The sequence below is a fragment of the Oncorhynchus mykiss genome, chromosome 23 (assembly GCF_013265735.2).
Source record: "Oncorhynchus mykiss isolate Arlee chromosome 23, USDA_OmykA_1.1, whole genome shotgun sequence".
Taxonomy (NCBI): Eukaryota; Metazoa; Chordata; class Actinopteri; order Salmoniformes; family Salmonidae; genus Oncorhynchus; species Oncorhynchus mykiss.
Window position 1 is genome coordinate 24,819,825 of NC_048587.1, and position 144,179 is coordinate 24,964,003.

At 41.7% G+C, this 144,179-nt stretch overlaps 1 protein-coding gene and 1 long non-coding RNA gene across 9 annotated transcripts; one reads left to right on the plus strand and one right to left on the minus strand.

Moving 5' to 3' along the window:
* Nucleotides 1-20,084: 20,084 nt before the first annotated feature.
* On the minus strand, nucleotides 20,085-26,380 carry LOC118943844. The gene is made up of 2 exons (XR_005039146.1): nucleotides 25,945-26,380; nucleotides 20,085-20,754 (listed from the first exon to the last, which is right to left on the minus strand). It is a non-coding gene; the product is annotated as an uncharacterized LOC118943844 (long non-coding RNA).
* On the plus strand, nucleotides 26,155-98,970 carry LOC110502484 (transcription factor COE3). Of its 8 annotated transcripts, none has more exons than XM_036960005.1 (16): nucleotides 26,155-26,829; nucleotides 27,094-27,250; nucleotides 27,634-27,697; nucleotides 28,118-28,173; nucleotides 29,958-30,031; nucleotides 31,811-31,879; nucleotides 65,909-65,990; nucleotides 69,512-69,653; nucleotides 74,045-74,175; nucleotides 74,401-74,527; nucleotides 90,052-90,140; nucleotides 94,841-94,906; nucleotides 95,103-95,274; nucleotides 95,385-95,570; nucleotides 95,808-95,975; nucleotides 97,214-98,970. In XM_036960005.1, the coding sequence occupies exons 1-16, from the start codon at nucleotides 26,699-26,701 to the stop codon at nucleotides 97,243-97,245; spliced, it is 1,746 nt and encodes a 581-aa protein (XP_036815900.1). In that variant the 5' UTR covers nucleotides 26,155-26,698; the 3' UTR covers nucleotides 97,246-98,970. The 8 variants fall into 8 exon arrangements, with proteins under 8 accessions (XP_036815900.1, XP_036815899.1, XP_036815903.1 ...); XM_036960004.1 differs by having other exon boundaries at nucleotides 26,156-26,829; nucleotides 74,042-74,175; XM_036960008.1 differs by having other exon boundaries at nucleotides 26,156-26,829; nucleotides 74,042-74,175; nucleotides 95,808-95,897.
* The last annotated feature ends 45,209 nt before the right edge of the window (nucleotides 98,971-144,179 follow it).

The window sequence follows — 144,179 nt, forward strand, 5'->3', positions numbered from 1 at the left end:
AGTAAAGCCAGTGACTCAGCCCCTGTAATAGGGTTAGAGGCAGAGAATCCCAGTGGAAAGAGGGGAACCGGCCAGGCAGAGACAGCAAGGGTGGTTCGTTGCTCCAGAGCCTTTCCGTTCACCCTCCCACTCCTGGGCCAGACTACACTCAATCATATGACCCACTGAAGAGATGAGTCTTCAGTAGAGACTTAAAGGTTGAGACCGAGTTTGCGTCTCTGACATGGGTAGGCAGACCGTTCCATAAAAATGGAGCTCTATAGGAGAAAGCCCTGCCTCCAGCTGTTTGCTTAAAAATTCTAGGGACAATTAGGAGGCCTGCGTCTTGTGACCGTAGCGTACGTGTAGGTATGTACGGCAGGACCAAATCAGAGAGATAGATAGGAGCAAGCCCATGTAATGCTTTGTAGGTTAGCAGTAAAACCTTGAAATCAGCCCTTGCTTTGACAGGAAGCAGGTGTAGAGAGGCTAGCACTGGAGTAATATGATCAAATTTTTTGGTTCTAGTCAGGATTCTAGCAGCCGTATTTAGCACTAACTGAAGTTTATTTAGTGCTTTATCCGGGTAGCCGGAAAGTAGAGCATTGCAGTAGTCTAACCTGGAAGTGACAAAAGCATGGATTAATTTTTCTGCATCATTTTTGGACAGAAAGTTCCTGATTTTTGCAATGTTACGTAGATGGAAAAAAGCTGTCCTTGAAATGGTCTTGATATGTTCTTCAAAAGAGAGATCAGGGTCCAGAGTAACGCCGAGGTCCTTCACAGTTTTATTTGAGACGACTGTACAACCATTAAGATTAATTGTCAGATTCAACAGAAGATCTCTTTGTTTCTTGGGACCTAGAACAAGCATCTCTGTTTTGTCCGAGTTTAAAAGTAGAAAGTTTGCAGCCATCCACTTCCTTATGTCTGAAACACATTCTTCTAGCAAGGGCAATTTTGGGGCTTCACCATGTTTAATTGAAATGTACAGCTGTGTGTCATCTGCATAGCAGTGAAAGTTAACATTATGTTTTCGAATAACATCCCCAAGAGGTAAAATATATAGTGAAAACAATAGTGGTCCTAAAACGGAACCTTGAGGAACACCGAAATTTACAGTTGATTTGTCAGAGGACAGACCATTCACAGAGACAAACTGATATCTTTCCGACAGATAAGATCTAAACCAGGCCAGAACTTGTCCGTGTAGACCAATTTGGGTTTCCAATCTCTCCAAAAGAATGTGGTGATCGATGGTATCAAAAGCAGCACTAAGGTCTAGGAGCACGAGGACAGATGCAGAGCCTCGGTCCGATGCCATTAAAATGTCATTTACCACCTTCACAAGTGCCGTCTCAGTGCTATGATGGGGTCTAAAACCAGACTGAAGCATTTCGTATACATTGTTTGTCTTCAGGAAGGCAGTGAGTTGTTGCGCAACAGCCTTTTCTAAAATTTTTGAGAGGAATGGAAGATTCGATATAGGCCGATAGTTTTTTATATTTTCTGGGTCAAGGTTTGGCTTTTTCAAGAGAGGCTTTATTACTGCCACTTTTAGTGAGTTTGGTACACATCCGGTGGATAGAGAGCCGTTTATTATGTTCAACATAGTAGGGCCAAGCACAGGAAGCAGCTCTTTCAGTAGTTTAGTTGGAATAGGGTCCAGTATGCAGCTTGAAGGTTTAGAGGCCATGATTATTTTCATCATTGTGTCAAGAGATATAGTACTAAAACACTTGAGTGTCTCTCTTACACTGGCTTTAGGTGTGTTGGGTTATTGTCCTGTTGAAAAACGAATGATAGTCCCAGTAATCGCTGACCAGAGGGGATAGCGTATCGCTGCAGAATGCTGTGGTAGCCATGCTGGTTAAATGTGCCTTGAATTCTAAATAAATCACTGACAGTGTCACCATCACTTCACCCGCACACCATTACACCTCCTTCTCCATGCTTCACGGTGGGAATCACATATGCGGAGATGATAAAAATACACAAATAAAATGGTAAAATGTCTTTGTAAATAAAATTATACCAGTGACTGAGCCTATGATTGACTGGAGAAGGCCAGCCAACCCTGGTATATAAAGTGCAGTGGTTCATAAGGGTTTTGTAGTTTAAAATAAATCTCAATGCTCCATGGTAAAGGGTGTCAATTGATCTCAAATGCTGAGCGGAAGCATTCATATATAAAATACCCCATAGTCTAGTATAGGCATAAATGTCGCTGATACTAGCCTTCTTCTGGCTTCAAAAGAAAAACAGGCCTTATTTCTAAGGTAAAATCCCAACTTCAGCTTAATTTTTTTTGTAAGTGTCACTCCTGCTCCCGCTCTCCCTCCCTGGTGCTGGAGGGTGTCAGGCTACCCGTCATCATACGCACCTGTTACCATCATTACGTGCAGCTGCGCTCATTGGACTCACCTGGACTCTCTCACTTTGTTTATTGCCCCTGCATATATGTCTGCTCCTCTGTGTTGTTCCCTGTAGTAGCATTGTTTGTCGTGTCGTGTTTATGTCCAGATGCTGTCCCTTTGCATGTCCGTCTGTATTAAATGGTTCACTCCTTGTACCTGCTTCTCATCTGCTGCGTTGGGCCTTACAGAAAGCTACTACCATTACAAGAAGCATCAGGGAGTTTTTTAGGGTTTTGTTTTGTTGATGGTGACATCAGACTTGGGGGCCGCCACCGATGGAACCAGGGGTGCCTAAGCTGGCTCGTCGGGCTGTCATGCCCTAGCTGGCTCGAGAGGTTTCCTTGCCCCGATTGGCTCGACAGTTTCAGACTTTGCCACACTTACAAGGAATTTAGTCTTTACATATATAGCCACACCCCCACCTTAACTCGATCAGTGCGATACACATTGTAACCATTTATACAAATATCCTTATCAAGAACAGGCTTGCTGAGCCAGGTTTCAGAAAACACAATTACATAAGCATCAGTTGATTTAGCGCAAATCCTAACCCCATCAATTTTGGTCAACAGGCTGCGTACATTTAAAATGCCAAAACCAGAGTTAGATTTCAATTCAGAGTCGGTTTGGAGACATTGTATATCAGGGCCAGGGTTAGGTTGCATGTTACCTGATATCAACAAAAGAAGAATAACTAGGCACCTCGGTTTAATAACCTTGCACGGCCTGTCTTTTTTAGGAGACCTACTGCAAGCAAATTCTACAAGTGAGTTTCCAGACAATACAAAACAGTCATTTAAAACTATTAGACTTTGGTAGTGACACAGGTTCGTACTGTTCACATGCCGCAACTGAGGAGATGATTTTTACACGCTACGCGCTTCAGCACCTGGCGGTCCCATTCTGTGAGCTTGTGTGGCCTACCACTCCGTGGTTGAGCCGTTGTTGCTCCTAGACGTATCCACTGCACAATAACCACAGTTGATCGTGGCAGCTCTAGCAGGGCAGAAATTTGATGAATTGATTTGTTGGAAAGGTGGCATCCTATGACCAACACAACTCAGGATAAGACCCAGATGCAGACACAGGAGGCAGACAGTTTGATTCTCAGATGTTTATTACAAAACAGGAGGCAGGCAAATGGCAGGTCGAGGGCAGGCAGGGGTCAGTAATCCAAGACAGCGTCAATATGGGACAGAACGGCAGGCAGGCTCAGAGCAGGTAGAATGGTCAGAACCGGGAGGACTAGAAAACAGAACCTAGATATACTGGAAAACACGCTGGTGAGACTTGACAAGACAAACTGGGAACAGAGCAACAGAAAACACAGGTATAATTACACAGTGGAAAATGGGAGACACCTGGTGGGGTGTGGAGAGAAGCACAAGACAGGTGAAACATCAGGATGTGACATGATGGTGCCATGCTGAATGTCACTGAGGTCTTCAATAAGGCCATTCTACTGCCAATGTTTATCAATGGAGATTGCATGGCTGTTTGCTTGATTCTATACACCTGTCAGCAACGGGTGTGGCTGAAATGGCCAAATCCACTAATTTGAAGGTGTGTCCACATACATTTGTATGTATAGTATATATACTATACACCATACTAGTGTATTCTACAGGAACCAATATCCCTCCCTAAAACAACCCTATGGAACAATCCTTGGAAAACTAAAGGCATGGAAATCGTAAATGACTTAGTAACAGGAAATACTTTTATTTCCATGACAGAATTAAAAAGCAATTTTGGACTGACCAATGTAGATATTTTCAAATACATGCAACTTAAAAGTTAAATATCATAACATTTCAATTTGAAATCTTATGGACATCAGAGCAAACTTTAGGGAATCTTATTAGAGTCACAGAAGGATGTTCATATGATAGGTAAGATATACAAAACCTTGCAGAGATCATATCCAACTGACAATCTGTTAGAACATAAACTATTGGAACCAAGTCTTAAAAATAACTGATGTTGGTACAAGATGGAGAAAATGTTGGAGCATAACTAACGAAAGTACAGTTAACGAAAATGCACGCCAAATCCAGTGTAAACTAATGTACAAAATGTATTACAGAAGAGACAAAATTCACAAATTCTACAGCACAATGGCAGAGTAATGTTTTAAGTGTTAACTAACAATGACTCAATCATGTCCAATAGTTATGGGTGGAGCTAGAAAGTTGGCTGCCAGAAGTATTACAATGCAAACTTGTAATCTGTATGTCTGCTTATTTCAAGACATGATGCCCAATGGGCTGGACGAATCTCTTCTCACCACTCACCTTGAAAAAAAATATGTATAGTACCAGTTAAAGGTTTGGACAGACCTACTCATTCAATGTTTTTTCTTTATTTTTTACTATTTTCTACATTGTATAATAATAGTGAATACATCAAAACTGTTAAATAACACATATGGAATAATGTAGTAACCAAAAAAGTGTTATACAAATCAAAATATATTTTATATTTGAGATTCTTCAATGTAGCCAATCTTTACCTTGATGACAGCTTTGCAAACTCTTGGCATTCTCTCAACCAGCTTCATGAGGTCGTCACCTAGAATGCATTTCAATTAACAGGTGTGCCTTGTTAAAAGTTAATTTGTAGAATTTATTTCCTTCTCAATGAGTTTGAGCCAATCAGTTGTGTTGTGACAAGGTAGGGTTGCTATACAGAAACTATTTGGTAAAAGACCAAGTCCATATTATGGCAAGAACAGCTCAAATAAGCAAAGAGAGGACTCCTGTGGCGGGCCGGGTGCAGTGCACGCTAACCAGGTCACGCTGTGTTAAAGAAGTAGTGCGGCTTGGTTGGGTTGTGTTTCAGAGGACGCATGGCTTTCGACCTTCGTCTCTCCCGAGCCCGTACGGGAGTTGTAGCGATGAGACAAGGGAGTTGTAGCGATGATAACAATTGGATACCACGAAATTGGGGAGAAAAGGGGGTAAAATTCAAACAAAAATAATAATAAATAAATAAAAAATAGGCAAAGAGAAATGACAGACCATCATGACTTTAAGAAATGAAGGTCAGACAATCCGGAAAATTTCAAGAACTTTGAATGTTTGTTCAAGTGCAGATGCAAAAACCATCAAGCGCTATGATGAAACTCGTTCTCATGAGGAGCGCCACAGGAAAGGATGACCCAGAGTTACCGCTGTTGCAGAGGATAAGTTCATTAGCGTTAACTGCTCCTCAGATTACAGCCCAAATAAATGCTTCACAGAGTTCAAGTAACAGACACATCTCAAAATCAACTGTTCAGAGGAGACTGCGTAAATCAGGCCTCCATGGTCTAATTTCTGCAAAGCAACCACTACTAAAGGACACCAATAAGAAGAAGAGTATTGCTTGGGCCAAGAAACACAAGCAATGGACATTAGACTGGTGGAAACCTGTCCTTTGGTCTGATGAGTCCATATTTGAGATTTTTGGTTCCAACTGCCGTGTCTTTGTGAGATGCAGAGTAGGTGAACGGATGAACTCCACACGTGTGGTTCCCACCGTGAAGCTTGGAGGAGGAGGTGTGATTTTGTTGAGGTGGTTTACTGGTGACACTGTTGGGGATTTATTTAGATTTCAAGGCACACTTAACCATTCTGCAGCTATACGACATCCCATCTTGTTTGCGTTTAGTAGGACTATCATTTAATTTCCAACAGGACAATGACCCAAAACACCTCCAGGGTGTGTAAGTGCTATTTGACCAAGAAGGAGAGTGATGGAGTGCTGCATTAGATGACCTGGCCTCCACAATCACCCCACCTCAACCCAATTGAGATGGTTTGGGATGAGTCAGACCGCAGAGTGAAGGGTAAGCAGCCAAGTGCACAGCATATGTGGGAACTCCTTCAAAACTGTTGGAAAAACATTCCTCATGAAGCTGTTTGAGAGAATGCCAAGATTGTGTATAGCTTATATCAAGGCAAAGGGTGGCTGCTTTGAATAATCTAAAATCTGAAATATATTTTGAATTGTTTAACACCTTTTTGATTACTACATGATTCCATATGTGTTATTTCATAGTTTTGATGTCTTCACTATTATTCTACAATGTAGAAAATAGTAAAAATAAAGAAAACACATTGAATGAGTAGTTGTGTCCAAACTTTTAACTGATACTGTACATGCTTAGTTGAGGTCAAAAAAAAATGAATACAAGTCTGTCAGTGGTATAAATACTTGGTAGAACTACAATACAGAAACCAGCTTCCCTCTGAATGAACACATTGTGCTGTATTTATGTTTATTCTCTGAAAAATAGTTATTATACGGAAAATGTTATTTAAATACCAGATTTCCTATAATATCCTCCAATATTCTATATGTGCAAGTTGATATGGTATTTGGTTTGCTACAACATTTGCTTTGAAGTAACTTTGAAGATTTGCGCATGCATTTTGAAGCCTCCTGACATAGGCCCTATCACTCCCATTGTTTCACTAGCAGCAATGCTAATGTTGGTTTTAGGGTAACTAAATAAAGAAAACAAATCCATATTTTTGGTCATTCTCTTTCAGGATGAATGTCAATAAAATGAAGTATATTTAAAACTTTAGTGTACCGCCCCATTAAATGACAGTCGTTTGTACCACATAAATAAGATAAAATTAATATTTACTTTAACATTCTAAATATTAAATGATACTACAATCAAATGATGGTACATTTCACTGCATCTATCCGGTGTATGTGACAATAAAAATAAAACAATAATAATAATTTCCGCTCTTTATTACTAGTGTGGCTCCTACTTTGGAAAAAGGGATGCACATTATTTAAGGAAAAGATTTCTATTTTAGTTTTACAGAATATGCAAGTTAACTGTATATTTGCTAAAACAACATTCTGTTTTTGTTCTTTTTTTGATAACGTCATTAGACATGTAAATAATGTTTTGATAAGAATTAAGTTTAGATTTGTCTATAATTGTTGCTTTTCCCATAGTTTTTTCTTGGGGTCAAAATGACCCTAGTTGGTAATATAAAATAAATTAATAGAATGAGGGTTGACAGATTATAAGCTTTTAAACATAAGATTTTAACTGAACAGTTACTTTAAGCCTATCAAAACAAAACATTGTATTAATTTGAGTCCCACTTTGGAGAGATGTAGCCTACAGTGTTACATGGTGCACAAGGGACATCTAGTGGACATTTGGATACATTATTCTAAGTTATTTTAATTTATTTCTTCACTCAAAAATCTCCACTCATTTGATGGGTCATAAATTATAAACACCAATTTCACATCTTCAGACAAGGCAGCAATAATGTTTACTATAATTGTCCAGGGTTTCATTTTTCCAAAGCCTATGTGTCTGTGTGTGTTCATGTGTGTGTGTGTGCGTGCATATGTCTGCGTGCATATGGGGTTCCTTCACCTCTGTAAGGTATAACGAGAGGTATTGACTTTTTTTCCATGCCTCCATTAACTCTTTGATAGTTGACTTCGATAGTTCCCCATGCCTTTGGGAATTAATTATAGGAAAGCTGGAGGCTGCTTGAGGATGGTTACTCTGCTGTCTGTGTGTTAAATTGTTACTATGATGCAAGGCAAACATGTGGCATCGTGGCATTCTCTGGCTGTGGGCAACCTAGAGAGATTGATTGGTGAGCTTTCTGTTTTATCAAGGATCAGGGCCACATTCAGTAGACATGGCGCCTCAGGAGAAGTTGCCATTTTCTCCAGAACAATATGCCTCATTACTGGCACACTCACAATAAAGGTGAGACATTGTTTTTATTTTAGAACACAGCTTACTGTGTGTTACTTAGGCCCCTCAGCAACAACATTGTCTCACTCCATAGCCGTCAGTGGGTATCTTTTCATACTACATGACTGCATACACATATGATTCCCTTAGGTAGATGTTTCTATTATCTATTAATGCAACCATGCCCCATAACATACTTTAATTTATTGACTAAACCATACAGTTGTGCAATTACAAAAAATCATGTGATCAGTATCAAGTCAAATTTAACCATCATGTTAAACCACCTTGGTATGCTTTAATGAGCCATTAAAATCTCAAGCTAGATGTGTATGAATGTTTGTCGAGAGAGACTAACGGAATACTTGTGGAGGCTAATGTATACAATATTCAGTGTTTTGTGCCCCAGCCTCTGGTCACTTGAGCAGCTAAATGAAAACACACAATATAGTATCACAGAGATAAATTAAACTTTCTGGATTCACTGTATCCCATTCCTCCATTCCACCAACCCCTCCCCCTTGCTCCTGGTCAGTCTCAGACGCAATCGACTGGACCTGTCTGGTCAGCTCATGGGCATGAGCTCTGTCCAACCCTTGGTCTTCACATACAACAGCAAAGACAAACACAATCAATTGTTCAGTACTGACTTGTTTGGCTTCTGTGCTTTTCATATTATTTCTCTATTGTTGTTTTTTTCTACTCTCCTCTTGCAAGCAGAGAGGAGAAACTGAGAAATATATGAGGCCTGAGGATTTGATATTGGTCTGGCTTGTTAAATTGGCCTTGATGGCAGAGTAAATATATGTATTGCCTTCAAAACTGTCCTTACTGCAGACCTACTAAAGAGCCCTATGGGTCGCTATAGCAGCTTATAAGATAATATTGTGGTCTTCTGTAGCTCAGTTGGTAGAGAATAGCACTTGCTACATCAGGATAGTGTATTCAACTCCCATGGACCACCCATAATTACAATTTACACTACAGTTCAAAAGTTTGGGGTCATTTAGAAATGTCCATGTTTTTGAAAGAAAATTACATTTTTTTGTCCATTAAAATAACATAAAATTGATCAGCAATACCGTGTAGACATTGTTAATGTTGTCAATGACTATTGCAGCTGGAAACTGTTGATTTTCAATGGAATATCTACATAGGTGTGCAGAGGCCCATTATCAGCAACCATCACTCCTGTGTCCCAATGGCACGACAGAGCCTGGACTCGAACACACAATCTCTAGTAGCACAGCTAGCACTGCAATGCAGTGCCTCAGACCACTGCAGCACTCGGGAGACCTGAGACTGGTGTTTCACAGGTCCTATTTAATGAAGCTGCCAGTTGAGGACATGTGAGACGTCTGTTTCTCAAACTAGACACTCTAATGTACTTGTCCTCTTACTCAGTTGTGCACCGGGGCCTCCCACTCCTCTTCCTATTCTGGTTAGAGCCAGTTTGCTTTGTTCTGTTAAGGGAGTAGTACACAGCGTTGTATGAGATCTTCAGTTTCTTGACAATTTCTCGCATGGAATAGCCTTCATTTCTCAGAACAAGAATAGACTGATGAGTTTCTGTAACAGTCGTCGGTGGAAGAAGGTGAGGACCAAAGTGCAGCGTGGTACTTGTTCATGTTATTTATTTCAACTGAACAACATCTAACAAAGAAACAAAAACACAACCAAAACAGCTCCGTCAGGTGCAACACACACTAAACAGAAAGTATAATCACCCACAACTCAAGGGTGAAAACAGGCTGCCTAAGTATGGTTCTCAATCAGGGACAAAGATTGACAGCTACCTCTGATTGAGAACCATACCAGGCCAAACACAGAAATACCAAATCATAGAAAAAAAGAACAGAGACTGCCCACCCAACTCACGCCCTGACCATACTAAAACAAAGACATCACAAAGGAACTATGGTCAGAATGTGACAGTACGCCCCCCCCACCCCCCCCCCACCCCCAAAGGTGCAGACTCCGGCCGCAGAACCTGAACCTATAGGGGAGGGTCTGGGAGGGCGTCTGTCCGCGGTGGCGGCTCTGGCGCGGGACGTGGACCCCACTCCACCATAGTCTTTGTCCGCCTCTTAACCCGTCTCCATGGCGCCTTTCGAGCGGCGACCCTCGCTGCCAACCTCGGACTGGGGACCCTAGCAACAGGTCCCGAATGGACGGGAGATTCCGGCAGCACCGGACAGGCGGGAGACTCCGGCAGCTCCGGAGTGAAGGTCGATTCCGGCAGCTCCGGAGTGAAGGGCGATTCCGGCAGCTTCGGAGTAACGGACGGCTCTGGCAGCTCCTGACTGACCGGCGGCTCTGGCAGCTCCTGACTGGCGGGCGGCTCTGGCAGCTCAGGACAGACGGGCGACTCTGGCAGCTCAGGACAGACGGGCGACTCTGGCAGCTCAGGACAGACGGGCGACTCTGGCAGCTCAGGACAGACGGGCGACTCTGGCAGCTCAGGACAGACGGGCGACTCTGGCAGCTCAGGACAGACGGGCGACTCTGGCAGCTCAGGACAGACGGGCGACTCTGGCAGCTCAGGACAGATGGGCGACTCTGGCAGCTCGGGACTTACGTGCGACTCTGGCAGCTCGGGACTGACGGGAGACTCTGGCAGCTCAGGTCAGACGGGAGACTCTGGCAGCTCAGGACAGACGGGAGACTCTGGCAGCTCAGGACAGACGGGAGACTCTGGCAGCTCAGGACAGACGGGAGACTCTGGCAGCTCAGGACAGACGGGAGACTCTGGCAGCTCAGGACAGACGGGAGACTCTGGCAGCTCAGGACAGACGGGAGACTCTGGCAGCTCAGGACAGACGGGAGACTCTGGCAGCTCAGGACAGACGGGAGACTCTGGCAGCTCAGGACAGACGGGAGACTCTGGCAGCTCAGGACAGACGGGAGACTCTGGCAGCGCTGGACAGGCGGGAGCACCTGTAGGGAGGAGACAGAGAGACAGCCTGGTGCGGGGGGCTGCCACTGGAGGCCTGGTGCGTGGAGGAGGCACCGGATAGGCCGGACCGTGGAGGCACACTGGAGGTCTCGAGCACCGAGCCTGCACAACCCTACCTGGCTGGATACTCCCCGTAGCCAGGCCAGTGCGGCGAGGTGGAATAGACCGCACTGGGCTGTGCTGGCGAACCGGGGACACCATGCGTAGGGCTGGTGCCATGTACCCCGGCCCGAGGAGACGCACTGGAGACCAGATGCGCTCAGCCGGCTTCATGGCACCTGGCTCGATGCCCACTATAGCCCGGCCGATACGAGGCGCTGCGATGTAACGCACCGGGCTATGCCTGCGCACCGGTAACACCGCACGCCTCACGGCATAACACGGTGCCTGCCCGGTCCACCTCTCTCCACGGTAAGCATGGGGAGTTGGCTCAGGTCTCCTACCTGACTTAGCCACACTCCCTGTGTGCCCCCCCAAATAAATGTTTGGGGCTGCCTCTCGTGCCTGTTGCGCTGCCGTGTACGTGTCGCCAACTCCATTCTTCTGTAACCCTCCTCGCACTGCTCCAGAGAATCCCAGGCGGGCTCCGGCACTCTCCCTGGGTCGACCCACCACCTTTCTATTTCGTCCCAGGTTGTCACATAGTCCAGATCTCGCTGCTGCCCGATACCACGCTGCTTGGTCCTTGGTTGGTGGGTGATTCTGTAACGGTCGGTGGAAGAAGGTGAGGACCAAAGCGCAGCGTGGTACTTGTTCATGTTATTTATTTAAACTGAACAACATCTAACAAAGAAACAAAAAGAACAGCCGAAACAGCTCCGTCAGGTGCAACACACACTAAACAGAAAGTATAATCACCCACAACTCAAGGGTGAAAACAGGCTGCCTAAGTATGGTTCTCAATCAGGGACAACGATTGACAGCTGCCTCTGATTGAGAACCATACCAGGCCAAACACAGAAATACCCAATCATAGAAAAAAGAACAGAGACTGCCCACCAAACTCAAGCCCTGGCCATACTAAAACAAAGACATCACAAAGGAACTAAGGTCAGAACGTGACAGTTTCAGAAGAAAGGTCCTTGTTTCTGGCCATTTTGAGCCTGTAATCGAACCCACAAATGTTGATGCACCAGGTACTAAACTGGTCTAAAGAAGGCCAGTTTTATTGCTTCTTTAATCAGAACAACAGTTTCAGCTGTGCTAACATAATTGCAAAAGTGATTTCTAATGATCAATTAGCCTTTTAAAATGATAAACTAGCTAACGCAACATGCCATTGGAACACAGGAGTGATGATTGCTGATAATGGTCCTCTGTACGCCGATGTAGATACTCCATTAAAAATCCGTCGTTTCCAGCTACAATAGTCATTTACAACATTAACAATGTCATCACTGTATTTCTGATCAATTTGATGTTATTTTAATGGTCAAAAATGTGCTTTTCTTTCAAAAACATGGACATTTCTAAGTAACCCAAACTTTTGAACGGGAGTGTATGTACACATGACTTCCCTTTAAATAAAAGTGTCTGCTAAATGGCATATATTAGAATTGTTGTAAAAGGACCCCGTAAGTAAGCATTTTGCTGTTAGTCCATACCTGTTGCATGTGACAAATAACATTTGATTTCATATTACCTAACAAGATCAGTTGGTCACACAAGATGCGTAAGTACTACATAGACTATTGTGTAGGGTATATAATTACATAGACTATTGTGTAGGGTATATAATTACATAGACTATGTGTAGGGTATATAATTACATAGACTATGTGTAGGGTATATAATTACATCGACTATGTGTAGGGTATATAATTACATAGACTATTGTGTCGGGTATATAATTACATAGACTATTGTGTAGGGTATATAATTACATAGACTATGTGTAGGGTATATAATTACATAGACTATGTGTAGGGTATATAATTACATAGACTATTGTGTAGGGTATATAATTACATAGACTATGTGTAGGGTATATAATTACATAGACTATGGGTAGGGTATATAATTACATAGACTATTGTGTAGGGTATATAATTACATAGACTATTGTGTAGGGTATATAATTACATAGACTATTGTGTAGGGTATATAATTACATAGACTATGTGTAGGGTATATAATTACATAGACTATTGTGTAGGGTATATAATTACATAGACTATGTGTAGGGTATATAATTACATAGACTATGTGTAGGGTATATAATTACATAGACTATTGTGTAGGGTATATAATTACATAGACTATGGGTAGGGTATATAATTACATAGACTATTGTGTAGGGTATATAATTACATAGACTATGTGTAGGGTATATAATTACATAGACTATGTGTACTCTTCTTCTGCTTTATTTAATCACACACAAGACATTGTGAAACCTGTAAAGCTCCATAATGGTACTGTATGTTCATGCTCTACTGTAGTTTCAACAAGATAGAAGAGACTGTAATTCCCTTTAACACATTGTATTCCACTAGATGGCGTTATGTCACTGACTATTCACAGTCCTTGCAGCCTTATAGCTCTCTTATAGCATAAATGCCATTTGAAAGATCAGTCTAAAACAATGTCAACAACTTACTGCCTTAAATTCATATGGGTCAGTATGTATGGTAAGAATTTACTGCTAGTGTACTTGACTCATTGATAAAACTTTGCAGAAACAGGGAGGACCAATCAAGACACTCTTTAAATACCATTATGTATATGACATGTTCAGATGAATATATTCCACCCATGCAATTGAGCAACCAATACATTTAGTTTCATCTCACCTACTTTTAAGACAATTTCTTACAAGGAACATTTTAAGATGTTTCTAGTGCTAACAATTAATAAATAGGACTGTGAACTCTTTTTTTTGTTTGAAAATCAACTTAAATGGTCACTATATCAGTGAAGATAATGCAAATACTGAAGTCCTCAAAATATCTTTGTTTTAATTTTGAATTAACGGCACCCGAAAAAGGTCAATCCATCCCCTGGCCTATTGGAATCCTTCTGTTATAACAACAGATAAGAAAAAAGAGGGGTTAAATTGCACTTGGATCTTTTCTTCCTACCGCCATGACCTTACTCTGGGGAAATGGTGGAGATTGTGTGTACCCTGACTCTCAATAATGCTAGACAATGAAGTATTGGCTCGTAACATGCCACAATATAGGACAAGCATAAAGGGCTTAGTAGTTAATAAAGTAGAACGTCTTCAAATCCATGTCAAAAGATCAGGGGGCCACAGGGACCTTTCATAACACTTATATGTGCAGGTTCAATCGCAGTGGAATGGTTACACTTCCACATTGAACTGGTCCACCCTGACGAGTTCATGTACACCATAGACTTCAAGACCACATTTCTGACAGGATTTCAGGGAACAAGCACTCATTTTGAATGGTTCTTTATTGAAGTAATGGAGCTTGATAAACCTGTGGCTTTATCAGATGGTGTTTGTACTTAGTGTTGTACTCTGTCATTACTGTAATGTGTTTGGCAGCATACTGTAGCTACATGCTTTTCTGATGCTAATATATTAAAACATTTTGCATAAAGTGCAATAAGTTGCACTGTTATCTTGTCACCAATTTACTTGAATAAATCATTTAAACAACACCAGTGTAAATGATGTCACAAATGTTACACAATGTTAATAACGTTGCTAATTGAATTAAGTAGCTTAAGGAGCACAAACACAGTCAGTCTCGGTAATTAAGTACAGTTTCTCCATCTGCGTTTCACAAACGAAGTCTCTCTTTCTCTCTGGTGAACGTATCCTTTACTCGAACACAGACACTCCTCCAGCATTTCCACCCACTTTGTGAGTCTTTGATCCACATTATTCCAGTTAAAGTTACACCCATGTGCTGCAAGTTGAAACTTTCCTCATTGTTGCTCAGGGAAACCTTATACCCGTGGCGCCTTCTTGCTTTTGTCCTTCCCTTTAGTGACAGAACTCTCTTATGGTGCGGGACAAAAGACTACTCACGACACCATTTTATGATCTCTGTGATGAAACCGTTTCTTCCTTCTTTCATGTTACCTAAATATGTCCCTTTAATCCCAGATGTAATGTCACAGCAACAACATTCACATTCTTTGTATTGTGACATGAATTTTGAAAGCAGCATACGTTGAGCTGAAACAACTACAACTAACAGCCTGAGAAGTGCTTCATACAGTATGAATATTATGATAGAAAAAGTCATCCAAAACAACCTGTCAGTATGTGTGTATGTTTGTGCGTGCGTGCGTGCTCGCATGTGTGTACGTGGTTTGCGAAAGACAGACGCACCTGATAGAAACAGATGCAAAGAATTATTATTCTTTTTTTATTTATTTTTTTTACAAAATTCACTGGATTTTATGGGTCTATTGTGTCCTTGTGTAGCCTTGAACAGGCATTAATGCAGTCTCTGCACCTTCTTGTTAATCAATGTGGACTGTTGACAAAGCTTAACAGCACACAGATTATCTCAAGTCAAACTGTCTGATTCAAACCCCTCATTAGACACTTTGAATGTTTGCATCCAAAGTATCTGAAAACTATAGTTTAGTAAACATTCAAAGTATCTAATGAGTGGTTTAATGGACTCACATAAATGCACTGTTTCCCTCTATGTTGCAGTTCCACTGTAAAGTTAGCTTGGTATGTTTACACAGGATTTCTGCATCTGTCTTTCATAGCCCCGTGGGCCAACTAAAATCGAGGGGAACTAAGATTATCATCCCGCTTCTCAAAGGAGCTTTTCCTTATGCACACCCTCACAGATGTCGACATTTGGTTAGACGGTGTACTGGGAGACGCAGATTAACAGAGTTTGGGCAAGTCTGTTTGTGATTTACAAGGATGGTTACTTTAGTGCAAATAGACCATAGAACGTGTAAGCCTATTTCTGTATTCTGTATCCCAGATTTTTAGCACTTTTTCAGAATTGACCAGCATGAACAAGATACTTAAGATTGATCTATATTATCAAATTGATAACATCCAACAGGAATGAATCCATCCCACTGTTGGAGTCAGCTTGTTTAATAATTGACATATTCTTTATGCAAATTCAAAGAAACAAACAAATAAGCTAGTGAGTACAGTATGTATCTGGGGCAAATATTGACCACCTATAGATTTTGTTGAGGTACACCACATTCAAATCAAAGTTTATTGATCACGTACACGGATTTGCAGGTGTCATAGCAGGTGAAGTGAAATGCTTATATTACTAGCTCCAACAGTGCAATAGAATGTCTCCAAATACAATACAAATACACAAACAATCCAAAATCTAAACAAGAAATCAAGAAATGGCAGAATGAGTCCAATTAGCAATCCAGACTAGATAAATTAGAGTTATCATCCAGAAAAACAGTGTATATATATATATGTACAGTACCAGTCAAATGTTTTGACACACTTACTCATTCAAGGGTTTTTATTTATTTTTTACTATTTTCTACATTGTAGAATAATAATGAAGACATCAAAACTATAACACATATGGAATCATGTAGTAACCAAAAGAGTGTTAAACAATTCAAAGTGTATTTTACATTTGAGATTCTTTAAAGTAGCCACTCTTTGCCTTGATGACAGCTTCGCATAATATTGGCATTCTCTCAACCAGCTTCATGAGGTAGTCACCTGGAATGCATTTCAATTAACAGGTAAACCTCCAACCGGCACAGCCAGGAGAGGACTGGCCACCCCTCAGAGCCTGGTTCCTCTCTAGGTTTCTTCCTAGGTTCCTGCCTTTCTAAGGAGTTTTTCCTAGCCACCGTGCTTCTACATCTGCATTACATGCTGTTTGGGGTGTTAGGCTGGGTTTCTGTATAGTGCTTTGTGACATTGGCTGATGTAAAAAGGGCTTGATAAATACAGTTCATTGATTGATTGTTAAAAGTTAATTTGTGGAATTTCTTTCCTTCTTATTGCGTTTGAGACATTCAGTTGTGTTGTGACAAGGTAGGGGTGGTATACAGAAGATTTGGTAAAAGACCAAGTCCATATTATGGCAAGAACAGCTCAAATAAGCAAAGAGAAATGACAGTCCATCATGACTTTCAGACTTGAAGGTCAGTCAATATGGAACATTTCAAGAACTTTGAAAGTTTCTTCAAGTGCAGTTGCAAAAACCATCAAGCACTATGATGAAACTGGCTCTCATGACCGCCACAGGATAGGAAGACCCAGAGTTACCTCTGCTGCAGAGGATAAATTCATTAGCGTTACCAGCCTCAGAAATTTCAGCCCAAAAAAATGCTTCACAGAGTTCAAGTAACAGACACATCTCAACATTAACTGTTCAGAGGAGACTGCGTGAATCAGGCCTTCATGGTCGAATTGCTGTTAAGAAACCAATACTAAAGAACACCAATAAGAAGAAGAGACTTGCTTGGGCCAAGAAACACGAGGAATGGACATTAGACTGGTGGAAATCTGTCCTTTGGTCTGATAAGTCCAAATTTTAGATTTTGGTTCTAACCGCCATGTCTTTGTGAGACGCAGGGTAGGTGAACGAATGATCTCCGCATGTGCGGTTCCCACCGTGAAGCTTGGAGGAGGTGTGATGGTATAAGGGGTGCTTTGCTAGTGACACTGTCTATGATTGATTTAGAATTCAAGGCACACTTAACCAGAATGGCTACCACAGCATTTTGCAATGATACGCCATCCAATCTGGTTTGCGCTTCGTGGGACTATCATCAATTTTTCAACAGGACAATGACCCAGCACACCTCCAGGCTGTGTAAGAGCTCCCGAATGGCGCAGCAATCTAAGGCACTGCATCTCAGTGCAAAAGGCGTCACTACAGTCCCCTGTTCGAATACAGGCTGTATCACATCCAGACGTGATTGGGAGTCCCATATGGCGACGCACAATTGTTCCAGGTTTGGCCGGGGTAGACCATCCTTGTAAACAAGATTTTTTCTTCACTGACTTGCCTAGATAAATAAAGGTTAAATAAATTTTTAAAATACACATTTAAAAAGTGCTTTTTGACCAAGAAGAAGAGTGATGGAATGCTGCATCATATGACCTCGACAATCACCCGACCTATTCCAAATTGTGATGGTTTGGGATGAGTTGCACCACAGAGTGAAGGAAAAGCAACCAACAAGTTCTCAGCATGTATGGGAAATCCTTCAAGACGGTTTGAAAAGCATTCCAGGTGTAGCAGGTTGAGAGAATACCAAGAGTGTGCAGAGCTGTCATCAAGGCAAAGGGTGGCTACTTTGAATAATTATTTCATAGTTTTGATGTCTTCACTATTATTCTACAATATAGAAAATAGTACAAATAAAGTAAAACCCTTGAATGAGTAGGTGTGTCCAAACGTTTGACTTTTGCTGTATATGTGATGTGTATAGACAGTATATACAGTGCCTTCAGAAAGTATTCACACCCCTAGACTTTTGTTGCGTTACAGCCTGATATTAACATTGATTACATTTAGATATTTTTGGGGTCACTGGCCTACACACAATACCTCATAATGTCAAATTGGAATGATGTTTTCACATTTTTTACAAATTAATAAAAAATGAAAAGGTGAAATGTATTGTGTCAATAAGTATTCAACCCCATTTTATGGTAAGCCTAAATAAGTTAATAAGTAAAAATGTGCTTTACAAGTCACATAACAACGTGCATGGACTGACTCTGTGCAATAATATTGCTTAACATTATTTTGAATGACTGCCTCATCTCTACACCACACATAAAAAATAATCTGTAAGATTCAACCACAAAGACCAGGTAGGTTTTCCAATTCCTCGCAAAGAAGGGCACCTATTGGTAGATACAAATATAAAAAAGCTGGCATTGAATATCGCTTTGAGCATGGTGAAGTTAATAATTACAGTTTGGATGGTGTATTAATACACTCATTTCTACACAGATACAGGCATCCTTCCTAACCCAGTTGCCAGAGAGGAAGGGAAACACTCAGGGATTTCACCATCAGGCCAATGGTGACTATAAAACAGTTAGAAAGTGTAGTGTCTGTGATAGGAGAAAACTGAGTATGGATCAATAACATTGTACTTACTCCACAGTACTAACCTAAATGACAGAGTGAAAATAAGGAAGCTTGTACAGAATAAAAATATTCCAAACATGCATTTTGTTTGCAACAAGGCACTAAACTAATTCTTTAAAAAATGTGTCAAAGTAATTAACTTTTTTTCCTGAATACGAAATGTTATTTGTGGGGCAAATACAATACAACACATTACTGAGTATCACTCTCAATATTTTCAAGCATAGTGGTAGCTGCATCATGTTATGGGTATGCTTATAATTGTTATGGACTGGGTAGCTTTTCAGGATAAAAAAGAAACGGAATGGAGCTAAGCACAGGAAAATCCTAGAGGAAAACCTGGTTCAGTCTGCTTTTCACCAGACACAGTGAAATGAATTCATGTTTCAGCAGGACAATAACTTAAAACACAAGGCCAAATCTACACTGGAGTTGCTTACCAAGAATCCAGTGGTCTTCATGAGTGGCCGAGTTAAATTTTTTACTTAAATCTACTTGAAAATATATGGCAAGACCTGAAAATGGATGTCTAGCAATGATGAACAACCAGTTTGACAGCGCTTAAAGAATTTTGAAAACAATCATGGGAAAATGTTGCACAATCCAGGTGTTAAAAGCTCTTAGAGCAGTGGTTCTCAATCCTGGTCCTGAGGACCCAAAGGGTGCACATTTTTGTTTTTGCCCTAGCACTACACACCTGATTCAAATCATCAAAGTCTTTTGATGAGCTGATCATTTGAATCAGCTGTGTAGTGCTGGGGCAAAAATATAAATGTGCACCCCATTGGGCCCCCGGGACCAGGATTGAGAACCAGTGTCTTAGAGACTTACACAGGAAGACTCAAAGTATTGACTCATGGGTGTGAATGCTTATGTAAATTATATAACTCTGTATTTCATTTTCAATACATTTGCAACAATTTCTAAAAACATGTTTTCTCTATGGGGTATTGTGTGTAGATGGTAGATTTTTATTTATTTGTATCAATTTTTAATTCAGTCTGTAACACAACAAAATGTGAAATAAGTTGAGGGGTATGCAGGCACTGTAATTTGAAGGCACTGTAATATGGGAAAAAATTGTATGGACTGTAGTTGGCACATTAGGATGAGCTATGTTGAGAAAACAGTATATGCATACACAGTGAGTAAACAATAGTATATAAACAGATATTGGGTATTGTGTGTAGATGGTCGATTTTTTTTTTTATTTAATCCATTTTTAATTGAGTCTGTAACACAACAAAATGTGGAATAAGTCGAGGGGTATGCAGGCACTGTCATTTGAAGGCACTGTAATATGAGAAAAAATTGTATGGACAGTAGTTGGCACATTAGGATGAGCTATGTTGAGAAAACAGTATATGCAGACACAGTGAGTAGACAATAGTATATAAACAGATATTGGGTATTGTGTGTAGATGGTATGAAGTATTCTTCCCAGAGAGCTCCTGAATGTTTTTCCTTTTCTTCCCACGTCCCTCTGCTGCTGCTGCTACTGCTGCTGCATGCCGTGGAAAGTAGGCCAAGTGAGCACCAGGGCGTTGCTTTTTTAAGATGATCAGTTTGTCAGTGTGTGTTTGTGTGTGTGCTCAGGATGGCTATTCATGTGGCTTGACTCTGTAGAACAAAGAGCAGCATTATACAATTTGCACCACATCCAATAGCAAGGGGAAAGGATAGGTTGGAAAATAGGGACTGAGCTCTTACACATAGATTGAAAAAAAACTGGCTTGTGTTGTAATTTAATTTACTGTTTTACCCCTTTGTTGCAGCAAAAAAGGTTCCTAGCCAGTAACACTCATCTGCACTCTGCAGGAGAATCCTGAAGGTGGGATTATTTTTAGTTTTGCTGTGCTGTTTTCACCTTGACTCCGTCTCTGTCTTCTGACATTATCATTTTCATTCCTGGTCATAAAAACACTTCTATTTCAGCTTTCATTTGAGCTTTCATGCGCTGTAGGTGTTTATCATTTGAGCTGTTTTGAATTTTATTATGGCTCTGATAAGGGTGAGACCTTTCCATTGTGTGTCTTTGTGTTTTTCTATTAAAGCTTTATTGAATTAAAGTTAATCTCACCATTTAACAAAAAGGTACAATCACAGAATTGAGTATCATGTGCGAAACAAACAGCTATCGATTAAATGGTGCAACCATGGTTGAGTATGAAAGACAAAGTGAATGCACCATTTGACAGAAGCTTCGAAGTAGATTTAAGAAAACATCTAGGATTAATGGTTGAAGTTCTCATACGATTTTATTATTTCCCCCGATTTAATTAATCTAACAAGATGCCCATGACTATAAACTAACTGAAGATCAACCTGTGGATATCAGCTGAAGAACATTTGACTTCTAGCGAGCCATACTGTCACATCCTCTGCACACCCAGTACATTTCAAGTATGGTTACTTTTTCCAAATTGAAATGACTGTAAGTGTTGTTCGGGTCTGTGTATATCTGTGGTGATAAGTGGTCTGGTGATACAGAGTACCCGAATAGCCTCCTGTTATGAGCGTTCATAGAGTGCCTTGTGAATCTTCTCTGAAAACTGAACTCTAAATTCCTTCCTAAAATCTTTGAGAATTTTGCAGACTCCTGTAGGTGGGGCAATATCACCATAGAACAGCTAGTCAATCAAGTGGCTCAATGAGCAAAACAAGGATCTCTAGATTCTAAGAGGGAACCCTACACAAAACATGGCAGCATCTCTTTGGCAAAAGGACTGTAAATGCGTTGTTGGCATGTACTGTATGTCTGAGTTCTCGATTGGCAATGGAAGTTATTATTTGAGTATGAGTATTTCATTGTTTATTGCAGATGAGTAAAAACAGGTTTGAAGTTGCCTAGTACCTATACCATCTACACTATTGTTCATAAATAAATCAAAATAACTGAAAGGACAACTTTGTTGTGTGACAATTTCAGATGTAGGGCCTACGCCTAATTCTAGTGATGGGAATTTTTCAAAATGGGATTTTAGAGCGGTGTAAATAGGGAATGGTCATGCTGTTTTTTGGGGCTCAATTTCCATGGGATATTTTAGATGTTAATAGCCCTGAAGTGGTCTCGGTTTCTTATTTAATTTCTCTCGCCTTTTTAAAATGTGAATCGCCCGCAGACTGCGCCGCGAGGCTCTAAACCGCACAGCAACTCTCTCATCATTTCCAGCAGAATGGAAATGCAAATTGTGCACGCGGCGAATGACAGAACTCACCATTGCACATAATTAACAAGACCACTCTCAACTAAAGTTGGTGAGAAAGATGTGACCTCGCTGTGTCAATGTAAAATGCTACATATAATAATAATAATAATAATAATAATAATAATAATAATAATAATAATAATAATAATAATAATAATAATAATAATAATAATAATAATAATAATAATAATAATAATACATTTTACACTCAAATAGTCTCAATACATTTTTCAGATTTGAGATTCAATCGAACTGGCAGTGCACATTTTATGAAGTTTTATAAAACCCATGTTTTATAGTGACAAAACAGTGACAAAATAAAATGGTCATATGTTTTTGGGTGTTGTGTTGAAATAGACTCCTCTTATAGATGCCTCCATTTTCTGTACTAAACAGGTGTGTACGAACAATCATTTGCAGGCCTATTCAAAGAAAGACAAACTATTACAATGAATTTAATCGAATCCATTCTCCTTTGCATAAAATTGTCCGGGACGATTCAAACTCAGCTCATTCTTTTGGCGTGAAAACTGAATATTCGATTAATTGCATCACTGAGGAGAACAGCTGCCCCCAATCGACACATGATCTCCACTGTAACCAACGAGGGGCGCTGTCTATTAACTCTGTCCTATGTTGCATCTCCCAGTCTTCCGATATCTTCATCTAATTTCTCTCTAAAATGCTGAACATTTTGTTAGGTTAAACTAATAAAAAAATGTGGGGAACGTGCTCAGAATTTGGTTTCCAGATGTCTGAAATGTGGGCCTAAATGTAGGCCATATGTGTTTTCGTTATGCCATTCAATGCATATTTTCTTATGAATTATTATTTAATTGTCAATCCTAATATAGTACTTATGCCCAATGTTTTTATTAGGTTATCTGCATATGTTAGGCCTACTCCTTTATGTCATATCATATTGACTTTTAAACAGATGGTCTACATGAAGTCTACAATGTAAGGCAAATAATTATGCTACAAGTGACATGTCTATAAAGATTTCGTTTTCATATGTATTTAACCAATAAAGCAATGAAGGACATGCCGATGTAAATGTTAACTCCTTGCAATTTTGAAACGAATTTTCTATTTCAACTTTATAAACATAAAAAGATTCAGGAAAAAAATAAAAATGATATTATGCATAGGTTTTATCGGTTAGTCTATATTTCTATTTCTAAACTAATTCATAGGTGGGATGTTTATTGGGCCTATATTTGACACTTTAGACTGTTTTAACACAAACTAATGCATGGATTTTGTACATGTGTATTACACGCATTTGTTATAATAAAAATGCTGAAAGTTCACAAAGGTGGCTTATCCTTTAATCAATCAAGTTAAAACATGATGGCTAATCAATGCATGTGATTATAATAGTTGTCCTAAAGTCCATGCCGTTCAGGACAGCTGGGCAGTGGCCGTCTGACTTTGTCTTGACATCTGGGAAGCCCGCTGGCCTGTGGCACGTGCATCGGCTGATGTCGCCATTTACATGTAAATTTACTGGGGATCATGAGGGCCTCGCCCTGTAAATTCGTACCAAAAAAGAAGACGTCACCCTTGACGGTCTTGGAAGTCAATGGAACAAAAGAGCCACGCGCCAATGATCTGAAGAAATTCAGCTTCCTCACCATGTTAGCTTTTGGGGATTCATATCTTGGTCATCACATTGTTATAATGTGATCATTTCAATATGATCAGTAAAATAGGCCATATTCTCAATAATGTATGATGAAGATTTTTTTAAGGACTCTTGTTTTCAAGAATCTTGTCTTCACTTACCTTCAATGTGGTAGGCCTATATGCCACAATAAATGTTGTTCGAATATGCAGAAAATGGTTGAAGCCTATGTGACAAGTTGATTAAGACAAATTGATTGATAAAAATAATAGAGAAATAATAAATATCAGATTCTTCATCCATAAACTTTACACATTGTTACAAAATAGGAGATCAACACAGAACATTATTTTATTTGGAACGTGTGATTGTAATATTTTCCTAATGATGGCGAGCGCATTTTTCACGATTTAAGCCCATAGTGCAGATGATCCCGGAGAATGAGTCGAGACGGATTTAGGCTCCTCGCATGTGTGTGGAGCAGCTGACTGCCCCTCGCCACGTCCAGATGGCTTTTGAACACAGATTTGCATTCATTTTCCTTTAATGTCTTCTGAAATAGCGGGGCAGCTGCATTTGTTGTCAAATACGGTTTAAAGCCCCCTTTCAGGACATCATCGTTACCTACGTGACGGGTGTGGAGATCCATTTTCCCTCTCCAGTCAACAATATCAGATCTAAGAGGATTTGTCTCAAAGTCTCCTAATTTGATAATCTGATTTAAATCGCATTGGTGCGTGTAATTAGGGGTTAAGTTCTAATAAACGACTTGAAGCCATGTTAAAAAAAAACACAGTATGGCTAGGCCAAAGTTCTGTAAAGAAAGATAGGTTGACAATCTCAAATGAACAGACAAATTTGTCCCGTTCCGCTCCTCAGACTGTTTTATATTTGTGTTCATGGAAGTGCCAAGTATTACAGCAAAAACGTATTAATGGGGCATTTACCTTCATGCCTTCTAAAAATATGTGTTGTTTTGACGCACATATAAGGATATATCTTATTATACAGAGTGGCAATAAGGCAATAGATCTTGAAAAGATGTGAAAGCAACAGATTATTATTCATTTATCTTTGGCAGCAGCCATTAACCCTCAGCACCAGATGGATAGATTGCTGAGGATATAGGCTACACCTCTTCCTCTCTCCTCCCCCCCCCCATTTCCCCCTTCACCTATTTGCCCTCAATAATGTGAAGGGTTTTCTGAATACAAGGCTCGGACATTGTCTCTCCCCCAATCAATCAAACCATTAAACTACATATGACTTCTACTGTCATGAGATGAAAATAAAGATACCTTATGGTCCGAGTATGTTTTATACAAGGCAATCCGGATCTTCATCACATTAGAGGTCAGGGAATATAAATTGAATTAAATTACACTCACTATGCTTTCTTGATTAAAATTTTTTGGAACACACGTCAATGACTGGTGGTCAATTTCCATTAAAAGCTAAAAACTTTTTCTCTGCATGGGAGTGAATGACATCCCGAGGCTTTGTTAGTATTTTAATATCTGCATAGCAGTGAAATACACTCAGTTTACGGATTATACCTTATTCCTATCGAGATTCTTAGTTGATGTCGCTTTGATTAAACAATATAGGCTAAATGTGAGATTAAACAAAGATAAGACAATCATTTTAACATATTATTTTCTAAAACATGATTTATATAGGCATAACATATGCCTATTAAATGTTTTTTTGTTAGCATAGCCCACATTAGTGAATTCACTGCCGGCCATATAAATCTTATGTGTCATAATACTCCTAATTAAATAACCTAATAAAAATATGAAAATGTGTAATTACAAATCTTCTAAAAATATATAGTGTAGGCCTACCATAAGCACGCGTTCACAATAGACAAATGACCATAACAGGAATAGTTTTTTAATGTAGTGAATGAATGTTGTGTGATGGTCACACCTCGTTGAATTCATATCATTGAAGAAAAAAAAATCAACTCACCACATTGCAAGAGAAAAGTAGAGCGAGTGTTCTCAGGTTGCTTCTATAGGCTAATACTCGAACAGTCGAGCGCCACTGCTTGACAGGAATCGTCAGAGCTCCATATATGGTAAAAGCCACGCCCCATGAGCGTCATTTTCTGACTGAGTCTCTCCCGTGGGTTTAGAGTTTTGGCTCCCGGGAAAGATTTCAGTCCTCGGGGAAAGAGGGCTTAGTTTTGCATGTTCCCTTCCATCCTGCAACGACGCGAAAGGCCCCTTATCCACCTCTCCTGTGTACCGGGAACACCTCCACGGTGACCAGCTTCTGCGTGTGCTTGTCTTTTGGAGAAGCAGCACCTTTCAATACCAGGAGTGGTTTATTCAAGTGTCCTGAAGGTTTTGGATGTGGTGCTTCAGGGATGTCGCTACTTTGAGAGCATCATCCACACACAAACAACAGCTATCGAATTTTTCAGTGAATAAGCACAACAAAAAGAAGGAACAATAGCCACTGAAAAAGCCTAGTCTGTTGAACAAGTCACTTTTCCAGTCTGTGGATTCCACACCAACTAAGTAGAGTACTTTGAGAATTGTTCACATCGCTGCAACCCAGGACGGATTGAAAAGGGAGGCGAGAGACCTGTGGACCTGGTTTTCCCCTTGCAAGGCTCAGACGGCATTTACGACTTATCCCGTAAACCCTCAAGGATAACACGTTTGGACGTTTATTTACCGAATTTCACAGGAGGCTCTTTGCACGTAAATTGTTCTAAATGTTTGGGATTCAGGAAACTATATCGCGGGGTGGGACAACGATGAAGGAGGAACCGCTGGGTGGGCTGAATTCTGTCCGCTCATGGATGCACACAGCTGGGGTGGTGGATGCGAACACAGCCGCCCAAAGGTACGCATGCCAAATCATCTGATTTTCTCACGCATTTCTCATATCGACCCTCAATCCCCTCAATACTCTGTATCAATTACGGTCTCCCAATGTCCCCCTTCGGCTCTCCCCTCTTTCATTACATCAGATTACCCTTATTGTGACAAATCAAGAAATCTCTCGTACTCAAACGTGCTTCCACATCTCCACTGTTTTCATTAGCTCCATCATCTGTCTCCCGTGTCTGATACTTAACCGAGATGGTCTCTTGTTTTCTTCCTGCAGTGGTGTTGGCTTGGCACGGGCACATTATGAAAAGCAGCCACCTTCCAACCTCAGAAAATCCAATTTTTTCCATTTCGTCCTGGCACTGTATGACAGACAGGGTCAACCCGTGGAGATCGAAAGGACAGCTTATGTGGACTTTGTGGAGAAAGATAAAGTAAGCGCTTCATGAGAATATCGTTTATTGAATTTCATAATCTTTACTTTGAAATGAACTTGACGTACTTAGAGATGGCTGTGGGTCAATAAAGCAGGTCACGTGCAATATCGATTTTTAACCCTCATTCGTCGATGATAGGAGCGTGGTTGTAAGTCTTATTTTTGACAAATTATACATTTAAAATGATGAAGTATCAGCTAGAAAGATAGATAGATAGATAGATAGATAGATAGATAGATAGATAGATAGATAGATAGATAGATAGATAGATAGATAGATAGATAGATAGATAGATAGATAGATAGATAGATAGATAGATAGATAGATAGATGCTTTATTTTCAGCTGACCATCATCTATCTCAATGTTGGTTATTTTCAGGAACCAAACAGTGAAAAAACTAACAATGGGATACACTACAAACTACAATTGTTGTACAGCAATGGTGAGTGAAACAATTATTTAGATGAATTCAGTATTACCCAAGATATAAAGACTATAAATAATAGTAATAATGATGATGATGATGATGGTGATGATGATGATGATTATTTTTGTAATCATCATCACCATCATCGTTATCATGCTTATTATCATTTACAGTTAATTTATTTTCTAAATCATTGTTTAAATGTCCTGGTAAAATAATTGATGATGCAGATTATAGATGTATAAATGTTCTGAGTTAAAAAAATATATATTTAAAAAAAAATATATATATATATATATATATATATATATATATATATATATATACATATATATATATACTTTATATTAATTATTTTTTATTTTATCATCAGCAATCGTGTACATCTCACACAGCCCTACACCTTTGCCTAAGCTTGTCATATTCCTTCCCCAGGCGTCAGAACAGAACAGGATCTTTTCATACGGTTAATCGACTCCATGACGAAGCAGGTAAACTACCTTTACTCTTATATTCATACAGTTTGCTTACACGAGAAACATTGCTTCTTTCTATACATCACCTGCATTGTGCAAATCTCCACAACCTGTGCAATTCATCACACATGCGTAGTATAACTTATGAGATGGGTTTTCTTTATGCAATCGTGCATTGACTGAAATGGCTTTATATATAGATTGCGTGTTGGCCTATATCCTGTTTTTGAGCGACACATAAGTAAAATTAATCAAGCATTAAGTTAACATTAATTTAGCCTACAATTGTGTACCTATACAATATAAATTATGATTGTTGGCTTGTAATGTCGTTACTTTCTTCCGATAATGATATAATGCATTTTTTTTTTTTTGCCTATTTTTTTTTTTTTAAATATAAGATATGATAGGCTATTGTAACATAAAGTAGGCCTGGGCTATTTTATTGATATGGAGTTACAAGTAGTCGTGTTGTCTTGTTGACTCCCTTATTCTAATCTGGTATTTTTAGGCATGTTGCTAAGCTTGACCCATGACCCATATTAAACACATATAATGTTTGGGAATGTTTTTGAAAAAGCTCACGTAGCTGAAACACTTTCACTCGTAGAACAATTCACGAAATTAAACCCCAAATCTCATCACATGATGTTAACTAGGGAAAAAAGAAAAAGTTATTATTTTAGACTTTTCCACCATGGTGGTTGTTATTACTACTAATTTACCGAGGGTTACAGCAGAGCCATTTAAATAGAGCCGTTAAAGCTTCCACCACTCCGAGGGAAAATTCCTCTGCGAATGATCCGAGTCAATGACGCAGAACAAGCAGTTTATGGATTTCTCTGTTTCTGCAGCTGCAAATATCGACATAAATCAAACCAGTATATATAATCGCCCGGTGCTCATCAAACAAAAAACAAAGCCGTCAAAAAGTCAAGTGGGGTTCCATCCCAGAAAGAATAGGACGTCAACATTTCGGAGTGTAATTGTGTATTTTTTCTCCTTATCATACATTCACACATTCAAACTGTCTTCAATTGAATATAGAAGTGCCGTATAACATGCGTCTTTGCGCTAGGTAGGCTAGTTCAATAAAGGGGAGCAAAGCGACTCTTCAGAATAGAGGGAGGGAGGAACCGAGGGAGGGAGAGCGGCACAACTGATAGCTGCACACCATCTGTTTCAGCCAATGCTCAAAAATTACTCAACCGCACCGCCAGACACCGCTTTTTATCCACAGAAAGATCATTGTTAGCAGCTCAAAAATAAACAACAGATTGCCCATTAACACTTTCCCCCAAATATCTGCAGATTATAACCATATTGATGACACGTCATTTGATCGTCCCTTATGAAAAACTCCCCCTAAAAAGTATTCTTAATATAATGTTATAACAACAAAATATATACGTTGTTATATTATAATATTATACTTATTATTATACTTATACTTATACTTATTATTATTATTATTATTATTATCATCATCATCATCATTATCACCATCATCATCTGTTATTATCATTGGACCAACATTTTAACATGTTATTAATTTCGTAGGTTTAGGTCTACACCATGACACTATTTAAAATGTATCACAGTGTTAGTTTTGCAGCAGTGACGACAATATTGCTTTTTCACCAATAACAACAGTAGTTAAATTTTTGGAGGCACTTCTTTTTGACTATTCGGTTTTAAATGCCGTTTACATTTAGGCTACTGTAAAGATGATGATATACAATTGCTCATTATATGTATTTAATATAGCCTACATATTCGTGTCTTTATTTTTCCCAAAGGCGATTATATACGAGGGTCAAGACAAAAACCCTGAAATGTGCAGAGTTCTTCTTACGCACGAAATTATGTGCAGGTAAGTTTTTTTTCTCTCCACCAACTCATCGTTGTTAAAGAAGTATACAGTGCATTTCTTTATTTTCTCCCCACACTTGTTTATCATATTGGCACATGCGGAGAAGGCCTACAAGTATTGGAGTACAAACAGACTGCTGCCCAGGGTAGTTGTAGCCTACAGGGTCTCTTGTTGAATATATTAATATTATTTTGATGCCAGTGAGTCTGCGCCTCAAAACATGGAGTCAGGCCTTGGTTGATCCCACCTGTCATTGGTGATCAGCGAACTTTTTAGCGTCAGTTAACAACGTAAACATCTCAAGCTCTCATGTTCTGCTGCTATCCAGTGGTGTCGTTGATAATGAAAGGAACACCGTTTTATGTTGTTTAAGGTTGCGCTCATTGTGAGATTTGTGAGAATTGAATTCGGATACTGTCGGTTTAACCTTTCTTTTGTTGTACTGTCGCATTGTTCAAGTTGTTTGAGAGCAAGTGCATTAACCTAGAACTGAGAATGATTTGCCTTTTTAATAAGTCTACATAAACTCATCACTCATACAAAATTGTTTACATGCATCCATCACTTATTTGTGACACGTGGAATAGGGTTTGTCCATATATCATTAAATCGAATATGGTGATATTTGACATTGATTATATATCATGAAGAGGATATATCGTGATGTGCAAGACTAGCCTATACTCTATTTGAGTATAACCGGTGCAGTTGTATTAGTTAGGCGGTATCAATATGTTGAAAATTAAGTGTAAATGAATAAACAAAGCCTTATGTTTTGCCATACTAAGATTATTTATTGACATATCACAAATAAGCACCAAAATTGCACAGTCTTGAATGATCTAGTCATTAAAGGCACAACATGTAGAAGAGGTCTCCCTAAATATTGCCCAAATCTAACATGGAATATGGTGCTTTCTAGAGGTAATCTGTACTGTCAATGTCAAAGAGAAATTGCATTCTGTAGAGGCATATGAAGACTAACCTACTCACTGAGTGAAAGCTATAATCATTCAAGAAGGCATGAGGTAGTGAGTATCCTAGGCCTACTCCATGAGAGTATTCTTCTGTTCTCTTTTGCTCTGGTAAAGCATTAAGTGTATTTTTGCACTTCAATGCACTATTATTGTAAAATCCACTCAAACTATCTCTTGTCTGCATGTTGTGAAAAATGCTTTGTCTTTCTATCCTTGCCATATGGCATCAAATATCATTTAGACCTGCAGCCGTTATACAAATATACATTTTCATTTCAAATGGGAAGCAGCAGTATAGTTGTGTTTAATTTCAGTTTGAATTAAAGCTCCTTATCAAAGAACTGGAGGTATAGTGTAGGTTTAGAGAAAAGATGGTGGAAACGTGATGAAGGATAGATTAGTGCTTTTGAGGCCGTAATTGATAAATGCCCCGCAGAAATATTGGTTTGAGGGTGGCCTCTTGCATCTCCCCCAGAAATAGCAGCCTGGCAATTAGAGGTAAACAAAAGCTGAAGCTGTGAAAAGTGACTCCCCTGCCTCCTGGCCCAATCCCCCCTCCCCTCCCTTCTACTTCCCTCCTCTCAAGCACTAAGGCAAACACTTTACCACAACATGTTGTTATTCTATCAGCATCCATGAAAGGATAGATTTAGTGAATGTTATTTCTCTATTAATTTTTGTTTCCAAATTGAACAGAATGACGTTTTGCCTTGGAAAGCAATACACATTTTTTAAGGGTCTAACTTTCACTCTAAACAGTAACAGCCACTGTTGTGATCTCAAACGTTCTTTCTTTCCCTAGCCGGTGTTGTGACAAGAAGAGCTGTGGCAACAGGAACGAGACTCCGTCAGACCCTGTGATCATCGACAGGTAGGCTCTGCTCCATGTCTTCTCCATGCTGCTGTGATTGTGACCTGTGTTAGATTCAGCCTTATGCTCTGTTGGGAAGTGAGTGAGAACTCCGCAGTGTTGGGGTGCCCAGGTGGGTTGACTCCAACCTTCTGGTCCACTCTGTGGGAACTGTGGCTGATTGTTCTGTAAGCAGGTGAGGGGGGGGGGGGGGGGGGGGGGGGGGGTCTTTCCCAGCTACCTGTGCTCAGAGAGGCAGTCACCACCTGGAGAGGGGTGTTCAATCACAGGTGCATTGGGCGGGGTATTCATCTAATTATCTATAGGGTTTATGATGACATTTGTCTCTCATTTTCTCTTTGTCTATCGAAGTGGTCGTTATCTAGTTTTTACTATTCTCTAAGGTTCGGCAATGCTAAGATTGTGTGTGACGGTGGTTAGGGCTCTGTTGTGATAACAGTTTGTGCCAGGGATTTTGCTTTGAACCTTTAGGTTACGGTATGTCACATGGATTACAGGATTTGGATATTCAGAGAACATAAACTGCATATTGGCTATTACATTCCTTCCACACAGTATAACTGTTATTCAGACTCCTCTATCTCACGGCTGAAAAATGAATGTGGGTGCGTTTGTGCGTGCCTACGAGTGTGTAGGAGGGAATATCTTCACCATAGAGCCTAACTAACTCTCACCATGGCGTGGGGAGAGACAGCAATGCTAATGTTTGACTAGCCAGAATCACTGTTTACTTAGTGGAGAATGCCTGGTATCTGACAGAGGGGACAACTCTCTTATTAGTAATCAAATAGGGCTGAACAGTTGTTGCCGCCACTCCAGCAGCTTCTCATGCATCAGGAAGTAGGGGCTGCCATGGATGCCTGCCTGGCTGGATTACCACAGCTACTGCTTCTCTAGATGCCTCTCTCTCTGTCTACTACGAGAGCTGGTGTTCCTCTATTATGTAGGACTGGATGTAAAATTATGTTATGGGTATTATGTATGTGATTTAAATTGAGCAGCCCAAGGAAACACTTTATCATTCAAATAAATGCACAAATGGCTCTCATCATGCCTTCTCATGAAGTTGATTATCTGATTTATTAGACTAGTGTAGTTTTTGGATACATTGTTCACACTGAAACGAAGTATGAGAGATAAACATCTCACTGATTTCTGCTGCTTTTAAGTTTGATATGTTCTGCCTCAGCGCCTTCATTGAGTTATGTTTCACACTCTATTGTTCCTCAATCTGTGGGACAAAACTGGGAACATAAGCACAATAGCCAAAATGAATGCAAAGCAGAAAAAAAGAGAAGCGGATGGATATTGTAAGCTCAACCAGCTCTGAAAAAAGGCTCCGATTTTTATTGTGACGGGAGTGAATGGGAGTAGAGTATCGTTTTCCTTGCACAATGAGCAGGTCTGTTGAATCACAAAAGCATATGTTCCTCATTAGGCCCTCCCATTGTCTCCATGTCGTAACTATGAGCAGATCAGTTCACCCTCCCAGTCCCACACTACTTCCCATTGACTTCCCACTGACTAGAGGGGGTTGCAACAAGGCTAGTTGTGGAGTTTCGGGATTAACACAAAATAACTGACGTTTACTGTACTGCATACACATGTCACCCAGTTTACCATCCCGATACAGTCATTTTCAGTGAACATATGGGTGAGATTTTGTGAAGCCTCAATATGTTACACACTCTTCTGTCTGTTTCTCATGCAAATTGTGAGTGGCACCTGTGCTGCGGTTGCTTCTGGCTAAAAGTGATTATTTTAAATTGAAGAGAGCTGAGAGTTGACTGTGTGAAAAAAAGACTGATTGTTGAATCAGTCATGTCTTAGATAGCTGCCCGACATTACAGTATAAAACATCTTCAGCTCTGCCACATTTCCTAGAGAAAGAGTAGCATAGCCCAACCTTTAAGAAACAGATTTGGAGTGAATCATTGATGGCATTTCCTCACTGTAACATTTTCCCAGATGGTACAAGGGGAAAGCATACACAGCTAGCTGGCATCTATCAAGACATTAACTGGCGTTCCCATGGATCTGGCATATCCGACTAAGTTTGGGAAACCTATCATTCCAAATGTGTCCAATTTTCCTGTGGTCAAGCCAGACATCTGTTTACCCTATTTTCTCTCTGAGTTTGATGCAGATTTTCAGGAATTTTTTAAAGGGAAAGAATTCTTTAAAAAAGTTTGTTAGATACAGTATAAGCCTAACAGCTGTCACAGAGTTTCAGGGCTGGAGGAGCTTTAAATATTTCACAAGTGACTTTTGATGTCATTACATTATTCATATTTGTTTTCTGGGGAAAGAAAGGGATTATTTTATGTGTGTTTGTGTGTGTGTGTTTGTGTGTGTTTGTGTGTGTTTGTGTGTGTGTGTGTGTTTGTGTGTGTGTGTGTGTGTGTGTGTGTGTGTGTGTGTGTGTGTGAGCTTGTGTGTGTCTGCATGTGTGTGAGCTTGTGTGTGTGAAGGGACATTCTGTACTGCTGGGGAAAGGCTGACCCTATCTTCTGTGCTGATTGTAAAATTAAAGTCTATTACAGATGTAGGATATTAATTTGAGACAGTTTGCTACAGCAGGAAAATAATCATGCAGCAACAGGAAATTTGAATTATTATGTGGATTATAATTAATTGACATATTTTGTATAGGTTGTTCCATTTTTCCTAAGGGAAATCAAGTCTGAAACATCAGAAGCCTTTTTAAACCCAAAATACACTTAACGTTTTACATTTCCTGCATTGCAGGAAAGTTCTCCTGCATCAGGGTGATCAAATTAAGATCCTACATCTGTATGTTCTGTCAGTCTTTGCATACATACACACATAACAATGAGGGTTCCTCAAGGTTTTTTGGGGGAAGGTTAGGGTTCTATGTACAACTATACTGACCCAAAGAACCCATTGAGCCCTTCAATTGTTCTTTGCTGTTCAAACAATTGATATTTCTTCTTAAATGGTTCTTTCCTCTTGATAAATCAAATTTAGGGTTGGTGGCTCATTCAACTATTTTGGGGTGTGGTTTGTGCACAACTCTTTTTGTGTTGACTAAGTGGTTGACTAAGTCAGTAGTTCTCACCCCCAGCACACCTGATTCAACTTGTTGAATGAACCAGAATAAAAAACCTGTAATGGATCTACAAAGAACCTTTGAGATTGAGAAAGGTTCTTTACAGAACATATAAAGCTTCTTTATAGAACCATCCATAATGGTTCTATAAAGAATCATACAAAATACATCTGTATAGACCCCAAAAGGGTTTCAACCATAACCAGAAACTTTTTGTTAATGGTTCTTTATAGAACCAGGTTCCATATAGCACCAAAAAGGGTTCTGCTTTGGTTACAAGCCAAATAACCCTTATTTGGCACTATACAAACTATTTGTTTTTAGTGTGTATTTTTTGCTCTTCTAATCAGGAATGTTGGAAACTATGTTGGCTCTTGCAGAAACAAAAAGACACTGATTGAATTTGGTCGGTAATTGTATCACTATTGCTATGACTACAGTACTTCACAGTTGGCTTTAATCATATCTTCCCATTATGAAGTCATTGTTGAAAGGAGATGTCACATCTTTAAGCTAGTGGCGCCTTAAAGTTAGTGGGGGCATGGGTATATACAGGCAGTAATTTGAGTCTCTATAGTTATAGTGATGAGGTGCCCAATATCTGATTAGGTGGTTTCCCCATTTACAGTATGTGTAGGGCAGTGTACGCCAAACATAATTCAATTTGTGATGACTCTTCCGCCCTGGTATCTATCTTCACTCTCCTGAATATTGATTTTGTCTTCTCCTGTGTGAAAGATTAGATACATGGTCCAGGCTTACACATTCATTTTGTAATACAAAATAAGAATATCCTGTTGGGAAAAAAAAGAAAGAAAGAAAGCGACTCATTCTGGCTGCCAAAGTACAAAGGTTGCTTGTATCACAGGAGATGAGATGCAGCATATTAGGTGAGGATAGCACAGGAGGGAATGTGTTTTCAGAGCTCACACTGCCCATACATGCATTTTGAATCTAATGTATGTTCACATGTCTTAACATCCATGTCAATGTACACTCCCATTCAGAAAGGAGGACCGTGGACCAGACCAAAAGATGTCAGCTCCACTTATTCCAGTTTTAACCGCGTTCCCTTTCACTTCCTGTCACAAAGGTCAAAGAGCTTTGACCTCTGGAGGCCGCCCAGCTACTGAATAATTCATAACATTGACTTGTTTTTTTCTTTCAGATTTTTTTCAGTCATCAGCACACATGGCTGTGCTGTGGGAGGGTTTTTATTAATTTAGCTCATTTATAAAGGCCTCTCCGCACCTGTTCATGTGTTAATGCAATTCAGTTTTTGGCCTAATGCAAATTTTGCTTAGCTTTTCGTTATGTTGCTCATTAGTGTGCTGTATTTTCTAAATGACTGTGCGTTATCGTTCATTTGCGGAACATCTACTAGGTCATATCCCAGAGTGCAGTGGCTTGGTGTCTGAGATGTTTGTCTGCAACAAAATAACTTGGATGCGTTGGACCACATATGCTTTCTCTTCCCTCTACACAACAAATACAAAAATTGGTGTGTTGGTGTGTTCCCATCTGTTTTTTTGCAAAAGTGAGATTAACTCCCAAGCTGAACAAATGCCAGTATTTATAAGGTCAGCTTTTTGCGTTGGAAATGCTATGTAATGAGAATCAGCGAAAAGGGGACAGACATTAAGCAAAATTTAATTCATTGTCTCCTTTATGTCATTTAATGCCCTGGACTGTCAAAAAGGATTTCAGACACCATTTTAATTACACACGGAAAAAATAAGTGTGTTTTGATAACCTGTGAAGAGAGTTCTGGTTTATTAACTACCTACTGTAAATGACATGTTTTCACAAAGGTAATAAAATTGCACTGTATATGTCGTGTAATTCACCATCCACCCACAAGTGAGAATGAAACAATGCAGAGGTCAGAGCAATGCACAGGTTGTGCTGTTTTTATTTTTATTTTGACCTTTATTTAACTAGACAAGTCAGTTAAGAACAAATTCTTATTTACAATGATGGCCTACCCGGCCAAACCCGTACGACGCTGGGACAATTGTGTGCAGCCCTATGAGACTCCCAATCACGGCCGGATGTGATACAGCCTTGATTCAAACCAGGGACTGTAGTGACGCCTCTGGCACTGAGATGCAGTGCCTTAGACCGCTGCACCACTCCGGAGCCCTAATCCTGGAGGTGTAGCTCATGGATTCTTGCATCATACAGTACAGAAATTGTATTTGGCTCAGGATGGTGAGCATACAGTTTTGAAGTGCAGTCGATTAAAGTTGCTGCCTTTAGGGAAAAACATGCACACACACACACACACACACACACACACACACACACACACACACACACACACACACACACACACACACACACACACACACACACACACACACACACACACACACACACACACAAACGCATGCAACCACACATACCTATACGCATGTACACACACATCCACATCCATATCCACAAACACTTTAACTTTTCATGTTCATGCCTCAATAATATTATTTCCTTCTTCGCGTTTTATTTACGGCTCTTTTCAATGTAATTCATATGACAGATGTGAGTTTTTGACACCCTGTGAGAAAGGAGAGAAGAAACTGGCCACCCCTGACTGGACTGGAGTGATGTTTGAGTGAAACCTGTCTCCTTTTGAGCCAGAGTAGGAAGAGCAGGAAGTGTTGAGAGCGAAAGCTGTACTTGGCAGCTCTCTGTTGGCTTGCACTTGGTGAAAAATGAAACCCAGACCCTCTCTGCAGCCTTGGAGCCAGAAACTCCTTCCCACTGTTCCAATATCCAGGATTGGGTAATACTGTTCACTAAGCAAAACATTACCTCAAATTATTCTGCTCTGTTTCTTATTCCCTCCTCCCTCATGTTGGTTTTATCGCAGTTTGTAAATGTCAAGACACTTACACAGACGCACAGTATAAATTATATTTTCCAAATTATGCTCTCATGTTTGGGTTCACATGAGTGGCGTCTGAAGGTAACGCGGTGCCTGGTGTTCCCGCGGGAGACCCACCTCACTGGGATAGGATTCCCCAGGGGCATCAGCTAATGGCAAGACTTGACAACAGCACAGAAGACAGGGGTGTTGTGTTTTACTAGTGCTGAGCAGGGGTGATGACTTTAACATGTGTGCAGAGAGAGAAGGAGGTGTGTGTGTGTTAGAGAGAGAGAGAGAGAGAGAGAGAGAGAGAGCGAGCGAGAGAGAGAGAGAGAGAGAGAGAGAGAGAGAGAGAGAGAGAGAGAGAGAGAGAGAGAGAGAGAAAGAGAGAGAGGTGTGCTGTACAAGAAACTAGTCTGGACCAACAGAGCGACGGATTCGGCTCCAGCTTGACGGCAGTGAAAGACGAAACATGGTTCCACATGTGTTGAGAAAGAGCAGTCCATCTGTCCGCAGAGACAACCTCTCCCCCCTTTCCACCCCATACCTCTCACTCCCTCTCGTCTCCCTTTCTCTTCCCTCATTCTACTCCCCTGGTTCGCTGTGCTGACAGAAACAAGGCCAGAGCTGGTGTGATGGAATGAAGGCTGGACAAAGCGCAACACTGGCCCTCACACACTCACGCACACGCACGCACGCACACACACTCACACACACACACACACACATTGGTGCGCACACACACACACTCACACACACATTTTATTTGTAAAATTAGTGATCTTTTTAAATAACAATTTTGATTGTTTGTGTTTTTCTGCTTCGATGAAGTTCCATTGTCTCCTATTACATTCAATAACTCTGTGGAATATCATGGTAACGCTCTACATTAAGCTGCCCTAAAATCCCATTACAATCAAACATAATACTTGAAAAATATTTATAGCGATGAATTCATTTGAAATGAATTTCCATGAAGCACAAGTGTAACACAGTACACAATGAATATTGTACATTATTGAAAACTAAACCTAAATAAAACATGTCGCTCTATCTCAAATATTTAACAGCTTTCCTTTATAATTAAACTCTATAGCTGTTTAGAAGTCTTTGTTTGGCTTCTTAAAGATTTAATGGTGAAAAAGTTTTTTCAAACATCCCCGCATCCTATGAATCACATTTAGATCGGCCAGCGTACTGTTTTTACATGCTTTTCTTCCTTTTGAAAAAGGGTTTCCTTTTTTTCGATTCTTTCTTTCTTTTGGCAAGTTCTCACTCCCATTCAACCCTTATTGGGTTCCCCCTAATTGTCAAACAAACTGTTGGGTCAACCTCAGTCGTATCTGGCCCTAAAACAGCACATTAGGCCCTGGTGAGGGATATACTTTATACGGTATTTCATCGGAGACGGAGTAATGCTGGGGTTTTATGGTTAAGTACCAGTTCACGCCCATGCCATTTGTTCCGCATTAGGCTGGAGGTTTTGTAAATCCGATCAATATGTTCACCGTGATGTGATTCCTTGCCAGGATCTCCCGAGTCGTTCTTTCCTCCAGTACTTTTGTTATGGGATCGGTTGTCGATGCACACTCACGCCACTACCCCCCTCCTTTTCCTCCATCCATCCATCCATCCCTCCCTCCCTCCATCTCCACCTCTATCTATTTCAATTTTCTGAATGTAGCAATTTGTAGTGTGACATGGCTGAGATTAAGATGGGAAGCAGTCGGAGGAGGATTGCATCGGACATGGTCTTGTTCCCATGGCGTGGGGTCACAGGACAAAGATGGGGAATTGTGGGATGGGGTCATCAGTTACCTCAAGGAAACGAGCAGGTCTTCTGGCCGCTCCGATGGCCCCAAGGGTTGCCTGGGATGGATCTGAGGGAAAAGCCCCAGAGAAAGAGTCCTGAACCAGTGTCATTTATTAAAAGTGACAAGTTATTTCTAAGTATAGCTCAGTTTTTTTGTTTCTTTACGATGCTGTCATTTGGAACAGTGGCCCGCTGTCCACGAATCACATAGATATGATACATATGGGGATGACCCCGCCTTTCTACATATCTTCGATTCAGTCTGGGAACATTTGTATTCTGTTTTATGGAGCTAGATTTTCTATTGTTTGAAATAAAACAATTCAGGAATTATTTGACCATAACTGTGAAAATATTTCAATATGCTATAAAATATTTTATCTTTTAAAATGAAAACCACCTTATTGTATGTATCTGATGTTGTTCCCATCATATAATCGCTCCCAGAAGTCTTAGCAAACAGAACCATGTTGCATTTAAAACAAACGCTTCAACATCTATTTTGGTGGCATAGTCAGATTCTCATTATTTTAATATTTATCTAAACCGTAACATTAGATTGTTCTAACCAATACTATTGTATTCTAATAGGAGCCTCCTTTCCATTGTGGATTGGTGGGGTTCTCTTGACCCCTCCCCCTTTATAACCTGCTCCAACTGTGTTAATGATATATGACAGAAATGTCCTTGTGCTGGTTCAGTGGCAAGAAAGGTCCTGGCTAGTCTATATCAATTCATCTGACTTATGTTCCTATGTCTTAAATTACCACTTTATGGAAACCTGTTGCTCGCTCCTCTTGCCAAATGAAATCAGATCTCCTCTACGGCCCAGTGTGATATTGATCCATATTCAACACCCAGGCTGCCGATTGATCCCTATTGATTTACAATAAAAACACTCCTCTGCTTGTTCAGCACCACGTTCAATAGGGTTGAAGAAAAAACGGATTTTGTCTTTACCATGCAGGGACCAGAGCCATATAAACATGTGAGACGCTTTTTCATTCCAAGAAAGGAAAAATTGTTCTTGGTCTGAAACCACGACAAAATGGTTAGTGTACACCATTGTGCTGCAACAGAAAAATTATCTACTCAAGTCATGTGAAACAAACTAATAGAAGTGGGTTAATGGGATGGCACTTCTATTAGGAGTCATTTATTGAGGAATGCCTGCCCCGTTTCTGAATTTCTACATTGCAGTGGGGAGGTATAACTGCCATGTACAGCTTGATTTCTGCACGTTAACACAATAAGACTTCCTGTAGCTTGATATGAATAGACCTCTCTCTCTCTCGTTATCCCACCCTCACATACAGACATGCTCTCTCCCTCCCACACCCTCACTATTAGAGCACAGAGTATAGAGCAGCCCTAGCAGCGCCAGATTCTGGCATTACCGCGTCATGTCTTAGTCCTAATCTTTCTGACTTCCTCCCCCCCAGACCCTCTGTAAAATAACTGTTCCCATCCAGCTATTTCTAGTCCTGTTGCCGACCTAAGGACATCTGAAAGAAATGATCCCAAATCTCGGACATCCAGGAGTTTACAGTTATATAATGATAGTGAAAACCACATGAGGGAGCGCACATTTTTGGGATGCCTCCCCATCTGTTTGGAGCTATACTGAGGCCAGACCAACAGGACAGCACGGCATCTTTTACCAGCCCTGGTCCAGCCGGTGTAGAACTCATTACATTGTGTTATAAAGCAAATCCAATAGAGCTCCGTCCTCAGTGATTGTGGCACCATCTCTACCCTGGTTGTCCCTGTGTAAGTGCTGGTTGTTTGTTTGTCCTGGAGAAGCTGACGGAGGGCTATGCAGGGACCGGGCCAGCCAGGTCGAAGGCGACGCTAAACCTGAGCTGCCTGGCATTGCTCTGCTCCTTCACCGCTGGCCTTGTTTGGACTGCAGCTCCAGTTTGCTTTCTTAGAGGGAAGCTGAGCCCTCATAATAACGGGCCCTTCCCCCGGGTGGGAAGCTTTGCATAGACAAGGGAGTGATGACATAGCCCGAGAGGCCTTGCCAGTACACCCTTGTGCTCTTAGCATATTTATTTTCTCTGCTCATTGTATGGTTTAAATCACACCGTATTATGTTCGGCCCCTATGCACGTGCCGATCACTCTGATGTGCTGAGGTATATGCTATAGACCTACGGGCTTTGTTTTCACAAATTATTCTGGGGATTACTGACTGGCTGACCCGATTGTAATCTTTATTAGTCTGTTAACCATATCCTCTGCTTTTGGGGCCTTCATAACTGACCTGATAAACCTTGACCATTTTCAGAGGATCCTTGCAAGATCTAAACCTGTTCAATATAAGAACAAGTGTTAATTTGTATACATTCATTGCTTCTCAAATCACTCCCACTCTCAAGAAAATATTTGGACAGTTTGAGACCTCCCTATAGTTTTCCCTATGGTTTCAGAATAACGAGAATGTTTTATTCAATGCCACTGTTGTTTTTTGTTATTGAAATGGCTTGTCGATTCGAATAGAGTCAACCTGGTCTGACAATACAATCTCATTGTATCCAGTGGAGAGTGAAAGCCATCTCAGCAGCGTAGCTTCACCAGAACACAGTGAGATTGGAGGAGGGGGGCAGAGTGAGTGGCTCCTCCAGATGGAGATCCAGGATAACAGAGAATGTCTGGGCCCTTTTCCAGAGATTCCATAATAGGAATCTACCATGGCTCGTCTATTAAGTTGTGCACACCACGAGGAATGAGGAGAGAGAGAGAGAGATGGGGAAGAGGAGATTGTTTAGACTGAGATGGACAACACACATGGCTTCACCTTTCTTGTGCAACTGTCAAATCGAGACTACCAGAAGTCTCAGGTCATGCGGTCTACGACAGTCAAAGAACTGCCTCGCTAGTGGGGAACTTTTTTCAGTCACAGAGGCGCATGACAAGATTTGTTTTTGTTTTCTGTTGGGAATGGGAAAGTACGACATGCAGGTCAGGAAGGTCAGCGTTGGGGTTAAGAGGTCGCAACCTTTTTGGTACCTGAGCAACCTCATATGGTTAAGTCATTTCTCAGGCTCCTCAAAAACGGGGTTGAAAGTAGTGTGTGTGTGTGTGTGTGTGTGTGTGTGTGTGTGTGTGTGTGTGTGTGTGTGTGTGTGTTTGAGGGGGTTGAAGGGTAGGTTCTCCAGTGATCTATCAGCAACAGAAGCACATAGGATGGAAGCTACTGCAACTTAACAGCGTAAGACAGATTGGCAGGACTTTCTCAGTAAAGACACATAAAGCTGGAGAAGGAGTCAGAAAGACTGAGTACAGTGGATGTTGAACGTTGACCTCTCATCCAAATATAGAGTATGTAGAACAACTGTATACTCTTCCAATTAAAATATTTTTTTATAACCAAAGTGTTCCTTCTTCTCATACTTAAAAATTGGCAATCATTTTCCACGGTGTCAGTTCTAACCAAGCACCACGTAGTCCCCTAATATCTCTGAAGCTGCATTTGTCTCGAAGATAGTCTATTTGTGTACAGATTGGCCTGTCACTTTGTAAAATAACATTCATGATTTTTTATTGTTGCTCTGCCATCACCCTTTCCTCCTCTCTACAAAGTGGCTTTTGTCGTTTGAGGGAAGTAAACTTCATCAGGTCGACACCGAGGTGTGCTTCACATGTCACTCAGTGGAGCTCTCCCCTAATGAAATGCTGCATACAGATTTTTGCCTGCGGGCTCAAGGGGATAAGACTGTGGAAACAGAATGAAAAGAGCTCATTTCTGCACACACATACGCGCGCGCACACACACACACACACACACACACACACACACACACACACACACACACACACACACACACACACACACACACACACACACACACACACACACACACTTGCTCGAGTGCATCCATGTGAAGAGATCCAAATCTGCAATTTATTCAAATATTGATATTTCTACTTGTCAGGAGAAAGGTGCCTTGAAATTTCCTCTGAGTACTCCTGTCAGAAAAAGAGCGAGAAATATGTCAGATCATTCATAAATAGAGTTCAGCCCTGTGAAGTCGGTAGGGAACAGCAAAAATATATATGATTGTCAATGAAGAATAGAAGCAATATTACAGACTAGCGCTTAGTCTTCCATCATGTCAAACAAGCAGCCCTTGCTGGCCCGTAGTGTAAACTTGCATATCAGTGTGTGTTTGTGTGTGTATGTGTATAATTTCATTGTATGTGTACATGTGTATGTATATTTATCGAAATGTGAATGAGTGTGTGCAGGCCATGTTGTGACTCCTGCTTCTATCTGTTTGTCGACTTTTTCCATCGAGACGCAACATTTCCCATCCTGCAGCAGCCCGTGAGAGCGTGGCCCTTCTGGAGAGGTCCGTAACCGGACGCTGCCCTCCATGTGGTTTGAATTAGGGCCCCTGAAGCTGTGAAGGACACCTCAAATGACGTGAGGCACTCACACACAAATTCCAATCTGCTGAACGGTGGAAGAAAAGTGCTCTCCGGGAATCCTCCGAGATATTTTGGCTCAGTCCGGAGCGATTAAAATAGGGCGGAAACTAATAACTCAAGGAATCATGACTAAATATCCCATGAAATCTGCCTCGCTCAGTAACACCCACATGCACGTCCAAATCAGCCCTCTCAGAATAGAGCTTTTCAAACTAAACCAGAGAAAAGTCTTGTTCTGTACTCCCTTGGCTGAATGGAACTCTCAACACTTGGAGCAGACTAGACAGTCTTGTCTTTCGGCTAGCTACCTCAGACCTGACAGGCATAGGATTCAGATGATGCATAGGGCAGCGAGGCTCCATTGTGCCAAGGCGATACAGAAAAGGACCCAGTATCTCCGGTAGTCATGTGACGCTATAGTTCATAGCAGTTGACGAGGAGCGGTTTGGCACAGCTTGGGACCCATCTGGGTGGTGCAGATACCCATACTGAGGAGCTATTTTACAACTAGGCATCAGTGTGGCTGAAGAGCTATTTAGCATGTGCTGCTATACGGGACAATATGCTTCAACATTGCCAGCCGTAGACTAGTGCTCATTTCCTAAAGCTCCATGCAGCATCGGATAGATGCAGAACAATCCAAAGTTTATAATAATGTTGTCATTTCTGTTGCTTAAGTAGAAAACACATCCTACTTTTTAATGACTCCACATAATGGCTGATGTTAAGGCTAGGACCATGGCTGCCAGTTGAGACATTGCCTGTCCATCTACCTGCATAACACATTTCATACCGTGTGTCCATAGTGGGGACATACTCAGACGTTTGGGCTGCAACACAGAACAGTGCTCTGCTGACAGGGTGAGGGTTCATGTTTACCGCCTCAATCCTCCAAACTCTGTGAAGGCATTTTGATCCCTTGTTAAAAATGGTGATATTGATTGGGTTTGTTTTACAAAAGCAATGGCTTGTGTGTGTTTCGGAGTAGATAGTGATAGCGCTGACATGATCCACGTCTTCCTGGAAAACCCCAGAATGGTGCATGAAGCTGAAAGCATTTGAATTTGAAGCGTGCCACATCGCTGAATGGGGCTAAATAGCGCCCAAAAAAATCACAAAGGATCATGGTGAAAGTGGCATCGCTAGTTTGCTACGAGGTAGCCGACCAGCAGAACTTGTGACTTCACTCTCCAGACCGGTTTACTGGGGCTGTCCATATGTGTATACAGTACAGGACATTTGTGTGTTTCATAAGATTCAACTCTTCCCACTATCAAACAGCGACATTTCCCTCAAACTATTTAAATGACGATATACAAAACTGGTGGTATCAACACTGTCTGATAACAACGTTATATACCCTTTTGGCATCCATTTCTCTTTCTCTTTCTTTCCTCTCTCCGCAAGTGCCCCACATAGTGCTCTTCCACAGAGATCAGGAGGTCTTTCCCTATCCGTGGTGCTTTGCACGTAGCAGAGTAGCGTGGAACTCACCCAGAGCTGTTGAACAAACACGAGACCAGCCTGTCAATAGCACCTCCGCAAACTAATTGCCTGTCAAATGACCCATCCCCAAAGCTGCCCACATATGCTTTGACTCAAAGCGCACCTTATTAGAAGACAAGAGATACGAGTGACACTCTTCTGTTTGACATCTTGTTTTATTTTTACAATTGTTGTAGCCGTGCAAAGTGCAGTGACCGTGAGATTGCTTTTTAGTCATTCATAAAGGAAATGAAGTGTACAATTAGGTTGGTGTAATTTTACTACACAGAGCAAAGGTTACGGTATGTAACAATTTATTTTTTACATGGTCATAGACAGCACACTTTGCACCAACTGCTATTGTTGTGTTTTTTTCTGAAGTCATTAGACTGTAGTAGTGTAGTAGCCCATTGGCTTGTCTGTTAGCCTGTAGTAACAGTACAGTGAGATTGACACAGCTGGGGAGAGCAGCTTGAGGCTGCACGCTCAGGAATACACAGGGGGTGTTCAAAGCCCCTCTCTGAATCCTGATCAGAGAGCTGCCCCGGCCAACTGATGGCCTATTAAATATACATGGGCAGGGGTCAGATCTGGAGGTCCCCGCTTCCTCCAAGCCATGTGCACTTAAGCGGAAAGGCTGGGCAACAATAAAAACCTCCTCTCGCTCCAGTGAGCTCTCCCCTGACACCTTCACCTCCAGTGTGTACGTCAAGTACAGCGCTCACCTAGCGCTACATTACAACCCTGCCTTTGTGAAAAGGACAAATTATGAATTCTTTACACTGGTAATTATATATTTATATTCAATAACACCCAAGACCTCGCTGTCTCTCCTTCCTCTAGACGTGGACAGATAGCCTTAGTTGATACAAAGAGAAAGAATTTTAACTGTGGTTTTACTGTGGTGTGATGGTTCGACATGTGATTCAGTAGGCTAGGAAGCAGAGACAGAGAGGAATGCTGGAGTGGTCCTTCATGCCCAGGCGTGATTAACATATTCAGAGTGACAGTCACTCTGTGTTTTTCTTTAAGCCTGCCCTGTCGGCCTAATGAAGTCAAACAGCAGTTGATCAATTAACCCAGTGGTGAGCCACTTGCGTCAGGGATAACCCATTTACCAGGTGTCACAGTAATCATGTCGGTGCCCTTTCACCTCTAGCGAGTGTCCAACGAGACAGCGACTGTGACAACGACAGCGGGACACACAAGATTTCATTGGGCGATCCACTAAACAGGATTGGTGTGTGTTGTTGTAATCCAATGAAAAGGCAGATAGATAGAAGAGAAAGGACGTTGCCTAACTTGGAAAGAGGATCATGAAAAGGGTATGGACAAACTAGCTATGTGGTTGTTCAACATCTATAGAGCCAGCACAGTACATCATAACATACAACTTAGTGGCGTCTCCATCAACACTTCCTCCCTGCAACTACGTCCCGTCCTCCCCCACTCTTCCTTCCCCCATCCCACGTTGCTTGCATTCATTTAGACTGCGGTGACCTGGCTTACACACACATCAGCCCTTTCTCTCATGAGTAACTGTGATGGTCTCCTGGAGGATAATGTGGTTTAAACTCCACATTGCCTGTCTATTAGGAGAGACATGATGGCAACCACAAATAATAAAATACATGTATTCCTCTATATGTGACGCTAACTAGGCAACATATCAAGTGTGTGCTGCTGCTGCTGCTAATGGTCTCTCTGTGTCTGATATGGTACCTTCTATTCCATTCCCCAAGGGCCTCGCTTCCACATATCTTCTGCTTCATTTTCCACGGGAGCCCAGTCAGAAATGCACATACACCTCATATATATTTGATAGTTAATATTTATCCTCGCCAGGGAAGTGCACTTTACATGTGGTAACATACGATTTACCTGCGATTCGTATGGCAAAGAAACAAAATCGATATGGATATATAATTCATGACAGAGGGGCTATCAGTTTTTATGGCTCTCTATCCAGGCTCATTAAAGTTTTATCGTAATTGACTGGAAGTAGGGAGTTTTTTAAAGCATGTTTCGTTCCCTCACTTTCTACCTTTAATAATTAAGTCAAGTTTAATTGGCTGTATTTTGAAGCACCTAGATGATAGGACTCGTCAAATTCTGAACCATGAATTATAGACGATGATATGCTATGCATTAGTGTGTCAATTTATTTAGTCAGTAAGGCAGAGAAGGTATGCCATTGCTCATAAATCATAAGCCAAAAATCTATTCTCACCCCCTTAAAACCCCTTTTGGCTGTTTTATGTTATGATATGGCACAGTCACTCAAAACTCCCTCACCAACCATGAACCCTGAATCTACTCCACTGATTGGTGGTCAAGTTGCTCTCTTGACGGCTGATTGACAGAAGGAAAATTGCTCTTTCAAATTTCACCCTTCATTCGCTGCAGTTGTTCTTCCACACATCAACCCTCACCTCCATGTCTGAGACAGACAGAAGCTTTGTCCATTAGGCAGTAGCAGCGCGGACGACTGGACAGATTGAGGCGGGATGGAGGAGGCAGGGCTGGAAGACAATCCTACATTTGAAAATCAATCATGTCATCATAAGTGAGAAGTATGGATGCATTTCATCAGCTGGCTCCTGTCCTGTTCGTGCCACTGGCTCCCTGACTGGTCTGTCCTGCTGATTGGCTGCCTCAGCGAACCCTGGATTTGAGAAGGGGAGGATTCTGAGAGCTGTTGTAATAAGAGAGATAGGTCGGTAGCCTCCGTGCAGTTCTCTAGTGTGCTCAGTGAAGTACTGCTGGAAAACTCTGGTGGTTTTCCCTGACAACGTGATAATGGCTTAACCATGAGATTTGGAAAAAAAAAAAAAATGTTTTGAATGATTTTGTAAGAGGGTGTTTCGCAACAATCTCCAGATATGATGAAGTGTTTTAAAGGGCACCAGAACTTTGTCTCTTGACATCTTTACCCCATCGTTTCACATATGAGCATTAAAAGCACTGTGGGTATAGGGTGTGGAACAATCAAACATTTATGAGAGTGATGACATGGAAAGCAACGAGGAGAAATCGACAGCTAGTTTACAGCCCTGTTGTTGAATCGAGAGACAGAGAAAGAGAGTGAGAGAGAGAGAAAGCGAGAGAGAGAGAGAGAAGGAGAGAGGGAGAGAGAGAGAGAAAGTGAGAGAGAGAGAGAGAGAAGGAGAGAGAGAGAGAGAACGCGAGAGAGAGGGAGAGAGAGTCAGAGAAATTGAGCGAGCGTGAGAGAAGGGGTGGGTTAGAGTGGTGATAAATTTAATGGAAAAATCAAATACAAAACAAATTCATTCCTCTCCACTTGATGCTTGAGTCGTTCCTTTCTTGGCCTGTGCTAAGCCTTTAAAATAAACTGTCACTCCTCATCGATTGCATCTGAATTGTTACCGAGATTTCTGAAAAGTAGTCTTGACACACACCATGCAAATGGTAATCTTGGGAGATGAGAACATGCAGACTGAACAGCAAACACTTCAGACTTCAAATAAAAATGGCTTTTCTTCTCACCTTTCAAATATAACTTAATGCACTTTGTAGGATTGCACATTTCATTGATCAATGTGTTGTACATTGGTGTATATCAACGCCATTGCTAATAAGGTGTCAAGTTTAACCCTTGCTTGCTGTTAGACAGAAGGAAGCCATGCTCTCCGTCATTGGAATTTGTACTCAACAAAAAACATTTTAAAAAGGATATGCCGTAGTTTGTTTACCATTTGTGCCATATTTGTGATGGAGATGCCATGATGAAATTAAACTAATATGTTGTTTTAAGTGACTAGTTAAATGGACACTGTAAGTGACAGATAGTGAAATCACTATGTCTTGGTATGGTTCATTATGTGTACAGTATGGTGTATAAATTATAAATAGAGAGCTCTATATTCAGCAGTGTAGCTGTGTGTCAGTGGGAGCTGGGAGAGAGAGAGCTCTAGTTGTTCCCAAGCTGACAGGCTTGCAGCAGTAGAAAAGGATTTCTCAGGATTGAGTGCCATTTTCTCTTCTTTAACAAGGAACTTAGTGTGTAAAGGAGATCTATCAGGATAAAGTGCAGCTTGACTGATGCCACCCTCGCTCCCTGTCTCTCTTGCACCCCTCCTCCACTCTCTCTCTCTCTCTCTCTCTCGCTCTCTCTCTCTCTCTTTCTCTCTCTCTCTCTCTCTCTCTCTCTCTCTCTCTCTCTCTCCCTCTCTCTCTCTCTCTCTCAACTCAATAGCTCCCTCAGGGGATCTTCCTTGAGCATTAGCAGAACACATCCAATGTCCCAGCTACCTGATTTCTTGATATGATTTGTACCGGGGATTTACAATAATCCCCAAATAAAGTTGAAAGTGAATGACTCTCAGTAAGACACACAGACAAGCAAAACCAAACGTTTTCTTTATCTTTAAGAGCATGGGAAATGAATTGGCTTTGCGTTAGATCACAGCATTTTAGCAACAGATCGGGCATGTTGTTTTGTGTTTTATTCTCATAATTAATTCCTCACTAATATACATAATGCATCACACGCTCATTTAAATGTTCAGTACCTCTGTTTTTGTAGTAACTTCTCATTACTCCTTACCTCTGTGTGTTTGGTAGAGTCTGCAACTCACTTGTAGTCAAAGATATCTGCTGGAGTTGCAGGATGTTATAAAATGACAATGCAATTATAGTTACTTCGTACCCTCTCTCCACTTTCACCCTCCTTATGTTAATCCTTTACGCTCAGCATTAGAGAGAGAGCTTACTTTTTTACCTCAAGTGGACAGGGATGAGATTCACCCGCATGTTTTAATCAGTCTGCCAACTTCAGAGGTATGGGATAAAGAAGAAAAACAAATCCCAGGCTAATTTGAAATGTACTCTGCACCCGTGATTGAAAACAGCCTCACAGGTAAGGAAGAGAGAGACATTTTGTGAATTTCCGCCAGAGAATGAGCTGTATACTAAAAAACACTTGTCACTTTTTCACCATCTGGCCCCTAGTGTGCAGGGAGCACCAGCTGAGGTCCCGTTTCAGCCGTCAATCACCGCTATCTCACTGTGGGGTATGTATCCCAGTGAAAGGGTCTACCGCCAGTCATTAGCCAGCCCTTCCGAACTGTACTGAGAACTGCCCTGCGCCGCTCTCACGGCAGTTTAAATATCCCCAGCACTGTGACAGGATCAGTTTAGCGATCTGTTGGATTGATCTCCTCTTTAAAGTTTGGCCTGAGGCGACTCTAATTGGGAACGAGGCTGACTCCCACTTCCCTCTCTCCCTCAACTGTCAGTCAGTGCTTTGTTTACTGAGGACATGCCCAAACCTATTTACTGAATAATGAGGAGACGTGGTGGGGATGCTGCTGATCATCCCATGGCCCACAGCAGGATCTCACCACTCTGGGGAGGGAACTCCGTTTTGGACTTTTTCAGCTACTGACTTTTAGCAGCTACAATAATCATTACACAGAGGACTAGTTTGTATTTTTCTCCTCTCTTTATCCTACACACCCTTCATGGCATGGAGGGCAGACAAGGTGCTTGTATACTTCAGGGGAATTATTCTGGCACCTTCCAACACTTTGCAACATATGAGAGGATGTTTTCAAGGCAACAGAGAGGAGAAAATGTTTCACTTCCACCATCTCACACACACTGCTTGTGGAAAATGAAAAACCCATTTGACAATCCTCCTGAGATAACTGGAGATTTCATGATACACAGCAGATTATTGTATTTGTTCAGCTTGCTGTAGTCCAGAAACCCTGAAATATTTAAGACTCTAAAACCTTATAACCAAACCAAGTGCAGGTGTCTTGCTTAATGCCCTCCAGTGGACCATTCTGGAGGAGAGTGCTTTCGCCTGATAGCCCACTTCCTAGTCTCTTTGAATGAATGCCTCCTCAGATTAATATTCTCATTTACGAGGTTTTCAGTGGCGGTGAATGACAGAGCCTTTGGTTGGTCTGGAGAGGCAGGTCCATTGATGCCCATAGGGATTTATGAATGATGAAGTGCAGGGCCAGCCACTATCAGAGGTACACAACACTGCTCTTAATAGAAAAGCATTTAACAGGGAGAGGGGAGGGGGGCCTGTGGGGGGCTTTCTGACACTCTACTGATAAGAGGCAGCTCTTCAGAGGTGATGGCGGTTACAATGAAAGACGCTGATGGGGATACAATGACACACATGTTGCGTCTGACAGCCGGTGATTTAGACGTGGGGGAATAGCTGGACCGGGAACACAGATTCTGTATGAGCCACCATTTAGCTCAATAGCATAGCCATAGTATCACCGAAGCTATATGCAGATTCTACAGATATAAACTCCGGACACAGACCAAAATGTGTGTTGTACCTACTGTACATTGTAGCTTAAGCAAGCTGAGGAGGAGAAGAAGAGGGATAGAGAGGAGTGAGAGTAGAGATAGAGAAAAGAGATTTGTCAGTGTAAGGAATGAGCAGAATAAGACGAAGGGAGCTACTTGGCAGATGGGCAGAAGAAACCATGAGCGTACTTCTTAATTAAACATGTGAACAGCGAAAGCAGGCAGAGACAGAGACAAGGACAGTTAAATACACATTACACCACACTGAAATTACAGTACACTCTGAAAATGCCACAATTTTAAACTATATCTCCTCTCTCTTTGCCTTCAAGATGAAGCCATTGGACTTGACCTGATGGCTTGTTTAGTTAACCCTGCCTTAGTTCCCCATCCTTATTTAGAAAGGTAATGAAACAGTTTAGAAAGGTAATTAATCAGGGCAGAAATAACAGTCTCCTACTGTAACAGACTTCTCTCGATGAAAAACTTCAAATCATGAATGAGAATCTCTGTTGACCTTCTAACATCTTTGTTGTTGTTGTTAGGTCTCTGAAACATTATTGATTCGTTATGGACTCTCTTTCTATGACAGGTTTAATGCACCCAGAGTTGGAGCTCACCAGGTGATTTGATATGTATTTGTAGGAGAGGGACATTTCATGAACATTCTGTCTGACTGTCCCTTTTTTTTTTTCTTTCTTTCTTTCTTTCTTTCTTTCTTTCTTTCTTTCTTTCTTTCTTTCTTTCTTTCTTTCTTTCTTTCTTTCTTTCTTTCTTTCTTTCTTTCTTTCTTTCTTTCTTTCTTTCTTTCTTTCTTTCTTTCTTTCTTTCTTATCTCTCTCTCTACGTTGAGTGCATTTGTGGTAAAATGGGGGCAAATATCCCCACTTTGACATTCAGCGCAGATGCTATCGCATAGCCTTAGTATTTCGGAACACAGAGAAGACAGACATCTGTCAGTTGTTGTGTTTGAAGTGAATGTGAGTAGGCAGCTGAAAAACACACTGGACACCAGCCCATTCAGACCACAACGTCTCAGGTGTTTACAAATGGAAGAGGGAATGACAGCAGAAAACAGAGATGAATGGATGACTGGTGTTGATATCCGTCCTCATCCTGTGTGTTAAGTTATTCCTTAGCTGCTCCCCCAGTGGGGTGCAGGGGAACAGGAAGTTCTATCCCGGCAGCAGACAGGCAGGCACAGGCCCTGAAGGACTCCAAATGAACACTACAGTATGCATGGGAAATTTGGGCTTGTCACCCCCTATACATAACTTATGCCTCTCAATAGCAATATGAAGTAATAGGAAGTAAATGGGTGGCAATAATAAGAGTAATTGCTAGTAATTGTTTTGCTAGTAATTGTTTTATAGTACAGTAATGGTAGTAGGAGTGACACTGTAGCTATAAAGTAATGGTGGTTATATAACAGTGTATTTTGATATCATTGTTATAGGAGTGGCCATAGTAATTTATCTTCTGTCAGCTCTCCTCAGACCTGTATCTATTTCAGGTGTCGTGTCAAAGGAGAGCAGCTATATCTGGCTGGCAATTAAACTGGCTCTGCCTCCCCTTGATGCTTGATTAGTCCGATTGATGGAGGAGGCCATATGTGGCAGTTTCAAAACTTGGCAGCCATGCTCCATCCTCTCAAATGAGATACTGGCTATAAAGAGGCAGGCTGCCCAGGGATGCTGCACATATGTGGGCCGCGATGTGGACCTCCTCTCTGGGGACTTTCTCTGGGAGTCTAATGGCCCCTGGACTCTCCGGCCAAGTTCCAATAGGGGCGAGAGGTGGCCACTGGCTGGGGGTGTCACTGTCACTAGATGTCGCCTCTGGGTTACGAGCTGAAGGCTAGAGGGGGGTAGCGGGTTTGGCGGTGGGTGTGTGGAGAGGCGGAGCAAGTCGAAAGCCATGGCCTCCTTCCCAGTCTTACTCGGAGACAACAAAAAGGGAATGGTTGAGAAGGGGGAATCAGCGGGAGAAGAGCACAAAGACAAAGGCGTGGGCAAGGTCAGCCCAGCTAATGGGCCGGAGCTGTAGGCTGCCTGGGGCTAGGCACACTTCTGTTCTCTCTCCCACACCACATCGGGCCTTCAAACACCCCCAAGTCTACTCCTCTCCTCCTCTCCTTTCCTATCTCTCCACATCTTCAGGTGATGCAGTCCAGAGATCGCATGTTGGTTTCTGTTTCCAAAGACACAAAAACATCTAAATGCTATTGCTTCAAAGATGTGTGGGTGTATTGACGATCACTACTCCCCTCTCCACAACCCCCAACCCATAGCATATCCTAGTCTCTTCCGTTTTCACCCTTATCATTCTGTCAATCACCAAGGAGCTGAACTCTTCAGCTTTGTCTGCTATCCCCTATAGGGCCTATACTCTCAGTGAGTGCAGGCAGGCAGAGAGGCAGGCAGCCTGGCAGTGGGTGGAGTTGTTCAAGGAGGCACAGTGTTTTCAGGTTGGCTGCTGTTGCTTGGCTCCACTCACAGGCTGCTTTAATGTGCAGCGGAGTAGAATAAGTGAGTGGTTGTGGGCACCAGCTGAGCTCAGCCTCGTCTCTGCCTGGTCGCAGTGGGGCGAGCTGCTGCCACCTGACACTGGGCACCCCGCTCAGGGCTCCTCTTGGCAACGTGGCACAGCACACATGTCCCCTCATTTGGATGGAGATTCAGACGCACAGCACACAAAAGCTTTGCTCCATCCTCCCCTTGCCCCCTCTACCCCTCACTCCCTTTTTCTCTGTTTTTTTTCCCTTCTTTTGGCTTTGACGGCATCATAATAATCTGGGTATCTTCTTGATCTTGCCCCGTATTTTTCTTTCTTTTTTTCCTTCTTTTATCCCTCATCTTCTCGGAGACGAGTTTGAAATTGCCAGCGTCAGGACTTTGCTAATTAAAGTCATACTTTCAAAAATACCATAATAACTGTTAATTAGCTTGATGCTATTTTCAGCATAATTTGCTAATTAGTGGAAAACCTGTACAGCGTTTCTCTCTAATTACAGTATGGCTCCGCACGGCGCATCTGTGCCTTGACTCCAAATGATACCATTACAAAGTCCCATATTACGCATTCTCTCAAAACAGATAATTGCCTCCACAGATATTGGGATACTTCAGTCAGCTGATTTGATGGTAATACATGGACAGGCACAGACACAAGCCTCCCCTAGTTCATGTTTACTCAATAGGGAAAGGAAAACATCATCTGGAAGAGGTGAGTTGGGAGTAGAATGTATGGAACTGGTAGAGTGATTTGGATTGGGTTGCTACAGCACATTTTACAGGAAACTACCAAAAGCAGGTAATAGTTTCAACATTAATACAATAGTGAAACAAATTGCCTACCCGTCAACCATCAGCCTAGTCTAGCAAGTAATGAATCGCTACATGATCGGAGGATGACTCGCGAAGTGTAGGGAAGAGCATGATTGGCATGACCTGTGACCCCTCTTAGCTGTGCCCATCCTCCTCCATGCTCTGTGCCTGACAGCCACCAGCAGCCTGACAGGGTAGCATCGGCGTTAGCTAATTAATGCACCACTTCAGAGCCCCTTTCATATATGGCTTCTGAAAGGCATTATTAAATTAATTAAAGCACCAAGAGTTAGTCATTATGAAATCAGGAGGTTTACATGGATGACAGCGTTTATGAATTAAACATCCCAAAGTTCCTCACAGGAGATACCCGGGGATGAGAGTGGGTACCTAACGCGACAGATGTTTGCCCCCCCCCCCCACGCCCCCCCCCCCCCTCCCTCGAGCTAACCTGTATCGCAGGCAATTTAGGACTCATTTGGGGGTTTCAAAACTGAGAAGGGAAGAGAGGAAGGTTCAGGGTAGCTAATGAGCAGAGAAAGAGAGGGGAAAATGAGGTCACAAGCTCGGTTCATCTGTAGATAGTACTGATGGTACTTTTTCATACAATGCAACAGAACCTCTCATACTATGCAACATTACTTTGTTGATCATTAAATAAATATATGTTCAACACTGACGCAAACAACAGTGGTTTCAGCTAGATCCTTATTAGATCATTATGGTCATGTGAGATTTGAGAAATTAGGTCCTTAAACTCTGTCTTAGCTGAAGTGCACAGAGCAGAGTTGAGTGTCTCATTCAAGAGCTTGGACGATACACTCATTTTCATCTGTCGACTGGTATTCATAGAGAATCTCAAGCGTCTCACTCTCTCTCTCTCTCCCTCTCTCTCTCTCTCTCTCTCTCTCTCTCTCTCTCTCTCTCTCTCTCTCTCTCTCTCTCTCTCTCTCTCCCCCCCCCCCCCCTCTCTCTCTCTCTCTCTCTCCCCCCCTCTCTCTCTCCCCCCCCCTCTCTCTCATCCTTCTATTCAGGAAGTTTGCCAGCTAGTGTCTTTGTTTACAGTGCCAAGGGAAAATGTCAGAGACGTTGAAAAAATATTCTTACAATCTTTTCTTTTTTCCTTTTTCATCTTCCTAATCTAACAGTTTACTGAACTTGATAAGTGTCCTATCAACATGCTAATCAAATGACTTCGGAACCAAAATTGACAGTTTTCATTAATTATACAAGATTATTCTAATTGCAATTCAAATTTATTCATTCCGAACAGAAGGTATCCAGTAATATTTTAGAAAATTTGCATATTAAATGGAGGGAGTAGTGCATTATGCATGGTAATGTATGCACAGTTTCTTATTTTTAACTTCACGGCCATATGTGGTGTCGTTGTAGAAGCAGGTGAAAAGTGTAAGTGTGTTTAATTTGCTTGACAAACATTGGGCTGGAGCTTGTCAAGGGGAGTATTGTGAATGCCAGTCTTTACTCCCTCTTTATTGATTACCCCAAACTCTAAACATCTGGATGTAAATGTCACTGAGAGAGATGAAGTGAATCTTGGGATTAGTTCCCTTCATCGGCTCAATCACTATCAATTAATCTAATAGCATAATTCAAGTGTGCTGAATAAATACATGTACCTGGTTTCATCTGGGGTTATTGGCACATTTAAAATGGTTTGTAGAATTAAAGCAATATTTATTATAAGTAATGTAACATACAATGTAACCTTGATTTAACTAATATACTACTCTCTCAAAGAAAATGTTTCTCTAATTTTTACATGATTATTTTATCAGCATTAGTTGAAATCCTCAAAGTGGGAGAAACATTATGTAAGAAAATAATCATGGGTTCCTTGTCAAAAACAGCCATATTTACTTGGGACGCAAAACCTCCCAATTTGTTCCTTGTTATTGTTTCCTAGAGCAGACACTAAACTGCAAACAGCTTACTGAGATGGCAGTTTACTATATGAGGAGGGAGGTGTACGTGTTAGCTCCACAGGCAGAGGCTTGTACAGTAATGTAAGCGTAATAATTATCACACAGCATTGGGGGCCATGGGTTTAACACTTGGAAAGCATGTTTGATGTGTAAAGGCAGCCTATAGTGCATCCATACAGGGTGACTAAATCTCACGGTTCAGGGAGCACATTAGTATGGCACTACATCCACCCGCGTTCTAAAGGTGATTTCCATTTAGACACACATTTCCTCATGAAGATAAATATGACTTGAATCGTAATTTCCCTGAAGTAAATATAATACAAATACAACATAATACAGTGTCAGACCAAGCATCCTAATAGATTACTGTCATGTTTTCCATTTGTATGGTAAGTGGTGAACCTTGCGGTGGTCTAGCAAGTAACAAATTGAATGTTTAATCCATCTCAGGGCAGATTGAGAATATCAACAGACTGGTAGGTAGCTGGTGTGAGTTCTCCTGTGACTGCTGGTACATTTCAGGTCTTTAGGCGCTTCTGGAATGTATTGGTATAGCTAGAAGTGCAACATGGCAGATAAGTGTAATTTTTGATATTTTCTAAAGGCGTCTGTTATTTCTCAAATCGGCATTTTGATTTGACGTAGTTTCTAGTTACGCGTGACTCGCTGTCTAAATGTTGCTTAACAGCTGTTGGATACATGTTTGGTTGTTTAGTAAATCTTTGCCTTGGCACTCAGGGTAAACAAGATTAACTCCAACCCTCTCAACATCTCTAATAAAATGTGGCACATTTATATTTTTATAGGGCTTAATCTGTTTACAATGATGTTTATATCACCAATTATTACAAACTAATGAAACAAATCCCTTCGATGTAATTAGTCAGATAGGTTTCAGGAAGCTCATTAGTAGTAATTTGTGTGAAGAATAAGGCCTGTAGTGGTTGCTTCTAGACGGAAGCACCAGATCTGTGTTTTAGTTCCACATCAACCCTCATTGTTTGTTGTCTAAGGATGTCTGAAGCGGCCTGAGATGTTTTTAGTCATTGCCCCTAGAAGCAGCAGGGTGTCTGTCAACAGATTCCTCCCCTCAAGCAAGTCAACCTGTATGTGGAAGCAGAATAGCAGACACATGCTCTTGTGTACACAAGCCAGGAGAAGCGAGAGGCAAAACACTGTCTATTTATCTGTCAGTATTCCTGACAAAGAACTGAGCTGACAAGTCAGGGTTTCCCTCTGTGGAGTAGGTGGGAGGGGGGCTTCTGCACACTTACATGCCCACTCTATGCCCAGCTTCTTGTTATTTGCAAATCACACTCTTTGAAACTCACACAAACGGGTTAGACGTGGCACTCTTGGAGTTTGTCAGCTGCCTTCAAAACAGCTAGCGATCAGTAACAGTGTGCGGTTCAGTAGGAAGCAGCTTTCTCTTAGCATTTGCTTCGCTGTCACTTTCTCAACACATGCGATGTGTGTTTTCATGCTGGGCTCAGCTAGCCTCCTGCTCTGGAGGGTATCTTTCTTCCCTCAGAGACTTCTCATCCCCCCTTTGGACTGAAGGAATCAGCATCTTACAATGACATAAACTCCCCGAAGAAATCATACTCCAAATGAGAGCTAAATTAATAATGAAGAAACATTCATGAAGGGAATCCACATTTTATGATTAACCCTCTCACCATGCACGGAGGACAAGTGGATGAAAAAAGAAAATAACTGAATAAATGTCTGTTTATGCTCTATACCATTTTCCCACCATGGACAAAAAAAATCCTCTCCTAAACATCCTGACAGAGAAGCACTTGTGCAGCGCTGATGTCACAGAGCTAGTTGGCCTCTTTCTCACAAAGGCTAAGGTATCATTAGCTTGCGACATACAATGGCCATTCAAGCAGCTCACTGCACTCCTCAGGACCCCTGAACAATGTTATTATTTGTCTCAGAATTATAAAGACAGAGTTTTGCAGGAAACCCGACAGGCAAACCCTTTAGAGGTAAATGCTTTTGGCGGCTTTTGGGGTTTAATCTTGTTCCATTAGCATTTAGCTTCTTTCTCTTGGACACAAAGACCATAATACAGATTTTGGGTCTCAGGAGCCATTGACTATGTGTATCAGTATAGTCACAAATTATTTTATTTCTTATTCAAGAGTCAATATTGCCCATAGTTGACTCCTCATTTTATTATCTGACATCTACACTAGGAGATGTGAAAAGAGGACTATAAAAAATGCCTACACTACTTTAATGTTGTACTAGGGAAGCTTATATTGTACCGAATGGTAAAAAACAAACATATTTCAAGCATGACCTGAACCACCCTTAACCAAAGAATATTATAAATCACACATGTAAGCAGGAGCAAACATTTCCCCTTTATTATTTTCTGGGTTTATACTCATTTTGTCAACAGTATAACAGCTGTGTGAAGGGTTCTTATGTACTACCTTTGTGTGTGTGTGTGTGTGTGTGTGTGTGTGTGTGTGTGTGTGTGTGTGTGTGTGTGTGTGTGTGTGCGTGTGCGTGTGCGTGTGCGTGTGTGTGTGTCTGTGTGTGTGTGTGTGTGTGATTCATTCCAAGGCAGTTTTAGTCCTTATAAAATATTCATTTTGGTTGTGCAGGGCCCTGTAATTGCCATCTCTCACCCTGAATTATTTATACCTCGCACAGACTGACAAAGCTTTGCCATACGGCCCCAGATGAATCAGAAAGCAGCCATCTCTGCTGCCAACAGCACTGGGCTTTCACACAAATATGGCAGCCACGTCTCTCAGACTGGCCCCTGTTAATTTGACATTTTCTTTCCCTCCTGCCTTTGTCCTAGGAGCACATAAAGGTTACCTGTTAGCTTTAAGCACACCAACCTGCTCCTTCTCTCCCTCTCTTCCTCCATCTCTCTCTCTCTCTCTCTCTCTGTGCCTTGCCTAAATGACAGCCCACTGTGGCTGTGCTTTGAGACAGACTTAATGTGGCAGCAGTAGCAGAGTGGCTGCCTTTTGCTTTATGATGACTGACCAGTCCTGGCAGCCACTTTAGATACATGTATTATACATTAGTAATAAGAACATGTAGAAGTTTACACACACAAACATGCACAGGCACGCGCACACACACGCACGCACGCACGCACACACACACACACACACACACACACACACACACACACACACACACACGCACACGCACACGCACACACACACACACTACCCCCAAAAACGACCACCACCACTAGCCTCCTGGAAGCGATGCAGCTCTGCTGTCAGTGAACGGTCAAAGCCCCTACGCTGGGCACAATGTACAGCTGCTGGGTTCAACTGTGTCTGTCTGCAGCCTGATCACTCCAAGGTGCCTGTGGAGGAGAGGGCATGGGTATCATTGTAGGCCGGATCTGGGGCCTTCCAGGCACCCTTACAGTATGCCCAACAACTTAAATACTGCTATTCACTCCAGAATATGCTTATCTTCCATCTCACTAGTGCAGGGAGGTGCTGACTGATATTTCTTCAGGCTGCAAACACAGAATGCTAACCAGTAATGCACCATATTCCCCCTTGCAGAAATAACCTAGAAATACCCTTTTTCACGCTGCTAGACCAGCTGGCTAGCCGTTTACACTGAAATATGAACTGTACTGATGATGGATTATTGTGCGGGATTATTTTAGAATGTCAGCACCATCATCACCTGTATTGCCGAGAAGCTGTGTAACAATAATGTATTCATAATATTTAAAGATTAGATGAATCAAACTGGAATATATCAACAATTCAGGAAGAGTAGAAATAGTATTGGTTGTTTCACTAAAACTATCTGTAGATTCATTTTCACGGTAAGGCCATACTAGACAAAAAGCAGCAGAATAATTGATGTTTTGTGCCTTATTTTCTTCAAAGCCATGGTACAGAGAACCCAGATTCACTGTAAAACAAAGAGCAGCAGGCCCACTATACAGCTTCAGTAGCTTGTAGTGTGGTAACGGTAGAGAGCTTGGGGCTAAACATGTAGTATGTGCTGGGTTAGACCTCAAGCACAGCCCTAGTCCACTGTTACCCAGTGATGGATAGTTAGCAGGGCCACTGCATCTATATCTAGCCTGCTACAGACCTGGACTGGAGACTAAAGTGAATCAGTTGAAGATGGGTAGGAGTGTGTTTGACGTGGGAGAGCGAGAGAGAATTCTCTGCTGTAATGAGTCCTGCAGCCATGAACTAAATTAAGAGGGATCCTCAAGTGAAATGTTGTCAATGCCACTCTGGCCATTAGAGAACAGTAGGATGGTGGAGGAAAGGGTATAGACTATAGAGGGCTGAATGGGTAGGTTTTTATTGTTTGTATGTCTCAAGAGCCCACCTCCCAAGTTATGGGGAATACTAGATGTTGAACACAAAAACAATGATAGTGAAATGTTTTAGCAATAGCATTCTCAGAGGAGGTCAACGGCCCCTAGAGTGGAAATGGTTCATTTCCCCCAACCCAATAACATTGGATAGTAAGGCACTTGTTCCCTGATAAAGAAGTGATAGGATCTGCGGGGCTGGTCCCTGGGCGCTTGTACAGGGCTAGAGCAAATATGGTTAATGCGCTGTCGTTACTACGAGGAAGGGGAAGAAAAACAGCTGTGGTTGATGAGAGAAGACAGCAAGCAACCAGAGTATGACAGCAATGACCCCCTTGCTAAAAATCCCTCTGGAATTTTAGAGGTTAATTTCTTTAATCAGCATGTAAATTAAGATGTGTTAGTACAGAACAACCTACATAGACCAAAAAGCTTGCTCCTTGTTTATAATGGAACGTTATAAGAACAAACCAGTGTATTGGAGCCTGGCCTGTCAGAACAGGGACCTGAGTGATGTACAGTAGATGAAGTACAGTACCTTACATACTGGAGCTGGTGGGGATGCAGAAGGCTTGACATTAAGACCCTGGCATTTTGGAAATCCAATATGTTATTGACCTGTGTACTACTATCTCAGTGAGGAGATCTGCTGTCAGCAGATCGTAGTGGTGTGTTGTGAGACACTGGTTCCAGGTCTCCTCCAGCCTCACTGAGGCCCATGATGAGGCCCATACTGGGGTCTGATGGGCTATGGCTGGGTGGTGGTCGATACTCGCCGCCCTGCAATGATGACCTCATTGTCATGGCCGCCGGCTATGGACTCTTCATTATTGCTTGGGCACCAATCAGGAGCTAAGGACTGTCAATACCTGACACTCATGGATGTTTCAGTCGTGAACTTCTGAAATGGGTGGTGTACAAAACACAGTGAAATAAATGCAGTATGATACCCTGTTAGTATTGGTAGTACAGTAATAATACAATGGAGTCATTACCTCCCATTTTTCCCTTAATCAAAGGCAGAGATGTCAAGGAGTGGATGACATCTCCCCCTCCCAATTAGCTTAGCTCCTAAAATCAGGAAGCATCTCCTCACTTCGTCTGTTTGTTTTCTCCGTTTCTATTCTATTTGATGATGGGAGAGGGGCGAGCTAGAATTAGGCTGACGGGTCTCCCTTTGAGTGTCAGCCTAAAATGATCAGAGTAGAGATAAGAGGGTCTAGCAGCCCTCAAATCAGTCAAAGTGCCAAAGTCTGCCTTTTTCTCCTCAATTACCAGGCGTGTGAAGCACACGGAGTGGAAACCGCCGATTACTAAAGAGAGAATCTATTTCCCCTTTGACCAGAGGGAGAGAAATCATTATCGCATGATTAGTAGCTAGCCTCAGCAGTGTGGCGAGCATGGAGGTACAGGCTACAGGAGAATCCTATTAATTGCCCTAGTCTCCGTTAGAAAGGGATTGTTTTAGCGTTGATTTGTGGGCCTGTAACTCGAGCTGTTGGAAGATAAAAGCTGATGTCAGGTCGTAGTTATACTGGCAGACTTCAGACAGGGAGAGGGTTGTGTCAAAAGGAGCATAGCTCTCCAGTACTGTAAGTCTATCTCTTTAGGCTTTCGCCTGTCTCCCTCTCTCTCTTTAGGCTTTCGCCTGTCTCCCTCTTTTGTATTTCTTCACACTCCATAGATTCATCCTCCCCTCCCTCTCTCTCTTCTACTCTCACCCTTCTCTCTCAGCTACTCTCTCTCTCTACCACCCCCACTCTCTCTCCCCTCTCTCCCTCTCTCTGGTGAATTGCAGCCCTGCTCCAACTGATAGCTGTCTGGGCCGATTATTTCCTCCATGGCGGTCCACTGAGAGCCTCGCTCGTCTGCTGGCTTTGGAGGAGTTGCTTTAATTAGCTATGTTAATATCCCCTTCATTGGCCTTAATATCTCTCTACACCTTCCTCCATCTCCACGGCCACGAGGGTCCTCCTGTCCTGTCACTAGCGCTGATTATTGAGAAGGATAGCTTTAATCAAACCTAATTGCAGTTCATTCTTTCTCTCGATCCCCCCTTTGCCCTCCGTTGCCAACATCTAATGGCGTCGTCGCCTTGATATCCCATTAAAAAACTATCAAACAATCTCGTTTTTGTCTCCAAGCAAAACACCAGCACAAAGTTCTCTAGATATTTAAGAAGTAAAAGAGAGAGGCTTGTCTTAATTGCTTGCCTTTTCACCAAGGACCAATTTACAGTGCGCTCATGTAGAATGTTAACCAACTCTAATGTAATGATGCTTTACTGTTGCCGCTAACATGGACTACTGTTGAAACGAAGCTTATCTGTTAGCTGGAAATGTGGTTAATCGTCTTCATAACAGTAAACATAAATGAGTTCACAATAGAACGGCTGCTTTCTATTCCCAAGTTGTCCTTTTCTGTTCATTGCTCACTTTTTGTTTTACTGCAGTTTTACACGTTGTAATCGTATTACAGCACAACAGAAAAAGGAACAGAAAAGCCCTGTGCTAAAAATAACATGTCGCTTCAGTAACGTTTACGTTTTGGCAACAAAATGATTCTTTTTTCTTTTCTTTTGCATATATTTCTTTTGTTGCGCAAGGTGAAAACATACAGAGCACATCAATCTTGGACACACACACACACACAGGCTCTTACCCACACACACACTAGTCTAATCCAATCTGTATGAGAGGCGACAGACAAATAAAAGTCGTATTTCAGGTCTGCTTTCCGCAGATGTCTACTGCTCTGCCTTACGACTCTTTGGGGAAATAAAAACAAGGTCAGGGAATTAGAGTACATAATGGTCATTCTGATGATCGGCCAACAGCTGCAACCAAAAACACACTGAACACAATCAGGCGAAATGCACTAATGACAAGTCAGGTTTTTTATGGCCTTGCCGCATACCAACAGGCAATCAGCACTTTGGCGTGGCTTAAAACTTTGTATTGATTGCAAAGCCCCATGGATTAGGAGAGAAAATATTTTCTCACCTCTCATATGCTTCTTTGGTCTGGCAGTGGTGCTAAGGGTATTGGAGTCTTATTGGAGAACACTTCTAAATGACCACTGCATGTGTTAATGTGGCCAGGGTAAGAGGGGTCATTTCAAGGCACAGATGTATTGCATTGGCCCAGATCCCACTGTGGAGTAAGAAGTAGGAGGCTAGGTGTTGCGAAAGGGCCTTCTTAGGCAACAAGCTCTATGTTGAGCAAAGCAACATCAATTCAATCCATGGTAATGCAATAAGTTGTAACAGTGCCAATTTAGCTTTTCAATGGAAACCATGAAATTGTGCATCAAACCAATTAATTATGGTAAGTGTTTACATCAAACTTGAAGGGAGCCAAAAAACATGAGTCCTAATGAGTCTGTAGCATGTTTTTACTGTACATGACAAGAAAGTCAATTAAAGTCTGTTGCAGTATGTTCTGCTGATATAATCATTGATCCCACTGTCAGGTTTAGGACATGTTGTTGTCATCACTTGTAGTGCTAATAGGGAAGACATTTGTAGTGGGGGACAGCAAGCCAAGACAGGGACTGTTAAGTCTCCTCCACCTGTCTCCTTTGTAATGCTATCTACTGGATCGCGGAAAGGTTATATTTAAAAGGAGAGCTCATGATAGAAGGCATTTTCAATAAAATCACAGTGATCTGACTTTCATTTGACGCTCACAGGCAAACACTTGTCAGCTGAAGCGAAGTGCAGCAAGAGGGAGACATAGAGAGAGAGAGAGAGACAGAGAGAGAGAGAAGCTCACAGACTAACCAACCACAGATCTGTCTCTCACATGACATTTTTTTAGAGACGATTAGCCAGGTTGTAATTTGTGGCATAATTGCCTCACCCATCCACCAGTGTGTGTGTGTGTGTGTGTGTGTGTGTGTGTGTGTGTGTGTGTGTGTGTGTGTGTGTGTGTGTGTGTGTGCGTTTGTGCGTGTGTGTGTGGCGTGAAGCGAAGGTCCCAGGAGTGGCCGCCTAATTGTTTGACAGGACTATACGTTTTGTGGCGCGCTCTCACCTTGTTAGGTCCTTTATCCCTGATGCTCTTCAAACAAGACCTGGTCACAGGTGGGCCTCATTTGCCTTCCTATTGAACAGCACAACTTTAATTGCACAGGGGGTGTTCTGGGATGAAATAGATGGGTGGAATATCAAGTGACTTCCTGCATGCTAGTAGCAGATGGGTCTGGAAACAGGCTGTGAACTCAGGTGAGAGGATGATATGACAAAGGGTTGCTGCTAAGGGGTATATAAAGCAACAGCAGATATCTACATTAGTTTAAACAGTTGAGTAGCATCTATCCGTTTGATGTTGGTGAAATAGATTTGTTGTTGACATGTTGAGTGGCATGGACCTGTTTTGATTTTATGGAATTTCATTCCATATGAATTGTTGAATGGCTCTATGCTTCAACTGGTGTTTTGTGCTCTCTTTCAGATTCTTCCTGAAGTTCTTCCTGAAGTGCAATCAGAACTGTCTGAAGAATGCAGGGAATCCCAGAGACATGCGCAGGTTCCAGGTAACTGAAAGTTACACAAAACCGCACACACACACACACTGGTTTAAACTCACTCAGGTTCACACACACACACACACACACACACACACACACACACACACACACACACACACAAACACACACACACACACACACACACACGCAAAGGGTGTCAGTGTGCTGCTGAACACATGTAGGATTATTTATTGGAGAACACCGTCTTACACAAATAAGGATATGGGATTTAAGAGGTGATATCAATTGTGGTCCTGACAGCTTTCTGAACCACAGCACAGAAGGGAGGACGATCCCACCACATGTGTTAACGCAGGGTTTCCCAGTAGGACACACACACACACACACACACACACACACACAGACACACACACTTCTTCACTGTCCAGCCATCTGAGAGGTGTTTTCCATAACACTGCAGCCAGCAATGACATTATAGTATTACCAAAGAGACCTCTATCTGGAGGTCCGGAATTCTCCCATGTCTAAGAGGCTGCAGAAGCTAAAATACATGATGTATTAAATGTGGAGGGGTGCCATTGAAGTTAGTGATCTCCTTATCTGCCTACCCCAGACCCATATACCCCAAGTAGGAGGTCAGGCCTGAATAGAGTGTTGGTATCCTATCTGCTTTGCCACAAACTACAGGGGCCATCATTCACTGCCAATCATGGGCTACGACAAACACACCAACCTAGCCTCATCCAGCAAACCCTCAGACATGAAACAGACAGACTCTTTCTGATGTCACCACTAGACCTGCCTCGCCTCCTTTTCCCTGAGGGGGTAACTGGACTTAACAGAGTCAATCCCTTCACAGACAGCTCAGGTGTTCACTCTACCATCGCATTACTCCTACAGTAGATTCACAAGAGACTGGAACATACTGCCCCAGCCATGACAGCTACTGAGTTATTTAAAAACACATATCTCCCTCAGGCATATGTAGCAAGAGGTGTATGAGTGAGTGTTGCATAAAACTTCTACCCCATTTGTATCTGTTTATCTTTAATAAAATCCAGATTTACCATATTTATAGGGAATCAACTGGCAGGACTTGACATTGACATTATTGTTGGAGTATTTGAGGGTGGGAGGTATTGTACGCCAAGGCTTACAATATTGTTGGCTATCTTCTCCGGTCTCCATTCCAATGGCCAGAATTCAGTTTTTCCCAGATAGTTTTACCAGATGCTTCACTGTAGGTGTTACTCGGGCCAATGTTGTGTATTCTGCATGCCTTCCACTCCGCTTATTACCCCCCCCAAACCAGCTGGAGGCCAGAGAGGACCACATCCATCATCCCCAGCTTGGCCCAGCTCTGAACCTGCGAGCAAGAATGGAGCTCTTTCACCTCCCCACTCAGCCCCCCTACCTCCATCCCAAACCCACACCCCCAACTAACCAAAAAAGCACCCCCCAAATTCCACGGCTACACCAAGGTCACTCACCGGCAAACAGAACCTGAGAGGGGCTCTCTCTTTCCGGCTCGGAAACACTTTCTCCATTCTTGGCCTAGTCCACTGTTTGGAGATGTGGTTGAGAGAAAAAACAACAATAAAAACAAGCACTATGATATATTGAGGCCTGGATTCATTCCGATCGCGGCTTAAAGGCACTGCGGCTTTTAAAGGCAATTTTCGATTGAGACGACATACTGTATGTAGCGTTTACTGTGAATGGGATCTCCACGAACGTGGGAACTTTGCCTGCAAGAGCCGCTCTGCCTATAAACTGCAATCCGATTGAATCTCGGCCTGAGTTTGACTTGGAATTTGATCCAGGTGAAATGTTTGTTGAACCAAGAAGAGGGTTGTTTTAGTTGTTGATGAGTTTATCCAGTTTGTCCAGTTTGTACGGAACTACAGTGGCTTCAGAAAGTATTTACACCCATTGACTTGTTTCACATTATGTTGTGTTACGGCCGACATTTGTTTCACTGGCCTACACACAACACCCCACAATGTCAAAGTTGAATGATGTTTGAAGAAATGTTTACAAATGAATTGAGCCAATAAGTATTCAACCCCTTTCTTATGGCAAGCCTATATAAATTCAGGAGTACGAATGTGCTTAACAAGACACATAATGCGTTCCATGGACTCACTATGTGTGCAATAACAGTGTTTTTACATTATTTTTTAATGACTACCTCATCTTTGTACCCCACACATGCAATTAGCTATAAGGTCCCTCGGTTGAGCGGTGAATTTCAAACACAGATTCAACCACAAAGACCAGGGAAGTTTTCCAATGTTTAGCAAAGAAGGGTAAAAAAAGCAGACACTGAATATCCCTTTGAGCATTGTGAAGTTACTAAATACACTTCGGATGGTGTATCAATATGCCCAGTCATTACAATGATACAGGCATCCTTCCTAACTCAGTTGCCGGAGAGGAAGGAAACTGGGGATTTCACCATGAGGCCAATGGTGACTTTAAAACATATACAGAGTATAATAGCTGTGATAGGAGAAAACTGAGGATGAATCAACAACATTGTAGTTACTCCACAATACTAACCTTATTGACAGTGAAAATTCGGAAGCCTGTACAGAAAAAAACGGTAAAAAAATTGGCAAAGAAATTAACTTTATGTCCTGAATACGAAGTGTTATGTTTAGGGCAAATCCAACACAATACATCACTGAGTACCGCTCTTTATTTTTTCAAGCATGGTGGTGGCTGCATCATGTTTTGGTTATGCTTGTCATCTGCAAGGACTAGGAGGTGTAAATAAATAAATGGAATAAAACTAAGTACAGGCAAAGTCCTAGAGGAAAACCTGTCTCAGTCTGCTTTCCAACAGACACTCGGAGACAAATCCACCTTACAGCAGGTCAATAAACACAAGGCAAAATCTAAACTGTATATTTCTGAGTGGCCTAGTTATAGTTTTAACTTAAATTGACTTGAAAATCAATGGCAAGACTTGAAAATAGCTGTCTAGCAACAACAACCTACTTGACAGAAATTGAATAGTTTTAAAAAGAACAATGGGGAAATTTTGTACAATCCAGGTGTGCAAAGCACCTAGAGACTTACCCAGAAAGACTCACAGGTTGTAATCACTACCAAAGGTGATTATATCATGTATTGACTCAGGGGTGTGAATACTTATGTAAATGAGATATTTCTGTGTTTAATTTTCAATACATTCAATATCGTTTCTTAAAACCTGTTTTCACTTTGTCATAAAGGGGTTTTGTGTGTAGATGGGTGAGAACCCCCCCTCAATTTTATACATTTTGAATTCAGGCTGTAACACAATAATTTATGGAATAAGTCAAGGGGTATGAATACTTTCTGAAGGCACTGTAGATGAGTCGATCAATGTCTTTTGTGAATCAATTACATCAACACAACATTTGTCAGAGTGGGTCAAAACAAGTGATTATAGAGAGAGCTAAAGGTTGTTCTTTAAATCTGAATACAATAAAGCATGATTAAGCTGATGTTTTGTACATGATTGTGTCCCCTTCCTACAGATTGCTAAATGACACGGTCTACCTTCACTCTTGTTGCAGGTTGTCGTCTCGACGACCGTCAATGTGGACGGCCACGTCTTGGCTGTCTCAGACAACATGTTTGTCCACAACAACTCCAAGCATGGGCGAAGGGCTCGCAGACTCGACCCTTCAGAAGGTACGCCTCCTTATCTGGAGAATGGTAGGCACCTTTTACATCATATTATTTGCTTTCCATCTTCCTTTCATTCATACATTTTTTTCTCTTATTCTGTGTTGTAAATCTAAATATTGATATATATATAATAGATAATGTAAATATTTGTAGTGGATTGGAAATAGTATACAATATCATGCATAGCGCGCTAATCATTTGAATAATGCTAGGAATTATTGACATTTTATAATGATGATAAAATGATATACTATTTCCAAATCTTGACCAATTGTTAACGGCACATAAACATTTTTTTTACCTATTAGAAACATGATGAAATTGGCAAAGAATTCTGAGTTAGGTCAATTTCCTGTTGCTGGGTGCTGCAGTTTCAGTTGAGAGGAGATATGAAGGGATGAAGGGATGAAGGACAGGGCGGGAGGAGGGTCTAGGAGAAAAACAGAATTTACTGTTTTTCTTCCAACTAATTCTATATGATAGACTGATTGCCTGCATGGCCAACAGAGAGAGAAGCAGGGCCCCCAAACCATGGGAAATCCAAAAAGTAAACTGCACTAAACACAACCTTCTGACCCCTCCTAGCCTCCTCTCGCAGCTGGGAGCATAAACAGCTGAAAGATTATGGAAAAACCAGAGCAGGCCAATTGTGCAAATTGCTTATCTTCAGATTTCAAGGGGCAATTATGGCTAGGCAAACAGTTTATATACACACACACCACTGACTGAAATGGCCTTCTCTCCAGTTTAATAACCATTGATGGTCATATCACCAAAAGCAAATGTAATGTTTAATACAACAAGGGTTTAAAAAAAATCCAGACAAGACAATTAATATATCTAGTGGAGGGAAAAGCTAATTTGTTTAAAAGCTATTTGTTTTTGTCTTTATTAATGACTCCACTACTGGAGAACAAAATCAAATAATTAAAGTCCTGCCCCGAGCATCGAAGTCATTATGCTCAGTGATGTTCTGTTTGTATCTGTGTCTCACGTTTATGACAGGGTAGGTGTGAATCGCCTAGCAACCTTAGTCTTAATGAGGAGAGCAATTAAAGAGGTTGAGCCCTCTCCTCCATGTTCCCCACATCCCACAGGGCAGTGTGTGTGTGTGTGTGTGTGTGTGTGTGTGTGTGTGTGTTCCAAGCAAATTTCCACTGCCCACCCCTTTCTTCCCCTCCTCATTCTTCTAAGCACGAGAGCAGTAAGCTTGCCTTGTATAACAAGCTCCTTCAATAACACAATTTAGCGTGGTGTCTGTGTGAGCTACACAGTTATTCATAAGGTGTACACAACGGTCCTGCTTTTGAGTGCCTAAATCACCTGACAATTTTCAATTATTGAGTTTGAGAACATTTCATTTAACTATAATATACTACATTTTTCTTTCCAGTATATCTGCATTTATTTTCCATCCCAACCCAATGTAGCCGAGTGGAGACAACTAACACTTTGTGTATATTACCAATGTACCATAGTTCTTCAGCCAAAACTTTGCTTGTTTGCGTCTCCCACTCCAGACACTCATAGACATAACACATGAGAACAGGATACTCGGTCATAAAATGTAATCCTATCCATGCCGTTCATAGAGTTCTGACACCAGGCAGGCAGACAGAGTGTGCTTTAAATTAGCAACACATTCTTCACTGGGAGTTCGCTGGGTGAGAAGCCTCAGGTATGTGGCTGACTGACTGTCTGTCTGTGTGTCTGCGAAAGCAAGGCACACTCTCAGTTCATTGTCTCAGTGCTGGGGTTACAGTGTCAGGCTGCTCAAGAAGTGCTGCCCCCTATTGGTGAACAGGAATTTCTGTCAATGACACACAACTGAACCATGCAGGTTTGAGCTGTCACAAAAGCATTTAGACATGAATATACAGAAAATGCTTCACTAATACACACACACTTACACACTTGCCCCTCATAAACACTCACACCTTGCATTCCTAAGCTACGTTTGACCTCCACTGTAGAGACTTGGAGAGTATGGAAGCCTCAGCAATGAGCCTGCAGCGCCCCAGTCATTTGCACGCCAAGTTGCTGTAATACCGTTAGTGTTTATGCAATAAAGACAAGTGAATCCAGTCTGCTCCGTCTGAGAGTCAGAGAGGTAGAGAAAGACAGAGATAGAGAGAGAGCGATAGAGAGAGGATGAGATAGACAGAGAAAGAGAGAGAGCGAGAGAGAGAGAGAGAGAGAGAAAAGAGAGAGCGAGAAAGAGAGAGGGAGAAAGCCTGAGAGAGAGAAAGAGGGGGAGAGAGAGGGAAAGGGAGAGAGGGAAAGGGAGAGAGAAAGGGGTAACAGATGGCCCAGGGAGAGGTAAAAGGTATAATCCCATCAGCTGCACTATCAGCCGACCATCTGGACATCCCACAGCACAATTACAACACATTTCAGCAGGCAGAACAAAGGACGCCACAGCCACGGACACATCAGACCTGTTTGAGTGGCTCAGTAGGTCTACAAGCGCTTCAGACGGAAGTTGGCCCGAAGCTCAGATCGAGCATCAGTTTTCTCTACTCAGTGCTAACCTGCCACATTAGCCAGTAAAGGAGCCAAAATTGATGTTGGATTTGCGCTTAGGGACGTTTAGAAATAAAGGCTCACAAATAAACTAATATTGGTTTAAACAATTTAAAAGTATGAGTTTTGTGAGGCACAGTCAGGCCCTGTTTCAGCCATCCTCATTCCCTCCCTGCAATGTTTATCATCTGCTGTGGGGCATTGTGCGTGTCTATCCTCAGATCGCCTGCGCTGCCTGTGTAATCCACTTGGCCACGGTTCCCATTCAGCACATGCTCCCCTCTCTGTCTGTGCATTGAGACATATGCAAATTTTCAGGCAGAAGGGTGGACGGCTTAGGGCCCCTGGTCGCTCCCTCTCTATGGGTCCTTTCTGTGTACCGGAGGGGGACGTTGGGATTTCCAAGGCGGTGTGTGTATGTGTGTAGGGTTATGGCTGCAGCTGCCCCCCAATAACCACCATCACCCCCCCCCCCCCTCCCCTCTCGCTCTCTCGCTCTCTCTCTCTCTCTCTCGCTCTCTCTCTCTCTCTCTCTCTCTCTCTCTCTCTCTCTCTCTCTCTCTCTCTCTCTCTCTCTCTCTCTCCTGGCCCCAAAGTCAATTTGTTTACAGTAATTTTGAAGGGGGAATTATTTGCCGTAATCGGCAGCACTGATGAAGGTCAGCTCCTTTGAGGGGACGCAGCGATCCCACAGAGAGATGGTCTTCTTTCAGATGCTCTGCTTAGCAATTAAGGAAAGCAAATGTCACTCGTCCAGACCTCAGAGATGAAATTCTGTAAGGGCGATTAGCATGAAGTCAACAGCGCCTGTTAAAGTCAGATTTCCCATAGTGTGTGCGTGCGTGTGATTTCCCTTAGTGTGGCGTGTGTGCACATGTGCGTGCATGTGCGCTTTACGGGAAGAAAGCAAACATAACCTGAACAGCCCCAACAGCAAAGCAAACAAAGGGAGATGTCTTGTATGTAATGTTCATTACAATATACTGATATGGTGATTTCTTGTATTTACTGAACTGGAGTGATAATAGTAGCACAGCAATGTGCTCATATGAAATACTCATAACTGAAATAGTACAACATGTTAAAAGAACAAGTGTGCGCAGTTCGCATTGTATTCACAAAATACTGATGTTAAAAGGCTACATTTAATATTGCTCTTTTATGGTTAGCTGTCATGCTATGCCTGTTGTAAACATGGTGTCAGGGTGAACATCATATTAAGACAATGTATCAAATGACAGAGAGAGTTTGGCATGAGCTCGCTCCAATTAGATTATAATAACACCCAGCATTCTGATTAATGGCACAGCTATGGAGCAAAAGTCATGGCTGATGAAAAGCATTGTAAGAAACAATGTGAAATGGATTGAATCGATCACAAAAGGCAAAAATGGAGCCTGAATAATTCATGAATGTATTAATGTTGTAAAACGTGAAACTGCATTCTCAACAACATGCCAGAACACAGGGAACAAAGACAGCGGAATGACATGAAACCAACAACACAGCTTTGGCTTGTCATTTTCATTCAACAGCCTTATTCTTGACTCATTTGAGATGTGTTCAACTTTGAAATTCTACTGTACATGCAGGGCTACACCTAATCCATTTTGAGAGTTACATTTGCCCTGACACATAATGTGCTACATCAAATAATTTCCACTCACAAGTCCAGCGCTTAGCCTTTGTGAAGCAAACCATTTGAAGGTTCTGCTTAACTACATCACTCCAAGCTGCTGATGAATGATTTTATTCTCGTGCCTAAAAGGACAAATCCATCATTTTTTTTCTCTCTCCAGGCTTATTTCCATGATGTGTCTTTCTATTGGGATAAAGACATCAGCTATATAGAAGTGTAGGTACTGAATAGGCTCTTTTCTCTGTGTGTTAAGCAGCCACCCCGTGCATCAAGGCCATCAGCCCCAGTGAGGGATGGACTACAGGAGGGGCCACTGTCATCATCATTGGGGACAACTTCTTTGATGGCCTGCAGGTCGTGTTCGGGACCATGCTTGTCTGGAGTGAGGTACAATATGTTGTCTGACGACGACGCAAAAATGTTTTGTCACGCCAATGATTTGATTGAACTTCAGGTTTGAAGTGTTTTACTGTTTTTACAAAACAGATCATTTTGTAAAAAACTGTTTCAAGCCTGTACCATAACAACTATATAGCAATGATGTCCATTAGGTTGCTACGAGACCTTCGTAGCCATGGTCAGACTCAATGGTTCCTGTGCCCTGTCTTCCAGCTCATCACCCCCCACGCCATCCGTGTCCAGACCCCTCCCAGGCACATCCCTGGTGTAGTGGAGGTCACGCTGTCCTATAAGTCCAAGCAGTTCTGCAAAGGGGCTCCTGGGAGATTTGTCTACACCGGTGAGTCAGGCTTAATGCCCGTTTTAGCCTCTCCTCCCTGGGTTTAGTGCCCTGACTAGCCATCCTCTCTGGATGGAACTCAAAGTCTGGTCATATACTTTGAAAATGTATACTTACTTCCTTGCTTCCTTGAAGTATTCGCTGATCTAATACACTTGGATGAACAACAAGGTTTCCCTGACATACATAGCTTTTACCTATTCAGTCATTTTAATCTGTGGCTAGATTGGAAATAAGGATGCATTGTCTCAGTACTGGAACAGGGCGCCAGTGTCAAGGTAGTAATGATGGATTAACCAGGACCCTGCTCTTTGGGTCTGGAATATTCCATGTGTGAGAAGTGAGAACTGCATAACTTAAGGTGTTTGGTGGAAGGATCTGTATTGTTTGTTTATTTTTACCATTTTTGATATCCAATTGGTAGTTACAGTCTTGTCCCATTGCTGCAACTTCCGTGCTGACTCGGGAGAGGCAAAAGTCGAGAGCCATGCATCCTCTGAAATGCGACCCCACCAAGCCACACTGCTACTTGACACACTGCTCGCTTATCCCGGAAGCCAGCCTTACCAATGTGTCGGAGGAAACACTGTACAGCTGGCGACTGAAGTCAGCGTGCATGCGCCCGGCCACCACAAGGAGTCGCTAGAGCGCAATGGGACAAGGACATCCCAGCCGACCAAACCCTCCCCTAACCCAGACGACGCTGGGCCAATTGTGCACTGCCTCATGGGTCTCCCGGTTGCGGCCGGCTGTGACACAGCCCGGGATCAAACCCAGATCTGTAGTGACGCCTCTAGCACTGCAGTGCCTTAAACCGCTGCTCCACTTGGGAGGGCCCTGGTGGAAGGATTTCTAGAAGTGCAACTTGATCTCACCCTGAACTGCAATTAGAAAGTGATGCTGCCTAGCTTTGTTAAATTCAATTTGTCAGGATAATTCACTCTGACAATTGTATTTTTTACTCACTTGTCAGATATGCATCTGCTAATTTGCAGATTTCTTATATATAGTACATGACAAAAAGTATGTGGATACCTGCTTGTCGAACATCTCATTCCAAAATCATGGGCATCTATATGGAGTTGGTCCCCCCCTTTGCTGCTATAACATCCTCCACGCTTTTGGGAAGGCTTTCCACATTGCTGCAGACATTACTCCTATTCTGCCACAGGAGCATTAGTCGGAGAATTAGGTCGGGCACTGATATTGTGTGATTAGGCCTGGCTTGCATTTGACATTCCAATTAATCTCAAAGGTGTTTGATGGGGTTGAGATCAGGGCTCTGTGCCGGCCAGTCAAGTTCTTCCACACCGATCTCGAGAAATCATTTATGTGTGGGCCTCGCTCTATGCACGGGGGCGTTGTCATGCTGAAACAGGAAAGGGCCTTCCCCAAACTGTTGCACAGAATTGTTTAACATGTCATGCTGTAGCATTAAGATTGCCCTTCACTTGAACTAAGGGGCCTAGCCCGAACCATGAAAAACAGCCCTGGACCATTATTCCTCCTCCACCAAACTTTACAGTGGGCACTATGCATTTGGGCAGGTAGCGTTCTCCTGGCATCTGCCAAACCCAGATTTGACCGTTGGACTGCCAGATGGTGAAGCGTGATTCCAAACTCTAGAGAACACGTTTCCACTACTCCGGAGTCCAATGCCGGTGAGCTTCACAACACTCCAGCCAACGCTTGGCATTGTGCGTGGTGATGTTAGGCTTGTGTGCGGCTGGAATTTTCTTTCTTCCATGAAGCTCCTGACGAACAGTTCTGCTTCCAGAAGCAGTTTGGAACTCAGTAGTGGGTGCCGCAACCGAGGACAGACAATTTTTTATGCGCTACGTGCTTCAGGTCCTGTTCTGTGAGCTTGTGTGGCCTACCACTTCACGGCTGAGCAGTTGTTGCTCTTAGATGTTTCCACTTCACAATAACAGCGCTTACAGTTGACCGGGGCAGCTCTAGTAGGGCAGAAATTTGACCAACTGACTTGTTGTAATAGTGGCATCCTATGACGGTATGACGGTGCCACGTTGAAAGTGACTGAGCTCTTCAGTAAGGCCATACTACTGTCATTGTTTGTCTATGGAGATTAGCATGGCTGTGTACTCAATGTTATATACCTGTCAGCAGTGGGTGTGTGGCTGAAATAGCCAAATCTGCTAATTTGAAGGGGTGTCCACATACTTTTGTATATATCATTTATATTGTCATTTGATTGAAACCTGAACTAGACTGAACTTGACTGAACTAGAGAGACATTTAAGCATGCAGAGTTCAGGGTATTTGTGAGTGTGTGTAAGTGTCTTGTGTGACAGTGTCACACCATAAGTAAAGGTGGATTATCTTGGCTAACAGAGGGAAGTGGTGGTATTATCTGTCATCATTGGTGAGAAGGCGGAGGTCATGGGGTTCAAGGCCTGTCTGACCTGGAAGCCTCATTCAGTTCTAAATCTGATGGTTAGAATGAGAAGGACGCGTCAAACCACTCTCACTCCCCTCTCACCCTACCTCAGCCCCCCAACACAGACCTGGCCTTGAGCACACAGCGGAACCACAAAAAAAGTTGAGAGGTGGGGGTGAAGGGTGGGTTGGACCCCTTAACCCCCCCCCCTAGACCGCTTCCATTCCGGGGCAGCTGTTTCTCATCAACCCCCCCCCCCCCCACCCCCCAACCATGTAGTCTGGCACTCCTGTGTTAACCTCCCTACCAGCAGAGCAGAGGCCAACAAGGCACCGGGATAATGAAACAAGAGTGCAGTGTGCTGAGTGTGTGAGTGTATGTGTGCATATGTGTGTGTTTGTGTGTGTGAAGCCTGGGAAGGTGTATAAGTTAAGACTTTAATGGCTTCTATAGCACCCTGGTGAAAGTGCCAGGTCCCTTAAGAACGGACCCCATTAGCCACACAGGATAAGCGGATTGGGATGATTACCATCAGGTTTTACTGGGGGAACATGTCCCCTTTCTGGATCTATGCTGATTTTCTTCCTTCTTCCTTCCCTGGTTCCTGCTCTGTTCCAGTTAGTAGAAAGATACAATTACCCTGAGAGGCAATGGCAGTACAATTGATTAGTTTGGTGAATTAAAAGAGAGAGCCACCAATCAGACAAGTCTAGCTCCTCAGACTACTGCTATTCCCAGAGTGGATCACCCTGATGGTACCAGGGTTGACATGTGAGGGAATGAAACTGTTAGCGAGCTCCGGGCACTTAACAGCTGAAGTAACAGGGACTGCATATGTACAGTAATTGCTAGTTGATAGAAGGACATTACCTTTCGGACAGTTAAGTACAACATGAACGGGCAACAAAAAGAGGACACGTAGTAACATAATTGCTTCATCTAAAGGGTATAGAATGTGCTCGTGTCATTTCGGTGGTCGGGCAACATGTGCATTTCAAAGGTTCATTTATCAAAGCTGCGATTCAAGAGTGACTTTGCGGCGTGCCGTTGAGAGAAGAGCTTTTAGACCTTTTCATGTACTCTTCTCGCCCGACCGGCCCTAATTATGAAGATTTAACTCGCTCAATTTAAGAAATTATCACAAATTACCTAGAGTCAACATAGAGTAGACTGCAGTCAATTCTAATGGCAGAGGGTGGGGTTTGTTGGGTTAGTATTCTGGACCACCTCCAAAACTAATAATTCACTCAGAGGATGTGAGTACCACGTAGTGTATGTCAATAATCCTGCATGCATCGAGTATGTTCAATCATGGAAACACCCGCTACGGAGACACATAATGGTACAAAACATCAGAGGATGCTTTATTAAGCTATGTAGCTAGCAAAGTATTTATCACTGTGGCCATAATTTTATTATCAGTAATACAGCAATTTCTTCATAATCCACATGCAGCTGTTTTTATCTCAATATCATTTAATTTCTGGATAACAATTAAGTACCTTACTGTGATTGTTTTAAATTAAAATGGTCAAAAATAAATAAAAATAGCTTCTTAGTGAAGAGTAATTTCTCAAGCAAGAATTTTGCTTGGACTGTCTGAGTGGTCTGAGCGGGGAGGGGAAAACTGAAAATGTGATTTTACTGGCAGAGAGGTTTGGAACTCTCTTTCTTATTGGTCTATTAACTAATCACCACACCAGGTAGGCCAAAACTACATCCCACCAAAACAGGCTGAAATGTCAGGTGGTCTTTTCAAACTGCTCTTACACTAAAAGGGCATTATCATAATTTTCCCAATTTCACAGTATTATTCCAACCTCATAGTGTGGAAATACATATAAAACACAGATAAATCAAATGTTTGATTGCAATGGGCCTTTAGTGTATCAAAGTTTACAGCATTGCTCTACTTTAGGGTAAGGACATGGTGTATTATTGTCTCATGGAGGTGGTTTGTCCTGTAACTGATCAATGTATTGGTTATCCATTGGTCAGGGTGACCAGAGGATCAAACTGTCAGCAAGGTTGTAGAAAATCAAAGGGAGACAGGTCCAGCTGTCCTTAGGTCAATACTTCACACTTTATTAAGCACTGCATAAAGGATCTGTGTGTTTTCTTAAAGGGCTTTTATAAAGGGTCCTCTTGGTGACTTCAATTTAGTAAATCTATGTGATTGCTTTTTTACTTTAACGTTACAGTAGATGACAATGGATGGCAAAAGAGTAAACTATCAGTAAAAACTATCAGTAACTTTGAAACTCTAATTGCATCAGTTTCTATCTTGACTTGATTTCTATGACAGTTACCCTCCCAGGACCCATATGGAGACCCTGAGTGATATGAAGTGCTAGCACTGCTGCTAACACACTCAGCTACTATTTATCCTAATCAGTGACATCCCTATACCCGGGATTGTGTTCAAATGAACCCCTACCTCGCCCCAGAAATCGCACATTTACCGGGACCCCATTTGTCATGGGTAAATTGAGGGTCACTACACTTCGCCTGTATCCTCTAGTGGGGATCTGGGACATGCATCATAATGTTAGGAGAGAATGACTGGCAAAGAGTAGCTGTCATACATTTGTCAGTGGGAAGGGAACATTATTTGCTAATTTCCCAAGCTGGGAAGTGACAGGGTGCTTCATCTTCAGACCTTTGGTGACCAGCTTGGTTTCTGGGCTATTAGTACAAGTCAAGTGTTTTATTTTTTTTCCTCCCTATAAGGCTGACTGTAACGAGAACCATTTATCCGACCTCACAGAGGGCTGCTATTTAACACACTGGGTCTGGGTGAAGGATTTTGGATGATGCTGCTGATGATGCCCCATACAGTGAGCGTCTCTTGCCAGATTTGGGTTGAGGCTAGACATCCTTGGAGGCTGATGAATCACAAAGTTTTCTTGTCAAGGTGACAGTATCGAATCCACTGCACCAGAATCGGACAACATGGGTATAAGGTAGTCATTCATCAACATAAGGACAAAGGGGTCATGGGGGATTTACTCAATACTGTTAGAGACCAAGAAATGTCAGTCTGGTAGGGGATGGAAACGGAAGGTGTTAATACTGTATATATTCTCCAAGTAGTAATGCTATCCTATACCACTTGCAAAACTCACGATTATGAACATTTATTTTGAGGGTTAATATTTACTGTGAGGATCATCAAGATCCTATGCATTGTAAATGTAATGCTGTGCATATTGATGTGTACCTTGACTGAACACTTTATCCTCACTCAGCTGGGCAGAGATACAAAGAGATCTTCAAATCTCAAATGAAACCCTTTGCCCCACTGCAAGCAGAAATTCTTGGCTCTTGACAACAACAAAAAAATGCAGTTCAGTACAAATGGACTCCTTTATCAAAGAACATCAGTCCAGGCCTTGTGCTGTTCAGTCTGTGTATCGGGCCTAACCCTACAGCTCCCCTCCGCCCTTCAGCCCAGACGCTCTTTGAAGTTCCGGATTTGGCGCAGATCAGATACAGAGCTTCCTCACGATTTCCTCCCCTGCAGGGCAGGGTTTGGTAGCAGCTAGTCAGGGATGGGGTGTGGCCTAGACACACTATAAGATACGCTGTAATCAAGACATTCACAGAGGTATGTAAACAGATCTGTTTAAGAGGGTCTTTCAATGGGATCTCTTTTAGTGTAAGGGCGTAGTGCACCGTAATATAAATGTTCTATGAATAGCGACCTATAGCTCACGTCCCTGTACCTGTCTCCCAGTCTGTCTTTCTCATTACATGCCTGGTATTCAGCTCTAGCTCCTCCGGAGTGACTGAGACACTTGTCACCTACTTAGACAGGCTCAGGCAGAAAGCCTTTGTGAGCGTGTGCAGATAGCGTCAAGGATTGAGGAGGAAGGTCCTTTCGTCCAATTAGAGGGTTGACGTGACACACACTCTACCACTCCCCACTGTCAAGCAGTTTGTCAGGTAGACTTTGAGGAGTGCACAATGACATTATATATTTCACATAGTGGAATAATTAAGAGACCTGGGAAATCCAGCTATGGAAAATTGATTGAAATAAGTGACAGCTTTTTAGCCATTGCACAGTATCAGTACAGGGGTGTTTCTCTATAGGAATGAAAGGACTATACATTTATTTGGATTTAATTGTATTTAATTGGCACCACTTGATGTTCAACTGTATTATTACGTGTGTTTGGTAATGGTACGCCATAAGGGTAGTCCCCACTAAGGCACAGTATTAGTCTGTGCAGCAAAGAAGATAGATGGGAAGGAAGGAGGCTCTTGATAGATGAGGATCTCTCCTCCCTCCCCTCCGTGCCCCATATTCACTATGTTCCACACCCAACGGCCTTTAAAAGAACTCCCATCCCCCTATTCCCCATCCCCTTTCTCCCCCCAGCCCTACCTCCACCGCCTGTGATTGAAATTCATCGGCAAGTTTATTGAGAAATGAATGAGAGAGGCTGCATGGTATTGACTTTGAGAGGAAAACACAACTCATCTTGAATGAGGGGGAAAATGCGCCCGTAATTTAGCTGTCATCGATTGGGCCCCGTCCATGTATTGATCTTCATTTTACAATATGAATTTGCGCCTGCAATCAGCTGTGAGGTGAGGCCATTTGATTTCAGTTGGACGGTAATGTGTGAAAGTCCCCCTCTACGTCCTTAGAGGAGTGGGACACTCACTTTAGATGTCATTGAAGGGAAGAGAAGAGGTGTTTTCACCCATTTCCAATACAGAGATAAAGGGAATTTCGAAAGTATGATAATTGTGAACTGATACAGTAAACCACTCCCATTTAACCTGTGTTAATTACATTTGATCTGTTGCAGAAGCAATATCTGGTGGAATTGTAACTTGTTTTTTTTCCCGTTGTCTGTATCGGATCAAAGTTCATGAAATTTCAATGAACATTGATTTCTCTCTATTGATTAATCTTAACTACATATCTTTTGAAGTTTGAATTTTCTGATCAACCTGAGACTGGAGATGGAATCACTCAGCGATAGCTTGGATTGGATGGAGAGAACATGGTCAGTGGTAAATGCACTGCTTTGGTTTGCGTGGGTTTGCCGTGAGTTACGATTGGTTGGTTTGGTCTGATGGTGGGTTCTGCCTGCATGCTTCTTTTAGATCTGTCTCCACAGCGGACATCGATATTGCTGAACATCATGACCTCTATATGTCTCCCAGAGTGCGTTCATGTTGTCCCTGCAGCTTCAAGTTGTCACCTGTTTCCATTCATCCATTTACTTTCAATAACCCCTGAGTGACACTGGCCTTTTTCCCTCCCTGTTTGACGCTATTGACGTCAGTGAGAGGATGTCATTTCCTGTGGTGATAACGATACTATGTGTGACCCATATCGGTGCTGCATTTTTAAGATGATCTCAGGTGCCCATGAGGCTTGAGTTGGACACTCTCACAAGTTCAAAATCACTGACACTTGAATGAACTTCACCCCGTTCTGCTTATCTGCTCCCCTTCCAACTCCCTCTCCACCTCAGTATAATTTGTGTTAGGGGAAAGAAAAAAATGCTCAATGGTGTAGGAGGAGTGGAGATAAGCTCCAAGCAGTTAAGTATAATTAGCGAAAGTAATAGCTGGCAAATGGCAACAAGGCTAGTTTTTATCTCCTGCTTGTTTTTATCTCCTGGAAAGATAGGTTTATCATAATAACCAATAATGGCTGGCAGGAATGCTAGCACTCTGTGCACGCTTCCATTCAAGCCTTCAGACTTAAGAAGGAACCATTTCCCTTCACTTTACTGCTTTGCTCAAACATTTCCCTCTGCTACTGCCTGTTACTGCAGGCAAATACAGTACATGACTTCAGTACACTGCCACATACTGAGAGCATGCAGGCGTATTGTCATGTAAGCATTTTCATCTGCCAACGACCGCCATGTTACATTGTTCCTCTAGAGCGGTTACTCATGTCCTATTTCTAGAGGACACGGAGAAGGAGTAGTAGACCGTGCTCTGACGCCTGTTCGGCTGTCCACTCTGCATTTTAAGCAAAGACACTGGGCTTGGAGCCTTCTGGAGTGAATGTGTTAGGAGCATGAATGGATGTGTACATCCCAGGGAGAGGAATTCCATTGAAATCCTGCCGCAGATTGTGTGTGTGTGTGTGTGTGTGTGGTGCTTGAAATGAGAATTGATATGGCCACAGCTGCACACCAAGTCTAGGCATTCCATTTTTTTGTTGTTCTGAAATATGACCGTTCACTCAGTAGAGTGAGGAAATGACTGAGATATTCATAAAGTTTCCACTCATCTTGCATTCAAAGAATTAACTCTGCTGGTATTTAAAAACATTTTTTATCATGTGCATCCTATTCAAAAAGCGAAGGTAATGCTGCTCCTTCAGCTGTCAGCCATACATCAAATAAAACTGTGAAATGATTGACATTATTCTATTTGATTTAGGTTGTTACATTCTAAACGTTTTATTATAAATTCCAAACAATGATAGCGTCTCATAAGTGATGAGGAAATTATTAAGTTGGAGTATTTGAACTAAACAAGTCAAGTGATTCAAGCTGAATTACTTGTTCAGAAGAACAGAGGAGAAAATGTTATTTGTCTATATCATTCACTCTTTATTCCTGGTGAAGTATACAAATTCAATCATATTCAATTACTGAAATAAAGTTTCCAAACAGTTTGATTCCAATGAATGAACTCTGCTGTGCATCTCTTTTTTAATCATGTTCAAAGCTAAAGTGACCGTAATTTTGCTCCTTCAGCTGTCAAATTAAAAATGATTAGCATTACTTTGTTTCATTATGTGGATTACATGATCAACATTTTGTTCTAAACAATTTACAAAACAATTATAGCTTCTCATAAGTGAGGAGAAAAATGTTATGTTTAAGTAATTGAGCTGAGCAAGTGAAGTGTTTCAAGCTGAACTTCAAGTAGTTTAGAAGAGAAAATGCTGTTAGTCTATCATTCACTCTTTCTCCTCTCACTTTCTTTATTCTCTCTTTTTTATTCCTGGCGAAATATTCAAATGCAGCCCCTGCCTTACCTCGCTGTGTCTCTTTCTCTCTAATTATCAATGAGGTCAGTAAGCAAAATGGGTAAGAAGCCAGAAGATCAATACAAATTATCCCTGAGCAAACCAGTGCTGACAGTTTGAATTGCAGCATATGTTTACCCAAAATCAGGCAATTTATCTTCATATCAGCCGAGTAATGCAGCAGGGGTGAGAGGTCAGACAATCTCTCCACCTCATAATTACCCGCCTCTAAAACAGGAAAGTGGTATTGATTGGCCGCGGGCCGGGAAGCGGGCGTGACTGGAACGTGCCAATGCCTTCCCCCTCCCCAGCCAGACTCCCCACCCAGAACAGGATTTATGGGATGTGTGTGGAGGGTTTCATGTTTCCTCACTGTGGCTGAGAACCTTCACGGGGGACCAGCTCCCCTTCCTACACTCCTCCCGCCCTTCTCTCCTCCTTAGCTACCTCTCACAACAGTGCACTGCGCTGGTAAAATATGGAGATGAAGCTCATGTTGGCATTTATGTTGACAGTCCAAGGGCATCGTAGAGTTCAGAGCTACAATATGAAAGGGTTAGAACAAGGTGGCGGGGAGAGATGAGGAAGTGAAGGTAGGATATAACATTTGGAGGTGTTTGAGGGAGTATAGTGACAAGTGTATGAGTGGTGTATAGTAACACTGTCCTCAAGTTTGATTGTTAAGCAAGGGGTGAGAGGTCAGACAATCTCTCCACCTCATAATTACCCGCCTCTACAGTTGTGTCCAGTTGTCCTTTGGGTGGTGGATTTTTTTATTTTTTATACACACAGGTCAACTGTTGAGCGTTAAAACCCCAGCAGCGCTGCAGTTCTTGACACAAACCGATGCGCCTGGCACCTACAACCATACCCCGGTTCAAAGGCACTTAAATCTTTTGTCTTGCCCATTCACCCTCTCAATGGCACACGTACACGATCCATGTCTCAATTGTCTCAAGGCTTAAGAATCCTTCTTTAACCGGTCTCCTTCATCTCCACTGATTGAAGTGGATTTAACAAGTGACAGCTATGATCCCTTATTGATTTCACCTGGATTCCCCTGGTCAGTCTATGTTATAGAAAGAGCAGGCTTTCATAATGTTTTGTACACTCAGTGTGCGTCGTCATCAGCCCTTATAGGATTATTGACAGTGTCTGTGTCTGTCTCTGTGTGTACACGGTCCAACTACAGAACTGTCAACTCATCAACTGACAGCACCGTTTAGCACGAACGCAAGTCTCCATCAGCTGTCAACGTCATTTGCATGAAATCGATAGCAGATGGGGGTCTGTGCCACCAATTTCATTATGCAGGGTTGTTGCAAAGATCATCTCCATGATAGATGAGATGGTGACACGTCGACATGCACTTCTCATGGCCCAGAGTTGCACCCAATCACAGTACCATGAGACATGCTTTAATCCTCTTCTTAAAGAGCAAGAGAGAAAGAGACATCTTGTTTGCTATCTTTGGTATTTGATGCTCACTTTCTAGGTCCCCTTTCCCCCTCACAAAGTCATTTTGTGTTTTCAAACAGAAGTTATAGAGAATTCAAAACATATGTTTAATGTGTATGCCATATCCAAATGCAAAAAAAATGTGTGCAGTGCATTCTGTTTTTCAAACTATTTCAGGCTGCGTTACTTCAGGATAATTGTAAATGTAAATACTTCCAAAATACACATCACATACTGCTGCTTTATTACCCGGGTCTTGTGGTGTAGCTTCTGTATCTATACCCAGCATGCCCGGGCAGCGGTGTTGTGTGTAGTGTGTTGTGTATTGTGTGTGTCTGTGTAGTGTGTAGTTTGTAGTGTAGGACAGGAGAGCGTGATGTATCACCCTGCGAGAGCCTACTGACAGCCTGTGATGATGGATGGCCTGATTATGGAGTGCTTTTTACACATACACAATTTACATCACACTGAGCAGCGGGGTCTCGCAGGGCTACAACACACACACCTGAACGTGTCTTGCGGTCTGTAGTGTGTTGTGTATTGTGTGTGTGTTTGTGTAGTGTGTAGTTTGTAGTGTCTTGCGGTGTGTACATATAGATGGGAGAAGGAAATAACAAAAGAAAGATGACAAAATCATGACGTTCCCTCACGAAGAAAATGGCCTTCCCTCATGTTCTGAAGCCGACCTTTGGTGTTCCGGGATGCATGATAAGATGTCAAATCAGATTTCCAGGAGTGTATGTTGTGTGTCATGTTGTGTATGTTGTGTGCGTTTGATTGTTGGGAGTTCACTTTATGTGGATCAGCCTGAAAACGTCACCCTGGCATGTTTTTGGAAAACAATTAAATGTCACAGTAGCTGACGTTTTTCTCAATACATTGCAGTCAAAGGGAATATATGAGTGTCACAGTAGTTGACGTTTTCCCCAATACATTACAGTCAATGGGAAAAGATGAGAGTCACAGTGTTGACATTTTTCCTAGTACATTGCCGTCAATGTGAAATGATGAGTGTCACAGGGTTGACATTTTTCTCAATACATTGCAGTCAATGGGAAAAGCTGAGTGTCACATGGTTGACATATTTCTCTGTACATTGCAGTCAATGGGAAAATATGAGTGTCACAGGGGTGATGTTTATGTCAATACATAGCGACCAATGGGAAAAATTAAGCATCAACCAATTGAATCTTTTGCCAATAAATTGTAGTCAATGCAAAAGGATGAGTATCACAGGGTTGACGTTTATATCGATATAGTGCAGTCAATGGGAAAAGATGAGTGTCACAGGGGTGATGCCCAAGATAATAAATTGCATTCAATGGGGGAAGATTAACATCACAATATGGACACATAGAGAAAGGCATCACAGACACTCCCTCCCTCCTTCTGTATCTTCTATCTCTTTCTCTGCACTCTCTACATATTATCTTTTTCTCGTTCCCCCTCCTTCCATTCTATCTCATTCCTTCTTTCCCTCCTCCCTCTAATCGATTTCTCTCCCTCTACCTTCTGTCTCTCCCTCCTGTCTCTCCCACCTCCACTTTCCCAATTCCACAGACAGGATATTGAAGTATAGATATGTATTGGGGCATAAGTCAGTACATCACATTCAAAACAAAAAAGTTGGTGAGAGAGCTGCAATGGGTAAATTGGTGACAGACAGACAGACAGACAGACAGACAGACAGACAGACAGACAGACAGACAGACAGACAGACAGACAGACAGACAGACAGACAGACAGACAGACAGACAGACAGACAGACAAATATCCACTCACAGACAGACAGACAGATATCCACTCACAGACAGACGGACACAAACAGAGAGAGCGATATGTAAACTCACAGACAGGCAGAGAGGGAGGCAGGCAGGCAGGCAGGCAGACAAACTCTAAACTCAACCCTAAACTTAACCCTAACCATAGCTTCATGACCACATCCCAGCTCAACCCTAACCATAGCCATAACTCCAACCCTAGACCTCTACATCTTGGCTCAGCTCTTGGAGTTAGGGTTGATTGACTTCGACAGAAGGGTTGAGCCAAGACAAGGAGATGAAGTGAGGGTTAAGGTTAGGGTTATGGTTAGAGTTAGAGTTAGGGTTGAGCCGGGAGTTCATATTAAGCTAAGGTAAGGATTAGGGTTAGGGTTGAGGCTAGGTTTCGGGTTGAGCCAGGATATGGACCTGAAGCTAGGGGTGAGGGTTAGGGCCTAGACATAACCCTAACGTTAACCGGCAAGTGGGGGGGGGGGGGGGGGGGGGGGGGGGTGGGGGGTAACAGATAGTTTTGCTCTAGGACGCCCAGAGGCCTCACAAGACTCATCTGAAGGTATATATGGAGACTGTTAATTGCCAAAAATAAGGGTTCATTTTTTTTTTTACTACTGATCTTATATCTCGCAGATATAGGACAGACACTTCAGAAAAAAGTTTTTCTGGGGGGGAATATCTGTTGTTCAATTGAATGAATCTGTTATTCAATGCCTTTGTATGGGCTAATAGCAGTGAAGCCTTTTCTTTTAATATATTTTGGGGGGAATACTTCAAGGTGTCTTCAAATTCTAAATCATATAGCTAAATGATACTTGGTATGACCTTAAAACAATTCCATATATCTTAGGTAAATCCATCCCCCAAAAATGTTTTGATTGATTTGAAACTTGAAACTGTCTGTGCCTGTCTGTCTGTCTGTGTCTGTCTGTGTCTGCCTGTCTGTGGGAGAAAATAGGGAGAGAGGAGGAAGAGGCAGAGAGAGAGGAGAGAGAGGAGGCGGATGTAGGGAAAGAAGGACTGAAAGAGAATGGAAGGGGGAGGAGAGAGAGTGAAGGGAGAGATTGAGGGAGGGGAGAGAGGGAAAGGGTGAAGGAGGGAGGGGGAGAGCAAGGAAGGAGGGGAGAGAGAGTCAACAGACTGACAGAGGTGGGAGAGAGAGGTGGAGAAAGTGTGGAGAGGAGGGAGAGGCAGGGAAAGAGGAGGGAGAGGGAATGGAGGGGGGGGGGAGAGAGATGGGGAGAGTGAGGGAATGGGAGAGAGAGAGAGAGAGAAAGAGAAGGTGAAGGAAGGATAGGGAGAAAGATTTGAGAGAGAGATCCTGAAGAGCCATATCTCCTGAAGAGCCATATGGCTGAAGAGCCATAAGGGAAAGAAGGAGGCAGAGGTAATGGAAGGGGGAGAGGGAGAGGGAGGTGGGGTGAAAGAAGGGGGAGGGAGAGATAAGAGAAATGGGGGGGTAAATAGGAGGTAGAGAGTGAGAGAGAGACAAACATTAGATAAACAAGAAAAATGTAAATCCTGTGACACTCATCATTTCCCATTGACAGCAATATATTGAGAAAAATGACTGCAATGTACTGAGAAAAACATCAACCCTGTGACACTCATCTTTTCCCATTGACTGCAATGTACTGAGAAAAACATCAACCCTGTGACACTCATCTTTTCCCATGGACGGCAATGTATTGAGAAAAACATCAGCTACTGTGACATTTGACCTTTTTGCAAAAACGTACCAGAATGACATTTTCCTATGATATCATGTTGGTAGTGGACACTGCACAGCCCTGTACCATTGATCAGTAGCCTGTACTAGTGTGTGTGTGTGTGTCTGCCGGCGCCAGTGCCTTCCTGGTCTGTGTGTCAGTGGCACTGGCTGTACGTGTGGCGCTGGCTGTACGTGTGGCGTTAGCCTTCATGTTCTCTCGTGTTCAGCAGGTTGAGCAAGCCTTGCTGCGTTAATGCCAAAATTACATGCTGAGTAATGAGTGATGGGCCAAATTACTGGCTGAACAATGAATAGAGGCAGGCAGCTCTTATTAGTCTCCACAGAAAGCCATTGATTTATGAGGCACTGCCACGCTCGTCTGAGTTACTCTGCTGAAAATGATATCTACATTGAGAAGTGATGTTCTCTATTAAGTCGTTCCTTCTCCTCCCCTCCCTCCTACCTTCCCCTTGGCCTACGGGTGTACATGATTGTTTAGAATCAGCGAGAGCTGTAAGGAAGCCTTAAATTACCCATTATGACTGTCAGACATAAAACGCCTTAGTCTTACCAAAGTCTGACTTATGATTCATTTACTTTGTGCCTCTGATTCATAGCCCAATATGGCTCGCTGCTCCAGATTACTATTTGAGGGGTGGGTGAGATTGATCGCTCTGTGTGATCCGCTGTAGTATTTCAGCAGAGCAGCGGGGTGGTACAGTAGGTGCAGCGCTGGAGTGACAGCAACTCATGCTAGATCAATTTCTGGACTTTCACAGATTATTAAAGCTCGGTTAGATTAACACATCCCACCATGTAATTTGCTCTCAATATTCCCATGAAGATAAAAAGAGCTGGACCCTGTGAGAGATATGCAACCTGCTCTAGACTGATGTACTGCATCATGTCATCATGGCTATTTTGCTAACTGAGAATTTGACTGGATGCAGGGTGTTTGTGACACTTGTGATAGATTTTTTCATGCTAGCTGTTGTCATTGGTTTACCTGCTAGCTGTTGTCATTGGTTTACATGCTAGCTGTTGTCATTGGTTTACATGCTAGCTGTTGTCATTGGTTTACATGCTAGCTGTTGACATTAGTTTACAGAGCTGTTATCTCACTTCACTTCACATTGTCTAACAATTGGGATTTTCTTTGTTGGTCAGCCCTCAATGAGCCAACCATCGACTATGGGTTCCAGAGGCTGCAGAAGGTCATCCCCAGGCACCCGGGTGACCCTGAGAGGTTACCAAAGGTCAGTGTTACGTCTCATCTTCACAGAAATTGACATTACAACACCTTGTAGACACAACAAACAACACCATACGCACACCACAGCTGCTAACCCAACAACATCAAAAGAAGATCAAACGTTTTAACCCAACAGAAATACAGTACACACACACACACTGGTGCGTCCATGTAGCATTGGTTTGGGAATGTCGTTGTTTAGTGAGAGGAGAGAGAGGGAGGCAGGCGTGTGGTAAACTTTCTGTGTGGCAAAATAGCTCAATCAGACGTCTTTCCTCTCCAGTAGTCTGTGGAGATGGTAATCTCCTGGTCGTCTGGGCCGTCATTACCCCACTCATGTTTTCCTTTCATTCTCCACAGCTCCATTTGGTTTAATCTGTTGTTTACATGACTCTACGCTCGTAAACCCCCCAGTCTTAGTGTGGCTAATAAGGCCAGAACGACACGTTATTATGCGTTAGGTCTCACTGTTTTCTTTAGAACTCAGTAAAGTAGTTGAAAGGCTCTTGATTCCGACATGCTTTTGACACATATCCGGTAGCCTGCCATTTTGGCATTTTTCAACATGAAAACAAAGCCACATATTTCAGCCATTCTTTAATTCCTTAGCATTTCTATTTCTTCTGATAAGATCTATTACTGGGCTCGTCTGATTGCGACCCTGCTAATTTCCATTTGGTATAACTGGCATTCCATATGCGTCAAATGTAATATTATGACTGTTTAGTTTGCACAGACTCCCTTGGCACGCAGTAAATTGGTGACCACCTCAGAGTTTTAATAATACCATAAAGCCTTTTAAGACCTTATCTATTAAAGCCCAGCATGCAACACTGCAATATCATTAACGTCCAACGGACAATTTAATAAAGACCAGGCTCTGTGGTGTAGTATGGACGACTGGGCCAAGTCAATAGGAAGATATACGGCATCGCAGCCAGCAGTCTCTGGTGCACTATATGAAGTGTTTCAATTAGAGTTTGGTCCCCGTGGAGACTCAAAACAACACCTGGACATGAAATGTAACTCTAATTTCAACAGTACATTTGTAAGACCAAAGGAAGGGTTCACTTAGCTTTTATGGCTGCAAGTCTCCCTGCCCTGGGTCTCTCTGTCTTCACACACTCAATTTAGTCAGTACATCTCTGTAGAATTTGCAATTTGAACATAACAAGGAATACTGTGATCCATACTTTTATTACAGCATCCTTTTTTCTTCTTGGAGAACAAAATACGTTTTGGCGATAAAACACATTTTGACTCCACCTGAGATGAGTTTCCTCAGTGTGCTTACTTAATATAGCAGGGTCTCCCCCCCAGCCCTAACATGGCTCAATCTCAGAGTGAGATGAAACCCTGCACTTCCAATAAATAATATAAATATTTGATTTGCTCTCTAATGGACCCAAATATGGGGTTCAGGGGGCCATGTAAATGATTCTACAGAGTGATTCATCATTGTTAAGCTTGCCATCTGAGGATCGCCTCGAGGGGTCAACAGCACACTCCCAATATACAAGCCTCAGGGTGGATGGCATGCACATTTGGAACAAGAAGGGAGACGGCGTGAAGAGAACAGCCATTACGGGCTGCAGGTGAGGCGGAAAGACTCTATAAAAAGGAGATAAACCTGGAGGAGGCGAAGTATGCATTAGCAGAAAGGCAAATCGACACCGGGCCCCCCTCCCTCAATGACTTCACCCTCCAGTTGATAATATTACGACGCCATTGATTTCCACCAGCCTTTTCCCCAGGACCAGTAAGACACGTGGTAATTGTGAGGAGACAGAAAGCCAATATGGGCGTGCTCATGGATTGCAAGGGATGCACGCTAATATTGTTGCTACACTGAGAAAAAGGGGGGAAGCGTGCTCTGATTGAAGATTACCTCGTAATTTTAAGACAACATTGCAGATGACAAACTGACCCTATGGGAGGAGCAGCGATATAAAAATCCAATGCAGAGTCCAGAGTGAATATGGAAGTAATAAGTGTGAGCAGTCAAGTGATGCGAAAGGAGATTGCTTTGCGGGCATGGCGTTAAGTGAACAGAGACTTAGGAATTCACCCTCCTTTTTAAGATCTTGTTATAAAACAATTTTCGATTCATCATATGAAGAAGACAATTTATAATACCATTTTGTGCCCTGTGGCAGTAATGGACAAATAGACTGGATGTCACACTATACCACACTCAATTTCTCCTTTCTTCTGTAACAAATTAGATTCATTACTAAATTAAAAGCAGAAAAGCAATATTGTTTTATTATTAAGTTGATTGCATTCGCTTCTCTCTTTGTTTTCCGAAGTAAACACAAACCGATTCTTTTCCAATTCTTTGTGTAATCCACACGCAGAAAACAAATATTACTAATGTGTTCATGCCAAGCAATTACCAATGTTTTTAAATGAATGTCTATTCTACATCTAATGGCCCTATCCTTCTGAATGTATTCAGGCTAGAGCTAGCACGCTAATTGCCTTACATTTTTATAATGATATTAACAATTAAAGCTACATAACCTGGGCCCCATTTTATTAACTGTGAAAACATCAATAGAAATACACAATCCTTGCTAATCTAGCATGCGGAGAATCACGTGTTTTACACAAGTTTTAAGCTACCATGTAAAACAAGGAATACCGGAAAAGCTGTCATGCCTTGGTCACAAAACAACGAAGATCATCTATGGGCTTTAATTGTTTTCAATTTAACATGGTGCTCTGATATGTCTGTCTCCATGACAAGAATGGCAATTACATTATATATCCAGATTTACATGGAAATGCCCCCAGAACACCATTCGGTGCTAATCGTATTCACAGCGTGAGCCGATATGCGTGAAAGTGTCTCGTCGGAAACAAAACAAACTCTGTGGTTGATTGGGTACCCCACTTCCCATCATCCTGGGATGTGACTAGGCCACCACTTAAGCATAGCCCTGCGAGTGAGCTTGGTTAGTTAAGACGCCACGCGGTAAACGACAGATTAAGGATGAGAGGCAATATCGTTTTCTCTCTCTTTTTTCCAAGCTGTCCTTATGTCGCTGCTGCAAAGTACCATATGGGCAAGGATGGAGAGGAGGTTTTCAGAGAATGAAACATGCCGCTTGCGAACATGACAGTCTTAATTGCTTGAATTGTTGTTTGAAATTGAGAGGCATGTAGAAGATCTTGAAATATGATAGAATAGATTATTGGTAATTATTAACTGCAGGAAGAAGAAAAGAAAACACACTTTGTCTCACTCAGTGAGCGAGAGAGGAATCTGTTCGGCCTGATGAGAACACATAAAGACAGCTGGTCCTCTCATTTAGTGTACCTGCCTCACGACAACCATAATTCTTTATTTCTATGCAAACTAGATGCATGCACCGTTGAGCATACACACCAATTTCAGAGGTAAATGCCCATTTTAAAGAGAGGCACCCATGCGTTAACTTGGTGGATTATGCTATATGTTTCTATAAGAGCATGGCACATGCTAGAAGTGGCTTCTACAGCGATTCATCTTGATAAATCAAGGACTTCAGGAAGATATGGCTCCTCAGGATGAAAGGAGGCTCACACACACTCCATACACGCTCCATACACGCTCCATACACGCTGCCTTGGAAACACAGGCCAAGTCTTGGAGGCCGCTGTTTGAAGGCGCGATGGCTGTGTTTACATTCATTTACGGCAGCTGCCGTCTTAATCCCGGATTGCTATTGCCAAGTGATGGAACACTTCACACAAATTACTGAGGCCCGCGAAGGAAAACACGCAATGTGGGAAGAAAACAAGCTCAATCTGAGATGTTTCTAGTGACAGATTTCCATCACTTTTAACCTGGGTTCTGACGGAAAGTCAACAAATTGCTGCAATACAGCAGGTGCCAGTAAACACACATTTAAATAAAACCCCACATCAATATCTCAAGCTTTTTTCTTGTGAGAATAAAGGCTTCTAAATAGAGTAGGTGGTTTTCCAAACATATTGCTTGGAGCATCACACTAAACAAAGCACTGTGGTGCTCCATGAAGGATTTCATTAAGTGCTCAATTCAAAGAGCAGATAAAAGCACACTAACAAGCCAACCTATTCTGAAGTAGAGCAGGGAACAGGATCCAAGGCCAACTCATTCTCAGTGTTAAGAGCCAAAGCAACATGGCTAATCCTTACTGTGAAGCAGGGGCAAGCATGCAAACATGGATAAGACTACATCCCATGCATCCATGTCCCAGAGGCACAAGCACCCAGCTCTCGCTGAATGGGAAGTCATTTGTGAAGTCCTTTACAACAGCCAGTCAAAGAGGTTAATTGAAAAATTCCTTAATGTCATTACGGCAGAACTAGATTAACCCAAGCTAATTCACTTAATTGTTCTGAAGAAAGGAGACTCCAGTGCTGAACTCTTGTGCAAACGTGAGCCCAGAATTAGAGGGTGAGGTGTTGTTTTTAAGGCCTAGGGTGGTTTAATTAAGAGATGGGACATTATTCTTGTTCCCAGTGGTTCTGAGGAGAGAGGAATTGGTGGCCTAATGCAATCAATGTTGGTGCCTCTCAATACAGGGCCACGTTTACTTGCCCACCTAATATAGACCTCATGTTGTTACATTACATGTCATGGTGCTCGTTGAACCGTGTCATGAAGTGTCATATTCATCTTTGACCTGTCATCAGCATTTCAATAATGTATGTCTTTCCTCTTTTTTTTATCAGGAGGTATTGCTGAAGAGAGCAGCTGACCTTGTTGAAGCACTGTATGGAATGCCCCACAATAACCAGGTATGCAGACCGACACACACACACACACACACACACACACACACACACACACACACACACACACACACACACACACACACACACACACACACACACACACACATCTTACAGAACATATCAAACGAAGCCATCATAATGGATGACTGAGGACGAAAGAGTAGCTCAGTAACTTGAACTTCTACCTCTGTGTTCACAGGAGATCATTCTGAAGAGGGCAGCGGACATAGCGGAGGCCCTGTACAGCGTTCCCCGTAACCACAACCAGATCCCTTCCCTCGCCAACACAGCCTCCCACGGCATGATGGGAGTCAACTCCTTCAGCAGCCAGCTAGCCGTCAACGTGTCCGAGTCACAGGGAAACGACCAGGGTAGGTGGAAATAATGCTTAGGGGTCAAGAGTCATTCACTGTCAATGAAAGAATGAATGAATCCTATAGACCTATAATCACCCTGTCCTCCTCTTATTCCTATTCGGTAGGCTACAGCCGGAACACCAGCAGTGCGTCTCCACGAGGGTACATCACCAGCAGCACTCCACAGCAGTCCAGCTACAACACCGTCAGTAACAGTATGAATGGCTACGGGAACTCTGGCATGTCCAACCTGGGAGTGCCCAGCTCCCCTGGGTTCCTCAATGGATCCTCTGCCAACTCTCCATATGGAAGTGAGTAGAGCTGCCATTCAGGAGGGAGCAAAGTTACACAAGGTTCAGATAGAAATGTATTGTGTAGGGCAGATATACTTGTCTGTCAGGTAGAGAATCGAAATCATGTTAGCTCTATTCTTTACATTTCCATCGGCAATGTTCTGAGCGTTTCACCTCACTGAATACAGCCCAGTTTAGTCCGATAGCATGTTCTTACCCCCCACCCCCCCACCCCCTCCCATATCTTGTCTGCAGTTAAACAAAAGAGCGCCTTCGCCCCTGTGGTCCGACCCCAGGCCTCCCCACCCCCTTCCTGCACCAGCGCAAATGGCAACGGACTGCAAGGTGAGCCCCCCTCACCCCCTCATCCCTTCCCTTCGGACTACTGGGCAGATACCGCGGCTCATGCCTCTGTCCGGTTTGGTGAGGGACTAATCATTACAAATATGCATTTTAACAGGCTACAATTTATTATTTACACCTTTGAGTTTACATTCAAACACACAAGCAAGCATGAGGGCGCACACATGTACTGTACACACACACACCCACACAAGCAAACACTCACACGCACATGAAGAAATGCATCCACGCAAGCAGGCATGCAAACACACCGCACACAACCCATCCAGTACAGCAAATTACATAGTCCGAGGCCTAAGAAAACCGCCTTCCCAGAATTGTTTTAGTAATTATGTTTATTAGGTTTTGTGCGTGTGTCATGACCAACATGATTGCTTTGAAAACAAGCTTAGCTGTAGCCTGTGCCCCAAGATTAATAACATTGAGCTTAATGAAGTGGGAAATTAAAGTTCATCTTGCTACACGATCATACTTATTAATACATGTTGTGCAGAAATTAATGAGCAATGCCTTGCCATCATCTGTGCTGGCAAACTTAAAAGCATTCCAACCATGACACTACAAATACACTGAGAGCAGTGCAATGATTTTTCATCCTGGCACTTCACTAGCCACATAATTGTTCAGAATGTGTGAAATACTGAGTATATCAAGTCTCTGTATAAGGTAGAGTTGCTAATGATATCCTAGCAGATTGTCTGGGTAAAATAATCGAAACTACCTTTGATCTCTGTCTAATCTCATGGATAATGATTTTGAAATGGGACTAGTGTAGTGCATGTGGAAATAGAAGTGTAATGTAGTGGCTCCATCCTCAGTATGGAGGATAGTTTGAGTGTGAGGGGAGTCAGTCTTAGGAGAGTCTTTGAGTGATGAGGGAGGGGGGGTTGTAGCACAGCATTCTGGGTAGTGGCCATGTTGTTGTTCCACGGTCGGCAGGGCCGTCTCTCCTGGGAGTCTGGTTCACTGTTTGCCATTACCTCAACACCAGGAGGAATATCACACGTAGCCCCGCTGGCCTGCTGGGGCCTGAAATGTCAGAGCAAGAGGGAGGCTTTTGAAACTGTCCTGTTAGAGATGTGTGCACTCACACATGCACAGACACACCACACATACACACAAACGCATCACACAGGCACCCATGCACACACTCATACACACAGTCTCACAATATTGTAACATCACATCTTTTTAAAGCTCTTTGATGTAAATAGCTGAATGTTTTGCTTATCCAATTGAATACGTTAGCTAAGATTAATGTGCTTAATGCAATTTCTACTTCGCTATTTTTTTTCCAGCTATGTCCGGTCTGGTCGTACCTCCAATGTAAATGCACTTTCATCGTCTCAAGCACCAGTCTACTCACCACTCTACAGGACACCCCTTTATCACACAGCAAAGACACTGGTGTAGTGTATAATACTGGGGATATAGTCAACAGCTTATTCTGTTTTTAATGAAGATAAAAACATGATTTTCTTTGAAAAGACTATTTCAAGAGTTAAGATTTGGACAATGTGGACAAAGCATTTCATTAAGAAGTGAATGATTTGAGCTTTTTTTTTTGCTTATATTTTTCCATTTGATCAACCTCGAAGAAGACAAAAGACGATGGGGTGTTTATTTTGTATGCCTATCTGGTGGAACTTTGGCTATGGCTATGTCCAGCGAACCATATGAAAAGGATCTCTGTGGACTCACCATTTGGTTTTAATGTAAACACTGATGTACATTTACCTATGAACTTGTTTGCCTCAGAAATGTTTTTTTTGTTGTTGTTTTAACTCTCTTTCAATAGATTCACATGTGTGTGTCTTTATAATGTGTCCTTTTGTATTTTTATGTGTGTGAAAATACAGTGGGGCCAAGAAGGTTTAAGATTTTCAACTGGAAAAATATATGAGATATATAATGTAGAAATCAATCATAAAATACATCAAATGCAAGTAAATGGGTGGGGCTGGGTAAGATTGTATCATGTTTCAATTATACATCTTAAATGAAATGTGTAATTTATTGTAGCTAGAAGTTTATCTTCGAAAGTGAAAATGATCTTGGATTCTACAAGTACTCTGGCGTACGTAGAACACCTAGCTCTGTTCCATGTTTAGAGCTTCCTTTTAAGCAAGTGTGTTTTGCCATGTTTTTCTTTAACACTTTTTTGCTAGCACTGTATATTAATGCATTCTTAGGCTACTGTGAAGTCTGTTTCTTGTTGACAAGCGCCATCCTCTTCCTTCTAGCTCCAAATCCCGTTATGTGTTTTATATGTGGTTATAAACTTGTAGACTATTGTGATATTGCCAAAATTGTGCTAAATATTTATACATCTGTCTTTTTTCCCCCATGTTCTTTTAGATCAACAACAACATTTCAAGCAAAATTTAACTCCATCTAAAGTCGAAAGTAGTTCATTGTCATATTTCCATTCCAATACACACTTGCGCTCACTTGAGGGACATTTTGTAACATATCAACTATAAATATTGTATTTATCTCTGAAATTTTGTATATTGCTTTTCATTACGTATGTATTCATCGTCATGCCCTTAATAGTGATGCAGCACAGAGAATTTCAGCCAAGAACTGTTGCATTCATGTTTTTTTTGTATTTGATCAAATGCGAAGTCCATATATTTCACATATCTTCAGAGTTTTGTTACTCTGTCAAGACTCTCTGTCCATTTTTTTTAAAGGGAAGTCAAACTTCATTGTTTATTTTTATATTGATTTTAAATTATCTACACAGAGAAAACTTTGTTGGTTGTATTGTCAAATAAATAGTTTGTGACCCATATGATAGTTGTTAAGATACAATAGAAACAATGTGCATGAGGGACAACCTTGGAGGAAGGAACTCCATTTGTGGTTGTATTTTCTTTCTGTTTTGTAGAATGTATACAAGTCATTTTTACTCAGAACTTATGACTCTGCCACATAGCTTAAATGTGTTTACAGGGAACAAAAATTCAAAATATACAAATTTGGAATGAAAACAGAAATTAATAAGTGATGTTTTATAAAAAATTTGGAGTAAAAAACTACAAAAACTTGCTGATGCCTGTGGATTTCTTCAATTGTTATTGATAAATTACACAGAACACTTTTGTTCATGATTGCCCCTGTAAGAGCCAGGGCTGCCATACTCTCCATGGGGGTTTCGAGCCTTTTAGATTCAGAAACAGGTTGCAACATTTTAATAAGTATTTATTTTTAAACTAATTCCACGTTCTCATAAATAGTCAAAACAAATCTCTGTGCAGTTCTGTTCTGTGATATTGGCCCAGCAATCTGACTTTTAAGCACATTAATATTGATCTTTATATCTGCATCTCTCACTACAGCCGTGCTTTAAAATGACCTGTTAAATGCATTGTAGCCTTTCATGTGAGAGCTTTTTATTCAAAGCAACCTAAAGGGGCCCCATTCAAATCCCTCATTTCATTGCATTAGGCCGCCTAGTTAATAAAGAATCAATGCATTGAAAGAGCAAGGTTATCCGCTGTCTATAAGGGGTTGGTATTGTTTTGAAACTCATAGTTTGAGCACTGAAAGGGGGCCCTGTGAAATCTATACTCATCAAGTGGGTCAAACCGAGAGATAGAGAAGCGACGGGGAAGAATAGCACCTCTCCTTTAAAACAACTAAACATCTTATCTGGCTTTCTGAGTGGTCCTGGAGACCAGGTCACAAAATGTCAATTTCTCATCAAGGCATCAGTGCCCATGGCCATCCCTCCCTATAATGCACAATTAAGTGAATGCAAGATGAGCAGGAATCAGCAAATCACAGCTTATTATGCCAGCGACATGCATAGATCTCATGGCACATAAGATAATGCAGGTGATGCTGATAGTGTGAGGTCAGATACACCAGAGAACGATTACATTTTCAACTACGATCGCTGTGTGCATCAAAACATTCCCTCAATAATATGTAGTGTCTGAAAACAATAGTCGCATGCCTGCTTGCTTTAGATCAACACAGTTTTAGATCTATTTTCTTGCTCAGTGTTTTTTTCCCCCAAAATTCAAAACCTTGTGAAAGGAAAACCTGAATCCATGTACTCCGTGTAAACACTTCTAATAATTTATAGTCTGAGCATAAATCAAGTGTTATGCATTGTCTATCAGTGAACAATGATTTAATGTGCATCTGAGACCTTTAATAGCAGGATAACAAACAAAGTAGGCAAGTCTTTTGGATCATGCCAAGTAATGCCAGGCAGGAATATATGAGTGCTAGGAAATCACACCATGCTCTCCCTGTACCAAAAGCCACCCTATAGCTAAAGCACTCAATCGTGGTTAGAGCCTGTTTATTGCAGAACTCTAATGGCTGCCCTCCACCATGATCTTAATGTGTGCATTAAATATTTATAAATCCTGAGTCAATAACGCCCCATAACCAGAGCCTGATAGACACCCGGACCATGTGGCCGCCACGCTCTCCAACACAGGCTGGGGTCAAGAGGTCATGCAATCAAAGGAGGCCAAGGCTCAACACATCCATATGTTGCTGCTCTTATCAAGACTTTCCTCAGTAGTGGTCATCTGTCAAAGGAGAGAAATATTGAAAGCAATATCGATCTTAACTAGCCTTTTGTTGCCAAGGGGCCCTAGCCTCAAACATCTGCTTGCATATTGTTATGTTTTAAAAATACTGCCACTTTATCACACGCATAAGAAGGTAATGTTGAATATCTCTATCTCTAGTCAATGTTTACAGACTGACAATTCTATTTGCTATTACTGAAATAGCTCCTGTTTTTCGATATATTTTCTCTCTACCATTGCTTTATTCCTCTCGGACGTGGGTGCCTCAGATGCTATACCTGGCCGTATCACTGTGATGTTCCTACGGTGTTCAGGTGAAAGATGGTGCTCTGGTGATAGCGCCACACAAAAGCCTGGCTGCACAATGAGCCAGTCAATGGAGAGCTCCAGTTGAAAGAGTCACAATGGCTGTGCATGCTGGGAATTGGGCTGGATGACATAAAGGAATGAAACCCTCATTGAGGCCATGGAGGACAAGCATTCAGAAAAGGGGTTTTGTTTGGTCTTTATCAATACAAAGTTTCCCATGAGGAAAAACAATTCAAATTGACCTTAAAAGATAATATTACCTTACGAATCCACTCCCTATGTAAGACTTATTCAGGTGTTTATGTGTTCATTTTCAGGGGTGCTGATGTAATGGCTTTGTTGCCTTGTGTACAATATCAAGATAGTGCAGACCATGGATTTAAAAGGTGGACAATTGTTTCTTCTGCTTCTCTCTGGTTAGACTGACCACTAGTCCATCTATCTGCATCCACAGTCTGCTAGGAAATATATACTGAACAAAAATATAAATGCAACATGCAACAATTTCAAAGATTTTACTGAGTTCATATAAGGAAATCAGTCAATTGAAATAAATGAGTCCCTAATCTATGGATTTTACTTGACTGGGCAGGGGTGCAGTCATGGGTGGGCCTGGGAGGGCATAGGCCCACCGGCTTGGCAACTGAGGAGCCAGGCCCAGCCTAACAGCCTAAATTTTCCCCCACAAAAGGGCTTTATTAAAGACTGAAATACTCCTCAGCACCCCCCACCTCCCTCAGAAGATTCCACAAGTGAAGGAGCCAGATGTGGAGGTCCTGGGCTGCTGTGTTTACACGTGGTCTGCGGTTGTGAGGCCAGATGGACATACTGCCAAATTCTCAAAAACTACTTTGGAGGTGGCTTATGGTAGAGAAATGAACATTCAATTCTCTGGCAAAAGCTCTGGTGGAAATTCCTGCAGTCAGCGTGCCAATTGCACGCTCCCTCAAAACTTGAGACATTTGTGGCATTGTGTTGTTTGACAAAACTGCACATTTTAAAGTGGCCTTTTATTGTCCCCAGCACAAGGTGCACTTGTGAAATTATCATGCTGTTCAATCAGCTTCTTGATATACCATGCCTGTCAGGTAGATGGATTATTTTTGCAAAGGAGAAATGCTCACTTACAAGGACACAAAAAATATATGCTCCACAGTTTTGTAGAACAATTCTGTGATTTTTTTTTATTGCAGCTCATGAAACATGAGGCCAACATTTTACATGTTGCATTTACATTTTAGTTCAGTGTAGATGAAGTTAGGTCTGTGTTAAGAGCTCTACTTATTTTACTGTGGAATAGAAGAATGAGAAAAGTATGCTAACGCAAAAAAAACATTCAACTTGTACTTGGGTATCATTTAATACTATATGAATGATTGAATGCATTTCATATCCACGGATGCAGGATTTACTCTGGCAGAGTTATTACTATATTTGTCTTCCAATAGGCACACTCCACCAGGAGCTACAGAAACCCCTGGTCAGAAAGTGTTAGACTACAGCGATTAAGTAATGTCACTACAACTACATTTTTATGCCACACTCTGACACATAGTGCATCTTTCATAGTTCCTCTCAGTAGTGCTTTATCCACTAGTTCTGGATATGATATCATCTATTAATAATGTATTGGCAATGGATTACATGAAAAAAGAGAGCAGAAATAACATCCAATATTCATGTCCCTTGAGCTTGACTGTGTCCAATCCGTTTGGCCCATAAAACCTTACCCCCATTTCCATATCCGTTGAGGGTCGCAACAGGTCCGCCACACAAAGACTCACAGAACAGCTCAACTCAGGAAAATGTCTGTTAAAATCATGTGGATTCTTTAACCCTTATGAAACAGCCCCCCTAGAAAAAAAGATAATATACTGTATATATATATATATAATGACTGTTGTAGCTGGAAACTGCTGAATTTTTATGGAGTATCTACATAGGTGTACAGATGCCCATTATCAGCAACCATCACTCCTGTGTTCCAATGGCACATAGTTGAGTATCTGGAGAATATTTGTGGATTCGATTACAGGCTCAAAATGGCCAGAAACAAAAAACTTTCTTCTGAAGCTCGTCTGTCTATTCTTGTTCTGAGAAATGAAGGATATTCCATGTGAGAAATTGCCAAGAAACTGAATATCTCGTACTACGCTGTGTAGTACTACTCCCTTCACAGAACAGAGCAAACTGGCTCTAACTAGAATAGAAAGAGGAGTGGAAGGCCCCGGTGCACAACTGAGCAAGAGGACAAGTATATTAGAGTGTCTAGTTTGAGAAACAGACGCCTCACAAGTCCTCAAATGGCAGCTTCATTAAATAGTACCCGCAAAACACCAGTCTCAATGTCAACAGTGAAGAGGCGACTGGGATGCGGGCCTTCAAGAATAGACTGACGAGCTTCAGAAGAAAGTTTTTAGTTTCTGGACATTTTGAGCCTGTAATCGAACCTTCAAATACTGATGCTCCAGATACTCAACTAGTTTGAAGAAGGCCAGTATTATTGCTTCTTCAATCAGGACAACAGTTTTCAGCTGTGCTAACATAATTGCAAATGGTTTTCTAATGATCAATTAGCCTTTTAAAATGATCAACTTGGATTAGCTAACACAATGTGCCATTGGAACACAGGAGTGATGGTTTCTGATAATGGGCATCTGTGCGCCTATGAAGATATTCCATAAAAAATCTGTTGTTTCCAGCTACAATATTCATTTACAACATTAACAGTGTCTACACTGTATTTCTGATCAATTTTATGCTACCTTAATGGACAAAAATGTGTTTTTCCTTCAAAAACAAGGACATTTCTAAGTGACCCCAAACTTTTGAACGGCAGTGTGTATATATATATATATATATATATATATATATATATATATATATATATATATATATATATATTGACACAAATTTAAGCCCCTGCGGAAAACCTGGTACTGTATTTCTCCCTTTAATTGTGCCACTTGACATGCCTGTGAAACATGGCATGAATCTCACAGTTATTGCAGTCCCCTTGGCGGGGAATGTTGATAGAACATCTGCATGCTATAGAAAGTAATGGAAGTAGCAGAGGTGGCAGCTGCAAAGCAACAGGAAGCATGCCATTTGAGTCAGCACCGCTGTGCAAACCACTAACTGTCTGCCAGCCATGGTCTTACAGTCGACACTGAGTGGGGGACACTGTGACAAACAGGCATGGTCTGAGAGCTTTGCATCCTCGGGGGGTGACAGCGGCAGTTTGATTGTCAATGAGGTTCATTAACAATGTGTTTTAAAGAAACCTGAAGAGAGAGCTAGCAGCTTGAGACAGGGTCCTCTGTCAAACAACATGAAGTTTCACAAACGTTAAGCTACTCTCACCCCATATCCCTGAACTCTCCAAAGAGGATGTGCCTTGGCCCTTACCTCATCTTGTACCCTACAGAAATGTATTATTCTTTTCAGCCTGAAAACGTTTCTCAGCACTCAGCACGTAATTTTCCCCCAATACCAAAGAAAAGAGCACTATATATATTTTTTTAAATGTACATCCTCTAAAGAACATGTGCCATAAATTGTCTACATCCTATATAAAATACTATAATCTATAAACTCCCTAAGAAGTGACCTAAGGAAGACGTCTCCCTCTAGCCTCTACCTAATGGAGCGATGGCCAACCAAAGCCAGCTTGTAAGGGCTTTTCCCTGAAGAGTCCTTGTCACACCGCACCAAACCTCTGTGATTATCGTTGCTTTTGCAGTGTCCATGCCTGCCAATACCACTGTTCCATAAATGAATTTGGCCCCTCGTCAACGAATTACCTCACACGCAGAACCGTGTCTGTGTCAGATCCAATTGCAACACACAGGCTTTTGTAGTGCGATGGCAAGTGGACTTAATTGTAAATCATCAATCATCGTAAATGAATCACATTGATACTATTTTACAAACAATATCTCAAACATTTTAAACGTAGTGAGCTGTTTCATTTTGTCATGTTTGATTGGGGCTAGGTGTATTTGGAATCAATTAATACGAATTCATCATGGCAAGTCAGTGAAAGCTTTCCTGTAAGATGATGCTCCAGCTCCACCAGTCGAACACATATAACTAACTAAGGATGAGTCCATATCGGTTTGACACATATAGGATTATTTGTATGAACATTGAATCCTGTCTGTAACACACTTCGCAATGCAGTGTAAATAAATACTATACGTTATACTGTTGTTGACTACTACTGGGCCATTGAGACAGACGTTTTACATGTCCCCACTTCAATTTAGAATAGAATTAAACTAATATAATTACTGACAAACAAGATACTAGACATTGGCCAATATCTACAGTATGTCTTCTGTAGTCATACAGAACTGCTAATAGGTTAAGAGTATTTTGCACAAGGCTGCAGACAGTACTTGGCACCAAGGCTCTTATTTTCCCTCTCCCTGATCCAGTCCACTCCTCTTTCCTGGACTCGTCATATAGATCATAGTCTGCGGGGGCCAGAGGTGCTGACGGAGCCCAGATGCTCCCAGTCTGTCTGGAGGACTGGGGAGACTGGTGCCAGGGGGTCCTGGAGCCTCTGAAGTGCCGCCGCTTCATCAACAGAACAAGGCTAGACCTGCACTTTCTCCAGCCTGAGACACTCTGGTTCCCGCTCTCTGACAACTAAGCTGTAGTCATAGGTTAATATGTGAAGTAATACAAACACTCAGTCTCAGAACATCACTCACCGCGATGCATGCAGCATCACATACGTTCACAATTTCACACGGACACACACACACACACACAAGGCTGAGTGTTCTGGACTATATGTTACCTATTGGAGATTAACATTAACAGTGTGAGATTGCAGATGATACACTGTATCCACTGCCAAACTCCACATCTGCATGGCCTTGCCCCTGCCTAGCTGTGTCCAGTTATGCCTACACAGCATGGCATAACTACATCGGTCATAAAATCTAAACCTTTGGCCAGCAGGGCAGAGAAGATACAGGCTTCCCTCTAGAGGTCTGGTTCCTCTCAAGGTTTCTTCCTTGCTCTCAGTTAAAGCAGAGTTTCCCCTTGCCGTTGTCTTCCTCAGCCGGCTCTTTTTGGGGAGTTTATTTTCTCAAACTAGACAAAAGCAAAATCCGAACCCCCCCCCCCCCTCTCTCAAGATCCCAAAGATCATTACAATAGCATCAAAGTATGCCATGTTTGAAATGATGTCAGTTTTTATAGTGCTGGGCTGTGGCGGTGTGTGTTGGTATTAGAATGCTGCAGCTACTGTCGCAGCTGTGGAGGCTGGTCTGGCTGCATGGTGCCTAGGTGTCAGGGCCTCAGAGAGCCGTCCAGACAGAGAGGGAGGGAACCTGATAGGGTAGCGCAGTCTCAGCTCAGTCTAATATCTGTCTGTTTGACAATGCTTATCTGCATGTGCAATAGTCTGGAATTGCCAAGGCATTAGCGTCTCTTGCTGGGTGCTGTTTTGTTTAAAGTTGAACTAACATTTTTGGGGCACTCCAAGGCAGGGCTCTTCAACTGGCGGCCCGTTTATTTATTTAGACTGGCCCTTTGATCAATTCTGACCACGAATAAAAGGTTTTGAAAAAAATCACAGCCAAAATCCGATGCTCACTTCCAAAATGACAAGTAGTGTGGTTTCTTCTTTATCAGTTATTATTTTTTCTTCATATGAATTTGGCTCTAGTGTTTGAACATTATTTGAATATGATTAACCTATTCCTGAAAGCTACGACTCTCTGATGCTCACAAGGACTCGTTAGAAGGGAGTGTGACAAAAAAAAAACGCACCTAATGACTGAGGGAAATGAATTCAAAGCATAATTCCTTCAGAATAGAATTTGTCATTACCTGATTTGGCTTATCTTTGTTTTATTTATTGAGATGCTCAGTTTTTAGATGCTTTTAAAATGACATAATTACTTTTAAGAAGCTTTTAATAGTTGAATATCCCTGCCTTAAGGCACATAATTTACATCCAAACGGCCTACAGTACAGTGTAAAATGAGGCTGCTGGACTAATGTACATATTGTATGATAGGTACTCTAAGCAGAGAATTGTATAAAAATTGCCAATGTGAGTTGTGACTACACTGGTACGTGATAAAGTGCAATAGGTAGTAACTATGTTTAAGTGGGGGGACCAACTTGACTGTGTGAGGTGGGAGCACAGAATGTCTATATTTGATGTGGAGGCAGACAATTACTATTTTTATGAGGAGGGATGGCAGGATATTAGATGGGAAATAGGGAGTTACATTAGAGACAGGATATAACTTATGAGATGGAAATGGTGGGAAATAGTTATAGAAGCCAAAATACATTTTAACACTATCAGCAATGATTAATTCAGGCTGACTTGGTCACAGCCTTGTAATAATGATGTGAATGCCACCGACCCTTTCCTCGGTCCTTCAGAAGCTAACTTGAGTGTATTTGTGTGTGTGTGAGGGGGTTAATAAATGTTGAATCAAACGCAGCACGAGACACTCACACTCCTTAAGGGTTGCCCATTAGCGGTGTGTGGGTGTGTGGGGAGTTTATCAGTGTCTGGGTGATTTATGAAGTCAGACTCAATATCATCCACTTTACCCCCCCCCCCCTCCCACACACACACACACACACAGAAGCAAATATTACGGCAAAATGTGAGGTTTCCCAGAGATTAACAGAGCGGATGATAACATAGTAGTAATTTAATGGTGTCCATAATTCCATTGAATCACATGGCCCGGGTGATACTGATACAGGGTACTAGTGTATGCATTACACAAATATAAGTTATCAAAGTGAATACTCTATTTCTCTCTGATCCCTGAACCGCAATGGCCAAACTGCTCACACATGCTGTATGCTACTCCAGGCCTACTCTTTTGTCCTGTATCATTGACTAAACACCTTGAGCATGCAACTTTGACCTTCTACGTCTTTCTGTTGCGTGGTGTAGGACATTACATAGACTTGACTTGGCCACAATCAAAGAGGGTGCTCACAGTGCACTTCAGAGTGTGCTCCTTTTAAATAGGACCCATTGTTGCTCTGTCACAGCAGCCTTGGTTATGGGTCAACTGTAGCCTGTAGTCGCCACAGGCATCATTAGCCCTGTGTGAAACCACACACTGAAACTCATTCTTCATCTGCCGGTCGGCAGCCTGCTTCAACATCGAGGCTGGAATTGTGCTCTGATGATGGCAGAGTGCTGTAAGTGAGTCCAACAGTATTCAAATATGCTTCAAAATGTACTACTTTTCAGTAGAAATGTATTAATCAGTGTGAGTCAGTGAAATACTGGTTTGCAAAAATAGAACAGCAGAAATCATATAATATTGCTTGGGTTAAATGACTGTCAATCTAATCATCACAGTAAAATATCCATGCAATCTTTACCTGGCTGCCTTCATAGCCATTGCTCTCAGAAAATTATTATTATCATTTCTCTTAATGGGATCAAATTGGATATTGATAAAATAAAAAAACTAAATACATGATTGCTTAATTAAATGACAGATGAAATGTCCCAGGAAGAATTGAAGCTGGATGTTAATGCTTGATTCCCATTCTGCACTGCCCTCTATTGGAAAGCATCATTTTCAATAAGAAAGGAGCACTAATATTATTCTTTGAATGGCGCTTCAACTTTTAGCCATACTTGAGATGGGGAACTGAACGCAATAACACATCTATTACAAACTATTTCTACAGTATGTGCATGCCTAACTACAACATTTAAAAGAATGAAGTGACTGGTTAGGGAAGACGAGGCTTTTGAAACTTCTTGAAATGTATTTACAAAAAAATTAAAGATAGTGTTGAAAATTGACATTGCAGGTAAATCTTAATGAAGAAAAACAAATGACTCACAAACAAAATTCAGAGCCTTTTTCCTGGACGTTGAACAAAGCATTAACTTGGCAGGAAATATAACAACCAATGAAAGGTACAAAGAGTGATTTAACATGGGAAGGAGAACAATTCAAGAGACATATTTTTGGGAAATAATTATTTAGAAATACCATTCCAACAATAGCTGGCAACCCAAACTGGCACCCATGGGAACATATATTTGTAATTCATACTGTTCGCTGGAAAAGTTATTTTAGTGCCTTCTAATTTCGGACCAATTCACATTAACTATACAGTATGATTAGACTATACAGTATGAATAGTAAAACAACAGAAGATCAGTAGTATTAGCATTGACGTAGTTGTTTTTATGGGTGTGTCTACTGGTGTTTCATTGTCTTGTCTTGTGCCACTGCAGTATAGTTAGTACCTATTTCCCCATACCCCCGGAATGTAGAGTGAGTTGTTACCCCCCTTCTAAAACTGAGGGCCCACTAGGGGGGTAGAAGGAGCCCTTTACAGTTACCCTCCCAACACCCCCACCCCTTTATCCTACACTCTCTATTCCTTACAGGAATTAAATTAGAACACAGACTGGACAGTAGGACAAAGCAGAACAGAAGCAAATAGAAAAACAAAAACATGAAAGCTCCCCCTTGGGTTATAGACAGCATTTTTTCAATAAGGCACAGCTGACACACATTTCACTTGTGAAGCAGTCCCATGTGCACGTCTCACAACTATGTACAGATTTCCTCAGCTGTGGTTCATTGTTGACATCGCATCTTGCTTACTGTTGTATTTCACAAAGAAGGATAAACAGTCAGAAATAATAGTTTGTGCTCAATCACATAGCACATAGCACACACTGTTTATTTATTTAACTCGGCAAGTCAGTTAAGAACAAATTCTTATTTACAATGACAGCCTACCTCGGCCAAACCACCCTGTGGGAATCCCAATCACAAACCAGGGTCTGTAGTGACGCCTCTAACACTGAGTTGTAGTGCCTTAGACCGCTGCACCACTCAGGAGCTCCAGTTAAGATTATTTAGTAAAAGTCCCTTTCAAGTTTAACTGAACTGTTTCAGGAAGTACAGTGGTTTCAGAATGGTTAAAAACATTGTCTGGATAACACTTCAGCCATGCTTTGTTAAATATAATACCACCCTGGTCTTACTATACCACTCCATTATGCTTCTTTGACCATCTCGTGGGTGAGCAGCCATTGTTTCAGAAGGTTACCTTTGCCGCCCAATGTACATCCCACTCTGACCACTGCTGGTAAATAAAATAGTATCTTTTGGCAATATTGGGGACAGCACAATTCATTAACCAGCATCTCCTTATGTTTCACACCACTAGTTATGAAGAGAATACACCTGCATTCTCTTGGGGTTTTAGGATGGGTTTCTGTACAGCACTTTGAGATATCACCTGATGTAAGAAGGGCTTTATAAATACATTTGATTGATTGATTGATTGACGTCCATGTCATAACAACGTTTAGTCAAGTGAGATGACTATTCAGAGACGGCATTCTCATGTTGACATGGACAGACACTGTGAATGCTGCACAGTGATTGATGCTTTGATAACATAGAACCACTGAGGCATCACTGATTTGCCATATATGAAAACATGAATTTACAAAATTGTCCCTTCGTTTAACATGTAAAAAAAAGCCACATCAGAAGTGTCTGGTTTGATCCTGAATGGATCCACATTGAACGTGAATGCTCAGTCTTTGGTTATAAATGATTTTTGACTCTTTAATAGTATAAAGCAAAGCAGCAATCAGAAAGTAATGGGCAAAAACACCAGCAGGATGAATATTCAATGGAGAAGGTGTCAACATTAAGATCTGATAACCCTGTGATCATTAAAAAGAGGAAGTCGATGGTGCGTTTATTCTGTTGCAGACGACTGCCAGGGGGTCTGGAGTTCTTTGTAAACTAAATGACTGGAGAAAGATTAAACAAACAAGCTTACATAAATTCATTCAAAGTAGATTCACAACAGGAATAGTGGCAATTGGTCTGGCACTTGATAACAGTTGTTGTATTTTCCAACATAAGCTTTCATGAATTTGCTCTTACTCGACCTGTATATTGCCTGCATATTGCTGTCATGATCAAATATTAAAAGTATGTTATTAGTAATTACCTATTAGCTGTCATAGCCCTGTAATTGAACTAGTTCAAGGTTGGTTGTCAGGGCTTCATGCCCTTGTGTGACTGTACAACAGCAGGAAATCCTATGTGGTTTGAATTGATCATTAGAACCACTCCCATGTCAACAGCAATAAAACTTTCAGACCCCAGATTAACCTTACTGTCAGAGGGATGCTGCAACACTGTGTGGATCAATACTGGTTTCCCCAGGTTTGGAGAGCAGTCAGGGTAGGGTACTCTCAAGGCTTTTAGATCAGCCTCTTCACTTGGGGAAAGAACACTAAAGCTTATCAATACTCAAATCCTGGTAAAGAAGTGCCACAGAAAGTCAAAAATCAATACTTTGCAGAGATTTTCACAGCTGATGCCCAAGTGCATCAACAGTACTGACAAGTAATTGACATTGAGAGGATCTGGATCTAGATCTGTATCATGAGCCAAAAGGCCAGACTCCTCATTGTTAAACTTCAACTGGAAGGTATTACTCTAGAATGTAAACATGAGTAAAAATATGTTTTGTGCATATTACAGCGCAACTGCGTAACATAATACATAATATTGTATTTACAGTATATTTCATACATTTAGACTTTAAAACTAAACATACCTTCTTACTTTCCGACATACAGTTGAAGTCGGAAGTTTAAATACACTTAGATTGGAATCATTAAAACTCATTTTTCAACCATTCCATAAATTTATTGTTAACAAACTATAGTTTTGGCAAGTCGGTTAGGACATCTACTTTGTGCATGACACAAGTAATTTTTCCAGACAGATTATTTAATTTATAATTCACTGTATCACAAGTCCAGTGGGTCAGAAGATTACATTATTTGAGTCAAACGGAAGTGTACATGTGGATGTATTTCAAGGCCTACCTTCAAACTCAGTGCCTTTTTGCTTGACATCATGGAAAAATCTAAATAAATCAGCCAAGACCACAGAAACAAATTGTAGACCGCCACAAGTCTGTTTCATGCTTGGGAGCAATTTCCAAATGCCTGAAGGTACCACGTTCATCTGTACAAACAGTAGTACGCAAGTATAAACATTGTGAAGATGCTGGAGGAAACAGGAACAAAAGTATCTATATCCACAGTAAAACAAGTCCTATATCAACATAACCTGAAAGGCCGCTCAGCAAGGAAGAAACCACTGCTCCAAAACCGCCATAAGAAACCCAGACGACAGTTTGCAACTGCACATGGGGACAAAGATCATACTTTTTGACGAAATGTCCTCTGGTCTGATGAAACAAAAATATAACTATTTGGCCATAATGACCATCATTATGTTTGGAGGAAAAAGGGGGGGGCTTGCAAGCTGAAGAACACCATCCCAACCGTGAACCACGGGGGTGGCAGCATCATGTTGTGGGTGTGATTTGCTGCAGGAGGGACTGGTGCACTTCCCAAAATAGATGGCATCATGCGGTAGGAAAATATGTGGCTATGTGGATATATTGAAGTAACATCTAAAGACATCAGTTAGGAAGTTAACGCTTGGTCGCAAATGGTCTTCCAAATGGACATTGACCCCAAGCATACTTCCAAAGTTGTGGCAAAATGGCTTAAGGACAACAAAGTCAAGGTATCGGAGTGGCCACAAAGCCCTGTCCTCAATCCTATAGAAAATTTGTGGCAGAACTGAAAAAGTGCATGCGAGCAAGGAGGCCTACAAACCTGACTCAGTTACATCAGCTCTGTCAGGAAGAATGGGCCGAAATTCACCCAACCTATTTTGGGAAGCTTGTGGAAGGATACCCAAAATGTTTGAATCAAGTTAAACAATTTAAAGGCAATGCTCCCAAATACTAATTGACTGTATTTAAACTTCTGACCCACTGGGAATGTGAAGAAAGAAATAAAAGCTGAAATAAATCATTCTCTCTACTATTATTCTGACATTTCACATTCTTAAAATAAAGTGGTGATCCTAAGTGACCTAAGACAGGGACTTTTTACTTGGATTAAATGTCAGGAATTGTGAAAAACTTCCAACTTCAAACTGTACCTTTTGATGAGTCTGACCTCCACTAGGTTTGTTGTTTTTATGGAAAACATTTATCTGAAATACTTTCTTTATCAAAGTTGAAGTTCTTATAGCTAAGGATTTCAAAATGCGGTTTGTTTTTTCGGCTGGTACTGCAAATTTGCGTTCTGGATTTCTTCTAAAAAAAGCACAATAGTTAGCAGTTAGCTATCATGGTAATAGAGAAAGATAACGCTAGCAGTGCTAGAGTTAAAACACCAGTGGCATGTGTGTCTACGTCTGGGTTCAAATGTGCTTGGTGTGAGAGGATGTCTACGCAAGAGGAGGAAAATAAGGTGGAACTGATAAGTGAACTTAATTTTTTTTGTCTCTTCCAAATGTATCATCATCAAGCAGTTTAGGGAAGAGATTATAAGACTCTTAGCTCAGCTGCAGAAAAAACAAGATGTGCTTTCTAAGTAATTTGATGCAGCTCAGGCACAGGCTCAGTTCTGAATGCCTATTACAGCCAAGAGGTTGATAAGTCGGGCTATACTGATCAGATCCAGCTATTAACCCCATAGAGTTGATTGACAAACTGGCACATCAATCTAAGTAACATAATAAAAAATCCCTATCAAAATGTGTCAGTTTAAGCTGGAGATCCACCACATCGGCCTATGTCGCACTTACACATCTGAATTGGAAGTGGCAGAGCTAGAGCAATGTTTGCTAGACCATAAGACATCCCGAAAATCAGTCTTCTCACAAAAACGTCTGTAGCGTCCAAACTATAATTTCAACTCCATGGAAAGGGGAGACTCACAAACACAATGGTGTTCTCTGTTTTGCCCTATGACCCCACAAGTGTCACAGGAATTGTCTGAAGGTAACCGGTACCACTTTTTAAAAAAGGAATGGAATGATGAAGGTAGTTTTGAGCCTACCCAAAAATGGGTGAAATATGTGTGGAAAAAAATATATACAGTACCAGTCAAAAGTTTGAACAAACCTAGTCATTCAAGGTTTTTCTTTATTTTTACTAGTTTCTACATATTTGAATAATACTGAAGACATCAACCTATGAAATAACACATGCAGGAATAATTAAGTAGCCAAAAAAGTGTTACATAAATCAAAAAATATAGATACTTCAAAGCAGCCATCCTTTGCCTTGATGACAGCTTTGCTATATACAGTGCATTCGGGAAGTATTTAGAACCCTTCCCTTTTCCCACATTTTGTTAAGTTGCATCCTTATTCTAAAATGGATGAAATTGAAAAAAGTCCTCATCAATCTACACACAATACCCTAAAAAATATAAATACCTTACATACTTAAGAATTTAGACCATTTGCTATGAGACTCGAAATTGAGCTTAGGTGCATCCTAGGAAGGCACACACATGTCTATATAAGGACCCACAGTTGACAGTGCATGTGAGAGCAAAAACCAAGCCATGAGGTCGAAGGAATTGTCCGTAGAGCTCCAAAACACAATTGTGTCGAGGCACAGATCTGGGGAAGGACACTCAACATGCTCGGCACTGACACAAATGCCTGATGCTTTGCTGAAAGAAATTGATAGTAAAACGATTGTGGGAGCTGTTTTGTTAGACTTCTCACAATGCTGCTTTTGATGTAATTGATGACAACCCATTGCCGAAATGTAGGTGTTATGGATTTGCACCCTCTGCCTAATTATGAATTGAGAGTTACCTTTCTAATAGAACACAGAGGGTTTATGAAAAGCCTCTCTCATGCAAATTCAGTTGAGTGTGGTGTACTGCAGGACAGCCGGCTAGGGCCATTACTGTTTTCTGTTTTGACTAATGACCTTCCACAGACCTTGAAAAAAGCCTGTGTATCTATGTACGCTGACAACTCAAGAGTTTACACGTCAGCTGCAACAGTAAAATAAATGATTGACACCCTTAATATAGAGCTCCAGTCAGTTCTAGAGTGGGTTACTAGCAATAGGCTGGTGCTAAATATCTCAAAAATGAAAAGCCAAATTTTGGAGACAAATCTCTTGCTCAATGTGAAAACTCATTTACATCTATTATGTGTCACGTTCTGACCTTAGTTAATTGGTTATGTCTTTGTTTAGTATGGTCAGGGCGTGAGTTGGGTAGGTTGCCTATGTTCCTTTTATCTATGATTTGGGATTTCTGGTGGTTCTCAATCAGAGGCAGCTGTATATTGTTGTCCCTGATTGAGAACCATACTTAGGTAGCCTGGTTTCACTTTTGAGTTGTGGGTGATTATTTTCCGTGTCAGTGTTTGTGCCACACGGGACTGTTTCGTTTGTTTCGGTATTTCACGTGGTTATTTTGTAGTTTAGTGTTCATGTAAATAAAGTATCGTTATGGACACTTACCACGCTGCGCATTGGTCCGATCTCTCCATCTCCTCAGAGGAGGAAGAAGACGAGCGTTACATGAGGAGACTAAACTGTTGGGTGTAACCCTAGATTGCAAGCTGTCATGGTCAAAATATAGAGAGTCAATGGTTGCTAAATTAATTTGTGGAATTGCTTTCCTTCTTAATTCGTTTGAGCCAATCAGCTGTGTTGTGACAAGGTAGGGGTGGTATACAGAAGATAGCCCTATTTGGTAAAGAACAGCTCAAATAAACAAAGAGAAACGACAGTCCATGATTACTTTAAGACGTGAAGGTCAATAAGGTTACATTTCAAGAACTTTGAAAGTTGTTTCAAGTGCAGTCACAAAAACCATCAAATGCTATGATGAAATTGGCTCTCATGAGGACCGCCACAGGAAAGGAAGACCCAAAGCCCAAAGTTAACTCTGCTGCAGAGGATAAATTCATTAGAGTTAACTGCACCTCAGATTGCAGCCCAAATAAATGCTTCACAGAGTTCAAGTAACAGACACATCTCAACATCAACTGTTCAGAGGAGACCATGTGAATCAGACCGTCATGGTCGAAGTGCTGCAAATAAACCACTAAGAAAGGACAACAATTAAAAGAAGAGACTTGCTTGGGCCAAGAAACACGAGCAATGGACCGTTGGAAATCTGTCCTTTGGTCTGATGAGTCCAAATTAGAGATTTTCAGTTCCAACAGCAATGTCTTTGTGAGATGCAGAGTAGGATGATACCCGCATGTGTGGTTCCTACCGTGAAGCATGGAGGAGGAGGTGTGATTTTGTCAGGGTGCTTTGCTGGTGATACTGTCTGTGATTTATTTAGAATTTCAAGGCACACTTAACCAGCAAGGCAACCACAGCATTCTGCAACGATACGTCATCCCATTATCATGTTTCAGGGGAGACCCAGATTTAGACAGCGTCGAAGTAACAAAAGTTTATTACTAGAACAGGGGTCAGGCAAAATGACAGGTCAAGGGCAGGCAGAGGTCAGCAATCCAGATCAGAGACCCCAGGCAGTCTCAGGGTCAGGGAAGGCAGAATGGTCAAAACTGTGAAAACTGGAAAACAGGAACTACTTTGGAAGCAGACAGCGAGCGAGGGGAAATGCTGGCAGGCTTGACGAACAAAACTAACTGGCAACAGGAGACAAAGGGCTGAGAGGCATGGGTTTGATTCTAGACACATGAAAATGGGGATGTATATGGAGGGTATGGGGCAACACAAAGATGAACAGCAGAGGGGCTAATGATAGGTAAAGGGCCGATAAACCGGGGGGAAAGTTGGTGGGACTCCACCTGGAGGGGCAGATCCCTGGTGGACAGTCATAGCTTCTGCCCGAGACGATACCGGGAAGCCGCGGTCCGGTGGTGGTCCCCTTGTTGTCGATACCTGGAGGTGGTCTTGAGAATGTAGGTCTCCATAGCCTTGATCTCCGAGCCTGACAGAGAGTACAGTCATCCCAGGGGCGGAGTGATGCCCGGGAGAAGGTCAATCCAGCAGTCATAGGGTCGGTGAGGTGGAAGTGAAGTGGCCCTGGCCTTACTGAACACCTCCCAGAGGTCCTGGTATTCCGTGGAAATGGCGGAAAGGTCCGGTGGCAACTTCAGAGCCCCCAGGAAGACATCCCGGGGAAGGCTGCGCTGACTTCAGGCAATGAGAGTGGCAGAACGGGCTCCAGCCCATGATGGCACCAGCAGACCAGTCAATATGACATTGTGTCGCTGGAGCCAAGAGAATCCCAATAACACAGGAACCTGAGGAGACTTAATGAGCAGGAATCGGATCATCTCACTGTGGTTTCTTGACACATGTAGGTTGATGGGGGTGGTATTATGGGTGACCCAGCCAATAGAGCGCCCTTCCAGTGCTCTAATGTTCATGGGAATGGAAAGGGGCTAAGTGGGGATGCCCAGCTCAGATGCCAGGGTAGCGTCCATAAAGCTTTCATTGGCCACAGAGTCGATGAGTGCCGGAGAGATTTCGACTTGTTCCCCCACAGCAAAATGGAATGAAAAGGGATGCGAGTAAGGGGATATGAATAGTTCTCCGTATGGCCCAACAGAGTACTCGCTACTACCAGTGAGCCTGGTCTTTTAGTATACAGGTGGAGACGAAATGACCAGCAATCCCGCAATAAGGGCAACTCTTAGTGTGAAGTCTGATTCTGTCAAATCAAATCAAATGTTATTAGTCACATGCGCTGAATACAACAGGTGAAATGCTTACTTATAAGCCCTCAACCTACAACACAGTTTAAAAAAATATGAAAAAGAATAAGAAATAAAAGGAACTAGTAATTAAAGAGCAGCAGTAAAATAACAATAGCGAGACTGTATACAGGGGGTACTGGTACAGGGTCAATTTGCGGGGGCACCGGTTAGTCGAGGTAATATGTACATGTAGGTAGAGTTATTAAAGTGACTATGCATAAATAACAACACAGAGTAGTCGCGGCGTAAAATAATGCAAATAGTCTGGGTAGCCATTTGATTAAATGTTCAGGAGTCTTATTGCTTGGGGGTAGAAGCCTCTTGGACCTAGACTTGGCACTCCGGTACCGCTTGCCGTGTGGTAGCAGAGAGAACAGTCTATCACTTTTAGGGCCTTCCTTTGACACCGCCTGGTATAGAGATTCTGGATGGCAGGAAGCTTGGCCCCAGTGATGTATTGGGCCATACACACTACTCTCTGTAGTGCCTTGCGGTCGGAGGCCGAGCAGTTGCCATGCCAGGCACTGATGCAACCAGTCAGGAAGCTCTCGATGGTGCAGCTGTAAAACATTTTGAGGATCTGAGGAACCATGTCAAATCTTTTCAGTCTCCTGAGGGGGAATAGGTTTTGTCGTGCCCTCTTCCCGACTGTCTTGGTGTGCTTGGACCATGTTAATTTGTTGGTGATATGGACACCAAGGAACTTGAAGCTCTCAACCTGCTCCACTACAGCCCCGTTGATGAGAATGGGGGTGTGCTTGGTCCTCCTTTTCCTGTAGTCCATAATCATATCCTTTGTCTTGATTACGTTGAGGGATAGGTTGATATTCTGGCACCACCCGGCCAGGTCTCTGACCTCCTCCCTATAGGCTGTCTCGTTGTTGTCGGGGATCGTTGTCGACACTGTTGTGTCGTCTGCAAACTTAATGATGGTGGTGGAGTCATGCCTGGCTGTGCAGTCATGTGTGAACAGGGAGTACATGAGGGGACTGAGCATGCACCCCCAAGGGGCTCCAGTGTTGAGGGCACAATGTTTTTGAACGCTGAACTGTAGTCAGTGAAAAGCATTCTCACGTAGGTGTTCATTTTGTCCAGGTGGGAAAGGGCAGTGTGGAGTGCAATAGAGATTGCATCATCTGTTGATCTGTTGGTGCGGTATGCAAATTGGAGTGGGTCTAGGGTTTCTGGGATATTTGTCACATGATAATGATTAGCCTTTCAAAGCACTTTATGGCTACAGACGTGAGCGCTATGGGTGAGTAGTCATTTAGGCAGGTTACCGTAGTGTTCTTGGGCACAGGGACTACGGTGGTCTGCTTGAAACATGTTGGTATTACAGACTCGGACAGGGAGATGTTGAAAATGTCAGTGAAGACACTTGCCAGTAGGTCAGCACATGCTCGGAACAAACGTCCTGGTATTCCGTCTAGCCCTGAGGCCTTGTGAATGTTGACCTGTATAAAGGTCTTACTGACGTCGCCTGCCGAGAGCGTGATCACACAGTCATCCAGAACAGCTGATGCTCTCATTCATGCCTCAGTGTTGCTTGCCTTGAAGCGAGCATAGAAATTATTTAACTCGTCTGGTAGGCTTGTGTCACTGGGCAGCTCGCGGCTGTGCTTCCCTTTGTAGTCTGTAATAGTTTGCAAGCCCTGCCACATAAGATGAGCTTCGGAGCCGGTGTAGTACGATTCAATCTTAGCCTGTATTGGCCTTTGCCTGTTTGATGGTTCGTTGGAGGGTATAGCAGGATTTCTTATACGCTTCCGGGTTAGAGTCCCGCTCCTTGAAAGTGGCAGCTCTAGCCTATAGCTCAGTGCGGATGTTGCCTGTAATCTATGGCTTCTGGTTGGGGTATGTACATATAGTCACTGTGGGAACAACGTCATCGATGCACTTATTTATGAAGCCAATGACAGATGTGGTGTACTCCTCAATAACATTGGAGGAATCCTGGAACATATTCCAGTCCGTGCTAGCAAAACATTCCTGTAGCTTTGCATCTGACAACTTTTTATTGACTGAATCACTGGTGCTTTCTTCTTCCATTTTTGCTTGTAAGCAGGAATCAGGAGGATAGAATTATGTTCAGATTTGCCAAAATGAGGGCTATGGAGAGCTTTGTATGCATTTTTCCCTCTGTTTGCACATTGTACATGCTGATAGAAATTTGGTAAAACAGATTTAAGTTTCCCTGCATTAAAGTCCCTAGGAGCGCAGCCTCTGGATGAGCGTTTTCCTGTTTGCTTATGGCGGAATACAGCTCATTGAGTTTGGTCTTAGTGCCAGCATATGTCTCTACAGATGAAAACTCTCTAGGTAGACTGTGGTCTACAGCTTATCATGAGATACTCTACCTCTGGCGAGCAAAACCTTAAGACTTCCTTAGATATCGTGCACCAGCTGTTGTTTACAAATATACATAGTCCACCACCCATTGTCTTACCAGACGCCACTGTTCGATCCTGCCGATACAGCGTATAATCAGCCAGTTGTATGTTGATAATGTTGTCGTTCAGCCACATCTCTGTGAAGCATAAGATATCACAGTTTTTTATGTCCCGTTGGTAGTTTAATCTTCCTCGTAGGTTGTAGATTTTGTTTTCCAATATTTGCAGGTTAACTACTAGAACGGAAGGCAGTGGGGGTTTATACGACCTCAGCCCTCTTTTTCTCCATCTTCTCGTTGTAACGGCAGATTTCCTCTTCGTCTGAAGAGGAGTAAGGATCGGACCAAGATGCAGCAGTGTTCATGACGATTTATTAAAAACTAACTGAACACTGAAATACAAAACAATAAACGATGTGATGAAAACGAAAACGGAAACAGTACCGTGTGGCGACAAACACTCTAACGGAAACAAACACCCACAGACAAACAGTGAAACCCAGGCTACCTAAGTATGATTCTCAATCAGAGACAACTAACAACACCTGCCTCTGATTGAGAACCATACTAGGCTGAACACAAAAACCAACATAGAAAAACAAACATAGACTGCCCACCCGAACTCACGCCCTGACCATACTTAATAAAGACAAAACAAAGGAAATAAAGGTCAGAACGTGACAGTACCCCACCAAAGGTGCAGACTCCGGACGCAAAACCTGAACCTATAGGGGAGGGCCTGGGTGGGCGTCTGTCCGCGGTGGCGGCTCTGGCACGGGACGTGGACTCCACTTCACCATAGTTAGAGTGCGCCTCTTAGCCCGCCTCTGTAGCCGTTTAGAGGGGTGACCCTCGCCGCCGACCTTGGACTGGGGACCCACGCCACGGGTCCTGAATGGACAGGCGGGAGACAGGCGGGAGACCATCTCGATAGAAAAACAAACATAGACTGCCCACTCCAACTCACGCCCTGACCATACTAAATAAAGACAAAACAAAGGAAATTAAGGTCAGAACGTGACCGGGTATTTGGGCCTGTTCCTGGGAAAGCAGTATTTCCTTCACATTGGGCTCGTTGGGCTCGTTAAAGGAGAAAAAAACATCTGCCAATTCGTGGTGAGTAATCGCTGTTCTGATGTCCAGAAGTTATTTTTGGTCATAAGAGACGGTAGCAGCAACATCATGCACAAAATAAGTAAAAAAATAAGTTACAAACAAAGCAAAAAAAATAACAAAAAATACAGTTGGTTAGGAGCATGTAAAACATCCGCCATCTTCACCGGCGTCATGATACTATAGCCGTTCAGCTGAAGACAGCCTAGCTCTGCCTAGTTGCATTGGCTCGGCAAGAGGTGAAATGGCAGACTTCGGATTCTCTCGGGGGAACTTGGGTACCCTCCACAACGGAGCCATCGGGGAATTCCCAGGATGCGGAGGTGGAATCCTTAGCGGGTGAGTGAAATCGAATCTTCTTCCTTCGTTCCCGTAGACGCCCATCGATCCAAATGCTCAAGGAGATGAGCGAGTCGAGATCTGTCAGTAGTTCCCGGGCTGCAAGCTCGTCCTTTACTTCCTCCGATGCGTGCAGGAACATGTTGAACAGCACTTCTGAGTTCCAGGCACTCTCAGCTGCCAACGTGTGGATGTCCACAGCATAGTCTGCCAAAGCTGGAGTAACTTTCGGGCAGCCTCTCTCCCGGACAATGGAGCATCAAAAACTTTCTTTACCTCCGCCACAAACTCCTCCAGACTGAAGCATACGGTCTACAGTTGTTCCCATACTGCTGTAGCCCAGGCAAGAGCCTTCCCGGCAGCATGATGAAGAACACTATCTTAGAGCGGTTCTAAGGGAAGGAGGATGGCTTCATCTGGATGATAAGGGAACACTGAGCGAGAAACGCTCGACAGGTGCCTGACTCTTCATCGAAGCGTTCAGCGGAAGGTAAGCATGGTTCCCGGGAAACCGGGGGGGCCGGGGAGACGGCGCTGCTAATAGCCGGGTTACTGAGGGGCTGAGAGGTTACCGTTGTAGTAGGCTGCGTAACAGACAACCCGCGGAATTGCTCCAGCAATGTGTTCAACGCTCGGTCATGGCGTTCAGCCAAAGTCTGGAAGCCTCCCATAAGACCATGACGCAACACCTTGTGCCTTCCAATGGTGGCTCCTTGGGAGGAGATGGCGTTGTGTAGCTGGTCCGAGTCTGCTGGATCAGTCATGGACAGTCCTACTATCACGTTTTAAGGAAGACCCAGATGCAGAAAGCATCGAAGTAACAAAAGTTTATTACTAGAACAGGGGGCAAGCAAAATGACAGGTCAAAGGCAGGCAGATGTCAGTAATTCAGAACAGAGTCCAAAAGGTACAGAACAGCAGGCAGTCTCAGGGTCAGGGCAGGTAGAATGGTCAAAACCGTGAAAACTGGAAAACAGGAACTGCTGTAGAAACAAACAGGAGCGAGAAGAAAAGAGCTGGTAGACTTGACGAACAAAAGAAGCTGCCAACAGACAAACAGAGAACACTGGTATAAATACACTGGGGATAATGGGAAAAATGGGCGACACCTGGAGGAGGGTGGAGACAAGCACAATGACAGGTGAAACAGATCAGGGTGTGACACCAATCTGGTTTGCGCTTAGTGGGACTGTCATTTGTTTTTCAACAGGACAATGACCCAACACACTTCCAGGCTGTGACCAAGAAGGAGAGTGATGGAGTGTTGCATCAGATCACCTGGCCTCCACAATCACCCCTCAACCCAATTGAGATAGTTTGGGATCTCAGCATATGTGAGAACTCCTTGAAGACTGTTGGAAAAGCATTCCACGTGAAGCGGGTTGAGAGAATGCCAAGAGTGTGCAAAGCCATCATCAAGGCAAAGGGTGGCTACTTTGAAAAATATTTTGATTTGTTTAACACTTTTTTGGTTACTACATGATTCCATTTGAGTTATTTCATAGATTTGATGTTTTCACTATTATTCTACAATGTAGAAAATAGTACAAATAAAGCACAACCCTTGAATGGGTAGGTTTGTCTAAACTTTTGATGATACTGTAGGTAAATTGCAGTTGGTCCAGAACAAAGCAGCACGTATCGCACTTAGATGTACAGAGAGGGCAAGTGTCAGTAACATGTATGTCAGTCTCGCCTGGCTCAAAGTGGAGGAGAGATTGATTGCGTCACTATTGGTCTTTGTACAAGGTATTGACGTGTTGAAGTACCGAACTGTCTGTTCAAGCAGTTGGCACACAGTTTGGACACTTACCGTTAAACACAAGACATCAACCAGAGGTCTCGTCACAGTCCCCTGGTCCAGAACAGAGGCTGGGAAATGCATAGTATTAAATAGATCCATGACTACATGGAACTCTCTGCCTCCCCAGGTAACTCAAGCTAGCAATAAAACCAGACTAAAACCACATGAAAGAGCACCTTACTGCACGAAGGGGACTGTGAAGAGACAGCAGTTTTATATATCTTGTATTGTAATTTGCACTGTATTATGTATTATACCTAAAAAATTGTATGTACTGATATGTAGGCTATGTGTGACATTTTAAATTGATGTAGTTCAGTCCTTGCTCTGTGATATGTATTATGTCATGTTTTATGTGGACCCCAGAAAGAGTAGCGTCTGCTTTTGCAGCGGCAAATGGGGTTTCCTAAAAAATACCAAATACCAAAACAAACATTGGTTACCTTGAAAAAGCACATTGTGTGTATTTTCACAGAACTACTACTACTACTACTACTACTACTACTACTGCTACCACTGTGCAGTGCCTCTAACACAGGCCTACAGCACTACATGGGGAGAGCTAAACAGGCTTTGATCCAAGGTTCTGATAAAAAGGAGACACACCATTTGCCCTCTAGCTTTCATTTTCTACAGACTGAATAACATCGCCAGCAAAAAGCGGGTAGGGCGTGTTTCCTACAAGAACAATTGAACATAGACTTTACAATAATGCAGAAACTGGAGCCCACATTTGTATTGTTTGTGGTTAGTATAACATAATTAATAATTTAGTAACATTTTACAGAGCAAATGAAAGGAGCGATTAGGGTTAGGTGCCTTGCTCAAGAGAGCATCGACAGATTTTTCACCTAGACTGCTCGGGGACTCGAACCAGTAACCTTTCGGTCACTGGCCCCAAAGCACTTAACTACTACAGTAGGTTAACTGCTAGGCTACCTGATGCCTACCTTGTAAAGCTTTTACAAGTACATACAGTGGCTTGCGAAAGTATTCACCCCCTTGGTATTCACCATAACATGTGGATTTAATTAGTAGAGGCGTTTTACATGTAACAAAGTCAGATTTTGTTTTGAGTTATTAACATGGTATTTCACAGGTGACTTTCAAATGTGTAATAACAAACATTAGTTACAAGGGGAACAAGGGAAAGTGTAATAATATCAGCAATTACACATTCATTGTTCCAATTGTGTAATAACTGATTTCGCAACAACCCTATTACCATCTAATTACACAGTAAAACCTGTGTAACTACTATGTTAGTTACATAGTAATAGCGGCAACTTCATGTAAAGTGTTAGCACATTTAAAAAAAAAATCTTATATGACCGCATTTTCATGAATTTGATTCTATAATCCTAAATCCATTCAAAAGACCAGGGACATGAACAGGGAAGTGTGACGTAGCAATGCACCACTGGCAAGGGTATTGACTATGTTAGATAGTTTACCAATCTCTTTGTCTAATGCATTGTGTATACAAATACATGCTCATCATATATTGAAAGGTATAACTAAATGCATACTGAATATTTTGCACCAAATTCATAAAATGTCTATTCGGCTTAATCGGCATATCAATCAATCAGCTCAACATATTCTCTATAATTTTCACTTTCTTGTTTATGGTACCTTAATATAGCTTTCTTATTATTCAAATGTTGTTATTCATATGTGTAGGCCTACTGTACCTCAGTGTCAAACTTGTTTCATTGCTTGGTTTGTCATCGTGGGCGCTGCACTGCAACATTGCATCTTGATTGTCTAAGTTCACTCATAGAACACAACCTGGGAGTTGCTGGAAGTTATTAGTGTGTTTACTGTAGATAGAGAGAAATGGAATTGAGCAATATGACCAATTAAACAGATCAAAATAATTAAGTGTGACAGAAACAATTGATTGTATCATGTTTTTTTCTCTGTGCCTACTGTTTACTTTAAAAAGCGCATTAGGATATTGGGGAAATTTTAACCCATTGTCATTTCTAGACTATATAACTGATGTGCAGGCCTGTATGGAAAATAGTGATTTCTCTGACTATAATACCTTTATGTATTATAACCTTATACCTCAAAAAGTCACAATATAACATAGTCAATCATCTCTCCATCCCTAACAGTAAAAATAAAAAGTGAAATTGCTGTCTGGTTATTGCCTAAATCCATCTCAGTCGTCAGAAAAGCTGCACGTTTTCACTGTTGTTAAGGGCTGGAAACCCAGAATCCCCTTGGAGTTGCACCCTAAGGAACAAATTTAATGCAAGGAAAACATCCCAGCCATCAACCAAAAATGACGGATTGAAAATAATGTGTAGCTATCTAGGGAATCCCTCACCAGACAAGAGAACAGACTGCATTGTTTTTCTCATTTATTTGATATATAGAACAGAAAAGAGGGGGGAAAAAATGAGCGATGTTCTGGTAAGATAGGCACATATATTTTTTCCATGAACAAAGAAATACAATACTTGAATGTAAGGATCATGTCAAATCCATAAAACAAAGACATACAAGCCTTTAATGTAAGGATCATGTCAAATCATGACATTGTTTCAAAGGTAGGTGTACAAATCATTAACATTTGACACTTCCATTGCTTGCATGCTTTTCAACAAATGCTTCAATATCAAATGTATAAAAATTATGACAGTTAGCATACTACAGCTGTACATGAATACATAAATGAAAGATTCCCTACCAGGGCAATGAAATTAAGAGCAAAAGCCAGAGTCAGTCAGTGCACTCAGAGGACCATCTCATCGCAAAGTCCCCTGGGAAAGTCAACGGATGTGAAAATGGTGTGCACACCATCTAGATCCTAATGGATTTGCCACCTGCAGAAAGGGACTGCAGTGTAGAGCCACTGATGCTCTAAACAAAGGTGTGAAATTTACAGGCAGACAGAATCCACTCGTGTGATCGAGTGCCCCATTCCTCAACGGAAGCTGGGGCATTTTTTGTTGATCCCCTAAGAAATATCCTGAAGAAAGTTGGGCAAAATATGAGTGGCACTAGAAATATGAGGGGCACTAAAATACAGTTGAGCTTGAAATTAGATTTCAGATGGCAGATGTTTGTGATTCTTCCTGCAGTACATTTGATGGGGTGATTATTAGAGTGGAATGGCTAGGGTCATTGGGAACATGGTCTATTTTGTACTGTATACCGGTATGTATATTGCTTCCTAGTTGTAACTGATATATATTTTTTTTATATTGATAACCCTTTTCCACTCCTCAATAATATTGATTATTTACAAATGTTGAATGATTGGAACTGATTCAAATCTGCATAAGTATACTGTTACATTTTCAATTTTCAACAATAACATTAGTTTTGATTAGATGGAAATTAAATATCCCTGTATCACATTCACATTTGATCAACTTGATTGGTTTGGGGGGGGGGAAGAAATATTCACATTTACAAAAAAATAAGTCAGTCTTTTAGTAATGTATGGCCAACTGTAATTTATGGAATCATATTAATGCCCTTGTATATTAGAAATCGACATGTGTCGACTTCCTATCTGTCTCGCATCCCCTAAAATTCGTCAAGCAGTAAAAACATTATACTTGTTAATGAGCAGAAGTGAAGAAATTAATAATATGGAATGTGATTATTGAAGATGTCCTGTAACCATGCACAAGCACCTTTTTCTTCCCTTCATTTTTGATGTGGTTTAATTTGTGTGTTCAGGTTCAGTAAGAATATGCAAATGGATTTAATGATTCGCATCAGTAGATCATTTCTCAGTTTAATATAATTTGCTATGTCGGTCATGAGTCTAGATTCTATTAGACTGCAATGTATCTTTCCAAATACAAGAACTAGTAAGAATTTCACTTGGATAATGTTTGAACGCTATCAAGACCAGTTGGATCATACTGGCATTGATAAATAATTTCAGTATGTCAGCAATGCCTTAATTGTTAAGTAGCCTATATGTTTAGCATTAACATTAAGCAACAAGAATCCAATTGCCTAAGGGACTGTACGTTATTCATAATGAGGGATACCTGGAGAAAATCGGACCTCTCTGAAATGAAAATGGATGGCTCTTCCTTCAGTAAAAGCCTTGAAAAAAATGGACCCTCCCCTATACCCAAAATAATAATTACAACATAAAGTGGATTACAGGGAGCCATTGACCCTTACTCCTAGGACAGACCAGAGCCTTAGTTTCAGAAACTGTTCTTAATTTTGTCAGCATTATTTGGCAAAGTAACCAGAAGGTTTTGGATTTGCAGATGACCGAGGATAAGGGTAGGGGTGAAAAGATATCCATTATAATAAAAGCACTGCATAAATCTATCGTATTTGCGGTCTGAGAAAAAAATGTTCTTTTATAAACGCATATCACGCCATTCTATATCATTTTACATGACTGGAGACAAGTAGAATCTCTTTTAATACCACAATAGAGCATGACAACGAATGAGTGCATGCACCAGAGATGTTTTGTCTTCTATACAGACTATTGATAAAAAAGAGGATATTCTAAGTTTGAAACAGTGATCAAGTACCTGATCCTCAATGAATTTGGGTTAGGGTTAGGGTTAATAAAAGGCCACTCTAAAATGTGCAGTTTTGTCATGCAACACAATGCCACAGATGTCGCAAGTTTGAGGAAGCGTGCAATTGGCATGCTGACTGCAGGAATACATTCAAACATTGGCAGATGTTTGAATGTTCTTTTCTCTACCATAATCCGCCATTTTAGAGAATTTGACAGTACGTCCAATTGACCTCACAACCACAGACCACATGTAACCATGCCAGCCCAGGACTTCCACATCTGGCTTCTTCACCTGCGGGGTGATCTGAGACCAGCCACCCAGACAGCTGATGAAACTGTTTGTTTGCACAACTGAGGAATTTCTGCACAAACAATCAGAAACCGTCTCAGGGAAACTAATCTGCGTGCTCGTCATCCTCAACACGGTCTTGACCTGAGCACAGTTCGGCGTCGTAACCAGCTTCAGCAGGCAAGTGCTCACCTTCGATGGCCTCTGGCACCCTGGAGAAGTGTAATCTTCATGGATGAATCCCGGTTTCAACTGTACTGTGCAGTATGGCATCGTGGGCAAGAGGTTTGCTGATGTCAACATTGTGAACAGAGTTCCCCATGGTGGCGATGGGGTTATGGTATGGGCAGGCATAAACTACAGACAATGAAGACAATTGCATTTTATCAATGGCAATTTGAATGCACAGTGATACTGTGACGAGATCCTGAGGCCCATTGTTGTGCCATTAATATGCCGCCATCACCTCATGTTTCAGCAAGGATCTGTACACATTTCTTGGAAGCTGAAAATGTCCCAGTTCTTCCATGGCCTGCATACTCACCAGACATTTCACCTATTGAGCACGTTTGGGATGCTCTGGATTGATGTGTACGGCAGCGTTTTCCAGTTCCCGCCAAATTCCAGCAACTTTGCACACCCATTGAAGAGGAGTGAGAAAACATTCCACAGGCCACAATCAACAGCCTGATAAACTCTATGTGAAGAAGATGTGTTGTGCTGCATGAGGCAAATGGTGGTCACACCAGATACTTACCGTTTTTGTGATCCACACCCCTATCTGTAGAAATAATTATCTGTGACCAATAGATGCATATCTGTATTCACAGTCATGTGAATTCCATATATTAGGGCCTAATGAATTGATTTCTATTGACTGATTTCCTTACATGAACTGTAACTCAGTAAAGTGTTTGAAATTGTTACATGTTGCGTTTATATTTTTGTTCTGTGTATATTTGTGTTGACTGTGATTAGGGCATGGGAATTTAAGGGCATCTACTAGGCTAAATTAGCAAACTAGTCATGCGTGGATCACCATATGATCCTCAAACCAAAGCCTGGCCAAACTCGTTTTACTAAAATTGAATTCAAAGGCATTGTAGAATCACTCAATAGTCTAATACGGCATTGTTAATTTCATTATTACTTAACTCTAAGTAATATTTTATTTCATGTTGTACAGCCTATATGCGAAATGGATATTCATGTGGTTGAAATGCTGTTGTTGCTGTTGAAATGCTGAGCGCTCCATCCAGCCTGTAGCGTGTCACAAATACGTCACAATTTGTTTCTTAAATGACAGGCTATAGCCTTGAAATATTAATATTATAGCCTAAATAATTCATTTTCATTATTTCTCAGACTACCTGGCTTGCTCTTTACTGATTTATAGTTATTATATTGTTTAATATCCTGTTGAAATGTCAAACGTCAATTGATAGCAACAGAATTACACATTATACTTCCCTGCAAAGTCCATTTTTTTTGTCTCCCTGGCTATATAAGCTTGTTGCGCAGCCTCTGAATGTCATAGAGATAAACCAAAGATATCCCATATGCACCGGAGTCAAGTCATTTTACAGCTTGTTTCTAGCATAAACCATTGCGGACTAAAGGGTTGTAATAGATTGCTTTATATAATCAGGTCCATAATTTTGTTTTTCTAAATCTTAAACTAACAAGGGTTAGACCTATGCTTTCAGTCATTTTCTTCAACAAAAGCCACAACACCCCCTCAATTTTGAGCCCTGGTTTTAACTTAACACACCAAGGCCTTCATTGACACTGAGATATTTAAGGAGTGCATCGTGTCTGAAGGAATTGGCTGACAAAATCTTTGTATGGTAGACTATAATTTTGTCTGTCAAACAGGTAGGGCTACCTCTTATTTCTAGAATAGGATTAAATAGTCCACAAACAAAAAGCCCTTTTGTTGTTAGTAGCCTAAAGTCAAATTAACATGAAGATTGTTTAAATGAATTAGGCATTCTCAAATTAGCCTTTCCTGTCCATCTCCATAGCTGCTGTAAATTACTCGAATATGGCTTATTGTGAGGTCAATAACACTGATTTATACAAAGGGTGGGTCTAATCCTGAATGCTGACAGGTTAAAAACACATTCCAGCCAGTCTCTTTTCTACAAGTTACTGGCTAAATCTATGATGTTAAAATGCCTTTTTACTCTGTTCCATCTACCTGCGCAATCCACTGTTTCATCAGCTCAGGCAAGCAACGTATAAACTTGATCTCCACTATAAAAAGCATTTAGACATTATCTCACATTCTTTTAGACCAACGTTTAGTTTTCAAACCTTGCTGTCTGTCTATCCGACATTTGCAAAATTGTTTCAATATTCAAATGTTGGGAGTCTGGACGAGACGGACAGACATGCAGCATTTCTCAGCTAGTCGAAATCATGAATCAGCAGTCATCATTTTTATGGATATATACAAAGAAATGTCAATTCAAAAATGGTAAACAAAGTGCAGCTAGTTTGTAGTCTTTCCAGGTTCAGTTTGAAGTGATTGTGTTAGTTGTGTTGTTGGCTAGCTCCTCTGAACAACAATGTCCTGACAAGTGAGCAAATGTTATATGCCAGGTGAAATTGCGCCTCATTACATTAGCACATTGTTATGGATGTATCCAAATAAATAGCACTAGAGAATAGCTTAAACAAATGCAAATGTAGCTACAATGCTGTTATTCTGGCTGCACTTTTTGACGTGACTGTAAGTTAGCCATAGTTACCTAGCTAGCAAGCAAGGGATAAGAAAGTTGCCAGCCAGTATGACATTGGAACATTTAGAACGAATGACTGGGTCACATCCATAGATACAGAATAAAAAGACTGGACGACTGGGCCCCTGGCAACCAAATCATTAGAATGAACGACCAGACGGCTTGGCAATCAACCCTAGATTTGTTTCGGGACTCTATCTTGTGGAAGGATGAAACAGTATGAATAAATTCATATAATAATTGATTTAATCAGATAAATCCAAAGTTATTTGTCACATGTGCCAATCAACCTTACCTTGAAATGCTTAATTACAAGAGCCCTTAACCAACAATGCAGTTTTAAGAAAAATAGGAATTAAGAAAAATATTGACTAAATATACTAAAGTAAAAAATAGAAGAGCAACAACAAAAGAACAATAACGAAGCCATATACAGGTGGTACCGGTACAGAGGTAATGTGCGGGGGTACAGGTTAGTCGAGGTAATTGAGGTATTATGTACAGTACCAGTCAGAAGTTTGGACACACCTACTCATTCAAGGGTTTTTCTTTCTTTTTACTATGTTCTACATTGTAGAATAATAGTGAAGACATCTAAACTATGAAATAACGCATATGGAATCATGTAGTAACCAATTTTTAAAAAACAAATAAAAATATATTTTAGATTTTAAATACTTCAAAGTAGCCACCCTTTGCCTTCATGACAGCTTTGCACAATCTTGGCATTCTCTCAACCAGCTTCATGAGGTATTTCTTGTTAAAAGTTAATTTGTGGAATTTCTTTCCCTCCCTAATGCGTTTGAGCCAACCAGCTGTGTTGTGACAAGGTAGGGGTGGTATACAGTAGCTAGCCCTATTTGGTAATAGACCAAGTCCATATTATGGCAAGAACAGCTCAAATAAGCAAAGATAAATTACAGTCCATCATGACTTTAAGACATGAAGGTCAGTCAATATGGAATATTTCAAGAACTTTGAAAGTTTTTTCAAGTGCAGTCGCATAAACCATCAAGCTCTATGATGAAACTGGCTCTCATGAGGACTGCCACAGGAAAGGACAACGCAGAGTTACCTCTGCTGCAGAGGATAAGTTCATTGGAGTTACCAGCCTCAGAAATTTCTGCCCAAATAAATGCTTCACAGAGTTCAAGTAACAGACACATCTCAACATCAACTGTTCAGAGGAGACTGTATGAATCAGGCCTTCATGGTCAAATTGCTGCAAAGAAACCCCTTCTAAAGGCCACCAGTAAAAAGAAGAGACTTGCTTGGGCCAAGAAACACTGGCAATGGACATTAGGCTGGTGGAAATATATCCTTTGGTCTGATGAGTCCAAATTTGAGATTTTAGGTTCTAATTGCTCTTAGGTGAAGTAGGTGAGTAGGTGAACAGATGATATCAGCAAATGGGGCTCCCACCGTGAACCACGGAAGAGGTGGTGTTATGGAATGGGGGTGCTTTGCTGGTGACATTGTCAGTGATTTATTTATAATTCAAGGCACAACTAACCAGCATGGTTACCACAGCATTCTGCAGCGATACACCATCCCATCTGGTTTGTGCTTAGTGGGACTATGTTTTCTTTTCAACAGGGCAATGACCCAACACACCTCCAGGCTACTTAAGGGCTATTTGAGAAAGAAGGAGAGTGATGGAGTGTTGCATCAGATGACCTGGCCTCCACAATCACTTGACCTCAACCCAATTGTGATGGTTTGGGATGAGTTGGACAGCAGAGCGAAGGAAAAGCAGGCAACAAGTGCTCAGCATATGTGGGAATTCCTTCAAGACTGTTGGAAAAGCATTCCAGGTGAAGCTGGCTTAAAGAATGCCAAGGGTATGCAAAGCTGTCATCAAGGCAAAGGGTGGCTACTTTGAATAATCTCAAATATAAAATATATTTTGATATGTTTAACACTTTTTTGGTTACTACGTGGTTCCATGTGTGCTATTTCACAGTTCTGATGTCTTCATTACTGTTTAACTTTGTAGAAAAAAGTAAAAATGAAGAAAAACCCTGGAATGAGTAGGTGTGTCCAAACTTTTGACTGGTACTGTACATGTAGATATGGGTAAAGTGACTATGCACAGATAATAAACAGCAAGAAGCAGCAAAAAAAATGCTGTTGATATTCGAGCCAGGGACAGGTTGAAAATGTCAGTGAAGACACTTGCCAGATGATCAGCGCATGCTCGGAGGACACATCCTGGTAATCCATCTGGCCCTTTGTCCTTGTCAATGTTGACGTGTTTAAAGGTCTTACTCACATCAGCTACGGCGAGCGAGATCCACTAGTCATCCAGAACAGCTTGTACTCTCATACATGCTTCAGTGTTGCTTGGCTCGAAGCTCGCATAGAAGTCGTTTAGCTTCTCTGGTAGACTCGTGTCACTGGGTAGCTCGTGGCTGGGCCTCCCTTTGTAGTCCGTAATAGTTTGGAAGCCCACTGTTCTGATATCCAGAAGCTATTTTCGGACATAAGAGACAGTGGCAGAAACATTATGTAGAAAATAATTTACAAACAATGGGAAAAAATACACAAAATTGCACAATTGGTTCGGAGCCCATAAAACGGAAGCCATCTCATGTGATGCCCTATTCCCTATATTTTTATGAAAATATGGCAATCAATATTTGAATATTTTGGTAACCCGTTGTAGAAAAGTGATAATGCCCTAGAAACAGGTGTTTGGAGGATTTACTGGCACAGTTTGCCTAACAACACCTTTGTAACGATTCTCCTCCTCTTCTTATTGTACAGCGTGGTAAGTGTGTGTCCATGTTGTTTATTATAACCGGAGCACTGAAACAAAAACAAAAGTAGAACAAAACGCAACAGTTCTGTCAAGTACTCACACAAAATAAAACAATCACCCAGAACTCAAAACGGGAAAACAGGCTACCTAAGTATGGTTCTCAATCAGAGACAACGATTGGCAACTGTCTCTGATTGGGAACCATACCAGGCCAAACACATAGAGATAGAAAACATAGAACACAAAACATAGAATGCCCACCCCAACTCCCGCCCTGACCAAACTAAAATCGAGACATAAAAAAGGAACTAAGATCACGACGTGACAACCTGTGCCAATATCCTCCAAACACTGGCTTCTCAGGCAATATCACTTTAAAATAGCTTCATTACGGACAAGGAAGCATATTGTTTTTATTCAAATCATTTATAGCAGCAGCAAGCTTACCTCAGGTCCTCCTTGTCATATTTGCTCTCTCCCTCTCAAACTGAACAGAGCATCAGTAGGCCTAGTCCGCACGAACAGATATTTTATTTTTGGAACAAGCCTTTGACTCGCCTCCTGAAGTGCCACCATACACAGCACATCCATTGGTTAATCAGCACAAACGTATTTAGGCCTAGATCAGCAAGAGTGGGCAGGCCAGGGCTCATGATTGGGGTCGCCCATCTATTGCAGTGTGTAATTCTATATAGCCTAGTTTAACACCATCCCAGCAGTGCAAAACCTTTTTCTTAGAAACATAACTTTGCCCTGTGCTTCCACGAGCATGCTCTTCATATCACCTAGCCTTAGGCCTATAGCCTATAGTATAGGCCAGGGGTATTCATCTCTTACTCTATGTGGTCCGGAGCTTGATATGGATCATTTCGCTGAGTCCACACTAGGTGCACTAGATATTGCGTGCCCAGCAGAGAATCAGGGATGAGCATCAGGGATGAGCATCATTTGCGACCAAAGATTTGTTATTGGTTAAAGCCTAAGGTTAGTGTAGTTCAGTGCTAAACAACAGCAGTATCAAAGCACTTGCCACATTGGTGATTGATAAATGACATTATAGCTACACAAATGCACTTGAAGCATTGCTTACACACCATGACCATCAGCTTTTCTAATAGAAACGTCTCAAGGCTCTTTTGCTTCCTAACTGATATTGCTAGGCAACATTTGCTGAAATAAACCTCCACCAGTCTAACGACAGCCCTGAAGGCAACGTCAGATGAACAAATTCATTATATCTCAACAACCCTTGTTGGGGCCCAAGCCACCTAACAAACTGTTAACCAGCTTTCCCCGTTTAACATGGCCAGACTGTTCACTGAAAAATGATACACATTTTGTTTAAAGGAGATTACTATTATCTGAAATATGATGCTTCTCGCCCCTTCGCACAAAATAGAGACACGTTATACGGAGGAAAAACACAGTCTACTTTTTTATTAGGGTGAAAAATGGAAAGGGCTGGACTTTGCCTCCAAGACATTTTGTGAGCATATTATTTTACAGTGGTTTGATCAATTTGTCTGTCAACCTTGCTGAGATGTGGGCGGGCTGGAAAAAGCAATTTAGCTTGTGAGGTCCTCAATAGAAATGTACTACAGAAGCCTGTGTGTGACACGTTGCATTAGAACTTGAGTAGTCTGTATTGCCTGATAATGTTGCAAGGCGATACTGAAATCATTCATTCTTTAACAGCTACCAGTATTCTGCAATTTTGTAACACAAATAATGCATACAATATTTGACAGAAATAATTGATTTAATTCAAAAGCAAAGTATTAAAGGGCTATGTTCCTGCATTAACAACAACAAAAGCCATTGGACAGACAGAAAATGTGGTGCTTTAACAGAAACTGTTAGAAAAACTGCCGGCCAGCCCACGTATGCTTCCACAGAAAATTCTCATTAATACTACACGGAAAAACAACACTCTCTCATTTGCATATAGATATAAACAATATACTGTATTTGTGCATCTGAATTCCCATCACACATGGATCATGTGATTCGCTGAAAATCCTGAGTGGCTCAAACCAAAATTATCATTACACATTCCTATGTCAAAAATCTGTGATTTTTCAACAGTGCACATTGTTTTTAGTTGATGATTTTCATCTGTTTGTTTTTCTCTGATAGCAAGGAAATGTACCATATGCTCTTCCAGAAGACAAATGATTAGCAAATGAGATTCTGGACAGCTGTCTGACTGAAAGCGTTTGGTTGATAGCATTCTGCTACCATAATTAGCTTAAGCTTTGGGTTAATTACATTTCTACCTGGATATGCATAATAATAGCCGCACCCTGCAGAAAGCCAAGGAGATTCACAGTATACCAGCGGCAAATGGTGTATTTTCATTTTCTATTTCAAAAGCATATTTCAATTTCAAGAGGCAATTTAACAGGAATATTGTCAAATATTGTAGATTTTAGTTTCCAAGTCAGATAATTCTGAAACAATAGGGGTGTATTATGTGGCAGAAATGCCATTTCTGAATGTAATTAAAATGGATGAAAGCAATCACAGATTTTTAAATGCTTTTGTTGAGCATCAGGCCTGCTTGTAAAAGAAATACCCACCGAGAGGAGAAAGGGTCCTTACATGAGGAGCTGTACAAGAGTAAATTAGTATTTTGTTTAAATGTGCTCATTATGCTTCTGATAGTAAAGCATGAGATAGAAAGACAGCGTTACACATAAGAGTGGATATCCTCTGTGTTATAGTCTAGTACCAGTTAGTATAGCCTATACCCTCCATTGTCACAGACCACATGAGGTTGAGTGTGTGATTTGTAACTGCTATTCCTCTACATTTACACAGTCAAACTGTCTAATAAGCATGCCTAAGCAGATATATTCTCTCTGTTACCCAAGCTGTCACAGCAGTTTTAACACACTATTAACACTAGTGTGAATGACCTGGAGTGGTATGTTTATCTATTTTTCACACTCATGCAGTGTTGGTAATCAATGTGCTGGTTCACACCAAATAGTGTTAGAATTCCTGTTTTCTGGGCATGTTTGCCTGATTCATACTCATCAAGTCACCCATCAACCGTATGCCTCTTTCTGGGGACGGGAGTGTAGGGGAGTGCTATAGATTTTGAGTGGATGTGCCACTTCTTAAAATATCCCTTAACACAGAGAGACTGAAAAAAGGCACATCCGACAATCAAATCTTCAAGCAATTTTTTAGAAGAAATAATTGACATTTGTCTTTCCTTTTATATCAATTCATGAAATGAAACGTTAGGTTAGACAATGTCATAATTTTATATATATTTTTTTACAATGGCCTTAGGTACTGTACATGTATTGTGTTTATCTTGCCCATTGCTCAGCTGCAGGTTCATTAAGGTGCAGTTCCCTCTGGCCCTTGGACCCATCTGTGCTCTGTCTATAGCTGTGTCTCCTGGGACTCTTGTCCCCAATCAGGCTGCCTTTGTCATTTCATGTGGAAACCAACACCTGTGTTGACACACTACCTGTAAACTGCCAACACAGCCATTCATTTGTGTATGTAGATTCACTAAGGGCTGAATCCTAACTTGAGATTTGTATGAAAATGTTAGCACAGGTTGGATTTAAGTTTGTTTTATAACATCCAGGGATACTGTACTTTGATATATCTTTCTAAATGTACTATTGTTGTATAAAAACATTTGATGGCAGCTTGTTTTGAGACTGAAAGTATTCTTAATTTGTACTATACATCACTGTACAGTGTTTAGTGTACTGAGGCGTTAAGCAGGAAGGTGATTGTGTTCTGACATCTTGGAGAGGAGTGTGAGTCAATTATGCCCAAGTGTTGTTCTTGCTTATCTTCCTGCGGCACCAAACAAGGATTTAGTCAAGGATTTAGGGGTGAGGGGGCGGTGGTGGGGATCATGGTAAGCAGTTCACAACAAAACACTCAAAACTCCTGGGAAAGGGCACTGATTTAAAAATAAATTACAGAAGACGAAGCACTAACACTCAAGGGCCCGCAGCAGTGCTGGCGTACACAGGTGAAGATTAGCCTCCTCACTAATCAGAGGAACAAGGTAGTCATTTGCTCCGAACACAGAGAGTAATTAGGAATTGGTGACACTGGATTCCCGTAATGCCTTTGTGCTTGACCATGGTCAAATTTTGACAGAGGCTATCCATGCAGGGTCGCTCTTCCCCTCTCTCAGCCCTGGACAGTTGTTAGCTTGTGTGGCTCCATAGTTCCAGGGATTCCTTAATACCTTGATGTCTCCCTCACTGGCTTGTTACTGTACCACTCTGGTAATTAGAATCTCCTTAGAAGACACTCGAGACGAGAGGCTGAAAACACTATTTAGATACATATGGCTGAGTTGGTTATCTGTTAGAGTAAGAAATAAGGCACTGGTAATGTGGATCTACTTTACTCTGCTGGGAGTAAGCCGTATGCTACAGCCAGCTTGAAGTACCTCACTATCTCTGTGGCTGTTGTAGCTCAATACTGTAGTGGGCTACCAACAGAATTTCAAATGCTTGATTAAGCTTTATTGAGCAAATGGCTTACAGTATCTTAACCTTTGCCTTGTCTATCAAGATCGTCACATTCATAGAGATGTGCAGTATTTTATTTTCCTTTTTAGATCGTCATTTCAGGCTGTTTTCATGCTCTCTTGAGTCCTGACATCTCTGAGTTAAGTATCTGCTTCTGTAAGGCTAAGGGAAATATGGACTGGTCTTGCCCTTTTCTGTTTCATCCTCTGACCCACGATGTTACCCATGATTGGTAAGAGAGAACTCTGACAAGTGGTGTCAAACGTGGCTGCCAATCGAGACAGGATGAGCAAGTTCACATTTCACAGGATGGAGGCATGAAAGCTGAAGTTTTTTCCTCCTTATAAAAAACTCTGAAAATTAGATTAAAGTCATTCCTTTCAATGACGGTAGATACTGTCACCAATGTATGTTCCTGATACACACTTTACAGTAGTGTAAGTCATACTGTAGAAGAGCTATAACATGTTTTGACAAAATATGGAAACAATATATTTGTTCATCCTAGTGTAAATTAAATGGTCATCCGAATACCTATGGCCATCCTAATAACTATACTGAACAAAAATATAAACGCAACATGCAAAAATGTCAACAATTTTACTGTGTTACAGTTCATATAAGGAAATCAGTCAATTGAAATACATTTTTTAGTCCCTAATCTATGGATTTCGCTTGACTGAGCAGGGGCGCAGCCATGAGTGAGCCAGGCCCAGCCAATCAGAATAAGATTTTCTCCACAAAGGGTCTTTATTACAAGACAGAAATACTCCTCAGTTTCATCAGCTGTCTGGGTGGCTGGCCTCAGACAATTCCGCAGGTGAAGAAGCCAGATGTTGAGATGCTGGGCTGGCGTGGTCACACATGGTCTGCAGTTGTGAGGCCGGTTGGACTTAATGCCAAATTCTCCAAAACAACATTGGAGCGGGATTATGGTAGAGAAATTAACATTCAATTTTTTGGCAACAGCTCTGGATGACATTCCTGCAGTCAGCATGCCAATTGCACTCTCCCTCCTAACTTGACACATCTGTGGCATTGTGTGGTGTGACAAAACTGCACATTTTAGATTGGCCTTTAATTGTCCCACGCACAAGATGCACCTGTGTAATGATCATGCTGTTTAATCAGCTTCTTGATATGCCACACCTGTCAGGTGGATGAATTATCTTGGAAAAGAAGAAATGCTCACTAACAGGGATGTAAACAAATGTGTGCACTAAATTTGAGAGACATTCGCTTTTTGTGCATATGGAAAATGTCTGGGATCTTTTATTTCAGCTCATGAAACATGGGACCAACACTTTAAATGTTGCGTTTATATTTTAGTTCAGTATATTTAAATGCTCAATTCATTATTTGTATTATAATTCAAACAAAATAGTTAGAGTGGTAAACTACTCTTACACTGCAAAGCAATGATTTATGGTATATTGGAAATCGATTGTGATAGACGGACAATATTAGGAATTCTTTCAAATCAGGATCTACCATAAAGGGAAATATTCTGTCCTCTGACACAAACCCGCGCCTATGTGGAAACTTATTGAACCAATGAAAAGCACAGATAGCATGATGTTACAAATGTTCCAGTCTAAACAATGGACAAGTAACATTAATATTGTGCAATTTGAAAGGGCCAACAGGAATGTAACACTTTATTTGTAGGTTGGTTGGTATACAAAACTGTATGCAATTTTTGCTTTCTTTTGTTTTTCTCAAGACACAAGTATTTCTCCTGGGAGAGTGTGATTGTAGTTGGAAGACAATTGAAGACATTGATTAGATATCTCTGGTCTCTCATTTCAAGGGCATGGTTTCTAATCTTCCTTCCATAAAGTTTGTTTTTTCAATTTGTATATTCTCGTGAAAGATGTGTGTTAAATAACTGAAGCTTAATTTGAGTTTACAACTTGCATATGATGATAAAGAAGACAAGCACCCAGCCTCTCTCAAAGTGTGTATGAGGGGCTTCAACTAAACTAACTTTGTGAAATTTACCAAATAACATTTACGTATGTTGACTGTATTATATTGACTAAATGTCAATGTAGGATCACTCAGACACCCTCATGGTGAGGGTGTGTAGCAGAGGGCTGTGGGATAACAGTCATAGTGACAGGTCTGAAGTGTGAGTGGAGGGCAAAGGTCCCCTGCCTTAAGCAAAGGTGCTCTAGCCTCTGTCCAGTAGATTGTAAGGGCCTGTGATTCCAACAGGAACATTTCCACACACAATATCCCAGAGCTGTCAGTGTGCAGTGGCTGGAACATCCTCACTGAGAGAAAGAGGGGGTGGGGGGAGGGATGATGTGGGGGGTTTGGATCTGGAGAGGGAATAGAGAAATTCAGAGAAGGGAGAAATGAGGAGAGAACGGTGGAGCAGAGATTGGGGAGGGGGAGAAGGGAGTGAGGGAGAGAGACAATGACAAGTAGGGGCTGACTGGGCACTCACCCATGCCGAAAGAGATTGCCATGAGCCAGAGCCATTGTTTGACTCGGCCACAGCATGGAGCAGAGCTACAGTAGGTCTCTCTGAGTTGTCAGCACTTGACTATAAACTCAACTGTGGTTTGGTGTACTTTGATATGAGAGTATTTACACTTTTTACAGTGTTTACACATACTGTAAAATAGCACCGCTGAGAGTTTCATTACAGCCACAAACACCTAGGCTATGTTGCTCGCTGAAAACTGAACTGCACCAGAACACACTTGTAAACCTCAACCAAGGATGCAGATTTTTTGTTGTTGCACAAATTGTTTTCTGCAGGAGTGTTAAAAAGTACTCTATGTTCACTTCAATATTAAGAGGTTTAGAAAAAGTACGCTCTTTTTGATTAACAAACTAAATGTGTATTACTGATACTATACAGGATAAACCAATCATCCAAAAGGCACTTATATGGGGTCATGATTTATTTACACGACTGTACACCAGTTAATTATAAGAATTGGTTTCGTCGAGCTGCAACACAGCTTTAAGTCTACTTTCCAGAAATGCTCATGTTAAGAGATGGCTATCCCAGTAGGGTCTTTACATGTCAGATATGGGTCACTTCCACGGACCTACAGAGGTTGGTCGGCATCAGAGAGCAACCTCATCTGTATTAAGTGATGCCAACTCAACCATAAGTACTTTCCCAGATGCAAGTCCAACTTTTGTCTGTTGCTTGCAGGCCCCCCTTTATATTGATGTGCTGCCTTTTTTAGTCTGGGACTAAACTAGTTTTAGGTAAAAGAGCATTGCTGCCATAAGAACAATTGTAAATCCTAATTGTAAATCCTGTTCTTTTGAACAACTGATATACAATAACACTGTTGCATGACACATGATATACTTAGCTTTTGATGTGATAACAAGCTATTCATCCGTTTCATTGACATCAACAATGTTTGTCAGGTTGCATAAAATGTAATACTTTTGTCAAAACTCTGTCATTCATGAACTTTCATTGACTTTTATTACACACATATGACATGTATGATACTGTCTAACCAAGAATGATCTGTTATTAATCCTTTTTTATTGAAACTTTGTGCTTCTAATATCTCTCACAGGAGTGATGATGCCTCCCTAAACTGTGCAGTCACTGTTAGCAATGGCCAAGAGGAAATGAGCCCAGAGTTGCAGTGCTGCGTGGAATGGCTTTGGTGAGCTGTGGACTGTGGGGAGGCTCCCGCTCCCGTTCTTTCACCACCCCACCCTGCATGGAGGTCTGTCTGTCGCCATGGATAAATATTTGCAAAGCCATGACTGGGATCAGGCTTTCACCCATAATTGTCAGTTACATCACTTACACTCTACAGCTCACTGTGTTATAATAAAGTATTTTATGGCAGAGAGCGAACAGAAGAGGCAGAGAGAGAACAGAACCCGGAGCTGTAACTTGGCTGAGTAATCTGTGGCAGCCCTTACCTCGCATGTTAGTTTTGGCTGCTGTTCCCATGATTCTTGGCACATTCTTTGAAACTGATCGAATTCCACTCTTGACATTTTCAGACAGGAAGCTTTTTTAAATGAGAACATGTGAACGGTAGTAAAGTTTCAATGAGGGCATTGTTGGCTTGACCAGTCACCTACAGCAGGGGACAAGATAGCCTTCACAATAGACAGTTAGTGTGCTTTCAAGTAATAGCTGTGGTTTCATAGTTTGATAGATCATTTTTTATTGTTTTATTTTATAAAAATCCATCAGTTGATGCCACTGGCGACAGCTAGTCTTACTGGGTTCCGACACAAAAAAATGCATTACAGAGAAAATACTTTACAATTTACATACATTTAAACACATTAACATGTAGTGTGTGTGTGTGTGTGTGTGTGTGTGTGTGTGTGTGTGTGTGTGTGTGTGTGTGTGTGTGTGTGTGTGTGTGTGTGTGTGTGTGTGTGTGTGTGTGTGTGGGCCTCTATCAGTACATACACACAAAAAGTAGGTCACATAGGGGAGAGGCATTGTGCTGTGACGTGTTGCATAATTCATTTTTTCAAACAATGTTTGCTGTTCATTTGTGCTATATGAGATGGAAGGGAGTTCCATGCAACCATGGCTCTGTATAATACTTCACGTTTCCTTGAATTTGTTCTGGACCTGGGGACTGTGAAAAGACCCCTGGTGGCATGTCTGGTGGGGGTAAATGTGTGTGTCAGCACTGTGTGTAAGTTGACAATGCAAACTATTTGGAATTTCCATTACATGAATGTTAATAATAAAAACAAGAAGCGATGCAATCAGTCTTTCCTCAACTCTTAGCCAAGAGAGACTGGTATGCATAGCATTGATACGATCCCTCTGATTACAATCAAGAGCAAAATGTGCCGTTCTGTCCTGGGCCAGCTGCAGCTTAACTACATCCTTCTTTGCAGCACTTGACAATATGAATGGAAAATAATCAAGATAAGATTAAATTAGAGCCTACAGGACTTGCTTTGTGGAGTGTGGTGTCAGAAAAGCAGATCATCCCTTTATCACAGATGGACCTCTCCCCATCTTTACAGCCATTGAATCAATATGTTTTGACGATGACAGTTTACAATCCAAAGTAACACCAAGTAATTTAGTCTCCTCAACTTGCTCAACAGCCACACCATTCATTACCAGATTCAGCTGAGGTCTATAACTTAGAGAATGTTTTGTACCAAATACAATGCTCTTAGTTTTAAGTTCAGGACCAGTTTATTACTGGTCACCCATTCTAAAATGGACTGGAACTCTTTGTTTAGGGTTGAAGTGATTTCACTGGCTGTGGTTGCTGAGGTGTATAGGATTGAATCATTAGCATACATGAACACACATGATTTGTTTAATGCCAGTGGCAGGTCATTGGTAAAAATATAAAATAGTAGTAGGCCAAGAGAGCTGCCCTGCGGTACACCACACTTTACATTTTTAACATTAAAGAAGCTTTCATTAAAGAAACCCCTCTGTGTTCTATTAGATATATAGATCTTCATCCACAATATGGCAGAGATTGAAAGACCATAACACATAACATTTTTCAACAACAGGTAATGGTCAATAATATCAAAGGCTGCACTGAAATCTAACATTACAGCTCCCACAATCTTTTTATTATCAATTTTTTTCAACCAATCATCAGTAATCTGTGCCTATGCAGTACATGTTGAGTGCCCTTCTCTATAAGCATGCTAAAAATTGGTTGTTCATTTGTTTACAGAGAAATAGCATGGTGTTTGGTCAAACATTATTTTTTTCCAGCAGTTTGCCAAGAGCTGGCAGCAAGCTGATAGGTTGGCAGTTAGAACCAGTAAAGGCTCCATTACCATTATTGGGTAGCAGAATGACTTTGGCTTACCTCCAGGCCTGAGGACAAACACTTTCCTACAGGCTCAGATTAAAGATATGACAGATAGGAGTGGCTATAGAGTTAGCTACCATCCTCAGTAGCTTTCCATCTAAGTTGTCAATACCAGGTTTGTCATTATTGATTAACAACAGTAATTTGTCCACCTCTCCTCCACTGACTTTACAAAATTCAAACTTACAATGAGTTTCTTTCATTATTAGTTTTTTTGTATGCATGAATATGATGGCTCACTTTTCATTGTTGGCATTTCCTGCCTAAGTTTGCCCGCTTTGCCAATGAAGTAATCATTAAAATAATTGGCAACAGCAAATGGTTTTGTGAGGAATAAGCCATCTGACTAGATGGAGTTGAATTTGTCTTTCTGCCCATTACTTTCATTTAACTTGTTATGGCTGCAATCCCAATACCGGGATCGATATGACAACTACAAGTGAAAATAGAGGGCGCCAAATTCAAACCACAGAAATCTCATAATTACAATTCCTAAAACATACATGTATGTGT

Excerpts from the sequence above, each read along its gene's own strand:
- LOC110502484 (XM_036960004.1), top strand. The coding sequence starts at position 26,699 with ATGTTTGGGATTCAGGAAACTATATCGCGGGGTGGGACAACGATGAAG. Across the intron at positions 26,830-27,093 it reads GCGAACACAGCCGCCCAAAG|TGGTGTTGGCTTGGCACGGG; the intron begins GTACGCATGCCA and ends TTCTTCCTGCAG. Across the intron at positions 95,571-95,807 it reads TGCCAACTCTCCATATGGAA|TTAAACAAAAGAGCGCCTTC; the intron begins GTGAGTAGAGCT and ends TCTTGTCTGCAG.